This window comes from Musa acuminata, chromosome BXJ1-1 (assembly GCF_036884655.1).
Source record: "Musa acuminata AAA Group cultivar baxijiao chromosome BXJ1-1, Cavendish_Baxijiao_AAA, whole genome shotgun sequence".
Taxonomy (NCBI): domain Eukaryota; kingdom Viridiplantae; phylum Streptophyta; class Magnoliopsida; order Zingiberales; family Musaceae; genus Musa; species Musa acuminata.
The window spans coordinates 1,748,018-1,856,134 of NC_088327.1; the positions used below are offsets into that span (position 1 = coordinate 1,748,018).

General features: G+C 40.0%; 12 protein-coding genes, 1 long non-coding RNA gene, 4 other non-coding genes and 1 pseudogene across 28 annotated transcripts in view; 8 read left to right on the forward strand and 10 right to left on the reverse strand.

The window, feature by feature from the left end:
* LOC135594837 (probable apyrase 7) overlaps positions 1-6,485 on the forward strand; it is a 7,249-nt gene extending 764 nt beyond the window's left edge. Inside the window, exons 2-5 of one of the 4 annotated variants that reach the window (XR_010480225.1) lie at positions 1,118-3,115; positions 3,944-4,246; positions 4,946-5,109; positions 5,190-5,542. Coding sequence is in view for 1 of the 4 variants with exons in the window: in XM_065085438.1 (XP_064941510.1) it covers positions 1,276-3,115; positions 3,944-4,239 (2,136 nt within the window). In the remaining 3 variants the exon portion in view is untranslated. Of the gene's footprint in view, positions 1-1,117; positions 3,116-3,943; positions 4,264-4,945; positions 5,110-5,189; positions 5,543-5,641; positions 5,721-5,860 lie in introns of those variants that run through there. The other 3 variants (XR_010480228.1, XR_010480222.1, XM_065085438.1) reach the window with 3 other exon arrangements.
* A 5,569-nt stretch (positions 6,486-12,054) lies between these two features.
* Positions 12,055-19,201, reverse strand: LOC135679855 (uncharacterized). Its single transcript, XR_010515351.1, has 3 exons — positions 19,092-19,201; positions 17,720-18,967; positions 12,055-13,136 (listed from the first exon to the last, which is right to left on the reverse strand). It is a non-coding gene; the product is annotated as an uncharacterized LOC135679855 (long non-coding RNA).
* Positions 15,400-15,471, reverse strand: TRNAC-GCA (transfer RNA cysteine (anticodon GCA)). Its single transcript has one exon. It is a non-coding gene; the product is annotated as a tRNA-Cys (tRNA).
* Positions 15,609-15,680, reverse strand: TRNAC-GCA (transfer RNA cysteine (anticodon GCA)). The gene has a single exon. It is a non-coding gene; the product is annotated as a tRNA-Cys (tRNA).
* Positions 19,202-22,970: 3,769 nt separating the features above from the next.
* On the reverse strand, positions 22,971-23,042 carry TRNAC-GCA (transfer RNA cysteine (anticodon GCA)). The gene has a single exon. It is a non-coding gene; the product is annotated as a tRNA-Cys (tRNA).
* Positions 23,043-25,255: 2,213 nt separating this feature from the next.
* LOC135594987 (pentatricopeptide repeat-containing protein At1g31430-like) lies at positions 25,256-27,617 on the forward strand. The gene has a single exon (XM_065085502.1). The coding sequence runs from the start codon at positions 25,591-25,593 to the stop codon at positions 27,451-27,453; it is 1,863 nt and encodes a 620-aa protein (XP_064941574.1). The 5' UTR covers positions 25,256-25,590; the 3' UTR covers positions 27,454-27,617.
* LOC103979877 (tRNA dimethylallyltransferase 9) lies at positions 26,309-29,978 on the reverse strand. 4 transcript variants are annotated; one of them, XM_009396114.3, is made up of 3 exons: positions 29,781-29,978; positions 28,115-29,491; positions 26,309-27,372 (listed from the first exon to the last, which is right to left on the reverse strand). In XM_009396114.3, exons 1-2 carry the CDS (start codon positions 29,794-29,796, stop codon positions 28,116-28,118), a joined length of 1,392 nt encoding a protein of 463 aa, XP_009394389.2. In that variant the 5' UTR covers positions 29,797-29,978; the 3' UTR covers positions 26,309-27,372; position 28,115. The 4 variants fall into 4 exon arrangements, with proteins under 4 accessions (XP_009394389.2, XP_018681576.2, XP_018681593.2 ...); XM_018826031.2 differs by having other exon boundaries at positions 28,115-29,557; positions 29,781-29,977; XM_018826048.2 differs by having other exon boundaries at positions 29,752-29,977.
* Positions 29,979-32,279: 2,301 nt separating this feature from the next.
* On the reverse strand, positions 32,280-34,759 carry LOC103980855 (2-methylpropanoate--CoA ligase CCL4). Its single transcript, XM_065085797.1, has 2 exons — positions 34,187-34,759; positions 32,280-34,050 (listed from the first exon to the last, which is right to left on the reverse strand). The coding sequence occupies exons 1-2, from the start codon at positions 34,529-34,531 to the stop codon at positions 32,587-32,589; spliced, it is 1,809 nt and encodes a 602-aa protein (XP_064941869.1). The 5' UTR covers positions 34,532-34,759; the 3' UTR covers positions 32,280-32,586.
* Positions 34,760-36,487: 1,728 nt separating this feature from the next.
* Positions 36,488-36,561, forward strand: TRNAV-AAC (transfer RNA valine (anticodon AAC)). Its single transcript has one exon. It is a non-coding gene; the product is annotated as a tRNA-Val (tRNA).
* Positions 36,562-36,586: 25 nt separating this feature from the next.
* On the forward strand, positions 36,587-38,035 carry LOC103979869 (small ribosomal subunit protein mS86 (rPPR1)-like). The gene has a single exon (XM_009396101.3). It carries the CDS (start codon positions 36,697-36,699, stop codon positions 37,936-37,938), a length of 1,242 nt encoding a protein of 413 aa, XP_009394376.3. The 5' UTR covers positions 36,587-36,696; the 3' UTR covers positions 37,939-38,035.
* A 2,678-nt stretch (positions 38,036-40,713) lies between these two features.
* Positions 40,714-41,901, forward strand: LOC103979837 (protein BPS1, chloroplastic-like). Its single transcript, XM_009396056.3, has one exon. The coding sequence runs from the start codon at positions 40,784-40,786 to the stop codon at positions 41,732-41,734; it is 951 nt and encodes a 316-aa protein (XP_009394331.2). The 5' UTR covers positions 40,714-40,783; the 3' UTR covers positions 41,735-41,901.
* A 153-nt stretch (positions 41,902-42,054) lies between these two features.
* LOC135595281 (uracil-DNA glycosylase, mitochondrial-like) lies at positions 42,055-46,525 on the forward strand. 4 transcript variants are annotated; one of them, XR_010480340.1, is made up of 8 exons: positions 42,055-42,915; positions 42,981-43,207; positions 43,436-43,594; positions 44,094-44,124; positions 44,347-44,482; positions 44,777-44,860; positions 45,635-45,800; positions 46,240-46,525. XR_010480340.1 is itself a non-coding variant. In XM_065086064.1 (7 exons), exons 1-7 carry the CDS (start codon positions 42,597-42,599, stop codon positions 45,699-45,701), a joined length of 1,023 nt encoding a protein of 340 aa, XP_064942136.1. In that variant the 5' UTR covers positions 42,055-42,596; the 3' UTR covers positions 45,702-46,006. The 4 variants fall into 4 exon arrangements, 1 of the variants encoding a protein (XP_064942136.1); XR_010480354.1 differs by having other exon boundaries at positions 42,987-43,207; XM_065086064.1 differs by lacking the exon at positions 46,240-46,525 and having other exon boundaries at positions 45,635-46,006.
* On the reverse strand, positions 46,318-49,300 carry LOC103979827 (pentatricopeptide repeat-containing protein At5g66520-like). Of its 2 annotated transcripts, XM_065085930.1 has the most exons (3): positions 47,341-49,300; positions 46,536-46,856; positions 46,318-46,429 (listed from the first exon to the last, which is right to left on the reverse strand). In XM_065085930.1, the coding sequence occupies exon 1, from the start codon at positions 49,136-49,138 to the stop codon at positions 47,468-47,470; it is 1,671 nt and encodes a 556-aa protein (XP_064942002.1). In that variant the 5' UTR covers positions 49,139-49,300; the 3' UTR covers positions 46,318-46,429; positions 46,536-46,856; positions 47,341-47,467. The 2 variants fall into 2 exon arrangements, with proteins under 2 accessions (XP_064942002.1, XP_018683297.2); XM_018827752.2 differs by having other exon boundaries at positions 46,318-46,856.
* Positions 49,301-50,639: 1,339 nt separating this feature from the next.
* Positions 50,640-58,278, reverse strand: LOC103979816 (two-component response regulator ORR6). The gene is made up of 8 exons (XM_065086313.1): positions 54,341-58,278; positions 54,166-54,273; positions 53,966-54,085; positions 51,484-53,740; positions 51,361-51,407; positions 51,206-51,283; positions 51,067-51,137; positions 50,640-50,983 (listed from the first exon to the last, which is right to left on the reverse strand). The coding sequence occupies exons 4-8, from the start codon at positions 51,611-51,613 to the stop codon at positions 50,899-50,901; spliced, it is 411 nt and encodes a 136-aa protein (XP_064942385.1). The 5' UTR covers positions 51,614-53,740; positions 53,966-54,085; positions 54,166-54,273; positions 54,341-58,278; the 3' UTR covers positions 50,640-50,898.
* On the reverse strand, positions 53,903-58,192 carry LOC135587833 (uncharacterized). Its single transcript, XM_065079640.1, has 4 exons — positions 57,947-58,192; positions 54,166-54,273; positions 54,033-54,085; positions 53,903-53,912 (listed from the first exon to the last, which is right to left on the reverse strand). The coding sequence occupies exons 1-4, from the start codon at positions 58,190-58,192 to the stop codon at positions 53,903-53,905; spliced, it is 417 nt and encodes a 138-aa protein (XP_064935712.1).
* A 3,430-nt stretch (positions 58,279-61,708) lies between the features above and the next one.
* Positions 61,709-97,367, forward strand: LOC103979781 (uncharacterized). 2 transcript variants are annotated; one of them, XM_009396004.3, is made up of 17 exons: positions 61,709-61,967; positions 62,869-62,987; positions 64,051-64,096; positions 64,176-64,248; positions 64,335-64,392; positions 65,943-66,038; positions 69,297-69,414; positions 72,219-72,485; positions 79,981-80,082; positions 80,249-80,606; positions 80,724-80,837; positions 82,662-83,290; positions 83,632-83,825; positions 88,448-88,670; positions 90,250-90,369; positions 91,504-92,277; positions 93,809-97,367. In XM_009396004.3, exons 1-17 carry the CDS (start codon positions 61,872-61,874, stop codon positions 96,905-96,907), a joined length of 6,486 nt encoding a protein of 2,161 aa, XP_009394279.2. In that variant the 5' UTR covers positions 61,709-61,871; the 3' UTR covers positions 96,908-97,367. The 2 variants fall into 2 exon arrangements, with proteins under 2 accessions (XP_009394279.2, XP_064942547.1); XM_065086475.1 differs by lacking the exons at positions 61,709-61,967; positions 62,869-62,987; positions 64,051-64,096; ... (3 more) ...; positions 69,297-69,414; positions 72,219-72,485 and adding an exon at positions 79,419-79,443.
* A 189-nt stretch (positions 97,368-97,556) lies between these two features.
* On the reverse strand, positions 97,557-98,636 carry LOC103979772 (protein OXIDATIVE STRESS 3). The gene is made up of 2 exons (XM_018827327.2): positions 98,154-98,636; positions 97,557-98,054 (listed from the first exon to the last, which is right to left on the reverse strand). The coding sequence occupies exons 1-2, from the start codon at positions 98,363-98,365 to the stop codon at positions 97,736-97,738; spliced, it is 531 nt and encodes a 176-aa protein (XP_018682872.2). The 5' UTR covers positions 98,366-98,636; the 3' UTR covers positions 97,557-97,735.
* A 3,983-nt stretch (positions 98,637-102,619) lies between these two features.
* On the forward strand, positions 102,620-104,531 carry LOC135587835 (polyamine oxidase 5-like; annotated as a pseudogene).
* The last annotated feature ends 3,586 nt before the right edge of the window (positions 104,532-108,117 follow it).

Genomic DNA, 108,117 nt, shown 5'->3' on the forward strand with positions numbered 1-108,117 from the left:
AAATCACCTCTATTTTTTAAGATAGCTATTTACCCATTTCAACTTCAATGTTTCTTTAATCACTTTGTGGGTGAAGTGTGAGGTGTTGAGGTACTATAATAATAATTAAATAAAATAATTCTGTGATGGGGATGCCCATAGAACTTGACATTATTCTCATATCCTATGACCCCTTCCTTCATTTTTATGACATCCAACTTCCTAAGAGATCAAGGATTAGTTTTTATCTCTGTTTTCTACATCAACATGCTTTCTTCTTTGTTTTACTGGTGGTAGAGAATAAACATTACAACAATGGTGGAAGATGATAGATTTGATGATTACAAGGATTACTGAACACATCAATCAATTTCAGCATCTCCTCTGATACATAGTTTTTTTTTTTAATTCTTCTTTTCATTTTGTCATCCCTCTTCATCATCTTCTGCTTCTTAGTTAAGGAAAACCAGAATTGTAGACAAAGCTGATAATTTGCTGGCTAGATTGACCATAATCTGCAATTTTATGCTATCACCCAGTTCTTTTTAAGTAGGTAAATGCCTTCTATGATGAATTGCATGCTCCGTATCCCTTCTAATACATCTATACTCTGTCGAAGTTCTATAAACATTTGCTTGCAATAATGATGGGAAGCTTTTTCTGGTGTCGTAAGGATATTTTTGTCAGATCTTAGTGAAATGAGCTTGTTCTTTTCATCCTGGAAATAATTTATGATGTCTATTTGTCATTAAAAATAAACTTTCATATCTCTGCTTTGATATTTTAAAAAAAGATATTAGTTTATATGTCATTGCTTCTTGCTATTACTACCTATTATTTTCAGAAATTTTATCCAAAATTCTATTGTCAGTAGTTAAAGATGGCATCTGGGTGCAAAGACTAATGTCCACAACATCTGAGAAGAAAGAACTAATATCCACTGTGCATTATCATTTTGAAGTTTGGTCAACACTTTTGTTGGTTGGCATTACAAGTAGTGACAATCTTGTGAAAGTTTCACAGTTTGCAGATTCAGCATAATGCTTATAGCTGCATGGCCTATGATCTGATGCTTGCTGTTTATCTTTGTATTATTGATCAATCCAGTCATTGTAGTTGATAACAAATATATTTTCAGGTACAAAGTTGTATATCACAAAGTTGCGGATTGATTCCTCATATTTATTTGGTGTTGGCGACAAACCAGAGGCAAATGATATTTAGTGACACTGCAGTACTTCATCCACTGTCTGCTAAAACAAGTTCTATTATATCACCCCTGAAAGGGAAGACAGCATGCGGCTTTCCTTGTCTCTGCAAGATCTAAAATCATTCTCTAAATTAAATTCAGGAGGGGTGGATGACCTTGTAAATGATAGGAGTTATGGACGTGCAAAACCTCTTCGTTCTCTTCAAAGGGAAGGTGCTGCATCAAGCTTTTCGAAGGAGAAATCCTCTCCGTCAACACCAACCAAACGGAAGATATGGGTACGAGCAACAATATTTGTCATTACAGTTCTATTATTGTTCTCATTGATCTTACTATTCTCAAGATTCTTTCGTACTTATTGGTCACGTGAGGCATCTGAGTATACCGTTGTACTCGATTGTGGTAGTACTGGGACACGGGTTTATGTGTACAAGTGGGCTGTTGATCAAACTGAAGGCACTAGAAATTTTCCTATTGCATTAAGGTCTTTACCTGAAGGTCCTCAGAGAACTCCTGCAACACAAAGTGGTCGTGCATATCATCGTATGGAAACGGAGCCTGGTTTTCATAAACTTGTTCATAACGAATCTGGTTTAAGGGCTGCTTTGCAGCCACTGCTTCAGTGGGCTGAGACGCAAATACCAAAACATGCTCACAAAGGTACATCTCTGTTTCTGTATGCTACAGCAGGAGTTCGAAGGTTACCCAGTTCTGATTCAGAGTGGCTGCTGGAGAAGGCATGGACCATTCTGAAGAATTCATCATTTTTATGCAGGAGAGACTGGGTTAATATTATATCTGGCATGGAGGAAGCCTATTATGGGTGGATAGCTCTTAACTATCGTATGGGTTTCCTGGGTTCTTTACCAGTTGGAAAAACATATGGTTCACTTGATCTGGGTGGTTCATCATTGCAAGTTACTTTTGAAACAGAAACGCCCACACAAGATGACACAGGCATAGAATTGAGAATTGCATCTGCTAGTCACCATCTTAGTGCTTATTCTTTATCAGGATATGGATTGAACGATGCATTTGACAAATCTGTGGCTCATCTTTTCAGAAAGATCGTGGGTACGACAGATAATATTAATAATGACAAGTTACAGCTTAAACATCCTTGCTTAAATACTGGCTATAAGGAGGAGTATGCATGTTCTCGCTGTACTTCAGCTAGCTTAGAAGGAAGTCCTTTGATTGGAGGGAAAACCATGACCAAAGGTCTGACTGGAACAACTGTTGAACTGCTTGGTGCTCCTGAATGGGATCAATGCAGTGCACTTGCAAAATTAACAGTTAATCTGTCTGCATGGTCTAACCTTAGTTCTGGAGTTGACTGTGAACTTAAACCTTGTGCTCTCAGTGATGGTTTGCCTCATCCACATGGGAAATTCTATGCCATGTCAGGTTTCTATGTGGTTTTTCGGTTTTTTAATTTGTCTTCTGAGGCTTCTCTTGAAGATGTGCTAAAAAGGGGTCAGGATTTTTGTGGAAAAACATGGGAAGTTGCAAAGAATAGTGTTGCTCCACAACCTTTCATAGAACAATATTGCTTTAGAGCCCCTTATGTTGCATCCCTTTTGAGGGATGGGTTGCACATTAAGGATAGCGAGGTTATAATTGGTTCTGGTAGTATTACTTGGACCTTGGGGGTAGCCTTATTGGAGGCTGGACAAACATTGTCCAACAGAGTTCCACCACAGGGTTATAATATAGTACATGCGGACATACATCCGGCTATTCCTCTATTATTGCTTTTGATGTCAGTTGTATTACTTTGTTGTGCACTATCATGTGCAAGCAACTGGATTCCAAGATTTTCCCGAAGATCATACCTCCCACTTTTCAGGCATAACAGTGTCACAAACTCTGTTCTTAATATCCCTTCCCCTTTCAAATTCCAGCGGTGGAGTCCTATTATTTCAGGTAAGCTTCTCCATCGATGATAGTTTTGGTTCTCATATGCTTTAATCTTCTCTTTATGAGCCAAGAAAAAGCCTTTTTTTCATCCGTCTCCAGAATAGTTCCCTTTAGCTGTTACATAATCCAGAAATGATGCTTGTTAGCATTTCTTGGCTACATTTGTCACATAGTTTTCCTTATTTGCCACATTTTAGAATAGAAAAACACTGCTGCTCTTCTTTTGATTATGGTGGCTGGGTGATGAAATATTTCAGAGTAAAGGATAATAGTGCTGTAAATATTCTGTGACTGACAGTTGATATTGGTTGGTGTTTTAGTTAAAGTTCATGGTTCTATTTTGACGTCCTCTTCCTTTTCTGTAAAGAACCTAATTTCATGCTTTCTGAATGAACTTCTGTTGACATTAAAGTCATTCCAATAAGCTATTTGAATTTCTGTGATATTTGCCTCTATCAGCTCCTGCATGATTGATAAGCAGTATAATTATAGATTGTCAAGCTGTATGATGATTCCACTAACATCTTTCTACTCGTAGAAATTTCTGAAGTCCAGGAAAATGCCATGAATTCTGCAGGTGTACCATTTCAATTGTTTTTAAGCCAGTGGATTCATGAGCTTGATCAATTGATGTTTACTAATTCTGCTGTAATGATGGAAATTTATTAAAGTATTGGAAGCCAATTGCTTTCAAAATTATCAGCTTTTTTTTGTTACGTAACTAGATTAATCGAATGAAGATTTTATTGGCATGTTGCTATTGTTCATTGACCAAAAAAAACCAAAAACAGCATATGATCCTTGTCAATTTGTTTTTTTCTTTTAATATATTAGGTGATGGAAGGATAAAGACACCACTCAGTCCTACAATTGGTGGTTCTGGGCAGCACCCATTTAGCATGCGACATGATTTGGGAGGCAGCAGCATACAGCTTAGTGAATCTTCTGTGCATCCCTTGGTTGTTTCTCATAGTTCTTCATCTGGTAGTTTAGGCCAAATGCAGTTTGGCAATGGTGCGGGAACCTTCTGGCCACCTCACCGGGGTCAGGCAACACTTTCGAGCCGGAAATCTCAGTCAAGAGAAGATCTCGACTCTTCATTGGCAGAAGCTCACATGGTGAAGATTTGACCTAGAGGTTGCACTGCAGACCTGGTACAAGCTCTTAATTCTTTTTATTATATTTTCCATTATCTGGAGCAACTTCAGTAAAAAAGTTTAAACTAAAAATAACAAGGAGTCAGAGAAGTCAACTTGTAGTTCACTTCCAAATTCTCATAATCCTGGAAGACTCTGCCTACTGATTGCTGTAGCTTTGTGTGTTATGTGGTTCTTCTTTACCAGGTGTTCAAATGTAACAGATCAAAATATCTGATGATATATCAACTTGCAACATTCTCCACGGCAGTCACACTTTATTTCTAACTTGATGGATCTCCACCTTTGGCCATATTTATATAACAATAATGAAGTATTTTCCTTCGGTTTTCATAAATGATAATATGAATTTAAATGGTCTCATCCAACTATCACCATTACAGTAAACGTTGTTTGATGCACACCAATGATACAGTCGTCATTCATCTGGAATGACAAGCATGAGGTGGGGGTTTGTTTGGTTTTGTTGTTCACCTTCGCTGAATGTAAGCGGTTGTGTATATCTTTCTTTTTGTAGGAAAAAATGTAATATTGATTATAACTGAGAATAAGCAAAATTACAGAGATATTCATACTGTAGAAACTTGCATAGTTGCTAGATGTTTTTGCAAATATAGTTGGACAAAGTCAATTTAGTTGAAACTACTAAAGGGTCTCTCATGTTTTTTTGGTGGTTCAGGTTGGATGAGATTCACAAACCACAAATATTTATGATGTGGTGTGTGACAGTCTGACTCACAACTCTTGGTGCATCAGTTAGTGACTTTCAGAATCTATATGATAATACGAAGTTTAATTAAGTTGCTGAACATTGCTCTGTTTGTCAACTGCCAATTTTTCCTGGTAACTCTATGAGTTGACTATTTCTGCTTGAACTGCATCTTGGACAATGGAGAACTAATTTGATGTTTCTGATTTAATAGGCAAACAGAAGTAGACGAGGTTTTGGCTAGCAACTAATGGAAAGAACTTTATCACACTGCCGGCAAGATGAATTAAGATTGCCCTACTCTCATTTCATTTCCTGTTGCAACCATGTGAAGCCCCATTGGCTTAGCAGTTAAACTAGTGATACTGGATACTATGTGTCCAAGGAATCTGTTATATAGATCATTCTAATCATTAAAGGAATTCCATGATTTCTTTAAATCTACCTTCGTTTCAAGCACGCCATAGTCTACAATTATTTGTTGATCTCAAATATACTATATAAAAAGATGGTGCCAGTATGCCTTCAGTTCTTGGGAAACTATTTTTGGTTGTGCTCTTTTCATTCTAGGTTAGATCTATTTGCAATTCTGAAACTTCTGTTGTTGCAGTTGATTGTTCCACTTGACCTGTTCAATCATATTTCAAGAATTCATTTCATTTGTAGTTGAACTCTCATGTTTGGAACGACAAGCTTTGATGAATTCCATTTGGGAGGCTTTTCTTCAATGAGAGCAATTAACTTTGTAGGTGATCTCCCAATATTTATTTCTGTTTGCAATAGTTATTTACAAGCATTTCAATTGAGAGCAATTAAATCTTCTCATTGTATTTAATAACTTTCAGATCTTTCCTGTGACATCATATAATAATAATTATTTTCTAGGAAAGATGCTCCAAATTGAACCGTACCATGGACCACAGCCTCAGCTTTCTTCTTCTCCATTCCTCCTTGAGTTTGTTTGACAGATCATGTTCTACCAAACTACATGTATAGATGGCAGTGGACACCAGCACAGTGTCCAAAGGATCCTCTCAAGGAGTGTGACAGGCCACCATCAACACACACACAAAGCTGGATCTTTCTATGCTGGACTTGGAAACCAACTTGTCCAAGACTGATGACAAGTTATTGATTAGATTAATCGATTGATTGAATGCTGTTATCTTTTGCATGCTCAGAGCTATTGGCCTTTCAGTTCTTCCAATTGAAGATTTCCTAGACTCACCATCAACCTTGCTGAGAGACCACAAAGGTATTATCTCTTCCAATGCTAGCTTGTGTCATATGCCACAAATTTTGGTTTCTTTCACACTAATCTGCTGATAGTTTGATGTCCTGAAACACTGGTTTAGGATTTGCACTGGCCATTTATAATATATAGCTCACTGTTAACAGGGCCAGTTACTATTTGATGAAGAGAATAGCAAAAAGTGTAGAGATTAAGAATGTTTATAACCAACAAGTATTATGGTTGTGATTCAATCAATGACACAAACATTTTAAATCAGCCATGCATTGCAGACCTGCAACAGGTCAAAATCTTAAATGATGTGCTCTTCCTTGTGGGGATCATTACAAGTTTCTCTTAAGACAAAGAGAAGTTTATATAAAGCGAACCTGTCATTGTCACCTTGAATCAAGACTGGGACTTTGATAGGCACAGATGACCAGACAATTCATGAAATGACCTCTTGGTTTGTAGAAGAACACAAGAAGTTTCAGGACTCTTATAAGTAAGAAATGTCTTTCTTCTTGCAAGAAGAGCATAGTAATATATGAAATGAGTGGATCATCCTAATCCATTAAATTCTGAAGTCCCTGTTGTGTTTCTTTATGATAGAGACATATTTCTTCCCTTGCTGAAATAGTGAATGGTCACAGTCAATGCCATGATAGATGAGTTCTAACCACCCCAGGACCATGGTCAGAGACAACTGAGTGAAAGGCTGCAAATATTGACATGGAACTGTTCCTGTGAGCAAAACTGATGTGGATCCTCAACAAACCAATTCTTACAGTAACAGGTTATTAAAACTGAATTCTCTGATCTTGAATAAAAACATAGGAAAAGAATTAAAGAATTAGCGCATAAACAATCACAAAAACTGAGGTTTTATGATTCTAACAAATTTGACATTACAGGAAATGATGGGGATAAGGTTAACAATGATCCTTTTATCCTCACACAAATATAGTAGCATAGTGGACAGCCATTTTGATGAGATCAGACAATTTGTGTTCTCATCTTTTCTCAAGTTAGCATCTGCATACACATAATAAAGTTTGGGACTACATCAGCAACCTATATCAAGTGTTGGCTGTATATTTTTAGGCAAGTAATCAAGTTCTTAAAAGAATAATAGATCTGTATGATGACTCTTTGACTATATATATATATATATATATATATATATATATATATATATATATATATATATATATATATATATATATATATATATATATATTCTTTCTGAAGAAAAAAAGAGAATAATGTATCTGTTTATACATTAAATACAGCAAAAGAATCCCTATGGCTGGAATGAGGCAACAAATTAAATGCTTTTGCATGATATCATGTGAAACCTTCTCTGATTCAGTCTGTTGCTTCTTAAATGATTGGAAGAGCAGTTAAGCTCTTCATACTAATATGTAAATATACACATGAAGAGGAGTGGTGATTCATATTTCTAGCAAGCAGCAACTGCTTGTACTGAAAAGTGTGTCACAGAGTGCAGGAAGCAGGAAAAGCATGTCTGACAAAAGACAAAGCATGAAGATCTAAGGACATCATCATCATCATCATCATCTATCATATATTTTGGTCTCATTTTGTTCGATTTCATATGGAGAAATTTCCCCAAAATGTGGCTTCTGTTGGAGTAGATTATACTGGAAATGAGAATGTAGCAAAAGGTTGTTGTTGAACACAAGAGTTAGTATGATCTCCTCGATCAAATAGTAAGCAAATCCACACAAACACCAACCCAAGAACAGATCCTGCAACCCTCAAGGGAGACGAAACTTGAAATCCAAAGACGAAGAAAGAATGCAGACAGGAGAGACGAAAGAGATTGAGAGCCATGAATGAGATGTCTGAATTCAGGTAACATAAAGCAGCAGTCACAAGAGGACGGATGTGAACTAGTTTTGGAGACTGTCGTACAGCAATTACCTTTTAGTATTGGAAGGGTTTTAAAGAGCTATTAAGAAGATGATGGAGGAGATGGAGATCAGTTGACGTGCATTTGCCTTTGCCATCTTCTACTGCCACCGCCGGCTACTGAGAAGCCGGATCTGCTCCCGGTTCTTCTTGATGAAATCGTCGAATCGCCGGTTCAACTCGTCGTGGCTCGCGGACGCCGCCGGTGGCTGTGGCGGTGGAGGCGACTGCTCCCCGATCATTTTCCTCGCGGCATCCGTCGACTCGATCTCTGTCTCCGCCGCCGCCACCGCCTCTTCCTCCTCTTCCACCGTCGTCATGCTGCTCTGGGAGTCCGGTTCGACGCTCCTCTTGCTCGCAAGCGCCGACGAAGCCGTGGACCTCTCGCCGGACTCCGCCGTGAGGCACGATGCTTCGGACGGCGAGCGCTCATCGGGATCCGGTGCTGGAGTCGCCATGGTCGTCGGAGGCGGCAAGATACCCGGCGAGGGCCCCCGGAGAAGGCCAGCAGTAGGCGCGGGCTCGAAAGCCTTGAACCTTCTGGGACTCCCGGGCTCCGCCGTCCTCTCCTCCACCGCCCATTGCTCGCGGTGCTGCATCTGATCGGAGAGCTTCCAGATGGCGAGGATAATGAAATGGACGGCGATGAGGAGGTACGGCGGCGCGAGCCAGGAGCGGAGGGAGGCGCAAAAGCCCGGGAGGGCGAAGGACAGGGCTTCAGCGGCGGCGGGGACAGCAGCCCTGGCGGCGGCGCCGCAAGAGACGACGCCAAGGAAGCAAAAAGCGATCTTGGTGGCCCAAATCGCTGTCTCGTAGCCGCTGGTCTGCGAACTCCATTTCGTGGCCGCCATCTCTGCAAACAATCTTACAAGAAGGAAGGAACACCTCGAACCAGAGAAAGACCCAAAATCCAAGAGCAGGAGAGCTGCGATTAGGAGTGCGACGCCATTGTCGGCAACCCTCGAGCTTTCTCTGCGATGCGGGGGAGGCAGAAGGCGTGGGTTCGAATTCGAAGTGGAAACTGTAGGCTATTTATGGCGGAGGGAGAGAGAGAGAGAGAGAGAGAGGAGGGCGGAGTTAATTTCCGGCCAAATGACTTCTGTTTCTCGTGATTTGACCTAATTACACTGTACGAAATGTCATTCATTGTTGCTTTAATTGTCGTGCGAAGGAAAAGATTACAGCATGTGAAATGACTTAACGGGCCTCCACGCACATCAGCCGTTGGATGGACGATGGAGGGTCGATAAATTTTCGGCAAAGCGTTAATAAAAGCTAAAAAGCAAAAAAAAAAAAAAAAGTAAAAGGGACACAGTTAAATTCCGCCGCTTTGGCGGCGGATGCGGTGAGTCGCCAGAGGTAGCAAACAGGAAAGGATGGGTTCCCAGTGGTCATGGTTTCTGTTGGCCCCTACAGAATCGAACCAATAGTGTCCTCGGTGGGATAAAAACGACACGAGGTCAGGTACGGCGGATCAAAAAGTGTCTCTTGGTCATCAAGGTGGTGTGATTCTTCACATGCATCACAAACTTTTTGTCCCCAAATACAAGTTAGAAATCATCCATATTAATATCAAAATTTACTTGTAGGTTATCAATTTTAATTATTATTATTTTTTGTCTCTGATTGCAAGGAAAGGTTGTGAGTGTCGATAGATCATCAGAAAAGAAATATATTATTATTCATTTACAAAATAAGAACAAGGAATATGGATATCACTGACTGACAAAAGAGTTGGTATCCAATCCTCACGAATTAGTACTACCATGCCACTTGAAATCATCAAAGATGCATCAAACAAATTTGAATCCATATATGATGAAAGGATATCACAAGGTGGGACCTACTCCATCAACATCATTCCAACTAATGATCTTATTGAAGTGTAACACAAAGGGCTCCTCGATGAGAAAATTTTGCTGGCATTGACTTACAAACCAAATCATTTTGGAGAGAGAGAGAGCGGGGGGGGGGGGGATAGTCTTTTTGTCATAACTATAATAGGATCAGTGTTGTAGCTTGAGAAAATGTTTCGAGATGGATGCTTTGGGTCCCAAGTAGTTGTTCGAGAAACATGTTAATGACTCAGCATACAAGAGGAGCACTATTTAGAAAGAATAAATTTGGAGATAGGAGAGTAAATGATCCATATACCAACACCTACTCTCACATGAAGAGTTTCTTTGGGGATCCATAATTATTATTATATACAACCGATACTTCATTAAAGTCTACATGTTACTATCCTTCTTCACTTAAATAAAGAGATTCTAAGTTCAAATCATTGTGGTAGTGGCTATCCAAGACTTGGAGTCAACCAATGCATACCATGAAACAAAAAACATTATTGTTGACTACTACACTTCCCATTGCTTCTCTCGGTTGGTGGATGGTCCTGAAGGACAAAGAGTGAAGAAAAGGTTGACTATATGTTAAACATATATCACATATGTTATATATGTGAGACTTGACCCCTTCCTTTCACCAACTACATGACCTGGTCAACAATAGGTTAAAAAGAAGATTCCCCAGACAACAAAAAGAATATATATATATATATATATATATATATATATATATATATATATATATATATATATATATATATATTAAACATACCAAAACTTAATAAATTAGAGAAATACTAAACCTACCCATATTGATCCTAAAATGTCTCTAACTCACATTGACTCACTAGTGGGAGAGGAGGACAAGAAGGCTGACATCACCTTAGATATAACTCAAAAGAAGATTAACCATGTTTAAGATACAACACAACCCAAGGTCAAGGACAAACCCTAATATGTATAATGCTAAAAAAATCAGTAGTTTAAAAAAAAGTTACAAACCCTAGAAGATGTTGAGCAACTTAGATGATAAAGAATTTGATAAATCATTATATGGGTTTTTTTGGGTTTGAATTCTTCTTTCCTCACTTGTCGTTAAGGATTTAAAGAAGCTTAATGCGATCAGCTTCAATCAGGATATGCAATCATCCTTGTACTATAATTCTCCTAAAAACACACTTTTAATTTGCACACTTGTGAGTCGACAGTACAGTTTATATAGTCTTCCAAGCACAAGACAAAATGTAAGCCACTAGAAGCTTCTGCACCCTCCATGAAGGCACTTGAAAGTCGAAAACGACACTTATAACCCTAAATCCTAAACCACTTGGTCATCGTAGGAAGAACCAGTGCAAGGAAAACAACCCACATGAAAACAATCAACCTTCACTCACCACTTTATCTTGCTTTTGCACCAAGGTGGCAACTCCAATGGGCTGATGATGACACCCATTGGCTCTATTCTGATAGGGCATATACAGGCGACGCACACTCCAAGGCAGCGGCCTTCAGCCACATCATCACCGGGCGTCGCACAGAGCTGAGGTGGCAGATCGCATCAGCACAACATGTCGGATTCGGATCCCCCCAATACTGTACAAAGCCGTGCATGGTATGATTCCACCTCGGAAAATCCGAGGCGACGCCGCTCGATGTCGACCCGTATGATGTCGCCCCCAAAAACCTAGGACAGTGCCACAAGGTACGTGGCCATCCCGAAAAGCTTGGGGCGGCATTGTTCGACACCGATCCATATGGGTCAATCAGCACCCACATGAGAAGTATGGGTCTACCGTCCCCGTGGTTGACAGACATTAATGAACTAAGTACGATCGGCTCCGCACGTAGGTGTAAAAACACATCCCCTGGTCAGTGCTGGGGGAGAAAAGAAAAAAAAAACTAACTTAATTTTCGGAGGGGTCGGGTCGGGAAATCTCTCAATCCTAACCTGTGTGCAGGGATCTGATAAGGACGTGACGAGGTGACGAACGTATGAAAACTGACACCTATCTCCACTGCCCAGTGTCGGACCAGACGACCCTATGCATATGGAGTTAAGCCTTATCGTGCTAACTCCCCAACCACAAATATAAAGAGATACCACTTTTTTTTTCCCTGGTGTAGAAAAGTGTTATGTAGAAGGTGCGGAAGATATTTACTTGTGAGATGAAAATTTATGATATGATTGATGATTAAAATATTTAATGATATATATTTATTTTATTCATACTTATCTAATTATATCCTCCACATGGTATCAAGTTTGCTAACGCTAAGTGATAAAATCAAACTAACTGTAGTCTTGACTTTTATCTTTACGAATAAGATGGAAAAAAAAAGTGACATGTTAACAGATTAAAAATACAATTGACCTGAAAAACAATTCATTCCCGATATGCTTCGTTCTGATGCTCTAGTAGTCGATTCAAATATTAACAAGTATTAACTTTTAAATGTAAGAATGTAGAGAAAGGTCGCATACCTGGATAGGGTTCTTGTTTGATATTGATGGAAGATGAGTGACATGGACATCTCTGTGAAAGAACGGGACCGATGGAGTGGATCAGTGAACCCATCATACAGGACGGTGGGTGAGAGTTGATGCAGAGGCAACCCACTCGGTGTTTGGAGTTGTCATGGTTGGAATTGGTCTACGTACGGGCCCCATTCATGCCTCTGATGTTGAACGGATCGCCAGTCTGTACTATCTGAAGTGAACTGATGAAAGGTAGCCAAAGTTGATCAGTTCGTCAAATCCAACGGAAAGTTGAATCACAATCGGTCTCAAATCCCATCAAAATATATCTGGTTTCGATTCAGACGAGTCAAAAATAGATATCGATATCTGTAATGAGTAGATGTTCGAATCTGAACCTGCCTGATTTGATGTGTCTGCACCCAAATCTAACTCTCTATTCGAATGTTTCTCGGATCGATCAAAGGATTTCTGAGGCCGCATGTTTGTGAATCATGAATCTCGTATTATTCTGCACATTTGCCGTGATTTCTTTCTTGTAGGATTGTCTGAGGGACCAAAGGATATGACGTGCACAGATCTCGAATACGCCAATCAAAATGTTTTTGCACATCTCGAAGCAGAATAGCACGATGGAGGAGATCGATAAATCATGATATGAAATTGATACACCTACTAAAAAGCATACAAGTGTAAATTAAACACATAAGGGTATATTTTTTCATGCAAATTCACCTTCAATTCGACATTCAATGTACTATTTAAAGAAGGATATTGCCTTGAGAAATGTTCAATACAAAAAAAAAAAAAAACAAACAAACAAACCAAGTAATTGACTTGAAATTGTTGGAACATTATGATTTGTTGTTGTGGTTTATAATGAATGGAGCAAGAGTACAAAAATAAATAAATTAAAAAAAAAGGAATACTACAAGAACAAAATAATAATTTATGTGAACTAAAAAGATAGAGGAGAATGAAAGAGCAATAAGCTTCATTTCTATAGCTGTTTAGATGGAGTCTGAGAATAATCAATAATATGCATGGCCTTTCACAACTGGAGCAGTAATATAATATTTCAATTGCACTTAGCTATTGCAGTTGTCTGATAAACCCCACTTGTAATATATAGCTCATACCTAACTACAAAAGCCAAAAACTTCAATCACTTAGAAACATTGATCCTTCCACCTACACATCTATCTTATATTGCCTGCAATCTTTGTGCTCTAAATACTGACTCTCATACAGCAGGTGGGGGATGCTTCTTCCTAACCATTATCATATGGTTGCATCATCAACAAACAGGCACTAGAATTCATAAACAATTGACACCTAATTGAACATGATTCGAATTTCACTAAACAGCTATGTAGCTATTTTCTGTGCAGTCATGATGACATTTTTTAGGACAATGATGAAACCATTGATACAACAGGGAGCAGACTGTGACTTGCTTATTTGCGTTGTCTAATGCCTCATGCATCAAAGATTGTGAGTGAGAGATATACTGACTTAAACAAACTGCATCAGTTGCACTAATCATGAACTAGCATCCAAATGACATGGTTTAGCCATAACATTTATCAAATCTTCGTACAGTATGGCAAAAATTACATCAACCAGCAAGCACATCATTGTGGCATAATTAACTAACAAGAACCTTTTTTTAACTCCTAAAGTAAGTCAACAGCTTTGTTACTCTCCATGCTACTTATTGCCTGTTAGATATATCTGATGAACAACAAAGTAAAAAAACAAAAAAGTAATTTACATGCTTGAACATATAACTAATTTGATCTTAATAAAATCATGCATGGTTTAATCATGAAATTAATCACATTGTGTGGCTGACAAGCCGCCTAATTAAAGTACTTACTCGGATTAGGAGCTGTATAGGTTAAGGATAAGGATTCGATATCTAAAATATGACAGCACAGATTTTGCTACTAGAATAAAACTGCTAGCAATCAAGACATCTGTTGCTAGCCCATTAAAAACATCTTGAACTGACCATGTCTCCAACATGCACAAAATAAACAAAGCCATCTACTAAAGTAACAAGCAACGTTGATGTCTCAACTTAAGCCATTCATGCAGCATTTGACTCAGAAACCCTTGTCATTTCATTATAACAGTGAACAGCTCTTTATTTCGAATACTGTTTCAGTGAAGTACTGTCTCTAGTTGAAGATTGCTATGTCAGAAATTTGCTCATATAACGTGACATCTGGAACTATTGTCTTTGCTAATCTTAATATAACAGAACCATAGATCTGCCAATAAATCCAGCCAAATGAAGTTGGATCAGCATTTCATTGCTTGGAATAGGTATCAACATTCTACACATTCATCAAGATTTCTTGGAAAAAATTAAAGACAGTCAAAAACTTCATACAAACGATTTTTTTTAAATCATGTCAAAAAACATAATAAACTTAAACTTGAAAAATTGGTGCCACACATTAGATGGATTAGGACAAGATTTAGTTTTTATTTAACAAACATAATAAGTCTTACGGTAGATAGAAGTTAACAAACATAATAGTACTATCATCATACTCTATTTAAAGATCTCATATACGATAAAAGTAAATTACCTATTATTATCAAATATTACTCATGATTATAATACAAAAAATTATAATGTTGATATCTCATGTACAATAAAATAAGTTGTCTATTGTTATAGGATATTACTCATGATTATAATACAAAACATTATAAAGTTATCTATTGTTATCAGAGATTACTCATGATTATAATACAAAACATTATAATGTCAGGTCGATAATACCGATTTATATTTTTTAAGGATCATAGACCAACATTTTAATGCCCAAATGACATTAGTAGGCTAAAATTTGTAGATCATGAAACAGTTGATAATATTGAAAGCAAGCAACCAGAAAATATTATAAATGAAAAACTTCAGAGGGCCCAACCGGGTTCGAACCGGTGACCTCTTGATCTGCAGTCAAATGCTCTACCACTGAGCTATGGACCCATTTTGATTTAATTTTAAGGATTATAAATAACATTTTAATAACTAAATGACATTGGTAGAACATAAATTATAAATCACGAGACAGTTTATAATATTGAAAGCAAACAACCAGAAAATATTATAAACGAAAAATTTACAGGGCCCAACCGGGTTCGAACCGGTGACCTCTTGATCTGCAGTCAAATGCTCTACCACTGAGCTATGGACCCGTTTTGGTTTAATTTTAACTGATTTTTATTTCAACAATATGAGCTAAAATTTTAAGCTTCAGTGAGATTAAAAGAAATATGTTAAACATTTAAGCACCAATAAACACAAAAACATCAATCGCATAATCTTCCATCATAAATAGCTAAGTTGGAAGGTTCCTGTTCTCATTTTATGCATGTTATGGGAGAAAGTGTGGACGACAGACATATCTAGCATAGTAAATCAGATCAACCTGTAAAATAAGTTGGATAACTGTCCCAACCAACAGTGTGTTATTGTAATTTAACTAACGCTTTGAATTCTCAGTGGGCTAATTCTACTTATACTTTAGTAATGCTACATGTTTAAGTTACATATTATGGACAAATTTAAGATCAAGAAAGCACAGATTTAGAGATTTTGACAAAATAAACCATCTTTCATAATCCAATTTAAAATAATCATCCTGTTTTCTTATATAAGTCAGATAGATATTTCAAGTTTGTGAATGGACAACATCCAAATTATTAATTAATAATTTATTTGTCAATCTACGTCTATTAAAAAGATTTATTTTTTTCGGTGCAAATAACCTTAATATACTTGGCATTTTTTGGCTAAAGGACATATTATTGTATTAGGCTGACAGAGTTCCACTGATAAGTCTACTAAAGGATTTCTAGTCTACCCGAAGAGATTATGTCAATTTTACATCTTCATGTGAACTCCCAAATAATTACTGTACATACTTCGACATAACATCTTGTCATTTTTCCAACTTGATTTGAACTTCTATATCAATGCTATATAATCTCTCACTAGAAAAATCTTGTCCAAATATGAGAACTCGATAACTTAATAGATCAACATCCAAGCTTCCTATATATCCAACAGAATCTAACCCAAACGAGGGCACTGCATGCACATTACGCATCATTTTTGAACCCTAATCTCATAAATGGCTAATAATAAAACAAGAATAATTGTAAAGATATCTATATATTATCCCTTTTGTCTGATGAAGAACTGTCGTCTCATGATCTTGTAAATGCAGCACTTCCACATGTTACTTTCAGAAAAAGATCCTTTGATGAGTAACAATCAGATATCTGGCTGTGTTTCTTAGATCAACATCCAAGTTTCCTACATATCTGGCTAAATCTAACGCAAAGGAGGACACTGCATGGACATTACCCATCATTTTTTAACCCTAATCTCATAAATGGCTAATTAAAAAACAAGAATAATTGTATAGATATCTTGTATTGCCCCTTTTGTCTGATGAAAACTATCGTCTCATGATCTTGTAAACGCATCACTTCCGCATGTTACTTTAAGAAAAAGATCCTTTGATGAGTAACAATCAGATACTTAGATGTCTTTCTATAAGATCTTCCTATGATGAGGATCGAAGAAGAGTTCGGCGGTACATGTCTCAGCAGATTCAATGGTAGAAGATTCAGGAAAGCAAGACTTCGAATCCCATTACTACAAGATAGATTACATGATACCAAGAATACCATCCAGTGTCAGGCTGAACATGGTCATAACAGAACCAAGAATAATACTATCAATTGTGTTTCCGATAGATAAAATCACAGGGCTACCAATTCAAGTCCTTTTGGTCCCTAGCAAAAACCTGCAACAAAAATCGGTCTTATGTCTTGATAAATCCATCTCAAACTCTACATCCTTACTCATAATAATAAATTATAATATTCTACAAGAAATGAGAACTGGTGTTTGGATAATCTTGAAGCACCTTGAATGTCGTGGGAACGATGGGAATTTTCATGCCCAATTTCAGGTTAAATTTCCATTCTCCACTCGATGCCCCAAAACAAAACAATCTATCAATTGAATAACTATTAGTACTGGTCTGGTTAAGATCCAAGTCTTGAATCTTACATCCAGTGCACACTTCTTTGAATCCAATCCGTCCTAAGCACAACCACCAAAAACTAGCGATTCTTGTACCATATAGAAAGTAATTACTCCGATGTAACGCTACCAATTCGTAGAAAGGAGAAAAACTGAACGGTCCAGCAGAAGAACAGACCTGAGAAGCCCATTCGACGACGGAGGAGATCAATATCTGAGGTTCCCACGACAGCACACCGGTCGAGAACTCGCTTCGGCCGATCCCGCCGCAGCAGGCGAGAGGAGGGGAGCCGCCGGATGAGGAGGACAACGAGGGGTACCGGAGGCGGATGAGGCGGCTGAGATCGAGACGCCAGAGATAGGAGGAGGGAAAGGGGAAGGGGGGGATGGGAGAAACCCGTCGCGGTAGTCTGGTAGAAATCGATGGCGAGCCCTCGCGGTTTGTTGCTTTTGGCGGGCGGTTTTGTGGCTCTTAGTACCGGTTCAACTCGGAGTGTGTTGTTGTGGCAGTCCGAGTCCACTCGTCGCGACATTGTGGAGTCGCACCGCAACTGGACAGTATGTTTTATACGCCACATTGACCATCATCGAGCTTTTATCGCACATTGATTTTTTTATTTCTGCATTCTGTGGCGGCTCCATCATCGTCTTCGTCGATGGATGACCACCAGCTTTTGGGGCCATGAACGGTGGCAACCCGCTTCCCATTGCATTCCCCGTCAGAACGCAGAACAGAGAGAGAGAGAGAGGCATGGCGATGATACCTTGGACTCTTGCAGTCATGGACCGCGGCCTCGCAGGGAAGAATCACCGGGGCGTCATGAACTCCATCTTCATGGCTGCCTTCCCTTCGGCTTCCGTTACCTCCTCCGACGAAATGTATGATCTGAAGAGAGTTGATGTACGTGATCTTACCAGTATATAGCTCGAATCCTGATCGCCAGCTTATGGTGATGCCAATGTCCAAGTCACTGGCCCGATGTCTGTCCCTTGCTCGAAGCCTGCACCCAAGTGGCTCATCTCAGAAAAATTCATGCCCTTGTAATCACCAAGGGGATCTCCCAGAACCGACATGCGCCGAGCGCTGTCCTCCTCCAGATGTGTAATAAGCTTCTAAGAACCCATTCCCGAGCGAATTCCCCAGGCACGGTCTTATTAGCGCTTTGCAAGCAGCTGTTATGGTGCGATGCCAAACCCAACGGTGTCACCCTCTCCCTTGTTCTCAAGGCATGTCCCGATCTCAAAGCTATTGGTTTGGTAATGGATGTTCTTCCGCAGTCTCTAGTGCTGAACTCGTTGATCCACGCTTATACTGCTTGTGGGTCCGTAGGATTTGCTCACGGCGTGTTTGATGAATTTCCTGACAGAGATCAAATTGCTTTGACTGAGCTGATAAATGGTTACGTTCGTAGTAGAGTCCATGGACCTGTTCTCCAGTATAAAAGTATCACGATAAGTCATAATTCCATTTGATTTGGAAGCTGAAAGAGAATAATCGAGAAAGTTGTTGGTGTTGAATAGACACTAATTATTGATCAAGACGATCATACCATATGTCGATTGGAACAATAATTGAAGTAAGAGTGGTTGGCATGATGATTTGTGAAGTTGACAATCACTCGTAAGTATTATCTTTGTTCCTTGGACCAAGGATGCTGGCTGCTCAAATCCTTTAAAAAAACAAGTCAAGAAAAAAATTAATAAAAATATTATTTTATTTATAAAATTGAGAAATAGAAATAAGGTTTTTTTTAATATGAAGTATATAGAACATCAGTGAGTGTTAAAATGTTGGTGTCTAAATTAAGTATTTGCGAAACTAGTGTGAGTAATAGAGATTTTGTTACCGTCACCAATGATAATGTCTTCATTATCTCTATAGTCGTTAGTTGTAGATGAGAAATACATGTTGAGAGTATGAACCAATTCGATAGATCAAACTATAAAAGAGTGGAGGTTGCTGCTTATCTCGATCTCCACTATTTGAACTTACGTAACCGAGGAAGACCACACATTCGAGAATTGGATAAGAGGTCTACTAATAGACATGCGGGTGTGAGAGAGGGCAGAGGGGCAACCATAATGATTTCTATCAGTAAAATAACAACAACGATAGCTAGTGTTTCTTGCTAGCTTATGAGGAAGGTGGTAGGCAAAGGGGCGATCATAGTTGGCGATGTTGTGCACCCCCGAGGACGAGGAGGTTGAGAGTAGGCGACAAGCCTCTAGTTGTCTAGAAGCTATCGAGCGACCGCAATGAAACAAAGAGGGAGCGCTCAAGGCAGAGAACGCTCGATGGTCGATGAGGAGAAAAGGGAAGCGCTTGGGTTAGAGAGCGCTAGGTAGTGGGTGAGGAGGAAGGGGGAGCGCTCCTCCGCTCGAGCAACAATCAATGAGGAGAAAGAGAGAGGAGTAGTTCTCTAAGAAGAGGATGTCGTTGTTGCTACAGTGACAACAACAGATCTACGATGAGAACCATTAGGGAAACAAGAAAACTCTGCGATGGATTGAAGCTTGAGACAAGAGGAGGAAATCAAGCAACGACGATCAACGGAGAAGAGTGATTATTATCGTCAAATAGCGAGGACGAGAATGTTTTGCTTGAGGCAAGAGGAGCTCCAATACCATGAAGAATTAAGAAATATATTATAACATATATGAATTTTATTTATTGAGATGATGAATATTTAAACAGGTTTTGAGGGAGAGATTTTTCTCGATCAATCACTCAAATCATGCAATTAGATTAGTTATTCAAATCGATCATCAAATCATAGATTAATTAAAAATATAAGAAAACAAGAATATTATTTTATCTGTGTTTCTATCCTAATCTTTTATTGGGGTTGAGCTTTATGGTGCACTACATGAATTACTGGTAAGAGTGAATTGGCACCCGCGAATGAGAGATTTATGGTGCACTACATGCGATAGATCTCCACATAAATGCATGATAACTGTTTTGGTTGAACGCACAGAATAGATTTTCTGGTATTAAACGAAGATAATATATAATTTGTCTCTGGAATCATATATTTTGCTTTGTCTATGCTAGCTTGTGATCTATTTTCCTGTTGTATTTATAGAATAGCACATGTCGTCAGCCAAATTCTTTTTGTAGGATTGTCTGACGTGCGACGAGGTGCAAAAGGATTCAATCGATCTGAGGTGCACAGATCTTGAAGACGCCAATCAACTAACTTTACACATCTTGAAACAGCATAGCACGATGGAAGAGAGAGATAAATCACGATACAAAATGGATATACTTACAGAAAAACAAAAAGAGAGCATGTAATGTCATTGCGAAATTTAAATTTACCTTCAATTCGGTATTCAATGTATATATTGCCTTGCGAAATGTTCAATAAAAAAAAAAACATGCAATTGACTTGGAATTGTTGGAACATTATGATTTGTTGTTGTAGTTTATAATGGAGCAAGAGTATTAAAAATAAATAAATAAATAAATAAAAAGAATACTCCGGGAATAAAATAATTTATGTGAACTAAAAAGATAAAAAGGAGAATGCAAGATTAATAAGCTTCATTTCTACAGTGATTTAGATGGAGTCTCAGAATGATCAATACAAGTGGAGCAGTAATATAATATTTCGATTGCACTTAGCTATTGTAGTTGTCTGACAAACCCCACTTGTAATATATATAGCCCATACCAAACTACAAAAGCCAAAAACTTCGATCGTTTAGAAACATTGATCCTTCCACCTACACATCTATCTTATATTGCCTGCAATCTTTGTGCTCTAAAGACTGACTCACATACAGCAGGTGGGGGATGCTTCTTCCTAACCATTATCATATGGTTGCATCATCAACAAACAGGCACTAGAATTCATAAACAATTGACATCTAATTTAACATGATTCGAATTTCATTAAACAGCTATGTAGCTATTTTCTGTGCAGTCATGATGACATTTTTTAGGACAATGATGAAACCATTGATACAACAGGGAGCAGACTGTGACTTGCTTATTTGCATTGTCTAATGCCTCATGCATCAAAGATTGTGAGTGAGATATACTGATTTAAACAAACTGCATCAGTTGCACTAATCATGAACTAGCATCCAAATGACATGATTAGCCATAAAATTTATCAAATCTTCTTACAGTATGGCAAAAATTACACCAACCAGCAAGCACATCATTGTGGCATAATTAACTAACAAGAACCTTTTTTTAAATCCTAAAGTAAGTCAACAGCTTTGTTACTCTCCATGCTACTTATTGCCTATTAGATATATCTGATGAACAACAAAGTAAAAAAACAAAAAAGTAATTTACATGCTTGAACATATAACTAATTTGATCTTAATAAAATCATGCATGGTTTAATCATGAAACTAATCACATTGTGTGGCTGACAAACCGCCTAATTAAAGTACTTACTCGGATTATTAGGAGCTGTAAAAGATAAGGATAATGATTTGACGACTAGAATAAAACTGCAAGCAATCGAGACATCTACTGCTAACCCATTAAAAATATTTTGGACTGACCATGTCTCCAACATGCACAAAATAAAAAAAGCCATCTACTAAAGTAATAAGCAACGTTGATGTCTCAACCAAAGCCATTGACGCAGCATTTGATTCAGAAACCCTTGTCATTTCATTATAACAGTGAACAGCTCTTTATTTCGGGTACTATTTCAGCGAAGTACTGTCTTAGGATGACTATGTCAGAAAGTTAGAGAAGCACTGTCTCTATTTGAGGATGGCTATGTCAGAAAGTTAGTAAAGTACTGTCTCTATTTGAGGATGGCTATGTCAGAAAGTTGCTCGTATAACGTAACATATGGAACTATTGAATTTGGTAATCTTATTATAACAGAACCATAGATCTCCCAATATATCCGACCGAGTGAAGTTAGATCAGCATTTCATTCCTTCGAATAGGTATCAACATTCTACACAATCATCAAGATTTCTTAGATTGTCATAATATAACTATAGAAAAAAAATTAAAGACAGTCAAAAACTTCATACAAATCATTTTTTTTTCAATCATGTTAAAAAACATAATAAACTCAAACTTGAAAAATTGGTGCCACATATTTGATGGATTAGGACAACGTTGAATTTTTATTTAACAAACATAATAGGTCTTATAATCTTACATTAGATAGAAGTTAACAAATATAATGATACCATCTTCATACTCTACTTAACATATCTCATTCACGATAAAAATAAGTTATATATTGTCATCAAAGATTACTCATGATTATAATACAAAACATTATAATGTCAAGTTGATAATATTTATTAAGATTTTTTAAGGATCATAGGCCAACATTTTAATGCCCAAATGACATTAATAGACCAGAATTTGTATTTCATAAAACAGTTGATAATATTGAAATCAAACAACCAGAAAATATTATAAATGACAAAAAAATTATAGGGCCCAACCGGGTTCGAACCGGTGACCTCTTGATCTGCAGTCAAATGCTCTACCACTGAGCTATGGACCCATTTTGATTTAGTTTTAACTAATTTTTTCTTTCATCAACAAGAGCTATAATTTTAAGCACCCATGAACTTGAAAGAAATATGTTAAACATTTAAGTATATTAACATCAATCGCATAATTTTCCATCACAAAGAGCTAAGTTGCAAGGTTCTTGTTCTTATTTTATATATGTTACGGGAGAAAGTGTAGACGACAAGCATCTCTAGCATAGTAAATCAGATCAATCTGTTAAATAAGTTGGATAAGTATCCCAACCAACAGTATGTTTTTATAATTTAACTAATGCTTTGAATTCTCAGTTGGCTAATTCTACTTTTACTTCTAGCCATGCAATATGTTTAAGTTGCGGATTATGGGCTGATTTAAGATCAAGAAAGTATAGATTTGGGGGTTTTGACAAAATATGTCATCTTTCATAATCCAATTTAAAATAATCATCCTATTTTCTTATATAAATCAGATGCATTTTTCATGTTTGCAAATGGACAAGATCCTAATTATTAATTAATAGGAAGAACTTGTTAATCTATGACTATTAAAAAGATTTATATTTTTCAGTGTAAATAACTTTAAGATACTTGACATTTTTTGGTTGAAGGACATATTATTTTATTAGGCTGACAGAGTTCCACTGATAAGTTTATTGAAGGATTTCTGGTCTACCCGAAGAGATGATGTCAATTTTACATCTTCATGTGAACTCCCAAATAATTACTGTACATCACTAAATCATTTTTGTTTCAAATGATAAAAGTTTAAGTGCAAAAAACTTCTTTTTTTTTTTGCTGTAGAACTATTAGGACAACACAGTTCTATCATATGTCTGCTAGAGGATTTATAGTCCAACATAACATCTTCTGTCATCTTTACAACTTGATTTGAACTTCTATATCGATGCTATACAATCTCCCACTAGAAAAATCTTGTCCAAATCTGAGAACTCGGTAACTTAATAGATCAACATCCAAGCTTCCTACATATCCAGCTGAATCTGACCCAAGGGAGGACACTGCATGCACATTACGCATTATTTTTGAACCCTAATATCATAAATGGCTAATTCAAAAATAAGAATAATTGTAAAGATATCTTATATTGTCCCTTTTGTCAGATGAAGAATCAAAGTCTCATGATGTTGTAAATGCAGCACTTCCATATGTTACTTTCAGAAAAAGATCCTTTGATGAGTAACAATCAGATACCCAGATGTATTTCTATAAGATCTTCCTATGATGAGGATCGAAGAAGAGTTCAGCGATACATGTCTCAGCAGATTCAATGGTAGAAGATTCAGGAAAGCAAGACTTAGAATCCCATTACTACAAGATAGATTACATGATACCAAGAATACCATCCAGTTTCAGGCAGAAAATGGTCATAACAGAACCAAGAATAATACTATCAATTGTGTCTCCAATAGATAAAATCACATGGCTACCAATTCAAGTCCTTTTTGTCCCTAGCAAAAACCTGCAATAAAAATCTGTCTTATGTCTCGATAAATCCATCTCAAACTCTACATCCTTACTCATAATAATAAATTATAATATTCTACAAGAGATGAGAACTGGTGTTTGGATAATCTTGAAGCACCTTGAATGTCCTGGGAACAATGGGAATTTTCACGCCCAATTTCAGGTTAAATTTCCATTCTCCACTCGATGCCCCAAAACAAAACAATCTATCAATTGACTAACGATTAGTACTGGTCTGGTTAAGATCCAAGTCTTGAATCTTACATCCAGTGCACACTTCTTTGAATCCAATCCGTCCTAAGCACAACCACCAAAAACTAGCGATTCTTGTACCATATATAAAGTAATTACTCTGATGTAACGCTACCAATTCGTAGAAAGGAGAAAAACTGCAACGGTCCAGCAGAAGAACAGACCTGAGAAGCCCATTCGACGACGGAGGAGATCAATATATGAGGTTCCCACGCCAGCACATTCGTCGAGAACTCGCTCCTGCCGATCTCGCCGCAGCAGGCGAGAGGAGGGGATCGGCGGGATAAGGAGGACAACGAGGGGCGTATAGGAGGGGGATGAGGCGGCTGAGATCGGGACGCCAGAGCGAGGAGGAGGGAAAGGGAAAGGGAAAGGCGGGGCCGGGAGAAGCCCGTCGCGGAATTCTGGTAGAAATCGATGGGAAGCCCTCGCGGGTTGTTGCTTTTGGCGGGCGGTTTTGTGGCTGTTAGTACCGGTTCAAGTCGGAGTGATTTGTTGTGGCAGCCCGAGGCCACTCGTCGCGACATGGTGGAGTCGAACCGCAACAGGACAGTGCGTGTTCTGAGCCACATTGACATCATCGAGCTTTAATTCGCTGTTTTGGGCTTTGAACGGTGGCAACCCGCCTCCCATTGCATTCCCTGTCAGAACGCAGCAGAGAGAGAGAGAGGGGCATGGCGATGATACCTTGGACTCTTGCAGTCATGGACCGCGGCCTCGCAGGGAAGAAGTACCGGGACGTCATGAACTCCATCTTCATGGCTGCCTTCCCTTCGGCTTCCGTGACCTCCTCCGACGCAATGTATGATCTGAAGAGAGTTGATGTACGTGATCTTACCTGTATATAGCTCGAATCCTGATCGCCAGCTTATGGTGATGCCAATGTCCAAGTCACTGGCCCGATGCCTGTCCCTTGCCAAGCCGTGCGTTCCCTTGCTCGAAGCCTGCACCCAAGTTGCTCATCTCAGCCAAATCCATGCCCTTGTAATCACCAAGGGGCTCTCCCAGAACCGACATGCGTCGAACGCAGTCCTCCTCCAGATATGTAATGAGCTTCTAAGATCCCATTCCCGAGCGAATTCCCCGGGCACGGTCTTATTAGCCCTTTACAAGCAGCTGTTACGGTGCGATGCCAAACCCAACGGTGTCACCCTCTCCCTTGTTCTCAAGGCATGTCCCGATCTCAAAGCTCTTGGTTTGGTTATGGGTGTTCATGCTCAGTCTATAGCATTCGGCTTTCGATCCGATACTCTGGTGCTGAATTCGTTGATCCACGCCTATACTACTTGTGCGTCCGTCGGATTTGCTCACGACGTGTTTGATGAATTACCTGACAGAGATCAAATTGCTTGGACTGAGCTGATAAATGGTTACGTTCGTAGTGGCCGTGCTAAGGAGGCTGTCGACCTGTTCTCTCGAATGATGGAAGCAAACGTGAGGCCTGACGTGATTAGCATTGTGGCTGCATGCACCGCTTGTTCGCAGCTGGGTGATCTGAGCTTGGGTAGGATACTGGAAGGATTAGCATGCAAGAGGGGGGTGAAGGACAACACTCATGTGGTCAATTCATTGATCGACATGTACAACAAGTGTGGGAGCATCGATGATGCTTGGAAATTGTTCGATGAGATGCCCCACAAAGATGTGGTTTCTTGGAACTCCATGGTTGCTGGGTCGGCGAGGACTGGCGACATGGAGGCTGCACAGAGTCTGTTCGATCAAACACCAAACAAGAATGAAGTGTCCTGGAGTTCACTGATCAATGGGTACGTGCAAAACGATCGCTTCGAGCAGGCTTTGAGCACGTACAAGGAGATGATCGACGCCGGTGTAGCAACCAACGAAGCAGCTATTACCGGCACCGTCACCGCTTGTGCTCATCTAGGTGCTCTTCACTTGGGGCGGCAAATACACCTGAGCTTGGACGAGAGCAAGCTCTGCCATGACACCGTCTTGAGCACTGTGCTTGTGGATATGTACGCCAAGTGTGGCTGTTTAGATACGGCTCGTTCTCTGTTCGCAAGGATGGTGCACAAGAGCCAGGTCTCATGGAATGTGATGCTGATGGGATTGGCCATTCACGGGAAAGCAGCCGAATGCCTCGAGCTCTTCTCGGAGATGTCCAAGGATGGCACAAGGCCAAGTAGCACCACCTTCGTTGCAATTTTATCGGCTTGTGCGTATGCTGGATGGATCGAAGAAGGAAGAGCCTTCTTCGATAAGATGACCGAATCCTATGGGATTACTCCTCGCGCCGAGCACTTATCTTGCATGGTTCATCTGCTGGGAAGAGCTGGGCATGTTTCCGAAGCATGTGATCTTGTTAGAGCTGCTTCCCATATCGAACCAGACGTGGCAACTTGGGGAGCTCTACTGAGTTCTTGCAAAAGCCATGGCTACGCAGAGCTTGCAGACGTCGTTGCAGGAAAGATGCTCGAGTTGGATCCTTGCCACACCGGAGCTTATGTGCAGTTATCAAGTATGTATGCTTCTGAGAACAAATGGAGGGAAGTGGTGGAGATCCGAAGGGTGATGAAGGGGAGAGGCGTCAAGAACCGCCCTGGATGGAGTTGGTTCGAGCTGGATGGGACCGTCCACGAATTCCTGGTAGGAGTGAATTGGCACCCGAGCATGAGAGAGATTTATGGTGCACTACATGCAATAGATCTCCACATAAATGCATGATAACTGTTTGGTTGAATGCACAGAATAGTAGTTTTTCTGGTATTAAACCAAAGCTATGCTATCTTGTGATCTATTTTCCTGTTTTATTTATAGAATAGCACAACATGTTGTCAGCCAAATCCTTTTTAACTGATCTGTGTCTTTTGTTCCTTGTTTGTTTTAGAGCATCCTAATTTATCCAAGTTTCTGGCTACAAGGAAGTCAAAAATGCACGAGGTTATACATGAGAAGATGAAAGAAGAAGAACTGAGCTCAAGAATTTTCCTCAGTTTATTCAATTTCTTTTTCCATGAAAAGGCAACTTAATCATATCCTTAAATAACAGGCAAAAATGGCACAAAGGAGACTCTTTGCTCTTGAATTCACTTCACAATAAATTATGCTACAAGTTCTTGGAGGAATTTGGAGTGTGGCTACATTCATTATGCAGCATTTAGATGCAGAACAGTAGGTTTATAGAGATAGCAGTGAGTAAATGAGAAATATATTGGACATCACTACCACACTACTACTAAAGCATAAGAACCTCATTAATCACACTAACAAAATCATTCCAGCATGCATTTTCTAACTGGTTGACAAAATTCAATTGACAAGATAACTCACATACTCTGACAGAAAGGCGAAAACACTGACTTATCAATTTCTCATAAACTCGTACCTTATCGACGCTGGGTGCTTCTGATCCAATTCATAACATGATCGCAATCTTGATCGCGGCTAAACAGCTTAACTTGTGCTCGATAGGACTTCAGCTCGTAGGTTTCCTGTCGCCCATTGGTGTCTTTCTTCATTTTAAGCGACTCGGGCACCACCAATCTCCCCGTTTGATCGTGGTACGCATCACAAATGAAATCGATGACTTCTTCGAATGGTCTCGAGGCATCAAGCCAGTAATAGATAAGCTCATTCCGAAACCAAGTGATCTGCCTCTTTGCAAAGTTTCGGGATGCTTTTTGGAATTCGGATAAGAATGCACGGAACTCTTCAGCAGTGCTTCTTCCTCCTTGTTCCCTACAGCTCAGCAGGTACTCCATGGCTTGCCTGTACCCAATTGCTCGAGTCGCAGAATTCATGTTCGGATGAAGGCCAATGTCAAGCAGCCACGAGGCTTCTGAGAGAAGCCCTTCGGTTTCCATCAGCATGTCTTCGCACCTCAAGTCGATCGACCTATACAGATCAATTCTCGGGCCCGTAAGGAAGAAGCAAATGAAGTTGTAATCCAGGTCCTTTGCAGTGTTCAGGGAGCTGTTTGCATCAGGTAGGTGTTTGACGACCGAGGTGTGCGATGCTCTCGAATCAAGACGCTGGCGAAATGAATCATACGGCACACTGAAAGCTGAAGGAGGCATTCCAGAGGACCTGATGATCTCGAGACTACGCCGCAACCGATACCAGTTATTTGTGGGCAGAAACCGAGCATTTGGATCACCGGCCTTGACCACTAAATCCACAGCTGCATCCCACTGCTTACTGTTCTGCAATTCCATGAGCTCTGCACATACTTCGTGCGAAATCGCGAACGACGCCTTTGGAACGTCTGGCTTTCCATATATGTACCATCTTAGATAGAGTCCAGTCCCTCCGGCAACAATTGGGACTCGGCCTCTTCCTACAACGCCCTCGGTTGCTCTCCTGGCATCCTCAAAGAACTGCCCGGCAGAGTAATCGTCCGAGGGTTGCAAGATGTCGATCAAGTGATGAGGCACTTCGTTTCTGTCCCACGTAGAAGGCTTGGCCGATCCAACATCAAGTCCACGGTACACTTGCACGGAATCAGCGCTAACGATCTCCCCATCGAGTGCCTTCGCTAGCTCTAATGCGAGCCTACTCTTTCCCGCTCCTGTGGGGCCGGAGATCACGATGACTCTGTTCTTCTTCGTCGAACCGGAGACGGAGCAAGTAGCCCTCAATGTGTTCGACGGTGGGAACCGAGCCGTCGGGGTTAGTCTCAGAGGTGAACAGAGAGGAAGATTCATCTGCAAGCTCGATGCCGGCCTCGTGCCCCACGAAGGCAACCCGAATCTCGTTCTTGTAACTGGAAGAACGTCTACAGCATATTAGACAGGAAATCTTTTCACACCATTGAGCACCGAAGGGTGGTCTGCACATCAGACACTATCATATTACCAACTTCAAATCAAAGAAATATGAGAAATTGCATAAAAAATTCAACCGTAAAAAGGGACTCATGGCATGTTAGAAGAGGAGAGGGAGGTCCATCCATAAGAAAAAGCCTAAAAATAGGTCACCCTCCGGCGAGAAGAACATGAAATAAAAAGAAGAGGCTCGACGTACAGGCATTTCATCGAATGCTTGGTGCGCACCTATTCGTCGGATCATATCGCCTTCTCCGGTACCCCGCGGTAGGGTTATGGGAACCCAACCCTATCCGTAAGCCAGGCGGCGAACCGGAGAAGCGAAGAAGAGCGCTCCAAAAGGGCGATGCACGTCGCAGCAAAATAACGAACCCAACACCGACTCGACTTCGACGGTGTCAACTCGAACCGCAACCTTCTTTAGATTTCTCTGATCTTTTAAACCTGCGGGACGACCAAACTCACCCTTTTGCCTTCTCGAACTAAGGAGAGCATGAGATGCGGCCCCGCGTCGGCCCCACGCATATCAATCGATCGACACACCGGTAAACGATTCGGGTGAGAGATTTGAGTGTGCCGGCTCGGGACCGAGCTCCGCAAACTAAATTGGGTCGAGTTTGTGGGTCGGTGGCCTACAAACCCAACCCATCACGTCTGAACTAATCTTTGTTAGGTACTTATTGATCACGATCGATCATATTTCAACACGTGGAACTCAATCGATCAATCTTGCCATGTCAGCATGAATTAAAGGAAAAATATATATTTGTTCGATTATCTTAATTTGTACTTCGGATTCATGACATGATGAGAATTTACTTTTTAAGTATTTTATACTTATTTTTTGATAATGGATAAATAATGAAAACAAGATTTGAATTCTCAATCTTATGATAAATTACTAAGATATTTATCAACTAAATTAACTAATATTTTCATAAAACTTATTTTTTTTAAAAAAAATAATAATAAATAAAAATATATTTATAATATGGGGTTTCGAAGGATCCAAAGTTATTATTTAAGGATGAGACATGCTGACTTAACTCTATCACATAAATTGATGAGTGATTATGACAATAGTGATTATCAGTTTTTTTTTTCCTTTATATGATATATTTTGACGCAACTTGCATGATAATAGACAACCGCCACCTCCACCTCATGATCGACGTGTGGACTTAACTCTATTACATAATGAACTGCTTGGTTCTGTCTTCCCACACATTAATGACGGAAGAAAACATTAGTTACAAATATTGTGTCATTATCGATTTTTTTTCCTTTCCTTTTAATAGGGCATATTTTTAATTTGATTTATACGATAACGAGCGACAATCACCTCATGGCCAACATGCAAACTTAACTCTGCCACATAAATTGATGAGTAATTATGGCAACTACTTGTTTTTGTCTCCCGATACATTAATAACGAAAGAAAATACTAGTTGTAAATATTATGTCAATATCAAATTTTTTTTCTTTCTTCTTCCCTTTTGAAGGGGCATATTTTGACGCAACTTGTGTGGTAACGAGCAGCAGCCACCTCATGGCCGACGTGATGCACGTGTGCTAACAAAGTATTTTGGAACTAAGGGTGGCAAAAGCCATACCCATGTTGCTTAGATCTATTCGAGACAACGTTGTCCTACCTTAAGCCATCCACGATGACACAAGGCGGTGTCGCAAAGCGGAGAGCCATGCATGCCGATCCGTGTCGCGCGGAAAGCATGGGTCAACCTCCCAAGATATCGTAGATTGTTAACAAGCCTCGTACAATCGTTTCTCCGACAAATAGGTATAAAAGACAATCCTCTTCTCACTAACAAGAGGAGCATACCTATATACCACATCGAGCTGACTTAAACTTTAAATGGGTGAAATCAAAAATCCCTCTCTCAATGTTGAGGAGTAGCAATCGTAGGCCTGTCTCGAGCCGAGAGATGCTCCCCGACCCATTTTGGTTCCTCCGTCACATCACCAAATCCTCACGTGAGCCCATGTCAACTCCTCAACGTTAAATTCCGCAACACCTTTTCACATCATCTAAACTCTGTTACAAGTTTGATTTCCTCGACTTCTTCTTTACTGATAATCAAATCAAGTAATCAAATCAAGTTCTTGATATAGTAAATTATGATTGTTTGATGTGTATAGAGATTCAAAATCAATCAAAATTTAATGTTTAAATCTATCACAAATTTGGGTGCCGGAATATACTGGAGCGCGACAAAATTTGCTGTAAGATTACATCATTTGTGCATCCAATAAAGATATTTTTTCTGATACTTAATTTTTTTAAAAAAAAAGTTTAACAATTTAAAATATTATTAGTAAAAAGAAAAAATAGGATATTATATAGGTCTTTTTATGATAATTTTCGGCAATAATCAGAAGAAAGTGAAAAATAATTATGTGAAATCTTCTTGCTATCTATCGGATCCAACAAACAAACAACACCGTACAAACAAGGCGGTATCATATCACGTCATTTACTTGGTTACGGACGTCCTCGTCCTTATCTTCCCGAGTTCTTGGGCCCCACGGAGAAGGGGGGGGGGGGGGGAAGTGCATCTATCTTCCAACCCTGTCCCCCTCGTGACGTCGATTCAGCTAATCTTCTCGAGTTCTGGCCCCCACAGCGAACGGGAAGTGCTTCGGTGACGTGGATTCATCCTCGGAAGTACGTCCTTTCCTTGAGCGATAAGGCCACGGAGACAAATGCAGTAATGCAGAAATAAGTTTAATTATCATACGGTCAACATCAAGCATACAAACAACGTATAGTGGACCACTTCCAGGGCCCCACCCCTGTTGAAATCTAATACCCGGAAGACCAATGGTGTTTGACCAATAATATGTTGATTTGCCTTAAAAGATTACCCGTGAGTTCTGCGCCCACCTGTCTGGTGAATGGAGGACGAGATGGAGCCGCCGTCGCCTCCGATCATAAGAAGCTAGCCGTCAGGTTCACGGATGTGTGGGTAGAGATGGAGTAATTGCTCTGCGAGGCCGACTCGGTCCGAGTCGTGGACTACATTCGACTCGGCCGACCGGCGGAGCCCATCTTCTTGGCCATCTCCCTCAGCACGTACTTCTGTATCTTCCCCGTCGACGTCTTCGGCAGCTCCGCCCGGAACACCACCGTCTTCGGCACCATGTAGTGCGGCATGCGCTCTCGGCACCACGCGATCACCTCGCTCTCCGTCGGTGGCGCCGCCGACGCTTCCTCCTTCAGGCTGACGAACGCGCACGGCGTCTCCCCCCAGAACTCGTCCGGTCGCGCCACCACCGCCGCCTCGTTCACCGCTGGGTGGCCGTACAGGATGGACTCCACCTCCACGCTGCTCAGGTTCTCCCCGCCGCTGATGATCACGTCCTTGGACCGGTCCTTGATCTCGATGTAGCCGTCGGCGTGCATGACGCCGACGTCCCCCGTGTAGAACCACCCGTCCGCGCGCACCGCCTTCGCCGTCGCCTCCGGGTCCTTGAGGTAGCCCAGCATCACGCAGGCGCCGCGCAGCACGATCTCCCCCATGGTGTTCCCGTCCCTCTTCACGCTCTCCCCCGTGTCCCCGTCGATCACGTCGGCGGCCGTCATCGCCAGGCAGCGCACGCCCTGCCGCGCCTTCAGCCGCGCGCGCTCCGACGCCGGGAGCCGGTCCCACTGCCCCTTCCACGCGCAGGAGACCGCCAGCCCCGCCGTCTCCGTCAGGCCGTACCCGTGGCTGACGGCGAAGCCGAGCGCCTCCGTGCGGTGGAGCACCGCGGCGGGGGGCGGCGCCCCGGCGGTGAGGACCTGGACCGGGCCGTGGAGCGGGCGACGGGCGGAGTCCGGGGCGTTGGCGAGCATGTTGAGGACCACGGGCGCGCCGCACATGTGGGTCACCCGGTGGGTCTCGATTGCGGCGTAGATGGCGGCGGCGTCGAATCGGCGGAGGCAGACGTTGACGCCGCCGGCGGCGGCGATGCCCCAGGGGTAGCTCCACCCGTTGGCGTGGAACATGGGGAGCGTCCAAAGGTAGGTGGGCCGCCTCGGCACGGACCAGTCGATGAGGGAGTCGATGGTGATGAAGAAGAGGCCGCGGTGGCAGTGAACCACCCCCTTGGGGGCGGAGGTGGTTCCGGACGTGTAGTTAAGGACCATAGGGTCCCACTCGCTGCGGGGACGGACCCACCGGAACTCCGGGTCCCCCGTCTCGAGGAGCTTCTCGTACGTGAGGGCGGAGCTCTGTGGCGGCGGCGCGTCCTCGTAGGGATCCTCGATGGTGACGACCCGAGGGCGCTCGGCGGAGGCGGGGAAGAGTCGGAGGACGTCGTCGAGGAGGGGGCGGGAGAGGACGTCGACGAAGACGAGCTTGGAGGCGCTGTGGCGGAGGAGGATGGAGATGGTGCGGGCGTCGAGGCGGAGGTTTACGGTGTTGAGGACGGCGCCGCTCATCGGCACGCCGAAGTGCATCTCGTACATGGCCGGAACGTTGGGGGCGAGCACCGATACCTAAACCAAGATCCAACGATAACGCCACAGGGTCGAACAAGATCGAATCTCGAAGCAAAGAGAGACAACAAAAAAGATGGGATTTCAAAGACACGGATCGTAATATGGAAACAGGAGGAGGAGGTTGCAGCGGTACCACATCGCCGGGGGAGATGCCGAGGGAGGAGAGGGCGGAGGCGAGGCGGAGGCAGCGGCGGAGGGTCTGCGACCAGGTGAAGGCGGTGCGGTTGTAGACGAGGGAGGGGCAGTCGCCGTAGACGGTGGCGGTGCGCTCGAGGAACTCGAGCGGCGTGACGGGGCAGCAGTTGGCGGCGTTGGGGCCCAACCCATCCATGGCGTTCCGCTGCTCTTTTTTGGTGGAAGGGGGCGATCTCCTCCGGGTTGGATTTATCGGAGAGCAGACTGGGATTGTTAACCTCAGCAGGAATGAGTCAAATTCCATCCATCTTCTTCTAGTAGTTCTTCGGGGATAGCTTGTCATAATATTCCATGATTAGTGGAAAGATTTGGAAGACAGGGCAGAAGAATTGGGCAAAAGCATGATGACAAAACCAGGTCTTCGTCATCATCTTCTTCCACGGTGATGGAGACAGCTCAGACTTTGAGATCGGAGCACATGGACCTCCGTCGCAATAAATATCCAAGCCAGCCTGACTCGGTGCCATCCGGTTTAAGATTCCTGTGGCGGCATGGGCCGGACCCACGCTCCAACCCACCGAGGGCCCAAACACCACCACAATCCTAACCACCTCGGTGTGCCCCCGATCGGGTCACAAACCAACGCTAATGAGCTCAGCGAAACGGTCCGAGTCCCGAGGCTTATTGTGTAACGCGAATCTATCGATGTGGGACTAAAAGGCTCACCCGAGTCCATTTAAGTTGTGCTACTGAATCCACTTGGATGGTGATGACAATGATTGCGTTGCAACATCATCATGTGACCTCCTCTAAAAGGGAAACCTAGCGATATCGATTGCATGCACTACTGAACATGGCGTCCATTGCCCCTCTCTCTCTCTCTCTCTCTCTCTCTCACACACACACACACTCTTTTTCTTTTTACCCAAACCATATGAAAGAAAGCGAGAAGAAGAAGAAGAAGATGCATTGCAGGGATCCATCTGCCAAACATATGCCACAATTCAGAATTTGAGGGCTCCACGGATCAGAGCCAATTCTTCTGCTCATGATCACAGGAGCTCCAATCATTATGTCAATGTTTTGGTAGATAGATAGGCCTCACATGCATGTCTTCCTCTTTTCTCCCACTCTTCTCCTTGGTGTCTCATTTCTCTACTGTCAAAGACCTAAAAGGATACAAAAAGAAGAAGCCCCCATTCAACGTGCAGTGCAGTTTGTCTTTGTTCACTGGCGATGCAGGAGAAAAAGGCATTCAATGGAACCAAAGGAACCACTAGCTTTACAAAATCAAATAGATGAAATGATAGATTACACAGTAACAAATGAAGCCATGAAGAAAGAAGCTTGTTTGAGGCAGCAGTTCGATAGAAAGGAAAAAAGAATCAGCTTTATTCAAAGGAGAAAAGAGCCATGCCTCTTCCTTTGCCTACTCTTTCCTTTTGTCAATCCGACTAATTATACTGTTTGAGCAATTGTCCAAAATGTATCAAGATATATTCTAACATCCGAAGAACAAGAAGAAAGAGCTACTGTTTATGTTCCATGCCATGCATACTTCTTCAGATTATAATCAAGAAATAACTTTCAGAAAAGCCATGTCTAGTAATACTCAAGAAAAGCACACTAATCTGACTGCATGCAATTGATCGCCAACATACGCTGGACAAGAGAAAACAAAATGAGAGAGAGAGAGAGAAGAAACATGCATGCTTGAAGGATTTGTCATGTTCTCGCAGGACTTTCTTGAACTATCAACAAGGATCAAACCTGTCGCTCTTCTCCTCCTCAAACATGCACTGCACGAATCAGTTCTTACCCCTGCATGCAATCTACCATCGCATAAACCAATCCAAAAGAACCTCGCTTTATCTCACACGGAAACACCATAAATTCTGAAAGATCTGTCATGTTCTCCAGGGACTTTCTTGAACTATCAACGGACGAACTGGGTTTCTCGACCGAGGACACAGCTTCACGCATTCACAGTTCAAGAAAGCCTGTGGAGGACATGTCCAGAATCTCGTGACCTGACAACACGTCAAGAGATCTAAACAAGGCAAAAATGAGGTCTAAAAATGGTGGAAGAGAGAGATGAATATGGTGAGAGAGACGACGGCCCGATCCCGGTTTAAATAGAGGCGTAAAGCCACGAACCGGCGGGGCTCGATCCGTGCACGTGCCAACACCGCCTTCCCGCTCGTGCTTTGATCCAACGGTTGTCCCTCGACGGCGGCTAGTACGTGGACGCATCTTGTTATCATGATCAAGTAAAAGTATTAAGTTACTACGTCATCAAGGTGCCGTGGTGTAGTTGGTTATCACGTCAGTCTAACACACTGAAGGTCTCCGGTTCGAGTCCGGGCGGCGCCATCCTTATTTACTATTGTTTTTTGTTTTACTTTATATGCGCGCGGGCACACGCGAAGAGGCCGAGAAACCTATCACTGGGAGAGAGAGCCTTCGTGTTTATGCGCTTTCCTCGACGGTGACCAGTTCTTGGCCAAAATGGCGGCGACACTTCGTCGAACGCTCAGATCCCCACTCTTCCGCAGCCGCCTCTCCCCACTCTCCACGACCACCTCGGCCGATGACCCCAAGCCCAGCTCCTCCCCGTCTGACACCACCTCTGCCGCTAAGTCGGCCGTCCGCTTGGAGTCCGACCCGGACCGTCTCGCAGCCCTCTTCGAGGCCGCCGCCCGCCACCCTTCCTTCTACGGCGACCGCCCCATCTACCACATCTCGATCCGTAAGCTCGCCCGCCACCGCCGCCCCGACCTCATCGAGCGCCTCCTCGAGGGCGCTATGTCGGATCCCAAAGCCCCCAAGTCGGAGGGCTTCCTCCTCCGCCTGCTCTCCCTCTATGCCGACGCCGGCATGCTCGACCACGCCATCCGCATCTTCGAGGCCATGCCTGGACTCGGATGCCGGCGCTCCGAGCGCTCACTCTGCGCCCTCCTGTCGGCCTTCCTCAAGAACGGCCGCGTCGACCGCCTTCGGGAGGCCTTCGATAGCGTCCCCGGAGAGTTCGGCGTCACTCCGGGCGTCGCCTCGTACAATGTCCTGCTGAAAGCTCTCTGCGTTAGCGGCGAAGTCGACAGAGCACGCTCCTTGCTCGACGAAATGCCCGATAGGGGCATCGAGCCCGACATCATCTGCCACGACACGGTCTTGGATGGTTATCTAAAGAAAGGCGACCACGCCGGATTCGATAAGGTTCTCGAGGAGATCAACCGGAAGAATCTTAGCCCAGACACTGGCACTTACAATTGTAGGATCGCGGCGCTCTGTGCGAAAGGCAACAGCTTAGAGGCGGCGGAGTTGTTGGAGGAGATGAAAGCAAACGGAATCCAGCCGGATCGGATCAGCTTCAACATCTTGATCGACGGGTTCCGCAAGGAAGGAAACATGGACTCGGCTATGAAGGTTTTCGAGAGAATGAAGGCTGTCAAGAGGCCGGACGGCGGTGCAATGTCGCCCAACTTCAAGACCTACATTGTGTTGCTGCAGGGTCTGGTGGAGAAGGCGGAGTTCGACGAGGCAGTGGAGATCTGCAGGGAGTGTTTGGAGAGGAAATGGCCGCCGCCGTTGGAGACGGTGAGAGGACTGCTGGATGGATTGACGAAGAGTTCGCGTGTGGAGGAGGCAAAGGATGTGATGGCGAGGATGAGGAAGGCGATCAGGGGCGACGCGAGAGACGCTTGGAGGGAGATCGAAGCGGCGGTGTCTCTCGGTGAGGCTCCAAAATAATGTACTCGTCATCGGTAGTGCTTCGGAGCGAGAGGATGAACAAAAACCAAAGGAAAGATGGATGTTAAGTGCTTAATAAATATTGTTTTAGCCACCACATCAAATATAGCAGTAGGAAAGGAAAATAGAAGTTGACATTTTAGTCAACGGTGAACAATAAGAGATAAGATCAATATATGAATGTGTGGCACAAAAGTTGGCTGCACAAGCAGAAGATGTTAGAACAGGAATAGGAATTTTTAACCTCCCATCAAAACAACGTAAAATGTTATAAAACGAAATAAAACACAGGCATATGATCGATTCTTTTCGTCTCTTGTTAGGAAAACTGTTCAAGATATACTCGAAATATAAATTTGAACATATGATGAGGAGATATACTCAATATAAATTTGAACATATGATGAGGAGGGTGACCTTCTCGTTCTACCATACTCAAGTTGAGCAAATTTTGCTTCGAATAACCATTTTAATTAAAAAATGAGAGTATTGTTCTTGTGTATCTTGATTAATCGAAACGAATGTTGATATTGATATAATGGAAATTATTATTTACAATCTCCTATTTATCATTTTTTTTATAATTATATATATTTTTTAATTTTTTAAAACTATCATTTCCTAAATTGATATAAATATCCTCCCGTCTCCTCCTCGTTTGTGTCTCCTCAAATAACAAAGTTAAAAGAGCTACGAACAAGGTCGATGACCTAAGGGGGCAACAATCAACAATAAGGAGTATCGGTTAGGAGGCAATGATCGATGATGAGCTTAGGTTTGGAGGGTAGCTCTATAATATTATATTATTTTTGAACAAATTTATAGTATTTTTGATAAATATATCAAAAAATTTATAATTCTATTTTAAAAATATAAATGATAATATAAATCTTATAGGTGGAGATTAAATTATTTTACCCTATTGATTGACCCATAGTGTTTGGATGAGAAAACTCTGCTAGGTCATAATAAGGATATTTCAAAAATTATAAAACGATGGAAGGTGTCCCTTAGTATATTTGAAAAGGGGATATCTCTTAAAAAAATATAAGATTGATGTTGGTGAACTTTATTGTGCTATTGGTAATCCCTTATTTTATCCCACTATATAGAAAAAAATTATAAAATATATTTTTACTAAAGAAAACCTCTCAATTACTAATATATCATGTAACTCGTTTCATCCACCAATCAATCATCTCGATAAGTTGCAACGACTAAACTCTAGTTGCATCCCCTCCAAATGAGAAAAAAAAAATATATATATATATTCCATTAAGTGATAAATTGAGGGTATTTATGTATATTTTTATAAAAGAATATCTTAATAGTATTAAAAAAATTAAAAGAATATTACTATTTATACCCCTCTCAGTTTACTATTTATAATATAATCTTAAAAAATATTAATATTTTAAAACTATCTATTTATAAATGAACATAAATATTATTTTTTTCTTTCTCTTCTTCCTCATCCTTTTCTTCTTCCTTCTTAAAGACGACGTGTGGAGCGGGCAACGAGTAGGGTTGAACAAAATTGATAATAAATAAAAACGAGATGAGCAACATCACCATCACCAACACTTACAATAAGCATCGATGATAGTGACAATAAATGGAGAGTCATTAGAGACAATGGCAAGTGATGCCTATAGTAAGTAGGGTCGATAAGGAATCATATATAGTGAGGATGAAACAATAGATTATGGAAAAGAGAAAAAATATGATAAAATCATTCAATATGATATTATAAATAATAAAATAAAATATATCATTATTTTAAATAAGATTATCAACAACAAGCAGCTTGTCAATAGTAAAATAAATAAAGAAATAAATAGTAAAACTTCTTCTTAAAATAGGGTTATAAATAACAAAAAAAAATTGTCAATACAAACCTCGCTAACAAATCTGAAAAAAAGATATTTTCTAGGATAATGCCATATTTTTATTGTTTTTAAATATGTATATTTAGCCTTTGGGATAAAGAATCGGCTGATCATTTATTTTCTTTCATTATTTTATTACGGATTATAGAAATCGATTAGTAAAATTTTCTTGTATTATGAACAAGATTCTTAAGCCACTGTCTATGTTTAGGATAGGAACTATATATATATATATATATATATATATATATAATATGCCTTTGCACTTTGTTGCATCTCACGCCACCCACTCGTGGATAAGACCTTTTTGAGTTGGAATGGCTATGGTCCAAACAAACACGCTTCCTCTTCTTAACAGTAGCATGCGTACACTGTGTCGTCCCGTCGGGCTTTGCGGCTTTCCAACGCCATTGCTTTGATGGTTCCTCCCAACTTGCCCAACTTGGAGGACTTTTAATCCGTGCCATCTCAACTTAGACTTTCCCACACCCAACACTCGGTCATGTTTGGGTGGTGCCATTAGCAATCTTTCATCAGCCTCCATCCCTACCCTTTGCTTACCATTGTTGACCTCAATCGGCCTGCCTGCCTACCTGCCTGCGCGTTGATTCGCATACTACGTGGGCCCCGCGTGGGCCCCGTGTCTCCTGCCAACTTTGCGTGTATGAACGGCTCGGACGCACCATGACATCATCCTCTCGTCCCTCATTTTGGCACGAATTGTGCTACGACTCATCCCCTTCATCTCCCTTTCGTGTGGGACCCGTCTCGCGCGGGGTGGTTCCCCTGTCACATCAACCCTCGTCAGTCTGTTTCCCCTCTTCTTCCGCCCTTGTCGGTACTCGGCATCACTTTCCTCTCTCTCTCCCACTATATTTGCCAACATCCCAAACCATTAGCGTCCATCACAAAGAGTCCTCACCGGCGGAAGCCCAAAAGATCTACGACGACCAGCCATGTTTCTTGTGCAGAAGAACTCGCTTCATCGTTTCCCTTTCCTCCCCTCTTCCCCCCCCAAATCTCCGCCTGCCTCCTTGGCACGACCCTTCGAGGACGTCCTTGCCGCCCGCCTCCTCTCGCTCCTCCCCCTCCCCGACTCCTCCCCTTCCCTCGCCCTCTCCTGGCTCGCCCGCGCCGTGCGTCTCCTCGCCCTCACCCTCTCCGATGCCGCCGCCTTGCTCCCTGACGCCACCTCCTCCTCCGACCGCGACGCCGTCGCCGCATACCTCGACTCCGGCGTCGCCCTTCTCGACGCCTGCAACGCCGCCTCCGCCGAGGTCGACCGCCTCCTCCGCCGTCGCCTCCACCTCCGCTTCGCCCTCCACCTCCTCTCCTCTTCCGACGAGGGCCGGAACCCGGAGAAGCTAAGCCGGGCGAGGGGCTCCTTGGCCGAGTGGCGGAGCTCCTCTCCCCGCCCGACCGGCGACTTGGCCCGGTCCCTCGCGCCCGCCCAGCCCTCCCGTGGCAAACTCTCCGCCGTCCGTAGGGCGATCTACGCCGTGGAGGCCGTCTCCTTCCTGCTGTCCGGCGTCCTCGCGTCCGCCCTCGGCGGTGGGGACGTTGCCGCTCTCGTCCCCGCCGACCTCCCGTGGGCGAACGAATACCGCAAGGTGGCCGCGGCGGTCTCCCACAAGCTAGCCGGCGACCGCTCCCCCGCCGAGTTGAAGGCGGTGGAATCGGCGGTCAAAAAGATGACGGACGTCATGGATGGGATCCGATCAAACGGTGGCGGAGACGACGCCGAAAGCTTACGGAAAGCGGTCGAAGCGACGGAGAAAGCGACAGGCGAGTTGACGGAGTCGTTGGACGCCTTATCAGGCGCCGTCAACGAGCTGTTCCGTTCCGCGTTGGCGTTGAGGAACACGGCGTTACATGGCTTCCGTGCCGGTCCGGCGGGATGTAAATAGTTGTGGGAACGGAGGGCAAACATGGAAGTTTTCTTAGGAAAAGGGTGCACAGAATACAAATGGGGTGTATAAACTGCTGTATCTCTGGTGGCAAAAAGGAATTCAAATGGATGACACATCTGTAGCGTGATTTGGTCGATTCAAATATACATTTATCCCTCGGTTAATTGTGTTCTTGAATCGCACTTAATCATTTCATTGATCGAAAGAACCATAACTTTGATCAAGTTGATCGTAGATCGAACCAATTCGCCGGTGTTAAGTTTGATCTAGTCGACGGTCTGCCCGTGGGATGCCGGCAACGACACGGCGCTAACCACGACGAACGTGTCAAACTAAACCAGAGAGTCTATTTTAGTGGGTATGGTCGACCGGTGGTTGGGTCAACGCCATTTTCCACACGCACATCCACAGCTCACATGACAGCGACGTATACCAGATGCCGGCACGTGCAGTGGACGCGTGAGGAAGATAAGGTGCGGGAAACAGGACCACCAATAATTGAGGTTAAATTAAAGGAGGGGCGGGTGTTCCGAGTCCTCACTCAAGATCCTTCTTGCGTGGATGTCACGCAAAGGGAGCGGCGGTCGCCATCGCGGGATGGACGGTCGATGCCCCCAACCCGTTCGTCATAATGTCTGGTTTGTCTGTGTGCAGACTAAACCGTGGTAACGTGGTTGCCCGCACGCTTCAACAGAATCGTGCGACGCATGACGACGGAGACCGCCAGAATACGGCAAGCTGGTTTGAAAATTATATTATCTCAAAAACCATTAATGGTGTACGTATATTTAATTGCATTTGCAATTCAAACAAGCCATCTCGACTTGGTCTGACCTGAGCTCGACCCAAATGCGAAGGGATGGAACAAGCCATCTCAACTTGGTCTGACCTGAGCTCGACCCAAATGCGAAGGGACGGACTTTGGAGGTCCCGCCAAAACGACACGACACGAGTCGCGACTGTGCGCGGGCACTCGAGGGGAGAAGAAATGGCCGCCTCCGCCAAAACCCTAGCGGAGCTCCTCCGTCCCCACTCCCCCTCGACCAAAATCCAGATCTCCAAGTCCTCCTTCTCTGCCCGGACTCCCGAGCAGAAGAAGACGACCGAGACCAACAAAGCCCTGGCGCGATCGAAGCGGGACCTCCGGATCTGCACCGACATAATCGAGAAATCGAGAGGTATGCCACGGACCTTTAGGTGATCTCTCTTTGCTCTCTACTTTGACAGCGTCCGATGATGGTAGATTCAGCCGAAGGGATGGAGCATGCGAAGCTGGAGGAGCTTTTGGTGGAGGAGACGTGGTTGGAGGCTCTCGAGGGGGAGCTCCAGAAACCGTACGCGAAGAACCTGTGCAGGTTCGTGGAGAGGGAGATGCGTGGGAGCGTCCCGATCTACCCTCCGCCGCACCTTATATTCGATGCTCTCCACCGGACGCCTTTCCATCAAGTGAAGGCAGTGATCATTGGGCAGGTATGTAGCAGGACAGAGCAGCTTGTGAAAGCTTTTATGAACTCTGCAATTCCACATTACTTCATACAGGTTTAGATAATTGAAATGTAACATTGTGTGGACGATCCAAGGAGATTCAAGTTCCAAACTATGGATTGGATCACTCAATTTAAGATACTCGTAAGGCACAAAATATGGTGAATTAGGACATCCTTTAAAGATCACAGTTTGTGTATCTTTGTTCCACAGGATCCTTATCATGGACCTGGTCAAGCCATGGGTCTTGCTTTCTCGGTGCCGGAGGGTATCAAGGTTCCTTCCAGTTTAGTCAACATATTTAAGGAACTCAGGGAGGATGTTGGGTGTTCTTTGCCATCGCATGGAAATTTAGAGAGATGGGCTGTGCAGGTAAATAAGTTTGATCTATAGTGAATTTATTCTTTATATCTTTGTTCTTCTTGGACATAGTTTAATATCGAGGAATGTCTTGCACTGCTGATGAAACCTGTGAAGACAACTGGTGAAGTGAATTCATGATTCATTACAGTTGCTCCTTTGCAACTTGGGCAACCAGGGTTCTAGAGATGTTACAAGCTTAAAGGCACATTGGTTAATTTGAGCTGAGTTAGAGTTCTGTCGATGACAATGGATCAAATGAGAGTATGTTAAGTTTGCACAAGCTAACAATTCTCAAGTTACATTGCTCAATTAAGTAGCAATATGTGTACGAAAAATTGCACACAGTTCATCTTATCAACTAGCTAGTTAGTGTCACCTGTCATACCCTTAGATGATTATTGCAACTAAACTCTGAGGTTGGTTGCCCTCATGTAATTGTACAACAATTTTAAGAGTTGATTGTTTACTGAACTCTTGTGGACTTTCAACTGACATAATATTCATGCAGGGGGTTCTTCTGCTGAATGCTGTCCTCACCGGTATGCATATTTCTTTATTAGATTTTTGGATGTCAAGTTCATTGGTGAAAACTTCATTATGGCAAGGAAATCCATGTTCATTTGTGATGATAATTGATAACAATGTTAGTTTTTTGTTTAGTTAGATTATCCTACCGTCATTGGTCTAGAAATCAGCTTTGTCTGCTAATATGGTGTTCTTCATGGTACTGGATAATTATTTTGTATTTTTGACTTCATCAGTTAGGAAACATCAGGCTAATTCACATGCTAAAAAAGGATGGGAGCCGTTTACTGATGCTATTATTCAAACAATTTCACAGAAGAAAACAGGAGTTGTTTTCCTCCTCTGGGGGAATTCTGCCCAAGCAAAATCAAGGTTTGTCTGTTCACTACCCAATTTCTATAATCAGACCATCATCTTCCACAAAAGCAGGAAAGTTGATTAAAACCTTTAACTTAAAAATCATCGAACAGCGGGTGTCCTAATAGATCTTGTTTTCTAGGTGAATGAAAATAGATTATGGTTTGTATCATACAAAAAATGAATTGTTACCTGTTACCTATTGATTAAATAAAGAATTCCTTTGACTAACTTCATTTTGATTGTTGATTAATACTCATGAATACCTGCTTAATTTGTTTGGAATTCAATTTGCATTTCTAATTGCAGATTGATCGATGAGTCAAAGCATCATATCCTAAGAGCAGCTCATCCATCTGGTCTTTCAGCCAACAGAGGGTTCTTCGGATGCAGGTTTGTCCTTGTAGCTACAAATGTTAACAAATTTAATCAATTCCTTCATATGCTACACCAGATTCCCAGATATTTCAAGGATATTCTTTTCATAAACCAATCAGTACTCAAGTTTGAATTTGCTAATTTTCAGAAGATGGAAGTACACTTTCTTAATTATTTTAAATCCTTATCAGTTACAACTTTGCTGCTTGTTAACTCTATTTGTATGTATATTTGGTGATCTACTTTTGTTTGGCTAATGCATATAAAGTTGCTCCTTTACCATAATCAAGATCTTAAGTCATGGAAATAAGCTCTCTACTTGTGCTTCCAAGATCATGTATCGACGAGGTCCTGATGAACCAGGCTACCTCGCCATGTATTGGATCTAACCTCAAATTAGGACCTTATGATGGTTTGATCTAACACTACACTTCTGATTGCACAGGTTTTTCTCTTGTCCTTAACTAATCATAGTTCAGTGGTCCTTTCTTTTACCTTGTGAGGCTGCATTGTTTCTGGTCATATGTACTCTCTGGCTTTCTCTTCCGATGCTCAATAGCAATGGTTCACATGCAGTAGTTGCTATTCTCCTCTTGCTACATAGTATATATATTCTTTTGTCAATCAGTCTGTCATCTGCAATTATGCTTAATTGCGCCGTATAATTTGTAATGCATCTGCTCAGATAGCTTTTCTCATATTACTGGTTTAGAGATAGCCATCCTCATACTTGCAGTCAAAATTTCAATCAACTTAAGGCTCCTCTGATGCTTGGCTCTTCCGTTTCAGGCATTTCTCTCAGACGAACCAGATACTGGAGAAACTTGACCTTTCTCCCATAGATTGGCAACTCTGAGCTCAGAGAAATGCCGAATTATCAGGTGCAACCTCGCTACCATCACCTGATATGGACTCTCTAATCCGTGGACGGACCATCAGGCCTGACCAAATTTTGGTATGATTTAACTATATATTGTTGTATATGATGTAATTCAATTTACCCCACTGTAAGGATACACTTACCTGCAATTTTCTTGTCTTGAATTACCTCTGTCCAAAAGAACCTATATATATATATATATATATATATATATATATATATGAGCAGATGCTATTTTTTTGCTAGAAAATTCAACTACTAATTTCTCGTTTGTTGTTCAAGTTTTTCTCAATAATTTATTGGTTAATCATTTTTATTTACAACACAGGGAAGGTAATGATAATTATAAGGCTGATTCAACTAAAGTGGTGTTTGGGTTGTCTGCTAGTGGTTGCATGCAACCAATCTAATGGTCTTACATTTGGTTGTCTGTAACTATTAATTGCACGCAATTGTAGATGTTTCTTAATTTAACAAGTAACAATGTCATTTGGAACGTATCAAAATTTGACAGGTAAACAATGGGGCAAATGAGGAAGAACAATTAAGCAGTGTTCATGGATGTAATACCTTCTTGCCCCTCCGCTGGATCTCTTCCTCCTCTCAGAAATCCCCCCATGAAGTTTCCATCATCTGGACCGGAATCCTCAGGGAATGAACTCCTATGCGGCTAGTTGCCATCAGAAAAACACATGTTGTGAACTCTGTGATGCAAAAGAACAAAAATAAAACAATTGGGTGTATTGTTGGAGGTTTTCCACAAGTGTTTCAAAAGAGGGATGTTCTTTAGAAGAACAGAATTTGTCTTACCTTTTTCTTCTTCTTCTTCCCCACGCATGTTTCTTTTAGCTGACAAGGCAATTACGCTGCTGCAACGACTCTTCGGATTTTGATTGATCGATGACACCATTCCCAAAATTGGGTTGGTAATCCATGGGATTCACATGCCTCCACAGATGTGGTACTGCCACAAATTGGTCCTCATGAACTTGCAACCACTTGAAACAAAACCATTTTACGTATCAAATAGAAAGTTCTTGTTTGATCCTGGTTGTGCATCTGCTGTACAGCTATCTCCTGTAAAGCATCACTTTTCTTGTTCTGTAAATTTGTCCAACAATTTGGGGTTGCCTACATAAGAACAACATCGATAGTCAAACTCAAATCAAGACTATCAATAAAAAAAATCTTCTCTCTTTTGAAGATAAATATAAGAGTTCCAAGTATGTAACATTCTCTAAGTAGGTAATTGGAAGCATAACACAAATGGAAAAACCTAAAGAAACATATACCATAGTGGTTAGTGTGTTGTTGCGCAATTGATAGATCTCATGTTCTTCAAGTCTATGCGGGAATGTCTTGTATCTTGTTTAATTTTCTTAAAACAAAAACTAAAGAAACAAGGAAGCACAAGGACTACAAACACACTAATGTAGGAATGCATATAAATGATTGCTATTAATATTTAATTTTATTATTTTCAGCATTTTAAAAATCTTTTAGAGATGCATCCTCTTTTAGAGCTTTCAGCTTTTTTTTTGTTGACATCTTCTACAAAATAACACTTAGATGTCATGGATGATATTAACATGTAAACAAGTAAGGAACTAATTACCTCTTTAGCACCACCTTTCAACTCCCACATGCCACCTCAGTCAACTGACAATTAGTTTTGCCTGGAAATTACCAGGAGGCGACAGATATTAACACCGGCGATAGGAGGCAGTGTAAACTCCTATGATCTAAGGATTCTGTTCAAATTCTATCGCAAAAGTATCATCACCAAAAGACCGAAGTTGCATGTCGATCCGCTTTATCGCCACCAAAATTTCCTTCATCTGTGCGTGAGATCTGTCTCCGGCAATGAATTCACAAGCTACACCATCGACCTCAATCATGCTACAACCTGGCACTTTCATCACCTTCCTCATCTCCATTTCCCTCCTCACCCTAGCAACATCCTCCCACCTATCAGCCGAGGCACACATGTTTGACATCAACACATGCACTCCACTGTGATCAAGGCCCAGCTTCTTTAAGCTCTCGACAGTTTCCCTCCCTAGTTCTGCCTCTCCATGCATGCTACACGCATTTAACAAGGCACCCAACACATATGAGTCCGGCTCCATAGGCATCTCTCTCACCACCTTCTTTGCTTCCTGGATGAGTCCTGCTCTGCCCAAGAGATCCACCAAGCACCCATGGTGCTCTACTCCTGGCTTGATCTTGTAGACCCCCTCCATACTCTCAAAGATCTCCCTCCCTCTGTCTACCAGACCCATTCGTCCACATGCACTTAGGACACAGATAAAAGTGACCTCGTTCGGCCTCACTCCTTCCTCTTCCATTCTGCTGAATAGATCCATCGCCTCCTCGATGTGCCTACTGTTCGATAAACCTGAGATCATTGCTGTGTATGCATACACATCTCTCTCGGGCATCGAATGAAAGATTTCCAAGGCATTATTGACACATCCACATTTGGCATACATATCGATCAATGCAGTTCCTAGGATTTTGTCCAACTCCATTCCATTCCTTTCTGCAAACACATGAATCCACTTCCCCTGGTCCAAAGCCCCGAGAGAACCGCAGGCGGACAGAGCACCAACGATGCCCGCATGATTAGGCCGAACCCTGGCAAGCTGCATCTCGCTGAAGACTTCCAGCGCTTCTTTGAATCTCCCGAATTGGGCATACATAGTGATCATAGCACTCCAAGAAACTGCATTTCTTTCAGGCATCCGATCGAACAGCTCGCGAGCAGCATCCAATTTTCCCAACTTAGCGTACCCGTTAATCATCGCAGTCCACGAAATGACGTCTCTGTTGGAGCTACAGTCGAACAGCTTGCGGGCGGAGTCGACGCAGCCGCAATAAGAGTACATATGAATCAGCCCGTTCTGAACGAAATCGTACGACTCCCAACCCAGCCCTACGATCATGGCGTGGAACTTGCGGCCGTCCGACAAGGAATCGCGGTCGAGGCAGGCGCGGAGCAGGAACGAGAAGGTGTAGTTGTTGGGCAGGAAGCCGGCGGCAAACATCTGGTAATAAAGGCAAAGGGCATCGGCGGGACGCCCCCTCTCGACGTGGGCTCGGATCATGGTGTTCCAGAGGAACGCGGAGCGGCAGGGGAGGCAGCGGAAGACGAGGCCCGCGTAGTCGAGGTCGCCGCGGTCGGAGACGGCGCAGAAGGCGACGAGCTTGCCGGCGACGTAGGGGTCGGAGATGGTGCCGGTGACGAGGAGGTGGGCGTGGATTCGCTTGGCTTCGCGCATGGAGAGGCGGGGGTGGCGGAGGAGGGAGAGGGTTCGGAGGTCGGACTTGACGTATTTGGTCAACGAAGGTAGCATCTCCCTTTGGTAGCCGTTGGAGAGAGAGATTTGTTTATACACATATTTCCTATACATAGGCCAATATTCAAAGTCTTTTATTTTTTAAGATGCCCCTATTTTTATTTTTATTATTTTATATTTTATTTTTTTTAATATCCTAAATATTCTTGATCATTAGCTTCTACGCTATCATAGCCATCTCCATCGTACCATCACATATAACTAAGTAGAGCTTTACGACGAACAAAAACGACGAGCCTCGGAGGAAAAGGAAACGACCATAATGAAATCTCATAGACGACAACCGATACTAATAAAGACAATTAAGATATTAGAGGAAAAACATAGGCACCAAAAGAAAATTTAAAAAATGGGGGATCATTGAGAAAAACCCCAAAAAGATTTTTTTAAAAAAATTATCAAATATAATAAGTAAAATTTTATATAATATATATATATATATATATATATATATATATATATATATATATATATATATATATATATATATATATATATATGATAATTTAAGTTTAACCTTTATATAAATATTTGGACCAAAAAAATATGATTTTTATTCTTTATTTATAGCTAAAACATTAGTTTGACAGTGTAAACTAACCATTTAGTGGTTGAGGATTTGAAACTTCTACTTATAAATCATTGCACATAGAGAGTTAATCTTCACCTTCAAGATAAGTTGGAGAGATTGACACATCATGTTTATTTTTACTTGATGAATCATTTTCCTAGTAAAATAATATTAATGTCTTCCATAAATTCATGATGATAAGAATCAAGATATTCCAAGTGTTTTTATTTTTTGTTTATAATTTTAAATCAATCTAATAACTGATAGACTTGATTAGTAATTGTCAATCTGACTTTTCTGAATAGATGTATTTGTGATAAGTCTTAATATATTACTGAGAAGATTACTAATTATAAGATCATCTTGGCTCACATTTTCCGTGTATATAAAATTGAATCTAGATTTAAATTATTGTTCTTGTTTCTCTGAAATCTTTTGGGATCATGAGATCATAAGGCGATGGCATGAAATCTCATCAAAACTGAATAATTAAAGATATTATATTGGTAGAAAATAATTAGAAGAGCAGTTAACAATGGATTCCAATCACACCCACCACATGTTTCTCACACCATATCCATGATTTTGTTCTTTGACATGTCTCTCTCTCTCTCTCTGTGACACCCATGTTTGCAGATGAACACAGCCAAAGAAGGAAGATAGTGAGGGATTCCTTCTGTATTGCTTGCCATCACTATATCTCCATGGTTTTGAGAAGGAACATGTTGCCTTCAAGACTCTCTCTCTCTCCCTCTGACACTAATGTATGCAGAAGAGCACAGCTACAGAAGTGGGGAATTCCTGCTATATTTAATTCCCATCACTATCTCATTGGTTTTGAGATGGAAAATGTTGCCTTGAAAGTCTCTCTCTCTCTGCATTTGCAGATGAACAGAGACACAGTGAGGAACTCCTGCTATTTCTATTCATCAACAGTGATTCCACTGAAAACAATAGGCAATGTCTGAAAACAAATCATGCAAGTGTGGAAAATGCTGCTAGTTTCTATTTCCACCACAACCATTCTGAAAGCCACAGCCAAAATGTGAGGACAAGATCGGCATCTCTCTCTCTCTCTCTCTCTCTACATTTCTGTTCTCATATTATGCTCTCTAAGAACATGTTACCAGAGAAAAGAATTCCAAAACAGGTATATGTATTCTCCATCGAACAAAAAATAATCGAGCCAATTAAGAGCTTCAAAGACTCCTTTCTTCCTGCGACGACGACCATCGTTAGCATGCTATCGGATTCGACTGCACAACCGAGACACATCGGATGGTCGAACGGGCTTCAGCAGGAAATCCTCAGCTCCTTCCGCCAAACACCTAAACACCCAAAACAGACGAAGCTGCACTCGTCACCCCATCCGACACCTTCGTGGATTCAGCTATTGAAATGTCTCTGTTACCTGTTGATCCTGTTGGGGACGTTCTCGGACGACATGATCACCACAGGGATCTCCCTCAGCTCCGAGGATTCCTGCAACCGAAGGAGAGGTGTTACCCTGTTCTTATGATTCAGGGAATGGGTTGTCTTGTTGATCGCACCTTTACTCTTTTGAGAAGCTCGTACCCTGTCATCTCCGGCATCCAGTAATCCGTGATGATCATGTTCACGTCCGGTTCCTGCCATAAGATGCCATCATCAAAAGAACAGAGAACTCGAAGAACAAGCAACCACGCGATCATCTCTCTCAACTCACCAGTCCCAGCAGCTCCAGTGCCTTCTTCCCGCTGTCCACCGTCGTCACTGCAACACAACGACGCTCAAGACATAAGTAGAGAGAGAGAGAGAGAGAGAGAGAGAGAGAGAGAGAGAGACCTACCTCTGTACTTGGAGCTGCGGAGGATCCTGGCGATCATCGCCCGGTCGACGGAGCTGTCGTCCACGGCCAAGACATGGATTTGGCGCTCTCCTTCTCCGCCGCAACCATTCCCTCCTCTCGACGACGACATTACAGACGCAGAGGAGTCTAACCACCCGCAGGCGACTCCCTCTTCCTCAAACCGCCTTATATACGGAGGAGAGGCAGCAGCAGCAGCAGCGAAGACAGAGAATAAAGAGCAGGAAATCCCAACCAAATCCCCGTTATAAGAATCCCAAGGAGCGCTGTACCCGATCGAAAGAGACAATCTTTACGGATTCGGAACAGGGGTTGGGGTTGCGATGGGTGGAAGAAGAAGTCCACGCATTGACCCACTGACTCATCCCTCGCTGGCATCATCTAACCAGAGGAAAAGGATTGGCAGGGATATCTACTTGGATACCATATCATGCACGTCGACGGGAGGGAGGGAGGGAGGGGGACGAGATCTTTGGATCAGTACCGAGGGAGATCTCGCTGGAGTCGGAGGAGCTCATCATGCCGATGCTGAATCCAACCTCGGTGATGATGGTTGTGGAAGGATCGGGATTGGGGGGAGGAGATATTGGTCTGCGGGAAGCGTATCGAAGCGCAGCGACAGCGAGATCTTTTGCCCCATCAGGAGATCGGACAGTGAGCAAACGGGGAAAGATTCGTCTGAGGCCAGCAGATCTCATCATGTACTTCCCCTTCGCCAGCCCCACTAACTGAACCGGCTTCGGTTCGGCTCGGTTCGGTTCGTCGGGGTTTTAGCCGAGTGAAGTTTGGGTATGTCTTTAATTTCTTCGACTCGAATCATGGGTTGGTTGAACCGGTGTAATTGAACCGGTGGGGAGGAGGTCCAAAATTATACCGTCGGGTGTTTGATCGTCTTAGGTCGGCAAGTACATATCTACAAGTTTGACCAAAATGTCACCATCAATTGGCATCGAGCTGAGGTGGGTTACTGTTCTTTTTCGAATAGTTTGGTTATATTACTTCATGTGCTTTAGTTAATTATTTGGTTAGACTTTACTGTGTCACAGATAGATTTGGTGACCCTTTTGACTTTTTTTTTAATGCTAACCTTAGTACTTATATTCACATCAAAATTATTTGTGATGTGTTATTGGATTACTGAACTATGTTGACCCCCATTTAATAGTAAAAATTCTATTAAATCACCGCAGGTCAACCACTTTATAATGCCAAATCCTACTAAAAGAATTCACTAATGTCAAGTGGAAACACCGACTCACACTCCACCATTGCATGTGGAGGAGGATAGCTGAGGGCAGTCGACTTGCAAATCAAATGCAATGTCATCCGAATTACTTAGACACCATCACACAGCATGGCAAGAGACAGACAGACAGCTAAGAATTCGTTGACAAATTCGATGATATGAGGGTGGGAGTTGACATTCACAAGCAGGAAGACGCCTTTGTTTTGTTTGTTTTCGTTTACTGGGGTCAACCTCGACCTCGACGTGCAGCAAGATTTTGTGATTCCAAAGTCCAAATGCCAGCGAAGAGAAGACACAAGAAACAAAGATGCCAAGCTACTGATGTATAAAATACGTCAACCTATTTCCTATCTGCTACGTACAGATAAAGCATTTAGATGGGTCAACTTGGAAGACACTACGTGGTTGCAATAATACTGATGGATTCACCCATCAATAATAGTTTTAAGCACCCGGCACAGATATATAGAAGAAGACATTGTGCAGCAGATATGGATGAAATGAGTCCTACATTATTAGACTGCTGTCAGATACATAATATTGTATACTTGTTGCATTCTAGTAAATGATGATTGCTACTGCAGTTAAGGATTTATGTCATGCATACCGCAAGCATTGGGTTGACATCTATGTGATCCACCATGAAATATATGCTAACAGTCAGATAATAATATAGGCAAAGTCTATTCAAACATGCTGGTCTTCTAATTTTCTTATTTCGAGTCAGCAGAGACGATAATTTTCTTCTATTCAAACATGCCGGTCTTCCGAGCACAAATAATTGACAAGATTAATGATGTTATATCGATAATCACGATAGTTACCTGGACGTACCTTCATATCTGTGAGATAAACTACCAATCCTCGTCATATTAGTTTCAAATAAGGTCAGCTATATTCATTGGCATTTCATCAATCTGCACACTGTAATATTGTTTGATTTCTCTTAGTATCCTGAGGTCATCATTTTGGTGCAAAGTTTATAGCCACAAGCTGCAAATGATCACAGAAATGCATGTTTAAAATTATGTACTTGAGAAAAACACCGAGCTAAGCTATGGAATCTAATTTGCAGCATCATGAACAAAGTGAAACATAAAGTGAATGTGTTCGATATTTATGACTGAGCATCATTATCTAACGAAATTAGCTGCCTCAAGTGAACCTGTGTAATGAAGTTTAAAATATCATAAAAAAAATTAACCGCTATGAAGTCACCTTTCTTTTCTTGCTGCAAAATATAACGGCTTGGGTAATGGTAAGATTGTCATGCAGGTCACATAACGTGCCAAATTTCCATTTGTCGTGCTCAACAGCAACAAAGAATTGATTGATGCCCTATATACAGAAAATGAACAAGGTTAACATTCTAATAACGCACAGAAGTTAAGTGATAAGAGAACCTTCAAATACATTACCTCCAACATCAGTTCATCACGCTTTACAAGGACTCTTATGGGGTCGGCCATGAACCTGTTGGTCAACTCCAGAATTTCTTTGGGAAAAGTTGCAGATACCAAAACAACCTAGAGAAGTAATTCAGAAGTATCAGCAGCAGCAAAATTTGCAATCTAGCACAAGGTTAGACATTACATTTATTTATCAACATAATCAGTGCAGAACCTAAGGGCTTCTTTGGAACCAGATACAACCGAGTCCAAATATTATATAGGACTATAACTGTAGGACTGAAGAGGGGAAAGCAAGGCAGTGGAGTTGTTAGATGAATGGACTATGGAGATCGCAACCCAAATTCCTAAATGATCCTTGCTCCTTCTGGAGATCCTGCAGTAAATTAGGTTGGTAGCTCATCTGAATAGGTAATGTATACAGTAAAGTACAACTACATATGCAGCAAAAACAGAAGGGAGGGAGAAACAAAGCTAGAGCTAAGGAATTATATAGAAGAATTGCTGTGCAATAGTGTTGGAGAAGAAATCAAAATATTTCATTAAATGACAAGTGTTCTAGTTGGCAAACGATGACAATGATCCAATTACTAACATGCAGCAGCTTAGGAAAGTGACAAATAGGCTCTAGTTTCATAAGAGAAATGACAAAAAAAGGAGACAAACAAACTGGAAAATTCTACTTACATGGTAACTGAAGCAAATAAGATACTGGAAGAAGAGATTGAGGAAAGGGAAGGAGGGGGTAAATCAAGTGCCTAAATGACAGACACGACAACCTTGAAAAGAAGATACAGCACATGAGTGCAACAAGCAACAAAATGCAGACACGTTAAAAAAGGTCAAATATAGAGAACAGAATAATAAGAGAGATAAAGAGAACAAAAATGGGTAGTAGACACAATACTCTATACCAAAGAACAAGGTATCAGAAAAAACTGACATGGGTAAAATCATGAACAAACACTATTTGATTGACCAAAAAAATCCAGGCAAAAATAAAGCATAACAACAACAATAAAATCATAGGTCTCAACTATTTGAGGCCAGCTACATGGATCCTTTGCCGCCTTTGAGATAAGTAAAAAGTCATATGCTTATTTAAGTTTAGAGTACTTCAATTTTTATTTATAGTTTCTAGTAAGGTCTTTTTAAGTCTTCCTCTACTTCTCTTCATACTACTAACATAAATCATTTCACATTTTCTGGCTATCGCATTTGGAAGTCTCCTAAGGATATGCTTATATAATCTTAAATGATTTTCTCTCATATTATCTTCAATAGAAACGATACCTAGTTGTTCACAAATAAAAATATTTTTTTCCTATCTAAAATGCAAAAACAAAGACAAATTAATTTGAAAAGAAATTCAATCATTCATCTACTTGATGTCGACTAATTTGTTCAAAAATTCTAGATTTAACTGTTTAAGTGATTAAGCATACATGGAAATGAGAAAATAAACGTTAATTTTACAAACTTCAGGATAGATAATGAACATGTATCTCTGAGATGTCAAGAAGTATAAATGTCTAATACATCAGTCTTGTGCAAGACTTGAATAATAGGCTTATCACATTGAAGAGAGCTATGAGAATTGGCCTCTCAGCATCAACTGCGAAGTTGTTGGTAATGTATCAAAATCGTCGAAACAGGAGGGACGAAAAAATTGCCACCTTACATAATGGGTGAAAGCAAACATAACTCAGAAAGGGTAGGAAATGGAAAGAAGTGGAAGAAAATAAACTTATGAAATCTTAAATGGTGATTTTCAGTTCGTGCAACTTAGTCCATGTAGGAACTAAGTGTATTTCACATCAACAGGAAGCTAAGGACATCCAACAAAATAGATGGAGGAAAAGAAAGGACAATAAAAAAGATTCACAGTTACAAACGTGCATCACCCGACTTCTTGTCCTTTGTCCTGATGTGCTAGACATTATATTCTGTGCTTCAGAGATAGCAAACATATAGACCTAGCCTTGCACCTAGGTCGCAACCAGCAAACAGCTAAACAAAACCAACAAAATTACTGCAAGAGTGAGACAACTTTCGGTGTTGGGTCATACCTGAAGTTCAGGAGGAAGGTATATGTACACTTCATATATCTAATCATTAAAACCTCTGCTCAGCATTTCATCGATCTTCATCCTTTGCCAATATCACCAATTAACTTAATGTTTCTTAAAACATCGCCTAAAACAGTATATCTCTGCATAAACCCACCAGGACTAGAAGTTTGATGGCTTTTGTGCATAAGCTCCTCTGCCCTTGATCATATCACAGAATCTACCTGGTGTCCCTGAAACCACATGAACACCAAGCTCTAGTTTTCTAATATCCTCACCTATGCTCTTTTCACTGATACATGCATGTGCTTGCACATTTATGCAATATCCCACAGCAAGTATTACTTTTTCAGTCTGAGCAGCAAGCTCTCTCGTGGGGGAGAGAACAAGTGCCTGCACTATACAAAAGTTAAGAGTACTTCTAAGAATAACTAGTTAAAAACAATCGAAAGCTGGGTTTCACCACGTCCACATATCATATGAAATGTTTCACTAGCCAACATGAGGTGTACAAGGTGGAGGTAACAAACAGGTAAATTATGAATACCCAAGATCTTGTAAGACTTAAGACACTCGGAGTACAGATGAACAAACAGAGAAGCAAATGAAATACTAGAATACGATAGAAAAAACTTGGTATTTAAATAAACTATAGCATATGTTTAAGTGTTATCATTTTTTAACGTTGAAGAGGTAATTACTTTAAATCCTAAAACATACAGGAAAACTCTCTGGGGCTACAAGAGTTTCAGATTAAGGAAAGGAGCAAACGAAAAGATTAAAAAAAAGAGATAAGCCAAAATTAACAGTGAAAATTACTTGTCTTTAGTTACTAGGAAGGACAAGAATAAATCGTGAAGGTTTTAGCAGATTTAACCATCACAGAGAACCGACTCACGCATCCAAAGACAAACAAGCAAACCATATGATGAAGAGACAATGCTAGTTAAGATATAAAAAGTTTTGGGTCCATTTTATTTGTCACAGAATGAAAAATCCCAACAAATAAAAGGAAAAAACAAGCCATGTTCAAAAGCAACAGAAAATAAGCAAGAAGTGTTTGGATTCACAAAATTTCCTTAAAAGGATAGGACTGTCTAGCCTAAAGCATGCATATCTTATTGGTTCATATTTGACAGAATCAAACATTAAAATCTTGGTAACTTTAACTTACTTGCTCCTATTCCAATTTAACCTGATATGTCTTCAAAAATGAAATGAATGCCTATAAGCCACATCGTTTTTGGTGAATCTTTAACTTAAAAAATTTAAATTGCATTCTTCTGGGTTGAAAATCAATCAGAACAACAATTGATTTCTTTAACTCCGGGCACTTTATTGTTTAACCAGTGCATAGGATGCCAAACTTGGTAGCCTCTTTGTATTACACCCTGATGGAAAATATCCTTTAGCTTATTGCTACTTGAATTAAAGGGCAAAAAAGAGGCAAAAGGGATTCTAACTTGTAGAACTCCGCACAATTTATACTCTGATTATAGTCTCAGTTATCGTATAGTATGTTTTGTGTTCATCCGAATAGCTAGAGTTTCCGACACTCATCACAATCAACACTCCTCTCCAGTAACAAACGAAACAGTCAAAACAGATCGTTCATATCACCATCATGTAAACCGACCTAAAAGAAATCAACGTTATGTGATATGAAAACGATGCGAGAAACGATCATACTCTCTGGAGGTGGTGTCAATTATCTGGCAAACGTAGAGGGCGATAATCGAGGACTTTCCGGTACCGGACTGTGCCTGGGCGATGACGTCGCGGCCTTGGATGATGGGGACCACGGCCCGCTGCTGGATCGCGGATGGCTTCTCGAACCCGAAGGCGTAGATGCCCCGAAGAAGTTCGTCGCGGATCCCCATCTGGTCGAACACTAGGTTCTTGTCGTCGACTCGACGGCCCGGGGAATGCCGACCCCGAGGGTCCGCCGTAGCAATTGCGGCAGCCATGGAGTCGGATCGAAGCGAGACGGGTGGGAAGAGGGAAGAGTTCGAGCTCGCGGAGCGAGGAAACGAATCGATGGCGTTTCCACGGAATCCATCGGTAACGAGCAACACGGGGTTCAGTTACCCAATGGAAGATCAAACGATCAACCTCGCACCACGTCATTTATCCAACGGCTAATATTTTTCTAGATAAAATTAGTTTTTGGACATATTACGCGCTTAAAATTTTCCTTGTTTGTGTGTTAGTTTCTCTAATCCCTCTATTCTCCAATAAGTACGTTAGCTTTAATCAATCAAACTCGGTTAATGATCATTGACCATTACTATAAAAATTGACTTTATTGGGATTAAAGTTAATGGTTACAGTTAAATCTATGTACTTATTTGTGTATGCCTTTAAAGTTTTATAAGCTTGTCAGGATATAAATTAAAATATTTTTCAATATTTTTAAGTCTTTTTTAAAAGTTTTTTTCCATAAAGTACCACTTTTTTTTTCATATTATGCTCCTATTTCTTATAATATCATAAATATCTATTATTATAATCGGGTTGCATCGTCATTTTCACCTTTGCCTCGTTATCCCTGTCTCATTTCGTATATTCTCCTTCTTTATGGAATCTAGATACTGTCAATTTATAATCGAGCGGGTAGCCATGTCTCCATCTTTTTTTTTTTTCGGCCAATGTCTTTCTCTTTGTAACTATGGTCACCACCATTTTCGTATCATCTTTCCTTAATATTTTGTCATTCTCCTCTTCTCCCTTGATTTCGTCAAATTCTTATGGTATCATTCACCTTTATATCTATGATCATTATCATAATGATTAACGAGCATATAACGAAACTTGTTAATAATGGTAGGGCTACTCCTATCACGGTAGTGGAAGTATGGTACCATCTCAATGGGAAAAGTAGTTTCTGAGTTTTTACAATTTTATTTCATTAATAAATTTGTTGGATACTGAAGAGATGGAGTGGGAGAAAACAGGGAGGGAATGGGGTGATGATAGTGAGGTGACAAAGATAATAAAGAGGACCCCATAGGCAAAGGCGACGAGGATACAATGAGAATTTCATGGTGGTGGCACAAATGACAAACGACAACGAGGGACACAGAGAAAAAAATAAAAATAATGATATCTTTTGAGAAAAACTAAAAAAGAATAACTTTTTCAAGAAAATTAGCCTTTTGTCTATACATTTTTTTTTTCATTACGTGGTTTTTATCATTTATTTTATTTAAATATTACAATTATGAGGACACATTTATATAGTTCTCTTAGCTTTATACATTGTATAGTTCCTTGACTAATATGACATAATTTTTAAAATACCAAAAATAATAATAAAATTCATAAATTACATTATAAGAATCCTAAAATCTTGACACACGAGGAGAAATACGTATAATAATAAGAACCAAAGAAAAAAGAATGGCAAAATTATAATTTTTATTAGTGCCAATATCATAAATGTTATTCCACATGGATTCCAAAAAAAAATAAATTATTATTATAAAATATTATCATGTTCCACTTTGTATTATAGAACTAATTGATTAGTTTAATAAGTTTGAACCACGAGTGTAAAATATTTAAGTTTAGTAAGTTTGCTTCGATGCAATCTACCACGACCCGATATTAGAGATGATCCATTAACTTAGTAAGTTTAGCTACTAATGTAAAATTCATAAGTTTGAATTAACAAAAACTAATCTGATTTTTTTTATATATTTTCAATTATAGTTGAATTAATTATAATTTTTGAAAAATTTATTTGTTATTGAAAACTATTGCAGTCTTTTTGGCAAACCCAATAATTCTCTCTCAACTTCTCTTCATTGGTACTCATTCTTACCACACTAAATGCTAAAGTCTTAAAATTTTATGTGGTATTTTAGAACACTCAAATGCTACTTTGTAATTGTTCATTCATTCTTAAATCAGCCCAATTGCTTTTGTTTTTGAAGGCTTGTTGTTGCCAGAGTGTGCCACTTGCAAAAGGGAGCTCACAGCCATTTCTCCTGTTTCTTCATCATCTTTGCAAGGTTGTGAGCAATCATAGTAGAAGCATGGCTGATTGAATTCATTGCTTTTGCACTGGTTTTGGGTAGTGTCAGATCTGGCTACTGAATTATCACTGCAAAAGCTTGCATTGGTTTCATGGAGCAGCATACTCATTTCTGCACTACTTTTGGGTGTTCTTCAGCCTGTGTTATATGATGGCATATGATGAGGGCAGTGGATGACATGTCCTTCGTTTTGTTCTTTTGTTTGATAGAGTGGGACAATGGTGAATGAGAAAGTAGAAACACAATTTATGATCCTCCTTGCATGTGTAGTCACTCATCATAGTTTGTGTGGAAAGAGGGATATGAATATTTATTTTCGGGTTAATTATACATTATCTTTTATAATTAACTATTTTATTTTGATCTATATATTTTTAAAAATTATATTGAAACCTAGACTTATGAAAATAAAAATATTTAATATTTTATTTATGTCATCGATTATCTCGATAGAAATATCATAAGGTTTACCACTGAGTACATATTGATTCTGTATCATTCTAATTTACCACTCAGCAAGTCGATATGAAAAATAAGATTAAATATTTAACTTTTATAAGTATTGGTATCGTAGTGTAACTTTTGAAAGTATATGGATTGAGATACTAAATATAACTAATTACATTAGGTAATATGTAACTAACCCTTTGTTATATCATTTGGATGATTTATTACATCAGCAAAAATAGTATAGTTATATATATATATATATATATATATATATATATATATATATATATATATATATAATTTGTTGGATAAAAATCAAGATTTTAGAAGATTAAGAGAGTAATATTTTAATATACAATATTAAATGTTTCAATTTACTATGATAAAAAAGTCACTAATAATAATGTGCATTTATTATTCATCTGCTTTGTGAGAAAGAAGACACCAATAATTGCATACAAAAAAAAACCCAAATTTATTCTGCACTTTTGAAACAAGAATTTAAGAATAAAAAAGTGTCTATAGATAAATCAGCTATAATTTTCAGCCATTACTACAAGTTTAATGACTGGGAATTGCTTGGCAGGAGGTGAAGCTCTAAAATTCACAGATCCAAATAAATAAGATAAACAAAATTTCCAGTTGCTTCTGATTTTATGAGAAATTAAAAATTTAAAATGTTTTGATTATTTTTAATTTTGATTTTAGGTTTCTCAGTTGTCTTTAAAATTTTAACTAAAAATATTGAGTATTAGGTGAAAATTGGTAACTCTTATTGAATAACACAATGAATATTACAAAAATTATTATTATTTTATAATAACTGTAATTATTTTTAAGTAATTTCAATATTATAAATGTTATTATTTTTATGCTATATTAAAATCCAGTAATGATCTGATAAATTCAAACAATGTAAGGACAAATATGCAAATATATGCGTGTCATATTTCCAAATAAACCCATCCCGTCGCTTGAAAGCCGACTCAGCTTTCCTTTGACCCGACGAGGACCGACTCGCTCGCCCAAATGCGATGGCCCGTTAAGGATCTCGCCGGACCCAACCTTCGCTCCCGCGACCGGGCGGCAGCAGCGCCTCCTTCCTCCTCCCCCTTCTTCTTCTTCTTCTCCTTCCCTTCCTCCCCTTCGATCCCCCGCGATGAACGCCGGAAGCGCGGCGAAGCTCATCGTCGAGGCGCTCCTGCAGCGCTTCCTCCCTCTCGCCCGCCGCCGCATCGAGACCGCGCAGGCCCAGGTCTGCTTCTCCACCCTGTTCTCGAAGTTTCGGTTTTCTTTGTGATTACTACGGAAATAATACTTTCTCTTAGGTCAATTAGTACCCTCCGCATCGGGCAGTGAGTTGACTTCTAGTCGAGGGTAAAGGGCCGTTGGTCCTAATTCAAGCCGATCTTATTACCGTAGTTCTTTTCCTTCTTTCTTGCACATAGGCAGTTGGTTTTCGCTGTCCTCGTTGTGGCAATACTTCCGTTTGAATGTGAACTCTCAAAAATGCATAAAGCAAGCATTCTTTTAACTACTTCTAGGTTTTCTTGTTTCTCTTCACATCTTAGTTAACAGTTCAGATTATACAGAACGATGGTGTGCTCCCATTTGAGGACGTTGTAGATGGAAGTCTCAGGTGGTAATAGAAATAATCGTTAAATGATGAACATTTATTTGCTCCATGTGATTCATTTTTGTCTCCAAAATGATGTGGTAGATGTTGTCAGGATGCAGTTACAATGAAATTTGAATTGCCAATTCCAATATGTCCTATGTGAGTTGAAACATGCTAACACTTCATAATGTATATAACGTTTGCATATTTCGTTAAATAACGGAGAAATTTCTATTGATTAATAGGAAAAGATAAAGATTGTTTTGTGAAATTATGGATTTCCATCTTGGGATGGTTTGATGCATAAAAAAAGATTTCTTGATATTACTATTAACTTTTGTTTCTTTTTATGCTTTTGTGTTGGGCTAGTGTTGGGAGGGAGCGAGCAGTTGAATGGTTTCAATTATTAACTTACATCCCCACTTATTTGATCTGAGCTACAATGATTGACCTTGAACTCTTTTTTTGGAATCATGCGTGTGGAATGCTATATGGTTATTTTACATTTCACATATCTAGCTACCTTTTTTTAAAGCAGGATGGACAATATCTCAGGCCGTCTGATCCAGCTTATGAGCAAGTATTGGATTCATTAGCTATGGTTGCACGACATACACCTGTGCCACTCTTGGAGGCCCTTCTTCGTTGGAGAGAAAGGTACATGGAAAGAATTTATTTTTACTTTAACTAGTTTGCTAATTTTGGTTGATTATTTATGCATGAACCACCTATTATGTTAATTGATTTTGTAGTCATGCCGATCTGTGTTGAAGGTGCCAACACATGGTTAGCTTAGGTTTTGGCTTATGTAGGTTGACACAAAGGTTGGCCAATCGGCATGGCAGGGTAGTGTTCCATGTCATACTTCAAGCTGTAGTTGCTCTAATTAAGTGAAAAGACTTAAAACATTCAAGCATAGATACAGAAATGCTAGTTTGAAGTTAATGAGGTATGATAGGTAGCATCAATCGATTCCATAGACTGCAGTTGGGTGCTCCATAAACTAGCATGTGACCTCAAGAATTTGATGCTCTATGGGCATTGGCATGTGTGGAAGATCCTTGTGAAGGAAAACCAACATATTCAATTCCTGTAATCTATAAAACCTTGTCACCTCATGCTTGCCAGAGTCAGTATCAACGTGTCACCTGAAGAATTCGATGATGTGTGGTATTCGACAACTATATACTGATCATGCAAGTTTTTAGTAGTGACATGATATCTGATCTTTGCATCAGATGGATATTCTGCCCAGTTATATGGTAGGAAGGGCTCATAGTCATACTTATGTTCTGAAACAAATTGAAAGGCATGCCATTGAAGATCCTGATAATATTTGGTCTATAACAAGCATATGCTGGCCATATAAAGCAGCAAGAAGGACTTGATCTGCCGATTTATCCTGCTTGAATCCCCCTAGTAATTTTTTTCCAGATCAATGGTAGTTTATCTACATGCAAAGTGGGACCGTACATATTCTTCCTTGAAGTAGCGTAACTTTTCCATCGCCATTTGTGGTTCACATTAATGATGGTCCTCCGAAATGATTCTACGTGCATGCTTCATAAAAGAGTCCGAGTGATGTTTCTAAGTTCATAAATTATTCTAGACAAGCAAGACATGTTAATTTTAAAATTAATTATTTTTGGCTAGTATCTTATACAAATTAGCCCAATTGCATGCTTGTGGTTTACACATTAATTTCTGATTTCATCTCCAGTGAATCTCCTAAGGGTGCAAATGATGCTTCTACGTACCAAAGGAAGGTATGTTTCCCCGTATTGCACCATGTGGATTTTGGCGTTCATTTTATCACACTCGATACATTTTTATTTTCTCCCACAGCTTGCAGTGGAGTGCATATTCTGCTCTGCTTGCATTCGCTTCGTGGAGTGTTGTCCCCAGGAAGGAATCACAGGTTATTGTTTTTACCAATTTATCTCATATAGTCCTGCAGATATCTGTTACATTACATATCTTCTAACTTGAATTAAGTTATTTCAGAAAAACTATGGTCTGGTCTTGAAAATTTTGTGTTTGACTGGCTAATTAATGCAGACAGGTGAGGCTTCTATTGGCTTTTATTTATTTCTTTTTCTTTCATTAGTGCCAACGACTTATACATGGGTTCGAGAAGTTTTTTTTTTTAATGATGGAAACATCGGAAGTATTGTTTATGAATACACATTGAGAAGTGAATATTCAGAAATATTATTTTGATTGAGAAGTTTTTTAGTTTTTATATATTTATACGCTGATTGAAAGTAGCTTTAAAGTATATCGATTTGCACTCTACTGTTCTACTTGAGACACTAGTCTCAACCATGGTTTTAAATCTCCGTACAAGACCCATACGAGTTGCTGGTTGGACTGGTACTAATTGGGTATATCTTGATGGTTTGCCCGCATATTGGTCGACACTGAGGAGGGAGGGGAGGTGCAAAAGGAGTATAGGAGGAGGAGAGAAGTGGAAGAGGAAGAGGAGACAAAGGAGGAGCATCGGAGATGGTAAGATGTGGGCAACACAGGGCAAAGAGAATCGAGAAAGAGAGAATTTTTGAAAAGACAGTAATCATGTAAATATTTTCTAAATAGTCATCGGTTATGCAAATTCATATTGATGAAGAAAGGTTGACTGGTGATGATATATTATGACGACCATGGTATATGTAAATATAAATTGACATCGTTAAGTGTACATGGAATAAAAAATATATCGAGGATCCTTTCTTCGATTTGCACGATGACACATTACCTATCAGAACCATGGTTTCAAATATTGGTTGGTATGGCATATGTTGAGTGGTATTTACTGGTTTGAACTAGGACTGTATTGTACCACTATGGTTTGGTACTGGTTGATATGTATTTTTTTTAGCTGAAACCAGATGGTAGGGCTTGGCATGTTGCCTGGTACCATATCAAACAAGTAGATTAGTAAAATTAGTATCCGAATTTCGTATTTGTTGCCACTTATTTATTCCAATCTTATTTGATGCTTTTCTGACATGTTCAAGTATCTCTTACTGAAAAACTTTTAAATGCCACTAGAATTTGAAGTAATATACATGATTTTAGGTTGCATGCACTATGCTGTTGGTACATGCAATTTGAGATATTTTCTTTGGTTATTTTTGATCTTGCTTGAAGTTCAAGATGCAGATTGTTCTTTCGTACACTGCACCATACCAGAACAATGTATATTAAGTTGATGCTACACTCTTGTGCTTTTGGAATAAGACCCCAGTTGTGGTACTGGACCTTGGCCAGAATTGTTTGTGTCAGCTTGTATGGTCTAGCACAACCCAGAACTTTAAACCTTGTGTGGAAGAATTGAAGGCCTCTGGTAATAAGATGTCCTATGTATTTCACCATGTTTCTTTATTTTTCTCTTTTGTTTACTATGGTAAAGTAAAAGAAGATTTGAGTCTTTTTGAGGGATGAGCTGAAGAGCTGATGGTTGCACAAATTAAGTTCAATTTGCTAAATTATCTTCACTTGTTAATTGTCATATGATGAATCCATTAAGGTATTTTTACTGTGGTTTATTCATGAAGATATATCTGCTGTTGCTGAACCTTTGTTTGGTGGTGTGTGTATATATATATATAGGGTTGTTAGCCAGGTTGACTACCCTTCATTGGTTGATCTACGAGGGCTTCTCTTAGATCTTGTTGCGCAACTTTTAGGTGCTTTATCTCGGATTAGGTATGTATTCACTTGCTTTATGCTTCATTAAAGTATTTTTTGGCTTCGGAATCAATACTTATATTGAAGCCCAAAATCCTTAAATACTTTTAAGATAAGGATGGTAGTTTACTGGTTATGAATTAAGATGGTCTTTAATCTGTATATATTATCTAGTTTGAATCATCGTTCTTTTTATTTTTACCTGTGCAATTCTTTCAATGATGTCATATTATGTTTTGTTACTTTGAATATGCCATCCTTAAATGCTTTTAAGATAAGGATGGCAGTTTACTGGTTATGAATTAAGTTGGTCTTTAATCTGTACATATTTCCTCTTTTGAATCATCATTCTTTTTATTTTTGGGTATGCATTTCTTTCAATGATGTCATATTACGTTTTGCCACTTCGTAAGAACATTTTTTATTCTTAGCTTGTTAAATTATATATATTTCGTAACAGAAAGTCTCTTCCGCCATAGTTATTGAAGAATCATCGTGTTTCATGACAACATCTAATCTATGAATGGATATTTATATATTTTGATATGAATCATATTTTGTTAAGCAACAATGTTAGTGTATGGGTTAGCCCATGGTTTTCATATTAATACTTGAAGTTCCATAAGCAAGTTCGAAATATGAAAATTTGAGTAGTCATCCTTTTCATTTTGGTCTATGAGACAAAAGTGTGCACTTAAATGCTTCATTTATGTAGTTGGAAGGATTGGAGAAAACTATAAGCCTATGGTGATTTCAAAACCAGTTCAGTCTCCTTTTGCTGCTTTACTGGAATCAGTTCTCTTTTTCTTGATCTTCTTTCCCACTATTTTCTTCTCTTCATCTTATGATTTAAGAATTAATCTAGTATTTTATGAGTGTAATTTCAAACAATCATTATTTGAATCCATCATGTAGAACATTGCTTTTTCCTGTGAGGCATTGTATCGAGGTTTTGGTGACTCGTGGGTAGAGGTATAGTAATACTGGCAGTTCTGTGAAAGGTCAACTACCTCCTTCATTAACATCATCTAAAGCACTGAAGTGACATGACTAATTGATTATGGATAGCGTTGTTTTAAAGCTTTTAATTCTCTTTAGAAAGGTTCTTAAATAGTTGAATGCATTTTTTATTTGATGTAGCTATTCATTTTCTAAACCAAGAAATGTTTTTGTTACTTTGAAGTTTGAAGTTTGAAGTTTGAACTGCAAATTGTTGTTATTTAATTCTAGTGAGAAAATGCCTTTTGGTATGCACATTATGGTCTTCTTTGGACATGTTAAGCAAGGTTCGCAATACCGTACCGTACCGGTATTTCGATTTGGGCTCGGTACCAGTATGGTACGGTGTACCGAGCACTGTAGCACTGCTACAGTGCGCTACAGTGCGGACCGGTACCGAGCGGTTCGCGTACCGCTGGTCTGTCGGACCGGTACGTACCGCCTATGGGCGGTACGATTCGATATGGCAGACACTGATGTTAAGTTTAGCTTGCATGACTTAACATTATTTCATCAGCCTTTGGTGCTTTGCCCAACTTATGGCTTGTGCATTAAGTTGTTAACCCTTTCCTATTTATACTTCTTCATCCTTTTTGATATTCTCATTATAAATCAAATATTTTCAGGGTACACTGTTTCTTGTCTGGCAACATTCTTGTTTCATTTATAGCTATATACTTGATAATTAATATTATATCTGTATATCTAAATCAATCACTGAATTACATTTTAAGTATGTTCTTTCTTGGTCATTTTCTCTCTTGTTAAACATTTCTTTCCTGTAGGAAACCTATCCAAGATGGTGGAAGTTACTTTTTCTACCATTGTTGCTGCTGCAGTCTCATCCCTCTTCTCGCTTCTCTCTTTTCCCTTCTCCCTCTTCTTCACTCTCTTCACTACCTTTCATCATTGATGCTGCTGACACCCACCACCCCTTGTTCTTGTTGTAATGACTATCTTTGCATTTTAAACATGTTCATTCTTGGTCATTTTCTCTATTGTTAAGCATTTCGTTCCTGTAGGAAACCTATCCAAGATGGTGAAAGTTACTTTTTCTGCCATTGTTGCTGCTGCAGTCCCCTCCCTCTTCTCGGTTCTCTCTTTTCCCTTCTCTCTCTTTTTCTCTCTCTTTGGTACCTTTCATCATTGGCACTGCCGTTACCCACCACCCCTTTTTCTTGTTGTAATGACTATATTTATATTTAAATTTTTTATAAATTTTTAGAGGTAAGCATGTTACTTTACTCAGGTGAGCACCTAGCACTTTAGGCAATAAGGGATATCAATGCCTTAAAGCGCTTCATGCTTTTGAATTTTGAAAATTTTGTATGATATCATTGAATAAAATAATGAAAAGCATGAGTAATATGTCGAGTTGTACCGATGTTTGTGTTCCAATATCAATGCTTGGTTGGATTGGTAAATACCAACTGGTGTGTACTGATCCAATCAAGGTGTTTTAACTTTTAAACCATGTTCTCAGTGACTAATGTTATTCCAATCAGCCCAAAGTATTTTAAATTTAAACTATGATCACTATGAGGTTTTCCCCTGTAGAACTTGTTAATCTCATTTTATTTGACAATCCTTTTCTTTTTCATTCCTTTTGTATATAATTGTTTATGAAATCATGCTCTTACTTTTCCCTAGTTTAGCATCTCCATTTTTTGTATATAGCATACCATTATGTTTTGCTGCTCACTATGTATGGTTTATCACTTCAAATACCATATCAACTTACTTGTGCTTGAAGCATAATATGTACAACTTTTGACATGGATTCCATCCTTCTATGACATCATTGCAAAATTTGTATATGACAATATCAGTTAATAAACTCACATGTGCTGTTTTATATTACTTTAGCTAGAGCTATGTCATTCTCAAATAATAAGATTTAAAAAATGCTACTTGTTGATGATCACAATTTACTTTTCTCCATTTTTGCAAGTATAAAGCTCCAAGAGTACAACAACAACAACATATGGATATTTTGCAGCTATTGAGATTTGTAAAAAGTCATATGTTTAGTTAAGTTCAGACTTCAGAGTACTATTATTTGTATAAAAAGCTCCAAGAGCACTATTATTTGCAAGTATAAGTGAACCACATGAATTTACACTCGGTGATCAATTTGATCATTTGGGTAAAGTTTGAACCTAAATAGTCATTGTCTTTTAGCTTAAAAAATCATCGTTGTAGGAAGACATTACATCTCATTTGGAGATTAATTTGTTTCTTAGAAGTTGTTGATGTATAGTATATCTATTCATGCAGGTTCAGTTCAGTGACGGAACGATTTTTTACGGAGCTTAATACTCGGCGTATCGATACTAGTGTTGCCAGAAGTGAGACACTTAGTATTATCAATGGGATGCGCTACCTTAAATTGGGAGTATGTGTTACATATCATGTACATGAAATCATAGTTTTTTTTTATGAAGCCTTACACTACTAAATCATCAAATTACTGGTTTTCTTCTGAGAATGATGTTCTAACTTAACTATTTTTATGCGATAAGCATAAGCATGGACATGGAGTACAAAAATGACACATTGCCTATATGTCGACATGGCAAATATTGAAAATCACAAAATGAGATTCTATGGACAAGGTAATTAACTAATACTTAAAGAAACTTCTGTAACTTTTCTACGAGGACATAAGTTATACGTCCACTATCTACAATCACCATAATATGTGACTTACGAGAGTCATTGCAATGATATTTACAGCAAATCTTAAGAATGTTATATTAAGGCCGCTCACTCAAAGTTGATGGCTCGATGCTGCTTGCAAATGCTATGGAACTATAAACAAACTTATGGATTATATTCTTCTCCATTATCTTTGTGCAAAACAAGTCTTGAACGATAAACATTTTGCAAATTGACTTGCTATCATGTGACCTAATTAGAGAAAGCACCTTGACAAGTAATAGAGGTAGTGCTAGGCAAGGTTTTTAATTTTGGGTGCTAGATCTGTTTTGGTCCATGGCTAAATTGGTACAGGTCTGGTTTGTTCCAGTGTGTATTGAGACATGGTATGTCAGAACATACTGCGGTACCATTATGCTGGAAGAGGGGGGAGGAAGAAGGAAGAAGAAAGGAAGGAAAAAGAAAAAGAGGAAAGAAGATGGAGGAGATGCACAGTAGATGAGGCCGATTGTGTGCAGCCGTGGTGATCAAACGTTGGACAGAGGAGAGGAATACTCATGAGTGAGCCGTAGGTGACAGGGCTTTTAAAAGGAAAAAAACACAAAATAGTCATCTTAATAAAGAAAAGGGACCAGGCCATCTGAAATAAGATGATCCTTTTCCAATAAGCTATTGCTTTTTCTTGTGATCTGCACTTCAAGATTAGTAGTGAAAATGAATTTCAGTCTTTTATAAACAATGTGGTGACACTGGGCTTTTTCCCTTCCTATGTTCCTCAAAAGGAAACTGTGCTGACATGAGATCTGTTATCATATTGTTACTTCTCATGCTAATCGCATTTGTTTGTGGTAACATCTTATTTTTATTCATTTCAGGATAGTAATATGACAGTACAGATTAAAAGAATGTAGCAATTTCAATGTTTGTTCAAATGCCAGAAATGCAAGCTTACTTAAGTTTGGCCACAAAGGTATCAGCATACACAATCCTGTGCTATCAGATCATGTTAAGACAACAGACAGCTAAAGATTTTTCAGTATACAATACTATTTATTATTATATTAATTATTAGCATACCCAATATAAGGTTTGCCAGTCTGCAGATTTCTTAAGTTCTATGAACAGCATCAGGGTGGGAAAAGGACGAAAGAGGGGGAAAAAAGAGAGAATGATGGAAGGGTGCAGACTCAGTTGTGGTGGAACCAACTGTTGTAGGTGGCGTTAGTGTTCAAGGAGATGAGGCCTCAGATAAGGAAGAGGCTAGGGATGTGGCCTTAGATAAGAAATTAGATGTGGCCATAGATAAGAAATTAGATGTGGCTTTGGTGTCGAGTAAGAGGACATTCCAGAGGTATGTAGGCTGTGTCAGGCATTGGATGAGTTATAGAGAGGCATCAAGCGGTCGATAAAGAGATAAGATGAAGCAGAAGAAAGAAGAGGGAATGCGAGAGGGTGAACAATGTTTGGCTCTGGAAGTGGTGTTGACAGACCTGGAGGATGGCAGACAGCCATGGTGCAGGTAGCTTGGTGCATCTAGCACAATAGGCATCACAATGTCCATTCGAGAAAAATCAACAATTGAACATGGAGGATTATGGCTTTCGTTATGAGCTTTGGACTGACCCGAGCTGAATATAGATGATGTCAAAAATTCGTTTGAGATGATATGAGCCAGCCTGTGCAGGGCTTGAAAGTTGAAGTAACTTGGTCAGAATCTCAGATCTATCTTGGTTATAGTCTGGCTCGATGGGTCCAATCTAGCTCAGGCCACTAGGAGCTCTAGTTATTTTGGGCTTTAGTTGGTTATTTTGTTATAAATGGCACTTTTTTGCAAGGTTTGTCGTACCGAGGCATGTTGCTCCGTATGAGCGATATGTACCGGTCCGATAGGAAACCGGTATATGAGCGGTACATCAGTATGCTTCGTTGTACCATGTGTCGGTATACTTGGTACGGCTTGGTACGTACTGTACCGATAGCTAGTTGGTACACCAGTACGGATCGATAAGGTGAACCATGCTTTTTTGTGCAAGCGACATTGTTTAGAGGATTGCTATTGAAGAGGCTGCTTTAAGTCGTCAAAATTACCGGCTTAGTTAATGTGCACTTGGGATATGTCAATATTGAAAAAATAATTGTTAATATGAATTATACAATGTGTGATAATGCTCATGCTAAGCAAAGCTCAAGTTTATGTGATGTGTAGACTTTATTAGAAGTAAATTTGGTTGTCGGGGAAAAGGGATTTTAATCTAGTTCAAAAAAGAAAAAGGAAATCAATTGATAGAAGGTATATAACAAAAGACCGAAGGAAAGCTAAAATTCAATAAAAGTATTATATTGGTGCCTAGTTGTAGGAAGCTTCTATCTGATACTAAATAACTCCACAATAAGACTATTGTGAGAGGAACTGAAAAATTTTTAGAAATTATTTTTCTTTTACTTAAATTATCTTCAAAAAATTTCTGTCTTAATGCTTAAAGAAATTCTTCTTTTTCTTTTGTCTATTGATGGTATGACTTGGTCCTTGACTTTTGCCAGGTAAAGACAGAGGGTGGTTTGAATGCATCAGCATCCTTTGTGGCAAAAGCTAATCCTCTCAATTGTACTCCTCACAAGAGAAAGAGTGAATTATATCATGCCTTATGTAATATGCTTTCAAGCATATTAGCACCGCTTGCAGAGGGCGGAAAAAGCCATTGGCCTCCGTTGGGAGTGGATTCTGCACTGGCATTATGGTATGAAGCAGTAGCTCGAATTAGAGGGAAACTGATGCATTGGATGGAGAAACAGAACAAGCACATAGCAGTAAGTAGCTCCTTGAAGATACATACTAGATCTGAATTTCTTCTCTTCACTATGCCAGGATTTTATATCTGCTAGTTGACTGTTCTACTGAAGGTTAATGTTTCAAATTTAAGGTTTCTGGAATAGTAATCTAATTTCCAAGCTCATTACTGTTCTATAGCAATATGAAAATTAGATTGAGAATTATAGTCTCTTGTTAGACATTGGATGTGTATACAACTGTCTTCTCAGTAGTGTCCTAAATCTCCAGTCTGCTGGTAATATTGGTATGATTGTTTTGTGTTGAGTTGATACTGACTGATGTTAATTAGATATGCTGTTGTTAGAAACCTTTCAAATTTTATAGGCCCCTTTCTGGCTTCTTTTGAAGCCTTTGACCTCCATTTGGGTTTTGCTGTTGGATCCTGGGGAGGCTTTGGAGGAATTGAATATTTTAAGATCTTCTAAATGGGTCAACCGCATGGTACATTGTTATCGATTTTCTCAAATTTCATTTCAATTAACGCCACACATAAAGCACACTATATATAAGTTCTGAACATTGTAACACGGGGCACATCTTTGTATTGTCTGTGTTGGTTTCTGCTGGTGCTTGATGCTTGTATTTGTATGGTCATTGGCACATATTGAAGTATACACATATCAATTTATTCCAAATATGATACAACATTAGTAATATTTCTATTATGTGAAACTGAATGAAAAAGAGGTCCACACAATTAAAATATAGGAACCCTTCTTTATTTTTTTAATATCTTGTAAACAGCTCCAAAAAGAACTGCTTGCACATTAGGTGCTTGATGTGTGCCACATAATATTTACAAAATGTAACGTTAATACATAGATGGTTAGATTGCTCTGTTATATGTAAGGTCTGGCTATGAATAGGCTTGCTCATGTAAGGTTTATATCTGGTACATTCTTGGCGCTGAGACTCAGCCCAATTGAAACCCCACCTAATGTGCAAGCAGTTCAAGGTTTCCTGACCTGGTAGCTGGTACCACCTTTAACAACTAGAAGTGTATGTCCAATGTAAATGCATTGTGTTAGTGGGTTGTTTCTTGTCCAATGTAAATGCATTGTGTTAGCTGGTACCACCTTTAACAACTAGAAGTGTATGTCCAATGTACCACATTGTGTTTGCAAAGTGACTGGCTTGGTGGGATTGCATTAAGCCTCACTATCTAGAAAAATCGTGCTCGATCTCAACCTGAACAGACATTTAAGAGTAATCAAGTTGTACACATTGGGTTTGATTAAATATGCTGAACCAGGTAACATTTTTTTAACTTGTGGATTTTCCGTGTCCTTGTGCTAGATTTAATACAGTGAGAACAAAAACATACAATTATCATGGAAAAGTCTAAGCTGCCTTATGAATGTTGTTGAGACATGAGATGAGCGCACCATTGGAAGCAATGCTTTAAATATTGGTCAAACCAAGGTTCGCAATATCGTATCGTACCGGTATTTCGACCTGGGCTCGGTACCGGTACGGTACGGTATACCGAGCTGTAACGGACAAACTTCTAAACAAGATGTTGGATGTAATGCTTATGTCTGTCCGTTGTCTTTTGGCATGTTCATGCCTTGTACAGCAGGTAGAGGGGCAGCCGAAGGCTAAATAGTCCCATGTTAGTTGGGTTGGTGGCCTCTTTAGGCTTGTAAATAAAGGTTGTGTCATGTGGACACGTGCGAGAGCTTTTCGGTCTGTAATGGACCATTTTACCCTTTGTTGTGCAACTATTCAGAGCTTGTAAAGTCTGTTTGTAATTTGCATTGTCTATGAAGTGTTTTTCGGACATGTTTGCTTGTGGATCCTGATTGAGGCGTTCTCTTTAACCCGTTCTCTCTTTTGTTGGTCCTAAGGGACAATGGGAGGCTTCGGGGAGGCTGACCTTTGCGGACGGACGCGCGAGGGTGCCGCACGCCTTAGGCAAAACCAGCTAAGGTTGTGACATTATGGTATCAGAGCGGGACAAGCACTCATAGAAACACTTGACGTGCAAACGTGGGGGACCTAGCGGGGCTGCATTGAGGGCAGTCAGCACACGCGCGACCGTTTGAGGGAAAACGAGCATGGAGATGTGGGGAAAAGAGTCGCCCAGAGGAGCGAGCATCTGAGATTGGCATTCAGAGGAATGGCCAACCCTTCGCGCAAGGGGCACCACGAGAACAAGCAAGCTTGGAAGAATTTGGAGCGCACAAAGGTTGGGATGGCTGAGTTTGAGCTACGGCTCAACGTTGACAACTATACTTGATGGTGCTCTAGGCAAGCGAGGCACTTGGCAGGAATGAGACCATCCAAGGTGGAATGAGTTGCTCAACGACCAAAAAGAGTTATGCAAAGCTCACAGAGGTGAGGGGAATTGCTAACTCGAAGAATTTGGTACTCATGCATGGGCTTGTATGCGGACGATGGAATGTTCGTGGCCATCCCAAGGTGACCGAGACTCGGCGCCATGGAGCATTGAAACTTTCTCTTCGGCATGTGAAGGATACGTCCGTAAGAGGCTGAAGTGTGCAATGAGTTCAGCATGTTGCTAGGCCTTGAGGGGTGCAGCGGGGGCTGTATGAACGTGGAGTCACAATCTAGCAAGTGCGTTTGCAGGAGGCAGAACAATGCACAGTTTGTTCAGCAGATCGGAGTAGTCCAAGGGGATGGTTGTCTCCGAAACGAAGAGAGATGTTGCTCCAACGGGGTAGTTATCCAGGAGGGATAAGTCCCGGCTCTCCAGAGGGAGAATCATGTGAGACGGACCTCACATGTTGAGGAGTACCTCAACAAACAACAACTCCACGAAGCTCGGTGGACTGAGCAAGCGGCGAGGAGGTGTCGCATGATCTCGTCGAGAGAATGCATTGGTGGATGCATTGCGAGATCAAGTGGGGGAGCGACCTAAAACAACTTAAATGAAGGCACACTTGGAGTCGATGTGAAGATCGAACTCAAGGGAGGGCTGACCCGTGGAATGGTGGGCGCGAGGGCCACCATCGACTCAATGCAAAAACGAGGAGCGGAGCAACTTGGGTGTAACTTGGCGAAGTACCCAAGCCGCATGAAGGGAGCCAGCATAGAAGTTGGAACATGGAGCAGAGGCACGGTGCTTTCCTTAGACAGAGGTCAAGGACATGAACTCTTGCAGAGGCAAGAGTAGGATCATGTTGTTCCATGGGTCCTTCCTTCTGACGGAGCATACTCATCTTGCATGGTGTCAAAGACGAAGGGAGCTTCGCGGCACATGCACCTTAACTCGGAGAAGCATTTGATGGAGGAACTAAGGCGACTCAATTTGCGGAGGCGAAGTTGGGTTCAGAAGGGCCTTAGCACGGGGCAAGAGGACGCAGAGGCGGGTACTCTTGAAGAATATGCCACAGTGTTGCCATTTGAGTTGCTATGAAGGAAGCAGTGCGCAGCGGAGATTGTGCTGGTAGGGGCAGAGGCCCAGGATCCAGACAATGGTGCACAGATTACAGTGAAGTCGGTGGACTTCGAGAGCTACTAGGCGACGGACTGTCCTAGAGCGGTGCTTCATCTAGGTGTGACCCAGGAGTGGGTGGATGAAGGTCGATTGCCAGAGGAGCGAACAAAATCGAAGGTGGAAGGGACCTTGCGATGTATTGGCAGAGGCCACACACGAAGGGTTCACAATTCGAGTTTATTCCATAAGGATCAGAATGCAATGGAGATGTCACCAGGAGGCGACATGGTGCAGCGGATCGTGGTGGAACAGTTCGTGGCAATGCGATACACACAATCTGTCCCGTGAGGGATGAGATCATATGGAGGTATGATCGGGAGTTACTGGAAGCTCCACTTCGGTGAACAACACGACGGCAAGAAGGGCTATGGATTCAAGGAGTGAAGGCCATGGTACCGCAGAGGCGGGTCTTCCGGGCGTGCATCGAATTTTGCATCGGATGAAAGCCTTGGTCATCAGCATATGGGGGCTGTGTTCCACCAAGGGAAAAGTTCGAATGCAAGTACCAGTGAGTTCCATGGGAGGGACTTGATCATACAGAGGTATGATCGAAGCAACCGGAGAGTTGGACTGCTCCAGAGCTCATATTCGCTTAAGGGAGCCCGACAAGTCAGAGGACAAGGTCGAGTAAGCGAACGTTGCTACCAAGGAAGCTAAGGAGAACAGAATCGGTGCAAACTCTACAATGTGATGGCAGAGGCCATGCATGGGAGTTGCAGTCTGTCTTTCCATCGACCAAACGGACTGCTTGGAGAACACAGAGGTGTTGAAGCAGGGGGTCGAAAGGGGCGAGGAAGCGACGACGAGTCCAGAGGGACTTAGCTACCCAAAATCAAGCATCAGTTAGAATGGAGGTGGACTTAGAGGAGTGCCACGGAGACATCTCTACTGATTGTGAAGAAAAGGGATACAGAGGCGAGGCAACGGATAGTAGGGTCATGGGCATGGCAGCGCCATGGTACCGCAGAGGCGGGACTTCCGTGCAAGTCATTGATCCCTTGCTCTCACGGAAGGAGAGCACTTGGTCGTGAAAGGGGCCGAGGAGGTGGAGCATGCAGAGGCAATCTCCAAGTACCGAGACAAGGCTGAAGGGCAGAGGCCAAGAAACTTCGTAAGACCGGTGTCAACAAGTTTCTCATCAAGATAGCCGTAAGTGAAGGACTTCGGGTCATGCAAGAGTGCACGACCAAGGAACGAAGCAGGCAGTACGCGGTGCTATACCTTTGCTACTCAGTGGAGTAGGCGGCAGAGTTGATGGAGAAGACGGTACAATCCCAGAGGCGACCTCATCTATCAGAGAATTACTCCAAGTTGGGGTGAAAACTTCCTGCATTCCAGAAGTTCAATGGCATTGAGAAGGTGAATCATAGTAGCTAACTCAACGCAAGGAGTGCAAACACTTCAAGTGCTTCAGAAGTGTGAGCAAAGAGCAGGCGAAGACCAGTAACCAGCTCGATGCATGAAGTACAACCTCGAGGAGGCGGGCGAAGTCAAGTAACTTTTGCTTTCTCAACTCTTAAGAGAATGGGCGAAACCGAGTACCTCAATTCTCTTATCTATCCAGCAGAGGAGCGCTGCACAAGTTCAAAGACCCTTCGAAGATAATGGAAGACAATAGTTGTCAAATCCTCACCAACGGTGATCAGTGCTACTGAGAGTAGATTGTCCGCCTCATTTCCCAACGAAATGCCAATCGAAAGCGGAAGTGATGCGAACCTACTTGGATGTGACAACCAACTGAAAGAAGAGTCAATGAGCAGATTTTATGGAGGAAGGACCCAAAACTTCAGAAGTTTGCGAGACGATGCTCGTTAAAGCTCCAACAAGCATCCACCCAGTTCAAGCAGCATGTGGAATTTTTAAGAGACTGGCGCAGTAAGGATGGTCTTTTCCTTCATTTGGCGGATCCGCAGGAATCAACAAGGATCAACACAACTCAGCCAACCCCACACCAGAGTCAGAGTCATTGGTGAGTTGAAGCAGCATGGCGGATCAAAGGTTCGACTACTCAAAAACAGCAGCGGAGAGCAGCTGGGAGCCAGGAGGCGCATTGCAGCTGGAGCGGAAGATTGAAGACTCAGCAAAGGCGAAGAGTTGCAGTGTTCACAAAGGCTTCGACGAGGACGTCGAAGGGATAAGTGGGGGAGAATGTAACGGACAAACTTCTAAACAAGATGTTGGATGTAATGCTTATGTCTGTCCGTTGTCTTTTGGCATGTTCATGCCTTGTACAGCAGGTAGAGGGGCGGCCGAAGGCTAAATAGTCCCATGTTAGTTGGGTTGGTGGCCTCTTTAGGCTTGTAAATAAATGTTGTGTCATGTGGACACGTGCGAGAGCTTTTCGGTCTGTAATGGACCAATTTACCCTTTGTTGTGCAACTATTCAGAGCTTGTAAAGTCTGTTTGTAATTTGCATTGTCTATGAAGTGTTTTTCGGACATGTTTGCTTGTGGATCCCGATTGAGGCGTTCTCTTTAACCCGTTCTCTCTTTTGTTGGTCCTAAGGGACAATGGGAGGCTTCGGGGAGGCTGACCTTTGCGGACGGACGCGCGAGGGTGCCGCACGCCTTAGGCAAAACCTGCTAAGGTTGTGACAGAGCGGTACACCTGGCTGTACCGAGTACTGTAGCACTATAGTAAACTGCTACAGTGCTACAGTACTCATAACGGTAACAGTCGGTCCGCGTACCGAAAACCTGTCGGACCGGTACATACCACCCGTACCGGGCGGTACGGCTCGGTATGGCAGACCCTGGGTCAAACCATTGTGTACCAACCAGTAGTATTTATTGGTCCGACTAAGGACCAAAATCGGATCATATGGCTTAGTACTTGTTAGTATTCATTTTTTAATTATTTTTTTCAGTGATGTATGGAGGTACAGGTCTGTATACTGTATGGTTTACAAATTGTGCCTCTGTTTGACAATATGTTGAAGTCGATATCGGTTTGCGATTTTAAACCTTGATGGGAGGTCTAAAGTTTTGTGGATGGAGGTTGTTGTTTTAATGATGACCGAGATGTTACATTCTCGTGGAACATATGCAGCATAAAGTTTTATACTTGGGTGGAATCAAAATAATGTGATATAATAATCCTAAAAGACAATAATAAGGAAGGTTTTAAAGAATTACTTCAATCTGGATTTAGATTAGGAACCAAAATTGCATTTTTTATTGTGAGCCAAGACCAATATTGTCATGTTTGTTTGTTGTTATTGATATTAAACACATGAAACTTTTGGATTGTTGAATTGCCTTTGTGTTTGTACTAATTTGCTAAGTTTTTTTTTTCTGTTTAAATGTTTGATAAATACAGTGGTGCATGAAACAAGCACATATATTGGTTTGTATGTATGTCTGCATCTAATTCAGCAAGGAGGCAAGAAGGAGAAAAGGGGGCCTGTGGAGATCATATTGTAGTGAGATGTATGAATATAAGTCCATACGAAGCCTACAAAATGAAAACTTGTACTTGTAAGTCCATCATATCTATTGATGTTGAAGATCCATAAGAGTTCAAAAAACTATTAGATCTGCAGATATGTACCTGACGTTATTGTGGATTGGATGCTATTTCCAAGTAGCATTGATAATAGTTGATCCTCATCTCAGCTCAGTTACTCTGTGGTCTCTACCGTATTGCAAAATTGCTATTGGATGTCTGGGATATTTCGTATGTTAAAACAATTTTTTTAATGACCATTGGGGAAGATTAGAGAAGTCAATTCGTTTTCTTGGGCCTTTTCTCTTAGGAAATTTGCATGGACTAATGTTAATGTTTCACACAGCATATTGACATGCATAAAGCGCTCACTACCTACAAAAAAGACCAATTGTGACAGATCCTCTAAAAAGAAAAATTATAAACTTAAAGCAGCAGGTAATATATCAATTGTGGTTGTGAAAGACACTGAAGTGCCATTCTCGCTGCAGTAGCAGACTTCAATTTGTTAACTGTTTTTGTCTTTGATCTAAATCCTTATAAATCTCGATTAATTTCTTTTTTCCCAGGTTGGCTTCCCATTGGTGACGCTTCTACTCTGTCTAGGCGATCCCCAAACGTTCAATATTAACTTTGGTCCTCATATGGAGCTTTTGTATAAGCATCTTAAAGTGAGTCTTTTCTGTATAGTTTTCTTTTATATGCTAGTCTACTTTCATTTTGATTACTGGTAAATTATTTTTGCTGTGGCATCTTGGGTTGGTTATTTGAAGGCAGTTATTCGCCTTTTGATGTCCCATTCCTGTCAATAACTAATTTGTTTCCATATTAATTCAGGACAAGAACCATCGTTCCATGGCTCTAGATTGCCTGCACCGAGTTGTGAAATTTTATTTAAATGTTTATGCAGATTACCAACCTAAAAATCATGTATGGGATTATTTGTACAGTGTAACGTCACAATTGTTGACTGTCCTAAAGAAAGGTCTGCTAACTCAAGATGTTCAGCATGATAAGCTTGTCGAGTTCTGTGTGACTTTGGCTGAGAGCAACTTAGATTTCACCATGAATCATATGATTTTGGAACTGTTGAAACCTGATAGTTCGAGTGAAGCAAAGGTTATTGGTCTTAGGGCTTTGCTTGCCATTGTCATGTCTCCTTCAAATCAACGGTTTGGCTTGGAAGTTTTTCATGGTGATACTTCTGATCCCCAGATTGTCTTTCTTCAATACTGTTTCCTTTATATTTTGATTCTGTGCAATTTTGTATGTTGCTATTACCTTATTTTTAACTTGTTCGTTATTATTTCAGTCCATGGAGTTGGCCATTATGTTCCGAAAGTGAAATCTGCAATTGAGTCTATCCTAAGGTTATGTAATAAAGCCTATAGCCAAGCTCTTCTTACTTCACCAAAGTCGTCCATAGGTATGTTTTCTTTTCTTAATTCAAGGTTACTTTCTGTAAATGTATCTATGTGATCAAATTGTCCTAGTGGTGCAAATTTAAAGTGATTTAAGTCATCAGCATGAGAGAGTTTGTTTAGAGCATGGCTAGTATGGTGCAAAAGATCTGATGTAGCTTGCTATATATCTTATTATAATCAGTGCTTCCTCCTGGAGCATATTTCCACTGTTATACATATCGTGAATGATTTTTATCCCTTTGAGAAGAACACATGGAACTTGGAAGTACATAGCATCTTTTGTTTCATTCGTCTCCCTTGAGGATTAATCCCTTAACAACAATCAGTCAAGATTACGCATAGTCGCATATTACATAATATTTTATGTACCAGATTTTAGAGATGTGGGTACAATTCTTGATTTATTGAGAAAGTAGAGTGAACCCATAGATTAGTTTGGGTGGGCATCTCATACCATGTTAAAGGAAACTTAACATTATTGGACAGTCGAGTTTCAACCTCATGAATGAATGGAGTATCAGGACATTGAAATTGTTAATGAGATAAGATTTGTTTGTGATGACTATGATATGTGGACAATGCTTTAAAATTTCATCTTATGGTACCACTTTCCTCTTTCTAATATGGCAATCATATATCAAGTACCACAGTAACTGAGAAAGATATAATTAAGCTTGAAGTTTGTTTATGATAGCTTGGAACTTGACCATATTTGAAAGGTCAAGTTTGCACTTAAAATCTGAAGATATGGTCAAGTTTGAAGTGTATGCAGTCCTTTTGTAATGTATTCCAGTGATTACCTGTCAGATGAAAATTATTTTCAGTTTTAACTTGTGAGTAAAATTATTTTTAACAAACTTGAGAAAGAAAATTGAGATATTATGTTCAAATAAGGAGGGAAATTTATAAAAATAATGTGAGAGGAAATATCAACATATGGAAAATGTATTTTGATTAGTGGAATCTGCTATGCTTGTTGAAAAAATATTCACTATTCCATCTGAATTCAATATATTTGTTTGGCAATTGTGCTTAAATTTTGTTGTAGTTAACAAATTTGACGACTAGAGTGGTTTTGCCGATCATGAAATTCTGGAAAGTTGTATCATTTCTTTTGCTTTCATGATTAATATTGTTGTCAAAGTTTAGTTCTCGGACATCTGAAATAGTAGGACCTTCTTGAATGTTACATTACCATTCCGATAGATGCGCTAATGTATGATGAATACACCGGATCACTGATATCGGACAATGCAGGCACATTTTTGTGTTTAAGGTGTCCAACTTTGACTAATACAAATATTCTTGTTGACACAAAGAGGTGATTCCATGATTAATAGTCATTTAACACATGGCAGCGATTCTATTCTATCCAAAATGAATGCCCAAACATAGAAACATGATAGAATTCATGTAAAACAATCTTTTAATATTTTGAATGAAGAAAATGATTTATGGCTTATTCAAAGATAGAATGCTTGCTTACATCTGATTGTCTTCTGCGTGGTTGTTAACCAGGAGTAACTTTATCATATCAGTGGGGGGATGCTAAATTATAATTATATTTGTAGTTTAAAATTTAAATGTATTTGTTTGCTTTATTATTTAAAGCTGGAAACCAAGATCAAATCAAGACCTCGGGAAAATTCCAATTTTTGAGCTTTTTTAAAGTTGACTGGAATCTTTTGAACCTGTGTTCCTTTAAATTGTTTTTTATTTCCTGTTGTTAGAATGTTTGACTACTAATCCTATATTCTTCTGTTCTCCATATTATTTGTGGGTTAATTGTGAAATGTTTTTGACATCAACTTCAATAAGCTTTTCAGATGCTGTAATGAAGGAAAAATCTCAAGCATCTCTCTTCAGGTCAGTGCTGAAGTGCATACCATATTTGATCGAAGAAGTTGGCCGCAGTGATAAAATAACTGAAATCATTCCACAGCATGGCATAAGTTTTGATCCTGGAGTCCGTGAAGAAGCCGTGCAAGTAATGAACCGCATCGTGCGGCATCTTCCTCATCGTCGTTATGCTGTGGTGAGAGGGATGGCTAACTTTATACTGAAACTTCCTGATGAATTCCCTCTTATAATCCAAACTTCACTGGGCCGCCTAGTGGAACTTATGCGCTTGTGGAGGGCTTGCTTGTCTGATGAATTGTCAATGAATGATGCTCAAACCATCAAGAGATCAAGTCTTGGAGGTGATAAAGTGAACAGTTCTCCGTTTCTTCAGTCAGCAGATTTGTCTGAGTTCCAAACAACAGAAGTGGATGCGCTTGGTCTTATTTTTCTCAGTTCAGTGGATGTTCAGATAAGACATACTGCACTAGAATTACTTCGGTCTGTTCGTGCTTTAAGAAATGACATCAGAGACTTCTCAGCAAACGAACGGGCTGATCATAGGTTACATGAGGCAGAACCAATTTTTGTCATTGACGTATTGGAAGAAAATGGGGTGATGTTTTCTGTAACTGCTTGTTTTTTTTTCATCTTTTCTATGTGGTTGCTGTTTATTATTTGATATAAATATCCTCTTTCTGACATGAAAAGCTCATGCATTATATATTTTAAAGATGTACAAGAAAGTAATGAATCTTAATGCTAGATGAGTTATATTTGGCAAAGAAATGTATTATCATATAGGCACAAATTTATTAATTATATTGGAACTGGTGTCATGTTCACTTAAGTGGTTGAGGAGTAGGATTTCTTAACAGGAACAAAATGATAGATCATTAAGTATGTTGGCTTCCAATTGCTTGGTGGTGTCCTGATAGTTTTTTATGTGTTTCACAGGATGATATCGTTCAGAGTTGCTATTGGGATTCCGGTCGTCCGTTTGATTTGAGGAGGGAATTTGATCCGGTTCCTCCTGACATAACACTTCAATCAATTCTTGAAAACTCTGACAAAAACAGATGGACCCACTGTCTTAATGAGCTTGTTAAATTTGCTGCTGAACTTTGCCCAGCTTCTGTTCAGGAAGCAAGGTAATGCTATTTTACTTTGGTTAGGTGGATTACTATTTACTAATTTTCAGTCTTCAAGATTTAACTATTGCTGTCTTGTTTTGCCTTAGAGTGGTCTTTGATTTAGAAATAGTGTTTTACATAGTTGGACTTATTGCTTGATCGAACTAGTGTTACATATTGAGTTGCTTTGATTTCAATGCCATGCTAAGACAAGGCATCACCTTCATTCCTACATAAAAGTCCAGACTTCTTGCCGGGTCATACTGGTAGCACGCAGAGTGCTCCATTGTGAAGTTTGTCAAATTATAAAATTGATTTTCAGCAACTTGTGAAGCTTTAATCTAGGTTTTGCCTGAGATTGTATATTAAGATGGCATGTTCCATGGAAGTGTGGATTGTTAGTGCTTGTTGCTTCTGTTCTTGTTCTTTTGCTTTCTTGTTGGACTTCTTAAAGAATACACATTATTGTCCTCTGTTTTATTAATGTCTGTCTTATTTTTTCCTTCTCCTTTTTGATAGAACTTGTAACCTCCTATCAGAGATCTCTATTTTGAGGAAGAAGACAAAGGCCTGCAAAAAACTAGCACTATGATTGATTTTGTCCCTCTTTTTTATTGAAGTCTGTCTTATTCTTCTCCTCTTCTGTTTTGATAGGATATGGCCCCTCTTACCAGAGATCTCTATTTTGAGAAAGACAAAGACCTGAGAAAATCTAGCACTAAGATTAATGTGCTAAGTTTATTGTAACAAAGACTTGATAAAAGAGAACAAAACCCATATGTCTAAGGCTTGAGAGCACATCTTTATAGGGCTACAGATACCATTAGGAAACATTTATAAAGTCTAATGCTAAATTATCCTAGAAATTCTCTATAGTTGCATAAGAAATGTTCTGAAAATAGCTAAATATTCCCATCATCTCATCCATTTTATGCCACTGTAGCTGTATTTATTTATTTCTGCATTGATTGTGGACGAGGCTACACAGTCATCCATGCTATTTGGAGAGTTTGGCAACAGAGTGAAGTTGCTTACTTCCTCTTTTTTAGCCGATTTGAGGCTGTATATCCTTAGTTTGGTTGGGAAAAGATATATCCGTTAAGGACTCTTTGGATTTTGCAACTTGACCAAGCCTCCTCTCCATTTTGTTGTAGGACTGCTGGTTGTAATTAATGAAGTCAATAGGTGGACCATCTGCTGCCTTGTGTAGATGGGCCAACTGCCAAGGACGTGGACCACCCTATCTAGGGTTTGCTTGGGGTCTGTTTCCGTTTTGAGTGTCATTATGACATTTGTAGGCTGTCAAATAATATTTAACCTACTTATGGTTATAACTTATGGTTTTTAGACTTCTTAGTTCTTACAATGATGTCCTTATTTAACCTACTTTTGGGTATGCATCATGAGAACATGTTTTATTTGGATCAAGATTAGGAATACTTGAATGTGATTAGCTATTATTGAACCCCAAAATGTCAGTGGCTAAATGAGGTGTCCGCTCTTTTGTTAAGCTATTGATAGGACATCAGTCTGTTGGTGGTTCACTATGCTCATGCATAGTTGGATACCCTGCAAAGGGAGGCAACAAAGAAAAGTATAATTGTCTTGGTCAAATACAATTGATTATTGTATGCTTTGGAGATTTGTTACGTCGTTCACAAAGATTTTGGCTGCTTGACTTGTATGTAGGGGTGCAACAGGGAGGCATGCTTAATCGGTCAATGACTACTAAGATAACTGTCTTTTCTTCAACTTTGGTTAACCTCTCAATGAAATCCATCTTAATATTTTCCCCAATTACGTATAAGCAGGGACTGAAGCCCACCAGACAGTTTCATGGTTTTGTAGTTGATTCTTTGACATGTTACAGTTGATTATGTGGTTACATGCATCCTTCCATATGCTTGGCCAAGAAAAATCAAAGTGACATGCTAAGCCTTAAATTTACCACCATGTCCAGCTAAGTAGTAGTAAGAAGGTGGACAAGATCTGGTCACAACGAAGAGAAATCTTCCCAGGCACATTTTGATTTTTGCAGTAAAGCATAGGTGGCCTGCTAATGTAGTGAGGGATGGAACTTGGAAGTAGCATCAGTCTAGTCATTGTTGAAGTTTAGTGATCTCAACGTCCATATTATAGGTAACTGCAAAATAATCAAGGATATGGGACGTTGGACTTGAAACCAAGGTTTGCCATCTCGTGTCGACCAGTGGTGCTAGTCCTGGCCCAGATCGGCCGGTGCTGGCATACTATCTGTTGGGACACCGGTATGTGTCGACAAACCCAAAAAAAGCCCAAAAAGGGCCACAAAAATACTTGGAAAAGAAAATAATTCTATTTTAAATATTTTAATTATAATTTAATATAATTTTAATTAAATTTCAATAAGGATTAGATAGCAAATTTATCTTGTTTTGACGTTGAGTAGCATCTTTGTCGCATGTTCTCCATTTCTACTGTTAATGTTGAATCATTTACAAAGATACGAGCAATGTTAGATTACATATTGAAACTCTAATTGAAGACACCTTCAATCATATGACACGTTTGACCACTTTATTCCCTCCAATTGAAGCTCTAATCACCGATTAGGATGTTTAATTAAGAAAGAGATGACAGAATGAGAAAGAGGGGGTGTTAAAAAGAGGGGAGTGAGGAACGATTTAAAGGGTTGAACCAGGCCCAAAATGGGGTCCAATGGTCAATTCCAATGATCAAATTGACCATTGGACCAAATTAAATCCTAACCCTTGATACGGTATGGTTGAGATCCTGATCGTTACCAATCGAAACATGCTGGTAACGGTCATGTTTCGATCGTATCACCCATTTGACTGTTGGACCAAATTAAATCCCAACCCTTGATGCAGTACAATTGAGATCCGACCACCACGGATTGAAATATGTTGATAATGGTTATGTTTCGATCGTATCTTCTGATATTTGGGGTGTACTGGGTGGTACACCTCTGCATGATATCTTCCGCCCAATACGGGGCGGTTCGCGTATGGTCGTTGGGTGGACCAGTTCGTACCACCTGTACCATACCATATCGGGCGAAATTGCATTCCTTGCTTGAAACAGCACAAATTGTCCTCCTTTCTGATATATGAAAGTGCATTTGCAGGAGATTTGTTCATCCAATATAGTGTCTGCTATCCTTGAAATTTTGGCAGGTAATTATGCATTCATTTGCATAATTCCTTTCATATTGCTGTCACAAAAATTACAGCATTTTGGAAACACTATTAGAAGTTTCAGCTTCATCACTTTTAGATATTTCAGCATACATGTTTGAAAGTCCCTCGTTGATGTGATTAATTTGTACTGCCAAGGCAGATTCAGTTCCATACAATTTCTTGGTCACAGCAGGGAAAAAAATCAGTTGGAACAAGTGAAATTCAATTGGAGTTGGTTGGAGTAGATTGATTTCGACAATTTCTACCAGATTTGTCAGCCTCACAAGAAGGAATAGTAGTAGAATGGGACCAATGGCTATCATAAAGTGTTAACTATAGGATAAGATGGAAGGGGACGAAGTAGGGTAAAAGTGAAATTTTTTGTTATTGTAAGTTTGTAACTGTGAAATGGAGGACATGCTATCGCATCAGGCATGTCATGACCCTTGCCCTTATCATTCGTCACTGCTATTGATTTGTTTGTTGTCTGCTGCTGTTTGAGATAGAGGGAAAGCTAGATAAAAGGAAGAAGACAGTAGCGTTTAGGTTCTCAAGGGAAAAGCAATTCTATGTCAGAAAAGGATATCATGAAATTCAGGATGAACGTAAATTTTAAGGGTGATTGAAGAGATGCTAGGGTCTAGTGGGGCCATTGCTCTCTTTTGAGCTGCAGATTGATCAGTTCTGAATCATTTTTGTGTGTTGTGTCATGTGTGTATATATAATATTTTTACTGCTATAATATTTTTGTATGATATGATATGATTGATATTCATATTCAGAATAAATACTTTAAATTAATTTTTTCTTTTATTTTTCATTGTTACTTTTACATAAATTTTCTTCTAGTTTTATTTTTTTTGGAAAAGTTAGGTAATTTGTAGAATATGAAACTCTTTAAAAGAATATTTTAATCATGTATACCTTTTTCCCCCTTAAATTTAATATTTTTTTAATTTCTTATGATTCTGTCATTTCCATTCATTCTAAATTTAATTTTGGGTCTTTGACTCTGTTGATCATATCTGTCCTGTCACATTGATGCCTACTTTGTTTCCCTTCGTCATTCTTGATTTTGATTTTTTTTTTCCTTGCAAAACATGATTTTAGTCAATTGTATTTAACGCTTATGGTCTAACATCTTAAATAACCTCAAAAACTTAAATTTATAGTATTTATTTTTTCATATTATTTAAATTTAAAACTTATAGTTGAAGAGTTTGATGGGTGGATATGAGAGAAAAACAGATCTCTACTTTCACTGTATTCTAGATTGTTAGACTTACATGAACTTCCTTCATTTGCATAACTCAATCAACAATTAGGGAATGCTTGTCATTGCAAGGCCCTTTTTTAGCATCATACAGTGGATGATTAATCAATAACTGTTTTTACTAATTATGATGTGTTAATTATTTATCCCCTGGGTAATTAAAATTTACTTTTGGCTTCTATTTGCAGGCTGGAGGTTATGCGTAGACTTGCACTTATTACACCTGTTGAATTAGGTGGGAAGGCTTCTCAGTCCCAAGATGCAGAAAACAAATTAGACCAGTGGCTAATGTATGCGATATTTGCATGCTCTTGTCCACCTGATATCAGAGAAGATGGTGGCTTCACAGCAGCTAAGGAACTTTTTCATTTGATATTACCATCACTTAGACATGGATCTGAAACACATGCTGTGAGTTCCTCTTTCAGATATTACCTTTTGATGACTTTTTGACAACCTTGTCCAAGGATAGGCAGTGGTGCGCTTATGGTTGAGACTAATTTTATGAAATTCATGCTGTATCATCAGTATTTATGATGCTTAATTTGTAGTGTTACAAAAGTTCTACTTTGCAACTGATTAAAAGGGGATTAGGACATTTGATTATAAGATGTTATAAACTATTACGTCCCGTAATTTCTTTTACATGTATAATATAACAAAGATTTATGCATCTAAGAAGAGGAGAACCTTGCATGTGAGAGTTTCACTAGCCTTGCCCATGCTCTTGCAGACTCATTTGGCTGAGTGGGCCCCTGGAACATGGCCAAGCACTTTGTGTGAGGCCTCAAGATCAGTATGTGAGGTTTCCTTGGAACAACCTTATAGAAGAATTCTGAGAGGATGTGATTGTAGTCATTTTGATGATCAGAATTAAGTTGGATGATTTGTTAGGCTGGTTGGTTGTGAGATAAAGAATATTATAATGGCTAATACTTTGATATAGTAAAGCTATGATCTAACATCAAATTTGAAAGATAATTCTCATTAAAAGGTGGCTTTCAATGATATTTCTCATAATGGTCTTGGCATGAGAAGTAATATCAGATAGCGCAAAGCAAGGTACACACTGTACATACGAAACGTGTGCTGTATCATTAACATGGAAGTCTTGAGTTTCTACTTTCATCCAATAAACTATACAAGCATTAACTAGCACAGATTTATGGAAGAAGAAAGAATGTGATCACTACTTAGAGAACAGTCAAAACTTATTTGTAAATTTGCAGTGTTTTTTATATTAGTATAATTTATGTAAAATATGCATTTTTTTAATTAAAAGAAATAAATATTTTATGATTTATATCATATTCTTTTTATATATTAAGTTATATATCTTAAAATATTTAAATTTACCCATGTTTTGGCACCCATACTTCAGATTTGGACCCTTATGAGCCATACATCCATATCCTAAATTAGACCCATGACACTGGGATCCATGCTGCTTTAATGTTTCTTACCTAAGCCAAAGCAATATAGTGTGTAAATTGTACAAATTACTGAATTAGTATAGGAACTTGTTGAAGATGCTGTGTGGCAAAAATTCAAGTAATCACTTTTTTATGAGAAAATCATGTCCCAGAAATGTTTGCAAATATATAATTTGTGAACTGCATATTATGTGTTTTGCTATCGAGAAAATCTATAGGTTGACTTGTATCTTCCTTTTTTGAGAAAATTTTTGAGAAACAAAGACCTATTCTTAGTGAATTTGATTAAATTTGTGAAAATACCTGGGAAAGGTCTCTTTTCTTTAAATTGTTATATAGATATTTTTTAATCTTTTAAGAAATAGGCCAGTAAAGAACTATGTTGTGTTCTCTTTAAGCATCTGATAACCTTTTTAATGTTTGGTATCTTTAAGTGGAAAAAAAATGTAGCACTTTAATATAAAGAGGCATAAATGCTCTCTCTTCTTGCATTTTCTAATTTTACTCTTAATGTTGGGATCATCAGTAATAGTGCATTTGCTGTTTTCTTGGTTTAGCATGGAGCTGTAGCTGCTCTTGGTCACTCAAACTTGGAAGTATGTGAAACTATGTTTGGCAAGCTTGCAACTTTTGTTGAAGAAGTTTCATCAGAAGCAGAAGGGAAGCCAAAATGGAAGGTGTAGCATTACTTGACTGAAAGAATTATTTTAATTGGTATACGAGCCTCTTAGTTGCTAAGCATCTCGGTAGATTTCTTGTGGGAAGTCTTCCATTCATATATGCTTGCTTAGACAAGTGGATTGTTCTTGATAAGTTGAGCTGCTTCTTTTGTACTGGCTATTTCAGGTTTTTCATGTAGATATGTTAGATTTTGTGCTAACTTAATCTTTCCATAACTTCGCATGCTTGTCATATTTTACTTGTCTGAATACAATATTGACATGGTAAATATAATATCCCTTTTTCATCAAACAAACTCAAGAGCTAGCTTCCATATTATAGCTTAATGTAGTTTTATTTTGGAATAGGAAGGTTGGAACTTGGAAAAATCTGTTTGGTGGATCTATGATATGGTCAGTTCAACTTACACCAGCTACCTAGTGTAATTTGCATTCCGGATATAGGCATGACTTTGGTCTTGTTTAGAAGTACCAAGATGGAAAATCCATTTGCAAATTCACTAAGTCATGCTTAGTTTTATCTGAATCAGGCTTCATTTTGATGATTCTTTTCACCAATAATGCTTAATGGATTAAACCTACTACCATTTGGGATCATACTGAAGAACTCATTTGACTGAAAATCTTCTTGTTTTTCTGCCTGGCCTATTCTAAATACCTGAGGAAGTCTTGCTGTGTTTGTTGATCCATCTCTCTATATCATCTGGTGTCCCCTAATACACCGTTATGTGTCTGCAGAAATAAAATGAAATGACAATCATAATGTGGTAAGATATGATAAATGCTCTTAGCATTCCATTTGGGTGTTAAAATGACATGCCTTGTTTAGGTTTTCTTTTGTATCCTATCCCATCTTGTATAAAGTCATAATGTCCCAACTATTTGGGTTCAGCGGCATTGATCTTTTGCAGCCATTAAACTCTCTGAAAAATTATAGCTCTTGCATGTATATATATATATATATATATATATATATATATATATGTGTATGTATGTATATATATATATATATGTATGTATATATATATATATATGTATGTATATATATGTATATATATGTATATATATGTATATATATGTATATATATATAAGTTATGTATTGACTATTTATATTGAGTCTGTGCATGCAGAATCAGAAGTCTCGCCGTGAAGATTTTCGCATACACATTGCAAATATTTATCGTACAATTGCTGAGAAAGTTTGGCCAGGGATGCTTAGCCGAAAACCTGTTCTGAGACTTCATTTTCTGAGATTCATTGAGGAAACATACCGCCATACTAGCACATCATCCTCTGATAGCTTCCACGAATTGCAGCCTCTTCGTTATGCATTAGCTTCTGTTTTAAGATATTTAGCTCCAGAGTTTGTGGAGTCAAAGTCTGAGAAGTTTGATATCAGAACTCGAAAGAAACTTTTTGATCTCCTTATTTCTTGGTGTGATGATACAGGCAGCACATGGCCACAGGAAAGCAGTAGTGATTATCGTAGAGAAGTTGAGCGTTACAAGGTAGGACAGCATAACCGATCAAGGGAATCTATAGACAAAATTACCTTTGATAAGGATGTTGTTGAACAAGTGGAGGCAGTACAGTGGGCCTCCATGAATGCCATTTCCTCTCTTTTATATGGACCTTCTTTTGATGATAATGCCAGAAAGATGACTGGTCGGGTCATATCTTGGATTAACAACTTGTTTGTGGAACCAGCTCATAGGGCACCATTTGGGTATTCTCCTGTGGATCCACGAACTCCATCGTATTCAAAATATATAGGAGATGGAGGACGTTCAAATGCAGGACGGGATAAACATAAAGTTGGACATTTTCGGGTTCTTCTAGCGAAAACTGCCTTGAAAAATCTTTTGCAGACAAATCTGGAACTCTTTCCTGCTTGCATTGACCAGGTCAGTTTCATCTCAACATCTTCATACCAGCCTTAGCATATTCATTTGTGTCCAGTTGAACGGCATTACACAAGTAACTCCTGTGGAGTTTTATCAATGCTGTCATGAAAATAATGGACATGAGACTTATGTATCCTCGTCTTTGCTAGACAATAGGCTCAATTACATAACCAAGTCAAACTGGTAAATACAAGCCGGTGCATACCGGTTCCTGCTGGTTTTTCCAACAATGGTCCCAATTACATATTTTCTTCTATTAAATTGAGAAATTCATGATAATGTGTAAGTTTGTAATTTTGTTTGGTACTGAGGTTGCAAATTTTCAAACATGACAATCATTAACCATTTACAGCTATTAAACTGAATACTAGCAACTCATTATCAAGTTGAATGTTGAGATTGAAAGAACCCCTCCAAAAACAATGAAAATAACTGGAATAGAAGTGTTGTGTTTTTATTTGAGCCTTAAATGGCTGATAAGGAGGTGATTATGCATCGATCATCGAATAACTTACATCTGCTATATGGCTTCTCAGAGGTGCATCATGTTGTAGATTTTTTTCAGTTTTGTAATACAAATCTATTAATCAGCTAGTTTTAGTATTTAAGTCAGTCTTGGATGACACATCCATTGTAATAACACACAACAGTGATAACCTTCATATAAATTATTTCTTTTGGTCGGTTGATTTCTTAACAGTTGTATGCTGTCTCACCTGGTTTGCAACATGAGATATGTAGTTATGGTTGACAATGTGCATTAGGTCAGAATGGTAGAAGGAATCTTTTGTTCACTGATTACATGTGTACTTCTAGTGTATAGTAATTTTGCATATAGCTGCATGCTATTTTAAAGTAAATCATTTTCATGATTTTATGTCTGAATTACTTCACATATGATGACATTTTAGTAAAGAGGAAATTAGTGTCATCTGAGTTCTCCATTTGTTTTCCTTAACAGTCTTTAACATCGTGGATCCAAGTCACAAAATTTGGTGGTAACCTGTTATTGATCCAGGGTCAAAATTACCTTGTCAAAATTCTTGTAACCTAGTCAAAGTTACCTTATCATGAGTCTGAGCAATCTGGCGTTACCTGATCATCAGTCCAAGCAATCTGGCTAACTACCTTTCTTAGCCCTGTTGCGTGTGTGTTCCATTCCCACATGTGTTTTCCAGATTTCTCGGATAGATTGAGCTAATTGGGTTGTACTACACCAGCCCATCTTTAAATGTTTTGGTAGATCCTCATTCTGCTTTAATTTTAAACCAAGAGTAAGCTCTTAAGTCATTATTATCTGTAAACATTATACATCCTGTCCATTTTCATGTGCCATAGCATTCTTTATTGATTAATGCTTCCTAGGCAGAGTTTAAAGGAGTTCATATGTTTATTTAGAAAATCAAGATAACTGATTACTACTGCTGAAGTTTGAAACCTGTATAATGAGTAGTAGGATACTATTATGATATTATCTTCGTTTGACAGATATGTTTGTTCATGATCCTAAGAACCCTTTTACTATGTACAGTGCTACTCTCCAGATTCTTCAATAGCAGATGGTTACTTCAGTGTACTAGCTGAAGTCTACATGCGTGAAGAAATTCCAAAGTGTGAGATCCAGAGACTACTAAGTTTAATCCTCTATAAGGTAGTTGATCAATCCAGACAAATTCGGGACAATGCCCTCCAAATGTTGGAGACCCTCTCTGCCCGTGAGTGGGCCGAGGATGATACTGAGGGTACAGGGCATTACCAGGCATCTGTGGTTGGTAACCTTCCAGACTCTTATCAGCAATTCCAATACAAGCTCTCCTCAAAACTTGCTAAAGACCATCCTGAACTGAGTGAGCTCCTTTGTGAGGAAATCATGCAGCGGCAGCTTGATGCAGTGGACATAATTGCACAGCATCAGGTTCTAACATGCATGGCCCCTTGGATTGAAAATCTTAACTTTTTGAAGCTTTGGAATTCTGGCTGGAGTGAAAGATTGCTGAAAAGCCTTTACTATGTGACATGGAAACATGGAGATCAATTTCCTGATGAGATAGAGAAGCTCTGGAGTACTGTTGCTAGCAATAACCGAAATATTATTCCAGTTCTTGATTTTTTGATCACCAAAGGGATTGAAGACTGTGATTCTAATACATCAATAGAGATAACCGGAGCATTTGCTACATACTTTTCTGTAGCGAAACGTGTGAGTTTATATCTTGCACGCATTTGCCCACAACAGACAATTGATCACTTGGTCTGTGAGTTATCACAGAGAATGCTGGAGGAGATTGAGGAACCTGTTAGGCCAAGCAAGGTTGATCCTTTGGCAAATTTTATCTTAGAGTTTTCTCAAGGGCCCACAACTGCTCAAGTCGCAACTGTTGCCGACAGCCAACCTCACATGTCTCCTTTGCTTGTTCGTGGTTCCCTTGATGGCCCACTTAGAAATGCTAGTGGGAACCTGAGCTGGCGGACTTCAGGAATTACAGGCCACAGTATCTCAGGCCCTCTGAGCCCAATGCACCCTGATGGTAACATGGTTGCTCCTACCACTGGCCGGTCTGGGCAACTCCTTCCATCACTTATGAACATACCAGGGATGAGCATGTCGGGACCGTTGATGAATATTCGAAGTTCAACTGGCAACTTAAGAAGCCGCCATGTGTCTCGTGACAGTGGAGATTGCCCAATTGATACGCCTAATTCAACTGAGGATATTTTGCATCCTGCAAGCAGTGTGATTCAAGGGATCAGTGCCAGTGAGCTCCAATCTGCTTTGCAAGGACATCAACAACACTTACTTTCCCGTGCAGATATAGCACTGATTCTACTTGCAGAAATTGCTTATGAAAATGATGAGGATTTTCGTGAACACTTGCCCTTGCTCTTTCATGTTACTTGTGTTTCCATGGATAGCTCAGAAGACATTGTGCTCCTGCATTCACAGCATCTGCTTGTTAATTTACTTTATTCACTTGCTGGTCGGCATCTGGAGTTGTATGAGGTTGAGAGTAGTGATGGGGAGAATAAGCAGAAGGTGTTTAGCTTAATAAAGTACATTCAGTCAAAGCGTGGCAGTTTAATGTGGGATAATGAGGACCCAACTCTTGTGAGAACTGAACTCCCTAGTACTGCACTACTTTCAGCACTTGTACTGAGCATGGTGGATGCCATCTTTTTTCAAGGGGATCTACGGGAAACATGGGGTGCAGAAGCTCTCAAGTGGGCAACAGAATGCACATCCAGACACCTTGCATGCCGCTCGCATCAGATATACAGGGCACTGCATCCTAGTGTAAAAAGCGAGAACTGTATGTTACTCCTCCGTTGCCTTTACAGGTGCTTGGGAAATCCTGTGCCAGCAGTTCTTGGCTTTGCGATGGAGATTCTCTTGACATTGCAAGTGATGGTAGAGAACATGGAGCCTGAGAAGGTAATTCTTTACCCGCAGCTTTTCTGGGGTTGTGTTGCAATGATGCACACAGACTTTGTGTACATCTACGGCCAGGTGCTTGAGCTCTTTTCTCGAGTGATTGATCGGCTGTCCTTCCACGACCGAACAACCGAAAATGTGTTATTATCCAGCATGCCACGTGATGAGTTTGACACATACAGCTGTGATGCAGCAGAGCTTCGTAGAGAAGAATCACGGTCTGGCATGGAACCATTGCCCCCAGAGAGTCAAAAGGTGCCGGCATTTGAAGGTGTGCAGCCTCTTGTTCTGAAGGGACTAATGTCCACTGTTAGTCATGGTTCTGCGATCGAGGTGTTATCTCGAATGACAGTTCCTTACTGCGACTCTATATTTGGGAACCCGGATACACGACTTTTGATGCATATCACAGGTCTACTGCCCTGGCTTGCCTTGCAGCTAATGAAGGATTCAGTTTCCACAGACTCGGTATCACCTCTCGAACATCAGTACCAGAAGGCTTGCTCTGTTGCTACCAACATTTGCCTCTGGTGCCGTGCGAAAGCTTTAGATGATCTAGCAGAAGTGTTTGTAGCATATTCGCGTGGTGAGATAACATCCGGTGATGACCTCTTTACTCGTGTGTCTCCACCAATTTGCTCTGCGTGGTTCCCTAAATACTCATCTTTAGCATTTGGTCATTTGCTGAGGTTGCTCGAGAAGGGTCCGGTGGCTTATCAGCGGGTGGTGTTGCTAATGCTTAAAGCATTATTGCAGCAAGCTCCCATGGATGCAGCCCAGAGTCCCCATGTTTATGCAGTTGTCTCACAACTTGTGGAGAGCACATTATGTTGGGAGGCCCTTGGTGTTCTCGAAGCACTGTTGCAGAGTTGCAGCACTGTCGCTGGTGGACACATGGACGATCTGTTATCAAATGAAAATGGGCATGGTGCAGGTGATAGGTTTTTGCAAGGTATGTTGGCACCTCAGAGCTCGTTCAAGGCCCGAAGCGGACCTCTGCAATATTTAGCTGGATCTGCATTTGGAGCAGGACTCGCAGCTCAGGGTGCTGGGAGCACAACAGATGGTGGTTTGTCAGCAAGAGAAGTGGCACGTCAGAATACCCGTCTGCTTCTTGGTCGTGTACTCGATACTTGCACTCTCGGAAAGAAGAGGGACTTCAAGCGACTTGTGCCCTTTGTTGCCAGCTTCGGTGCATGAAGCACATGTGATGTGGGAAGTCTTGTGCAACAATTGCATATGCTGGTATACCGGATATACTTCATCGACGAGGGATGATGCTGATGCTGAATGATCCTAAGTCTTGTGCAACAAAAAGCTCCTGAACCGATGGAAGTTCTCCGCACAATTCATGGCTCAAGATCCTAAATCAGCCGCTTTCTCTCGGTGTGCTATTGTGGTGTTGGATCCAAATTAGTTGTCAGTCTGGCAATCTTGAATGTATCAGGGCTGTTATCTTGACCCAGATGTCTTTATGGCGTTTCCTTTTGTAGGTAGTTGAATCCATGCCATCGTCAAGTTAATTGGGTATGTAAGGTTGCTGTTCTTATAAGCTATAGTTATGTTAGTACCTCAGAATGGTTAAGCAAAGAACCTAAGTGACAACCTTTTGTAGAAATGTTTCCCCATTAAAGATATTATCATCCAATTGTAATGTTCATGTCCAAAGATTGTCTTCTCTTAGTACCCCAAATTAAATGCATTGCATATTCTCTTGAAATTAAATTACTGAGTGTTTCTATTTTTCTAGGCTGGTATTTTCACCAGCAACTTTTGATTCATAAGGTGTTGTATTATGATTTTGGATTCGAAATCTCATCTGACATATGAATTATAAGTCGGAAGGACCTTGTAGAATTAAACTTCCTTTTTCATTTGATATCACACACATACTTTGTAGGAAGCTTTGACAGTCTACTGAAGCTAGATTTGGCTCTCCCTCAGATCATGATCAGATATCATGTCTCTTTGTTTAGGAGACACGGAAGATTGCATTGCATTGGCATCTAATACTTGCTTGAACAGTCATCAGGCAAACAAAAGGGTTTGGCTTGAGAAGTTGTTTGATCTCTGAGGAGCCACAGGAGGCCTGCCGCCACTAACAAAGCTGTGCTTCCTTCCACCGAGAGAGGACAACGGGCCCCTGGAAGCCTTCTTGGTGATGGTTCTGGAGGACTCCTTTGGAGACAGTGATCTCTGGCTGTCCAATCCCCACCCGTAACTCTTGCACGGCTTCATCTTCTTCCTTTGTGGCTTCTCCGGCTTGGCAAGATCCTCCAGGCACCTCACACTGGACAAAGACGTGAAGCTCTGCGACTTCCCCTGGTAATACTTCGACAGCCCTCTCCTAGTGCCACAAACACATGCAACGATCGTAAGCATCGACGATGATGTCCAGCCCTCGGTGTAGCTTGCTTAATGGCGAGGGATGATCCATTAGACTTACTTGAACGGAAGCTGTGCGACGAGGGAAGCCATCTCGTAGAGAGGCCCGTCACCATGCGGCTCCTCCTCCGTCGTCGGCGACGCAGAAGAGGCGGTGTCGTCCATGTCGTCCGAGGAGGAGGACGTCGAAGCACCGGGAACGCTCGAGAAGCTCTCCCCGTCGTCCTCATCCATGGTCCCATGGCTGCTTTGTGGGATGAAAGAAGCATCCATGACCAGCTACACTGCTACCCGACTCTCTTACTCTACGCCTCAGCCCTTCCCCCCACCCTACCATACGCTTAAGCCTCCGATACCTGTCACCCCCTTACCTCTTCTCCTCGCTCTGAGCCCTTCTGATCCAAAGATCTTCTTCTTCTTCTTCTTCTTCTACTGCTTCATGCTACAAGTCCAACTTCTGCAGCCGATGCTATCATAGGTAGACGAGTCGCGTGCAGCGGCAAGAGAGACGTTTCTGGAGACACGGAAAGCAAATGGCTTGATTGGGTGGGTGGGACAGCAGGCGGCTATAAAAAGAGGATGGAGAGACGAGTCGACACTGAGGATAAGCATTGGTGGGTTTGCCTGAAACTTCTTTTTGGACTCTCAGATTCGGCGTTATCCACAATCTTGCTTTCCCGTCTCTTCTTTTGCCCCATGGCATGTAGAGACTATGGATAAGACCTCCACCTCTCTCTCTCTCTCTCTATGTATATGTTTACTTACAAGTAACTGCAAATAAATCTTGCCACTCCCAAGTAGCTCATCACTGAGTTTGGTGAAATGGTCCTCGATTAAGCTTCTGCATTCATGTGGACATCTTCTTCTTCTTCTTCTTCTTCTCATGCAGTTGTATCCATTTCAGTTTCATCTCATACTAACATTGTATGAAGTGCTTGAGAAGCACATGTACAGATGAAATGGTTGCTGATTAAGCCTGTGGATTGATGAAGATATATTGGAACTCAATATAGGATGTGAGCACAGTTATCTTCTGCTGTATTCATCTTTAGTCTCATCTCATACTGACATGGAAATTTCCTCAGCAGGACCATCATTTTATAGTCAGATAATGATCTGCAGATGCTGCTTTTGAGGAGTCCCACAAGGCACTGATGCCACCAAAAGCAGAAACATACTGTGGCATAATGAAACCTATCTTGAAGCCTTTACCTAACTACTGCTTTCCATCTTTGACAAAGAGAGAGAAAATAAATACTCACTAAAGCCTGAATGAACTGTTTCATGTCTTCTTCAACTGTGTTCAGAGGATCTGTCAGCAGCAGATGCAGCTTGGCTTTGCCTTTCTCACATTTGTTCTGGACCTCATAAAATCACACCCAATATAGTTTCTTTAATGCCATCCAAATCATGTTTTTGTTTCTATCTTTGCATGCAAAACTTGCCACAAGAAGACCAGCTAAGTTTTGAGTGACAGACTCCATATGGATGGTGACAAACAGCAAAAAGGATTAGATTCCTTGGAAGGACCACCACAACAACAACAACTACTACTACTACCTTTGATGATGGACCCATTCATCTCTGCATGCATGGTTTAAGCTACAGAGAAACGAGCTCTGAAACCAAGAGCTTTAGATGATGTGAAATCCTAACTAAAATCTCACCAGAATCAATCTTAGATTTTGTAGTTGTTTTCTGTCCTTTGAAGATCTAACCTGATCACGTTGACATTGACCAAGGACAAATCATAGTATACTTGCCATGGTGAGGAGAAATCTCACAACAAATCACATCCATGACCTATTAACTCATTGAGCTTGGATCACCATTCATTTGAGTTTCTACACACACTCTCTCTCTCTCTCTCTCTCTCTCTCTCTCTCTCTCTCTCTCTCTCTCTCTGCATCATTTCAAATATTTTTTTTATTTTTTAAATTAATAAATTGAGTTTCTCTTTTTATATTTTAATAACATAATATAAGATACAATCATTTTTTATATATTTTCAATACTTCCTCTGGCATGTAAATAATAGAATATGAATAGAAGATATATATTCTTTATATCAGTAAATAACAATATGATATTTCGTCAAATTTATTTTATAAATAAAACAAATACCTCTCTATTACACATACAGTAATAGTCTATCCTTTTCCATTCTTAAATAATAAAAAATCAATTTGTACATTTGTGAGAATCTCCAAATACAATTTCAATTTTATTTTTAAAGCCTTCCTCAATTATTCCTATCACATCACTTACAAAAATCTCATGAATGCCACGAAAACCTGAGCTGGCTGGACAAAGATGTTGCATTGCAATTATAGCAGTCCAAATGAGTCATTTGCTCCTTTACATTTGATGTTGATGCTCAAAAGGTCAATCAAGCCACGTCATTAAATAATTACCACTATTCATCCTTATATATATATATATATATATATATATAGCTCCTAGTTTTAAATTTTTTTTACAAAAGGCCCCATCTTACAAAAAAGAAAACTAATTTCTCGTCTTTATTAGACTCGTTTCTATCTTCGTCCATAGTGTCGCTTACACCTTTACCCTTGGTCGCTTTTGTCTCCGTATATTTTTTTTGCTAGCAAACGATTGTCCTACCTTTGAGAAATTCTCACCGTGTTCTTTTTTTTCTTAAATGATCATTTTACGCATATTGCTCATATCCCCTCATCTTGAACAATCGCTCATTGCCTATAGCATAGGCACAACTATGCGCAAAGGTAATTAGTGATAGAGGCCTAATCCTTGTTGGACATTAACAACCACATCTCTTGCCTTTTGCCCCTATATCGCCCATTACTCTTACATGAGAAATGAGCGAGTGGGAGCGTCGCTACTACCCTCTTCTTTCTCGCCTATAGTAATTCCCTCATTCATCACTGGCAATTGATGACAAGAGAAATTTGTGGACCTTGACGATGAGAAAGACGTATAGATACTAGTGAGAGCACACCCTCCCCTCATCTCGCAAGGCACTGTAGGTAATAACGAGGGGAATTCGTGAATCTTAACGATGAGGCACATTCTTTCTTGCTCGAGGGTATAAGAGAGAGGAGGGGATAACTAGGTCTGGTGAGAGCATAACACAGTATATGTTGAAGGCAGGAGTGGATCGAAAGGAAGTAGTGGTATCATAATTTTTTTTATGTGGTCGATAAATTCGTTATATATATATATATATATATATATATATATATATATATATATATATATATATATATATATATAAGCGTGGAACCAAATTATCGTAAAACCCTTGATCGGGTTTACAAATTACAGCAAACTAGTGCTTCTTTGCGCAAGAAATAACTGAGTGTTGAGGGCATTCTTGTCTATTTAGGAAAAAAAATGGGGCCTCGTCTCTGAAGCTGGTTGGCCGACGGCACGCAAAGCTCTTGCCTTTTCCTTCGTGTTCCCCGTCGTCTCGAACTCTCGCCGGTTTGGGGATCTCACGAGGGCCTCACGTATGAGCTGGTTTGATAAGCTCCGTGGCTTCCCCGATCCGAGGCGCCACGGCCTCATGATTCGATTCCTATACCTTCGTGTAGTCTTTTCTTGAATTCTCTATAATCTTAAGCGGAGAGCGGAGATCGGTAGGCTCTTGTGGCGGTCGACCGGCGTCAAAGGGGCAAGGGCTTCTCGAGCCGGAAGAAGTCTAGAATTGGCGGTATTATGCTCTTCTCTGACGAGTTTCCTTTAACTTTCTTTCAATTGGATTTTCTTGAGATATATACATTGTTTTTCTTTACTTCCCAAGAAAGAAAATTCTATTCTTGGATTTGGTATATGTATCTTGTTTATTGGAAATCTTGATTGATTCTATTATCTATCTATAGATTGCGTCGGCGTTTAGGGCACGCTTGGAAATGCAATCTTATTCTGTGCATTGTAGTGTATAACATTAGATTACGTATGTAAGTTTTAGGATAAGGAAGATGATGGACATGCAAGTGAACAAGTGATGATTAGATTAGGTTCGAACCCATATGGTTTGTATAAGAGGGTGTCAATTAACAGATGGCTAGCCATAATTTTAGGGTCAATGTGTCTAAAACAGAAATGTCATGTAAAATTTCTGCTTCTTGAATTCTTTCTCCCTATTGTCATTATTTATAGAGGACATATCTATTGCGGGGTCTGGGGAGAGTCAATGTACGTAGCTTTGCCTTTAAATATTTAAAGAGGTTATTTCTGTGATTTAAACCCTAAGTCTCCCGGATCGCAAAGGAGCAACCTTACCGTTGTACTAAGGCCCGCCCTCTGTTGTCATTATTTATCCTATCCAGATATAATGAACTGGTCTTTTAATTGATATCGATGGCAAAACTGCTGTCTGTTTACTATTTTTTTCCTCTTGTAGAAGATTTTGGCATCTAAGCTAATTTTCTATGGTTCTCCTTTTATTTTAAGCCTCTTGGTAGACAACAAAAGGGGAGGAATAGATGCTTTTTAGGATATTATACAAGAAACAATGAGGAACAAGCCCCTGGAAATAACAAGATGGATCAAGTAAAAGGCTCATCCACAGAGAAGATTTGGAGAAAATCTACTTAGAAAATCTTTAGGTTTCAGGACCCTGCTTTTGAACCCTTCTCAGTCTGTAGAAAAAACATATCTTGAAAAGAATGTTCTAGACGTGGCGTGTGGGCGAACCATTTCTCTCTAACGCTTTAGTGATGGGAATAAGAAAAATGTGATGCTCCAGTGTGGATTTGTTGCATACCTTACTAATTAAAAAAAAATGAAATTCTCTAGGATTATCGAAAATAACCGAGATCCAAAGTAATGTCTGAAAGAGGTATGATAGATTTTTCTGTTGCTTGGTATCTTAAGTGGCACCGAAAAGGGCAGTAGAAAATGAACAAAATGTTTTAAACAAGATCTAGGAAGTTAAATGGAAGCTGGCATCATTCATGTGAAACTTCATTGCCTTGTTGTCAGCGGATTTTGAAGTTGGCAGCATCCTGTATATAATTGTTCACTAACCTGCCTAGTATGTCTAGGCTGCTTGCTAACATTTCAGATTTTAGCTGTGACATTTCTGTTGTTGATTTCTCAGAATTTGTTTGTCACTGTTTCCGATATAATGCTCTTCATCGCAGAATGTGGTTTCCATTGTTCCAAACACATAGGGTAAAACTAAACATGAAGTTCCTAATCTTTTGCATTATCATCACATGAGCCCGAACCTAAATCGAATGATATTTGAACAGACAAATGGTTGAAAATTTTATTTTGCTGATTAGGGTGCATGAATGTTTCTTAATCTGGCACTTTCTTTTTTCAATACCCAGAAATCTCCGAGTCATTTACATCTTAGCTTACTGATACCAGTGGCTAAACTGTGAAGTCGTCAATTTCAACTTAATATATTTCTGTTCATTGACTAACTTCACTTAATTCACCCCTATCAGGGTAATAACAATTGTGCAGCGTGGCAATAGAGTAATAATCACGGTGGACAATATAAGTACATTTGTAGCTGATGCTGCTATTATTACTGTTCCTCGTGGCTTCCAGAATGGAAACTCTGCAATCTCTGATCTTGGTGTTGGCATAGGTAATAAGATTGCTCTTCGCTTTAGCACCATCTTTTGGCCTAACGTAAAAGCGTTAGGGTTAGTAGCTCAGGCATCTTATGCCTGTGGCTATTTTCTCAATCTCCACAAAGCCACAGGACATCCTGTTCTTGTTTACATGACTGCTGGAAGGTTTGCTTATGACATAGAAAAACTTTGTGATGAAGAAGCTGTAAACTTTGTGACGTTGCAGCTGAAGAAAATGATACCAGATGCGACAGATCCGGTTAGTTTGTTTGCTCGTATTGACCATACGGTACTTCAATTCCTCTAAAATCAAACGTAAATAAACTTGTTGTGTTCTGACAGATACAGCATCTGGTTTCGTGCTGAGGAACATATCCAGACTCCCTCGGGTCCTATTCTTGTGATCTAGTAGGGAAGCCATCCCGCTTGTATGAGAAACTTTGTGCTCCTCTTTAAAATGTATCTTTTGCTGGCGAAGCAGCAAGTGCTGATCATTCTGAATCTGTTCATAGAGCCTACACCTCTGCCATGACGGCTGCTGAAGTCTGCCGAAGGCGCCTATCAGTACAGCATGGTGTATCGGATCTCTTCTAGGTTGTGATGAGGGAGGAATTTGCAGAAGCTATCATGCTTCGAGAATTGTATCTATTTAAAAGATGTTTTAGGCACTCTTAAAACTCTTGTTTTCTCTCTACATTTCATGGTCTGCTCAGTTTCCACGACATAATCGTGATGATCTCTTTGATGTTTGTTGATGTTGTCTATGAACTATTATGCCTCAAGCGCATAAACATCCTTTTCTGTTCTCTTTCATTTTATGTTCATGCCAGTAGTAAAGAAAATTTATACAGCACTCTTTGGGTTGAGCTTTTGCTTGTTAATACAGACATATTTTGGCTCCAACCTGTGAGCTATCTAATATAATTCTGTTAATCCTGCATGAATAGAAAGAATAGGGTTCATTGATCGTGTAGAAGAGACTGTGTCGCTGACCGCCTGAGCTACTAAAAGAGTGAGTGTATGGGCTATTCGAGACGGGAGAAGAGATAAGCCGCGGTTCAAAACCATAGAGCAGAACACGGTTCGCTCCTCCTCCTTGCATCTCCTGATGAGTACGTGCAGGTTGCTCCATTAATGGCTGGCTTGGCTTCATCATCTCTCGGGGTGCCCTTCTCCAACCTGTGGAGTTCGGGGTGCTATGATTTATGAGACGAGCTCATGAAGGTGATGGAAAGGCCCGGAAACCCGCACCGGGGGATAAGCCCACCAAAGCTGGAAGAGCTCTCTCCGACGAACACGGTGGCCCGGCCGGCCCCTGGACCAAACAAACAAACACATCTCTCTCTCTCTCTCTCTTTCTCTCTCTCTCTCTCTTGGTAGACATAGAGATGTTGATGATGATGCTGATTAGCAGTGGACGGAAGAACCAAAGCAGACGTACGTCTGAAGTGGGAGCTACCAATTGAAATTGAAGACAAAAAGGTTGCAAAGTAATCTACGTTTGAAGGGTACATTCTAATCGACTCTCACGCAATCACATCGTGGACCACAACAAGAACAATATCGTAGTCCTTGATCCTATGGGTATAGATAGAGAGAGAGAGAGAGAGAGAGAGAGAGAAGAGGGCTCGTGAACCCGAGGTGGGGGCCGCAAGGGTCCCCACGCGAGGATCACATGCCCACAGGCAAAGAAAACAGTCAGTACATGCAAAAACTTGTAAGAACGTCGCATGTGAGGACGCCTCCTCCTCCCGTAGCACGTCAAATATAATAAGATGGATATGTTCCTTTCAATATGCATGCATGTCATCAATTCATGTTGGAGGTTGTCTCCATGTTGGAACCTCACGGATCCATACTTTAATTTTCACCTTACCTTACTTGAATTCAATTTCTATTTACTGACTCCAATGTGTCTTTTTCTTTTTTTCCTTCAAATATTATTTGAGGAGGAGGAAGAGCTGACTAACATTCCAAATACCAAATATAACATAATTTTATTATATATTCTTTTACACACATATATATATATATATATATCTCATCTTTTATAGAAAACTCAAAGATATATTTCTTTCTAAACATCCAAAATATTTCTCGTTGAAACCTTAAAGATACACGAGATATTTATAGAGAAATCAAATTTTAATCGCTAGGTTTTTTTTTATGATGATTTTTTCTCTTACTAGAATTTATTATCCTCCTCCCTCCCAAGACACTAACCTCAAGATTCCCAAAATAATTATTAATCTCAAAATACTTAAGTTCATTAAACTTGAAAAACAAACGACCCTATTTTCATGATTTTATACCTTTGGTTATTATAGTCCTAAAAGAATAATTTTGTTAAAAATACAAACTATGATACATATCGAATTTCACGTATAAATCGACTCGAACTCGATATGACCATCATTTTCTTTTTTATAAAAATAATAATATATAAGATATTTAAATAGTCGAATCAAACCCAAATCCGATTAAAAGATTCTTAAGCATAGACTCAAACACCCTAAAAAATAAAAAAAACCCTCCTGATTTCTATATCATTATCACCGTCATCATTATTTTTCGTGAAAAGATAATCTTACCGAAATATATAAGGACTCAAACTATAGTACATGTCATATGTCATATATTGCATGTACTATGCTCATGGGATCCAATGTTGCAAATGCATCCGTCATCAGGTTATAGTAATCATGCAAAGAGAGAAAAAAAGGACATTTGATTATTGTTGTCTCTTCTCCCATGATCTCCTCCACATGACCACATAGGTAAGAAAGACATTCTAAACTGGTCCTCCATATTGTTTCTTTATGTGATACCTTCTTCCTTACACTACTACACTAACATACTATTTGGTGCGTATAGGAGTTTTCGAGGGAGAAACGATAAGGATGAACTTTATCGTTAAAAGAGCCCCCCTCCCTCATCGTGTTGTTTGCTACCATGGGAATTGATTCCCAACAAAGATGCCATGGGACACAAGATGGGGCCATCCGTACCAATTGGCCCCCATTAATATATATATTCAAGAGAGAGAGAGAGAGAGAGAGAGAGAGAGAGAGAGGAATGAAACCACTAAGAAGTTGAGTTGCCCCATTTGGAGATTTGGGAGTGTGTAGATGCTCTCTTTTATATTTGTCTCGATAATTCTTGTTCTTTCTTTATTTGTTTGTTCGTTTGGGTATGCCTAAACCAACTCATCTTTTAGGCAGAGAAAGAAAGGCTTTTAAGTTTTTATTATAAAAATACATATATGAAACATAAAAATATATATTTTTATAGATAGCCTTTGTCAAGCACTATCATTTGATTGTTAATTATCTTTAAAACTCTAATTATGCAAATCATAACAATACTACACTAATATCGTCCATGTTATCGATGTAGATTCAACTCAAATAATATTTTTTTAATCGTATACGATTCGAATCCTTTTTCTATGGATAAATATTTAGGAGGTATACTCTACTCTTTTTTAATACATTCTATTTAGAATATCTAATTGACTTGAAAGTTGAAAGAGTCTCACTGTTATACCTCCAAAATGTTTTTTAGAAGTTGGATGCTTTTGTCAAAATTTTTACATTAATGGATTTGTTTTTTCACATGGAACAAGCAATCACTTGTGATATCAATAAATATTAAGATATTTTTAAATAATATTTTATGTAATTTTCAATCCAACAAAAAGATGTTAATCATAGTCCATGAAGAATGAATGCTTAATAAAAATTTATTATTTATATAAATAATATGGATATCACCGTGGTGGGACGAGAAGAGAGCGAGGACGAGGGGTGAGGACGAGGAACTCTCGTTTGAGGTGAAAAACTTGTGACTTCTTCATATTCTTTTACATAATTATTTTTTTAAAAAATAAATAAAAATATTATCAAAATTAATTAATAATCTTAAATTTTATAAATAATAATAATATTTATAAAATTTATATATCATAATAATATTACAAATATTATTTATTTTTTAATATATATATATATATTAAAAATTAGATACAAAATTAGTTTAATGGTTAATATTGGAATGTTGAAATTATAAAGATTAGATTTAATTCTAAAATATGTATATATATGAAAAGGACGATAATGAGTACAAAATATGTATATATAAACAAGAGCGATCTACTTGTTCTTACCTTATAATCACACGAATAATAAAAAATATCTCATTTATTCCTTCATCCCCACGAAAACGATGCATTTAATAAATAATGTTGCTTAGACTTTGTAAAGATGGAAATGTAAACCACCTTAGTCATGACCTCATGATGATGGATTCATGAATTAGTCATAGGTGTCGAGGAGGATCAAATAGACACACCATTCTTTTCCCCAAGTCCTCATTTCAAATGAGCTTCCGAGCTCAGTCAACTTTGAAGTGACATCAAAGAATTCGAACGACAATTCTCTGCCTATTGTTTAT

What these genes read in the sequence shown, in the direction of transcription:
- LOC103979781 (XM_009396004.3), top strand. Translation starts at nt 61,872, where the DNA reads ATGAACGCCGGAAGCGCGGCGAAGCTCATCGTCGAGGCGCTCCTGCAG. An exon ending in CTTCTACGTACCAAAGGAAG is followed by an intron (nt 64,097 to 64,175) that starts GTATGTTTCCCC and finishes TTTCTCCCACAG; the next exon opens with CTTGCAGTGGAGTGCATATT. An exon ending in ACGTATTGGAAGAAAATGGG is followed by an intron (nt 83,291 to 83,631) that starts GTGATGTTTTCT and finishes TGTGTTTCACAG; the next exon opens with GATGATATCGTTCAGAGTTG.
- LOC135587833 (XM_065079640.1), bottom strand. Translation starts at nt 58,192, where the DNA reads ATGGCTGCCGCAATTGCTACGGCGGACCCTCGGGGTCGGCATTCCCCG. An exon ending in CCTCGATTATCGCCCTCTAC is followed by an intron (nt 54,274 to 57,946) that starts GTTTGCCAGATA and finishes TTACTTCTCTAG; the next exon opens with GTTGTTTTGGTATCTGCAAC. An exon ending in GTGATGAACTGATGTTGGAG is followed by an intron (nt 54,086 to 54,165) that starts GTAATGTATTTG and finishes TTCTGTATATAG; the next exon opens with GGCATCAATCAATTCTTTGT.
- LOC135595281 (XM_065086064.1), top strand. Translation starts at nt 42,597, where the DNA reads ATGGAACAAGCCATCTCAACTTGGTCTGACCTGAGCTCGACCCAAATG. An exon ending in CATAATCGAGAAATCGAGAG is followed by an intron (nt 42,916 to 42,980) that starts GTATGCCACGGA and finishes CGATGATGGTAG; the next exon opens with ATTCAGCCGAAGGGATGGAG. An exon ending in TCTGCCCAAGCAAAATCAAG is followed by an intron (nt 44,483 to 44,776) that starts GTTTGTCTGTTC and finishes TTCTAATTGCAG; the next exon opens with ATTGATCGATGAGTCAAAGC.
- LOC103980855 (XM_065085797.1), bottom strand. Translation starts at nt 34,531, where the DNA reads ATGACAAGCTATCCCCGAAGAACTACTAGAAGAAGATGGATGGAATTT. An exon ending in GCATCTCCCCCGGCGATGTG is followed by an intron (nt 34,051 to 34,186) that starts GTACCGCTGCAA and finishes ATCTTGGTTTAG; the next exon opens with GTATCGGTGCTCGCCCCCAA.
- LOC103979869 (XM_009396101.3), top strand. Translation starts at nt 36,697, where the DNA reads ATGGCGGCGACACTTCGTCGAACGCTCAGATCCCCACTCTTCCGCAGC.
- LOC103979827 (XM_065085930.1), bottom strand. Translation starts at nt 49,138, where the DNA reads ATGTATAGGAAATATGTGTATAAACAAATCTCTCTCTCCAACGGCTAC.
- LOC103979837 (XM_009396056.3), top strand. Translation starts at nt 40,784, where the DNA reads ATGTTTCTTGTGCAGAAGAACTCGCTTCATCGTTTCCCTTTCCTCCCC.
- LOC103979816 (XM_065086313.1), bottom strand. Translation starts at nt 51,613, where the DNA reads ATGTCGTCGTCGAGAGGAGGGAATGGTTGCGGCGGAGAAGGAGAGCGC. An exon ending in CCGCAGCTCCAAGTACAGAG is followed by an intron (nt 51,408 to 51,483) that starts GTAGGTCTCTCT and finishes GTTGTGTTGCAG; the next exon opens with TGACGACGGTGGACAGCGGG. An exon ending in AGCTTCTCAAAAGAGTAAAG is followed by an intron (nt 51,138 to 51,205) that starts GTGCGATCAACA and finishes CTTCGGTTGCAG; the next exon opens with GAATCCTCGGAGCTGAGGGA.
- LOC103979772 (XM_018827327.2), bottom strand. Translation starts at nt 98,365, where the DNA reads ATGGATGCTTCTTTCATCCCACAAAGCAGCCATGGGACCATGGATGAG. An exon ending in GTCGCACAGCTTCCGTTCAA is followed by an intron (nt 98,055 to 98,153) that starts GTAAGTCTAATG and finishes TTGTGGCACTAG; the next exon opens with GAGAGGGCTGTCGAAGTATT.
- LOC135594987 (XM_065085502.1), top strand. Translation starts at nt 25,591, where the DNA reads ATGTACGTGATCTTACCTGTATATAGCTCGAATCCTGATCGCCAGCTT.